The sequence below is a fragment of the Ptychodera flava genome, unplaced genomic scaffold (genome assembly GCF_041260155.1).
Source record: "Ptychodera flava strain L36383 unplaced genomic scaffold, AS_Pfla_20210202 Scaffold_28__1_contigs__length_4768798_pilon, whole genome shotgun sequence".
Lineage (NCBI taxonomy): Eukaryota > Metazoa > Hemichordata > Enteropneusta > Ptychoderidae > Ptychodera > Ptychodera flava.
The window spans coordinates 160059-304237 of NW_027248350.1; the positions used below are offsets into that span (position 1 = coordinate 160059).

General features: G+C 38.7%; 5 protein-coding genes and 1 long non-coding RNA gene across 6 annotated transcripts; 2 read left to right on the forward strand and 4 right to left on the reverse strand.

Annotated features, from left to right (window-relative positions):
• Positions 1–14898: 14898 nt before the first annotated feature.
• Positions 14899–67962, forward strand: LOC139126942 (SID1 transmembrane family member 1-like). Its single transcript, XM_070692863.1, has 8 exons — positions 14899–15108; positions 17065–17186; positions 17732–17881; positions 18159–18204; positions 18873–18971; positions 65695–65779; positions 66292–66564; positions 67706–67962. The coding sequence occupies exons 1-8, from the start codon at positions 14899–14901 to the stop codon at positions 67960–67962; spliced, it is 1242 nt and encodes a 413-aa protein (XP_070548964.1).
• Positions 67963–69813: 1851 nt separating this feature from the next.
• LOC139127043 (activated RNA polymerase II transcriptional coactivator p15-like) lies at positions 69814–70926 on the forward strand. The gene has a single exon (XM_070692969.1). The coding sequence runs from the start codon at positions 69918–69920 to the stop codon at positions 70443–70445; it is 528 nt and encodes a 175-aa protein (XP_070549070.1). The 5' UTR covers positions 69814–69917; the 3' UTR covers positions 70446–70926.
• A 2601-nt stretch (positions 70927–73527) lies between these two features.
• Positions 73528–74409, reverse strand: LOC139126943 (uncharacterized protein F54H12.2-like). The gene has a single exon (XM_070692864.1). It carries the CDS (start codon positions 74407–74409, stop codon positions 73528–73530), a length of 882 nt encoding a protein of 293 aa, XP_070548965.1.
• A 58-nt stretch (positions 74410–74467) lies between these two features.
• Positions 74468–74860, reverse strand: LOC139126944 (uncharacterized protein F54H12.2-like). The gene has a single exon (XM_070692865.1). It carries the CDS (start codon positions 74858–74860, stop codon positions 74468–74470), a length of 393 nt encoding a protein of 130 aa, XP_070548966.1.
• A 4742-nt stretch (positions 74861–79602) lies between these two features.
• On the reverse strand, positions 79603–84538 carry LOC139126945 (uncharacterized). Its single transcript, XM_070692866.1, has 3 exons — positions 82387–84538; positions 81875–82222; positions 79603–80192 (listed from the first exon to the last, which is right to left on the reverse strand). Exons 1-3 carry the CDS (start codon positions 84536–84538, stop codon positions 79603–79605), a joined length of 3090 nt encoding a protein of 1029 aa, XP_070548967.1.
• A 16035-nt stretch (positions 84539–100573) lies between these two features.
• LOC139127048 (uncharacterized) lies at positions 100574–102519 on the reverse strand. The gene is made up of 3 exons (XR_011550906.1): positions 102410–102519; positions 101617–101825; positions 100574–101243 (listed from the first exon to the last, which is right to left on the reverse strand). It is a non-coding gene; the product is annotated as an uncharacterized lncRNA (long non-coding RNA).
• Positions 102520–144179: the final 41660 nt, after the last annotated feature.

Consider the following 144179-nt stretch of genomic DNA (forward strand, 5'->3'; position numbering starts at 1 on the left):
AGTGGCTACATATGTCAACCAGTTTTTGAGTTCCCTTGACAGAAGGGCTGATCAAACAGATATCATCAGCGCACATCAAGTGATTTATGAAAACACCACCTATTTTACATCTAACTTTTGAATTTACTAGTCTTGTACTCAGATGAAAAGCTTCGGAGATAAAACTCCGCCCATGCTTAACACCATTGACTACTGTAAAACTGTCAGATAGGCAATTGGCCCAACGAATAAAAATATTCTGAGTTCTGTACCAGATAAGGAGAAACCTTACGAAAAGAATTGGTACATTTCTAGAGATCAGCTTTTTAAACAGTGTCCAGTGATTAACTCGATCGAATGCTTTAGAAGCATCCATAAACGTAATAATATCATTGCTACCTCGTTTCCTATAATAACTAATGATTTCTTTCAAAACAAATACACACATGTCAGTAGAATGAGAGGGCTTAAAACCAAATTGGTAGTGTGATGAATCAAGATAGCAATCAATCTTGCCCAAGTACTATCTATCTATCTATATATCGATCAATTTTTCGCTCCCCGTTAATCGCTTAATCAGATATTACCAGTTAATTTATACGTTATTGGTTGTTTTGATGCTGTATCGGTTAACTTTTCAACGTTATCAGTTGATTTAATCCGTTATTGGTTCATTGATACGTTATCGGTAAATTTGTTGATACGTTATCGGTTAGGAAAAATTACTACGTTATCGGTAAATTTTTACTACGTTATCGGTTAGAAAAATTTACTACGTTATCGGTTCGTTACTACGTTATCGGTTGATTTACTACGTTATCGGTTAATTTTACTACGTTATCGGGTTTGATACGTTATCGGTTAGTTACTACGTTATCAGTTGTAACAACCCCTCTAGCCCACGGCCTACCACGGGTGACTGTGAACACTGCAAACACCTGTGGACCCGCGCTGGCTGCGAACTGTATCGTCAATCGGCAACTTGTGACGACAAGTAAGTCTATACCTCCGGCTGGGGGGAATTCAAGCTGCTATTTGCTGACTGTATACCTGAAAGGTTAAAGTTCATAAGACAATAATTGGGAAGTGAAACATGTGAAAGGGGGAATTCCCGGGGTGAATTCGAGCCATTTCTTACGAACTGGCCTCATCAAGTACTCCGGATAAATTCGTACGGACTCCAGTTTGTACAGACGTAACTCTCAACTTTTTGATAGAGGGGATATTAACACGACAAATGGTAAGTAAATTTCCCGAGCGCTGTTTGTATTTCTGTGGCATGGGTATTTGCAGTCTCAACATATGATTAGATGCCAGTGCAAGGGCAGCAACATATATAGTGCCGTTGTCCATTATAACAATTTGGCCTACGCCTTTGCAATGAGCTCAGCATTAATTGGCGTCGTCCACGTTTCGTCTTCATGAGACGCCTATTCCTCCGTTAAAAAAAATCAACATTTTATATGTGATTTTCGTAGTAGTAGTAGTAGTAGTAGTAGTAGTAGTAGTAGTAGTAGTAGTAGTAAATTTATTCACCTGTGGTCTATTCCGCTCTGCGTCTATATATGCATGCCATAGACGTGTGTACATATGCCTGAGAAGAAGGCATATGTACACACGTCTATGGGGCGTATATAGACGCTGGGTGGAATGGACCACAGGCACGTGACTGTGATCTGATGTCTGTACTCAGAAGGAATTTTCAAAGTACATACAGTAAACATTCGAAAATTGGCATCAGCTTGTTTATTCCCAAGTCATACTAAACACGGGCAGGTTTTCTATGTGCAAGGAAGGCCTGTGCGGCGTCAGCGGATTAAAAGCTTTATAGGTTTACAAGAAGGCGCGAACCCAGGTCAGGTCGATATTTACAAAAGGGCTAGTCCTGTTTTGTCAAATTCTCAAGGTATCACTTTGTCCCGTTTTATAAGTTCTGCGAGTGACTGCAGAATTACAGCTTTGAAAACAAGTGACCCCGATCTAGAAAAAAAAGCGGTTCGGGGCGATGAGGTGCAAACCAGTAGACTGTGTGGTGTTTGTTCTCACGTACGGAGAGAGATAAGTACCGCCTGTTCTTAGACAAGCTATGTCAGGCATCGGCTTCTCCAGGCATATTACGCACTTTTCAAGGTCACAGTATTTTAAAGACAGTTCCCGTAGCATCGTTAAAATAGAGGTCCGATCTTCGGTAGAAATGGGGGATGGTTGGAGCTCCCCCTTGAATTCTTCGCATTCTCTCCATATACAAATTTATCGAAATCACCCAAATCCTAGCTAAGATAGGTTATACCTCCCCCCCCCCGGCAATTTGCTCAAGCTTCGGCCCCGTATTGAAAACAGGGTGTCTTTCACAATAAGTACCTATAAAATAGCCGTTACATAAAGAGATGAATAGTCATACGACTTGAATACGCAGAAAATCTGAAAGAGGGCAGACTGTTATGGAGGAATCAATTTCAGAGCCTCTCTTAATTTCGTCCTCTGGCAGATGAAAGTTTTCTGACAAAAAGTGTTAGGCCTACAGGTAGACAAAGCGAGAGTTAGAATTTTCTTAAAATTGGCAGAGTTATATTATAGGACCAGTGTGCAAGCTAATTCTGTACCGTCGAATGAAAGCGAATTCCCCGTACATAAAGGGAAAACGAAAGTAACAATTTCCACGAACTGATTATGCGAATCCTTCTGAGTAAATGTTTGTAGGTCATCGGAAGTCGGACGGAAACGTTTTTTTTTCGCACACATCAAAATCAGTCGTCTATGGAAATCCGGTCACGACATGCGACATGCGAGCTGCGACTTCAAAACTGCGACCTGCGTCCTGCGTGTTTGTCAAACTGCAACCTGCGACTTCCGGGTGCTCTGGCCGAGCTGCGGCCACCTGCGAGTTTGAAACTGCGACCTGCGAGATCACGACCTGATCCATAATTTTAGGTATTTGGTGTTTATTGAGAGTATGAAAAAGCAGTCACAAGTAATATCATTGATAGGTGGTGTCATTTAGGAAAGAGGTGAGCTTCGATGACACAGCTGTGTTTGCCTACGTGTTGTTCGGTTGCTTTCAAAGTCCGGTTTCACCATTAAGGTGCGGAATTGTGTTTTATCATTTTTAGAAAGTTTAGCTTGAAGTTTAGTTTAGAAAGCTAAATTCAGATTTGTCTAAATCTACATATAAATTTTCTAACTTAGCTGAAAGTTTAGAAAGCTAATTTTGGTTTGTCTACAGCTACATCTAAATGTACTAAATTAGCCCAACTATCTGATATTTAGCCGAGCTAAAATCCTTCTAAACTTTCTACATTAGCCCACATGCAGCTGGAGTTTAGATCGGACCTCCCAAGCCAAACTTTTAACTCGGTGATATATCCGATATTTAGCCGATCTAACTATCGTTCTAAACTTTCTTAAATAGCCCACATGTAGCCAGAGTTTAGATCGCACTTTCCCCAGCCAAACTTTTACTAGGTGATATATCAAGCTGAGAGCCAGTGCGCATGCCAGCCGTGGTATATCGCCAATATACCACGGCTCTTTTCGCGTCTCGACCAATCAGCGCGCTATATTTGCACCATCAATATACTGGTATGATATATTATCGGATATATCACCCCAAACATTTTTCTCGGTCCGCCAGAAAGCCTGAGCTAAATAGCGACAGCCTTAAAAAGTTTAGAACGATAATTGTAAACTAACATCTTTTCATTTCCCGACAATAATTAGGTAGTTGTTTAGCTGTGTTTAGCCACTTTAGCTATATTAGCTCCCATTGTCAATACATGGAGTTCAGAAACGCATCACTGTAAAAGACACAATTCCCCACCTTACTCCATTTGGTGACCATGCACCCCACCCAGCCGTAGACATTATTTATCTCGCAGTTTGTAAGTCGCAGATCGACTGTGTATGGAAGACCGGTCACGACGTGCGACATGCGAGGTTTTACTGCGATTAGGGTTAGGGTTAGGGGTTAAGGTTAAGGGTTAGGGTTAGGGTTAGTTTAGAGTTAGGGGTTAGGTAGGGTGGCAAGTCGCAGGTCGCAGTTTGACAAACACGCAGGACGCAGGTCGCTGTTGTGAAGTCGCAGGTTACACCTAGGTCTAGGCCCTAAATGCCGAAGTCGCAGGTCGCATGTTTCAAACTCGCAGGACGCAGGTCGCAGTTTTGAAGTCGCAGGTCGCATGTCGTGACTGGATTCCATACACGTCCGCATCAGAAATAGAGAGATATGTAAGATTCAGTATGTTTGTGATAAAAACAATACATTGGATATAATAATGAATTTAATTCTTGAGTAGAATGAATTGAAAGCGCATTAGCTGACATGTTCACAAACAAGGGACACAGAAACGTAGATTGTGTCTTAGTAATACGCCTGTGCGTGGCTATTAAAATTCACACATGTATAAAACGCTTTTTTTAAACATCACGGAAGAACAGTCTACTTAGAGTTACAGAGAAGCGAATTCAGCCTTTTCAAACATATGTCCTTTAGGGGGTTATAAAGGCCAAGCAAGGGTACGCGGTTGCTGATATGAGATATCTGTGGGGTTAAAATTAGCATATTTGGTGGGAAATGATCAGCGTGCGTAGTGAATTCGTAAGCTGTAGACCTGTAGCACATAATGGCGCGTTGAGCTCTCAATTCAAGCCGGAAATTTGCGCGACCTTCCAAATATTACGCAAGTCTCCTTGTTGAGAACTTAGGCCAAAGTAATCAAATTCTTTGTTTTGTTCCCACTCTAAATGGGAAAAGGTACGCGTCTTAGCGGCTGTAAAACACACACAAGAAAATTAACACAATGTCATTTGATTGCAGCAAAATAAAAACTGTAACAAAATTTTAGTTCAGAAAAGCTAAGCGGTTTTGTCCAAAAATTTCCCATTCAAATACACTGTGTGTGTTTTTCATGAAAACCTTAAAACCTAAGCGGGTGGGGATCGTCGACGCAAAACAAAGAATTTAATTACTTTGGCCTTATATAAATTCTGACTCCAGCCAATCAGATAAATTTGAGCGAAGCACATTCCAGTTAAGCATATCTTCGTGTTTGGTTCAAAACTTTAGGGATATTGTTTGTTCTCTCCAGAGAATCACGCGATATTTAGGAAAATACTGAAACAACATGAGAAATTCATTTTATAGATCTAAATCTTTAACTTTCATTTATGCCACATTGGAGTATTCATGGCAAGCCTTAACGCTAATTATCCTTGTCAAGTGAAATTTACCCTAATTTGTAACATTGCTAATTTACATAACTTGACGATGATGGATCGATTGTTCAAAACAAGGGGTAAATTGTTTTGCATACAAAAGTGATGTATATTATTCAAAATAATAGACTCAGTCTAACTGAAACTAATCCAAAGTCTTGCCAAAGCGTGGATAAATGCCATGTACTCATTAAAACCACATCTTCACCCTTCAAACGATATTTATTTCAAAACCGACGTTTCGGCAGGACACAGAATCCGTGGCACAATGCGGACAATTAACCAACAAACCAATTTGCATTTTCAAAAAAGAAAATCGAAGTGGAGCTAATTTTAAATTTTCAAATGGTTTTATCATCTTGATTATTAACTTTTAGGCCTATTTCTAAATTTAAAATCTTTGGGCTGAGATTGTAATATAGGAAACAGGTGTATACTGCTATGAGGATGGCACTTTACGGCCATTCAAATTTCCCCCTAACAAACTCTACTTCCAACAATTCCTATTTCCGTTTTTTCAATTTCCAATATACCAAATGTCCGATTTTCCCATTTCATTTGGGGCGTGGCCCAGTATCTTTTCATACTATGGCGGAAATAATTGTATCGAATTGGAATTAAGGTGTGACATTTATCTAAGTGTGACCAAATGTACTGGGGCGGGGCTTACGATAATTAGAACAAGATACTTTTAAAAATTAGCGGGAATGAGGGACTGGTCAGTTGCTTCGGCCTTGGAGGCCGGTGGATTTAGGGGTCACCCTGTTTTTCACTTTGGTAATGGATCACTTACTTTGTAATGCCCAATTAGGGGGTCAGTGTGTTTTTAAATTTCGACACGGGCTCATACTTGCCTAAAATGCATCGTACTAGCCATGAATTTCATCATTCAGTTTCATTTTTCGGCGCGCCCTTTGGGCGCGTAACTTTACTAATATGAGGTTATTACGAAAATACCGCAAATAAAAGGATTCACGAGGACATTGGCGTAGCGTATCGCTCGACGCGAAGCGGAGGGTGATGCACGGCGCCGATGTCATAGTGCATCCTTTGCGGTATTTTCGTGATAATCTTATTATTATACATCTTACATTCTTCACTGGGACATCAAATTGTCTAGCTGTGCAGCTATCTGTTGGCGGGATAGGGTGCGTGGCTATGCAGGTCATCAAAAGGTCAACCCCGCCTTTTGATGACCCGCATAGCGGCGCACGCTACCACGCCAACAATAACTGCTTTTCCACAGCTACAAATTGTCAGAGTAGTGACCGTTTTAGAGCAATATCAACATTTTTTTCTTCCGATTTATAGTGCAAATGAGGAACGCTATCTCAGACGGCTTCTGCAAGCTCTGGAGTGTGTGTACCACACACATACGTACAGAGCGCGCGAGGCTGAACAAACTGGCCAGTCCCTAACATCGTCTCACATACTGGAAGACAAGAAAAAAACTGTTCTTTGGATGGTAGAGTGCGCCTGCACTTCAGCCGCAAGAAATTCAAGAAATGGGTGAAAAAGGAAGAAGTCACCGCGAAATAGGTGTTCATCTCCAAAATGTTTTGCCCAGGGCAAGTGGTATCTCTGAACGAACTGTTATGTTAGACGATGAGGTCTCAAACATATGGAAGACCGGTCACGACATGCGACATGCGACCTGCGACTTCAAAACTGCGACCTGCGTCCTGCGAGTTTGAAACATGCGACCTGCGACTTCGGCATTTAGACCAAGGTGTAGGCCTAACCTGCGACTTCACAACAGCGACCTGCGTCCTGCGTGTTTGTCAAACTGCGATATCAGTCTTGATTTGTTCGCACCATTGCTCTGAACACGAGCCTGAAAAACACGGAGGGACACCATTGCACTATATTAAAACAGCCGGTTTACCGCATTCTCGCGACCAGAGCATTATTTTCGCACCGCTGGCCTACGCAAAAATCGGCCAGCGAAAGAATTCAACCAGCGATAGAAGTGCATGAAGCTGTGACGGTAGAGAATTCCACAAACGAAGAGCACAAATTTATTTTCCTTCTTACGAAAGGCAAACCGATCTGAAATAATGCAATAGCAATAGGGTTTTAAACGTCTACATCAGTGTTTAATAGTTTCTGGAACTTTTCTGCCTACATGATTTAAAATATTATATACACACAAAAAATAATATGTACATATTATAGTATGTACATATTAGGCTTAAAGACTGAAAATATGATTGTAGGAGAGTTTAATGATGTCCTGTTTTACAGTTTTAACTCGCGTTATCTATAAAGAACTTGAGTCGGTCTCTGGCTATTCATGGTTAGCAAATATGTTTGCACTTCTGTCAATATCAGTATTATTTTAACTGCTTTACTTTGCATATGTTATTTGTGTAGACAAATGTAGTCCGAAGTTAACCAGTAAGAATATTTTTATTTTCCAACTGAACAAAAGTTGGATCAATTCGATTTTTTGACGAAAAGTAAAAATGAAATTAGACGAAAAGATGGCAACATCCGATGATCAATCACTGGAGAATTGGAACAAAACTGGAAATGTTAGAAAATGAACGACAATAACTGAAAATTCTGTTTGCAATGACACTGACGCAGTTATGATACAGGGGGGGGGACAACTGATGAATTAAACAGACAGCTAGATGGTTATACCACAGTGAAATGAGGATAAATACCAGAGATTTCTAAAAATCAAAAAGTTTGTCGATAACATAAGGAAAGAAGCGAGGTAAGGCAGACGAAGAATATCTAAAATAATTTGAAATTATGATATAAACATATAAATGCCTAGATCACGTAGCATATTATTTTCCATGCATTAACACGTACTGTCAACATTTCCGTCATAAAATTATCTCTCCAGATGAAAATGAGTGAACTGGTGTGTACATGAATTGAGTTTTGCCAGACTTGGTGAACGATTTACCAAAGCGAAAGCAATGGCTTATTAATTGATCGATGTTGAACGTTAAATCTCCTTTCCACGTTTTACCCTTTGAGCGCTGTAATTTTCTCCCACCAAAATTTTAGTGCAAAATTTTACCAATTGTATGAATTTTCTGTAATTTTTGATAATTTTGGACCAAATCGACATCACATTTCATTGGCTACAGGTTTTTCCCAATTTTTTTGCAAAAATTGGAGAAAAATTGACAGGGGTTTATTATATAAAGGGGACAAAAATAGACTTTGGCGCTCAAAGGATTAAAGTTCACGCAAGACGCCTCCAATCTAATACTGAGGAAAACACCATGAAACGTTACGTGTTGTTGTCGCATGTCGCAGTTGTGAAGTCGCAGGTCGCAGTTTGACAAACACGCAGGTCGCTGTTGTGAAGTCGCAGGTTACACCTAGGTCTAAATGCCGAAGTCGCAGGTCGCATGTTTCAAACTCGCGGGACGCAGGTCGCAGTTTTGAAGTCGCAGGTCGCATGTCGCATGTCGTGACCGGTCTTCCATACAAACATGATATCAACGCCTTAAAGGTCAAGATTTTGATCGGGTTGGAACAGGTGCAATTTATGAAGTGAGCCGGCATACGAATTAAAACTATGATTGGTAACTTAGATCATTATGAGAAGAACATCATTGCGTACAAAGATTGACAGCTGAATAAATTGATCAGATAAAATTAAACGTGGATGCCGCACTCTGATTGGCTGATGACTGTCACAATTTTACACAATGTTCCAGTTTGCGACGTTGACGGGAAGCGCGCAAAACTTCAGCAGGTCAGGTCAAACTAATTATATCGGACTTTCCTTTCCGGCGGCCGCAACACTATTGTTCTTTGTATGTTCGTTACTCTATCCGTTGAACGACTTGCCCACGCAAACAACTGTCACAATTTGATGCATTCCTAGGCCAAAGATAGATACTATCAGCTGCCACGCCCCAAATGAAATGGGAAATCGGACATTTGGTATATTGGAAATTGAAAAAAACGGAAATACGAATTGTGGGAAATAGAGTTTGTCAGAGGGAAATTTGAATGGCCGTAAAGTGCCATCCTCACAGCAGTATACACCTGTTTCCTATATTTCAATCTCAGCCCAAATATTTTAAATTTAGAAATAGGCCTAAAAGTTAATAATCAAGATGATAAAACCATTTGAAAATTGAAAATTAGCTCCATTTCGATTTTCTTTTTTGAAAATGCAAATTGGTTTATTGGTTGGCCGAATTGTGCCACGGAAATCCGTGGCACTTTGCGGCCACTCCATTTTCTAATTGAGGTATTCAATTAAAAATTAAAATGAAGGGTAATTATCAAATTTCAAATATTTTAGGCGAGCAGATGAAGCGCATTTGGCCCTTTTCTAAATATATTAGATTTTGCCTAAAGTTAGAGAGTAAGAAATAAGTAAAAAGCCTTGTGAGGATGGTACATTGCGGCCAATCAGAATTTTGCTTGGAAAGCTTCATTCGATATTTGAAAATCCTATCTTTTTCAAAATTCTGTTTAACTAATACCTATTTATTTTCCTTTTAACTTTCCAAAAGTCGTTTGTCAAATAGTATTTCACTTTATCAATGTCCGAATGGCCATATGCCATGTTGAAAAGCAAACTGCAAATTCGATCCAAAATCCTAATTTCTATTTGAGTTTAGGCGTGGTCTATTGGAATTCCCCCTGACGTAAATGATGGACATCTCGAAACAGCCAATCAGATTGAACCAAACAGCGATTGACATATCACTTAAATATTTCAACAAAGTTATACTTTTCTTTGTAAATGATTTTTCAACAAAGTTATACTTTTCTTTGTAAATGATTTTTAACTGAATTGAATTTTCGGTCGCTGTCAAATGTGCTTTCTCCCTCCAACCAAATAGTAGGTAGCAACATGATGAATGGTCATCAGCAGTGCAGCAAATTTCACGGCGTTTGTACAGAGGGATACCCAACAAATCACAAAAGTTTGTGACATACTCTGCGCGTTGAATGTTTTGTTAAACCATGGAGCTTGTCCGTTTCTAGCTCCATGGTTAAACATTTTGCTACTTTCCTTTCCTTGGCTAGACCTGTCCAACACCAAAATTACATACTTCAGTGGCTGTGCGCGCCGCAAGCATTACAGGCGCCGACGTAGTTGAAAAGTGCTGTCAACTACGGCGGTGCCTGTGGCGAGCATAGTCAAAACTAAGCGAATTAGCTCTGCATGGCAGGGCTGTGTGTTACCGGCTTTATACGGCCTCCCACCACAGGCCGCGGCCGTATAAAGCCGGTTACACACAGCCCTGCCATGCAGAGGTATAAGCGAATCAGCCACGGTCTCTAGTGCAGGCCAACCGCCAGCCGTCACAGATGCTATAATTGTATCAGTGACGGCTGGCGGTTCGCCTGCATTGAATCAAGAGCCTGTGGAATCAACCGCTCTGAGACACTGTACATAGATAACATGTAAATTAAATTGTAATGCGACGTCTTCGTCGGAGAATTATGTTTTATTTAACATGAGAATGCGTGCATATCAGCAAGCGTGGAGTGTTTGGATCTGGTGGTCGTGTCATTGTTTTGACTCTAAGTCTGACCTCCCGCCAGACAATGTTCCAACTTCATGAACTTCGTAGAGTAAGCTTAGATTTTTTGGTGGTCGGCTGATGTTACCGCTCAGCAGATTCGAAAACCAGCGGTTGAACGTTGAACTGAGGTTGAACAACTTAACAGTCTCGATGTTGACTATCTTGACCGGCATGATATTTCTGGATAGGACAACTTCCTGTGGCTGGATACAATCTAATTTTGCCACCGGAGTAGTTGTATGGGCATGCAATGCTAAAGCGGTGGAGAAAATGAATAATTAAATCATGTCTGAAAGGATTGACAATCCTTTCATTTCTGTCAGAAATACTTCCAAAAAACGTACAAGAACAGGCTGATTCATAATTAGGCGGCAAACTGAATTATGTTTAGACTAATCGTAATATTCACGGGAATACTCAGACATGTATCTAGCTGTGGAAACGCAGCTACCTGTTGACGGGATAGCGTGTGTCGCTATGCGGGTCATAAAAAAGTCAACCCCGCCGTGGCGGGGTATGACCCGCATAGTGACGCACGCTACCCTGCCAACAGATAGCTGCGTTTCCACAGCTAACATGTATCAACTTAGATGCCATGATAACTCATCTCATGCTCCGCCTCTCCTTAGCATAGACCACACCCAAACTCAAATAGGAAATCGGAAAATGGCAAATTGGAAATTAGGTTGCAATCGCCAATTCCCACTTGCAGTTTTGAAAGGTAAAAACCGCACTGCACAGAGTTACCTAACATAAATGAAAATAGGCACGTTTCTAAGATAACTAGCATTTACGATGACGTTTACAAATGAAATACTGATTGGCCGCAAAGTACCATCCTCACAAGGGTTTTTACCAATTTCTCATAATTTCACCACCGTTGAAAACTTGTTCATTTCGAAAAGGACCAAAATGCGCTTCATCAACGTGAAGAAACGTTTAAAAATTGATTATTAGCCTAATTTCTATTTTCTAATGGAATACCTAAATTAGGAAATGGAGTGGCCGCAAAGTGCCACGGATTCACGGATTACACAGATTGCCAATATAACAAAAGTGGATAAAATTGAAAGTGTCAACGGAAAGTTGAATAACTACAGAAAAGTAAATGATCATGTTGTTCTGTCGCCTCAGTATTGTTCACGTGATATACAACAATTGTTACTATGCCCGGGGTTATCTTTTAGTTCATTTCTAGCGCTTCCGCAGTAATTCATATACCCAGTATCTTCGGTAAGATATTTGTGATGCTAATTTACAACACTTGGTCGTCTTACCACTATACTTTGAGCGATTTCAAAAGTCTAACCCATTTATGCCTAGCTAGACTGAAAGATTCGTCGCTCGAGGACACTCCAGACGCTCTCCTCTTACGACCGGACGCTGCTGATGTGCAGCTTGAATAAGCTCTTTCTCTGATTGGTCCATTTTCACACTCTATTTGTATTGTTTTCATTATATTGGTCAGATTCAGCTACCCAATTGGGTCAGATCTTATTCAGTGCTGCACATTAGCCCTGTCACACGAGTGGTGAGCGTAGAGAGCGCCCTCGAGCGACGGATCTTCCAGTCTGATGTCTAGCACCCACAGACAAATTCTTGCCTAATATTTTTCCCACGAACCCAGCAAGTTAAGCCTTGTCAAACCACTACTTAATAGATTCCATTCCATGCACCAAAGTGTACATCGATCTCACCAGTATTACAAAGGACAAAATCAACCCACGGAAGTATGTATATAAGAGAGAGCGATATGGTTTATAACGCTTTGGACATTTTCTCACAATACGGTAAATGTATTCGAGATCATTATGTGGGCCCGAAGAATATCACTTTGGAGTGAGTTGCACGCTTATTGGAAGTATAGATAGATAGATAGATAGATAGATAGATAGATAGATAGATAGATAGATAAATAGATAGATAGATAGATAGATAGATAGATAACTACACAACGTAGGCGTAAATGTTCATATGCTTCATTCTTAAGAAGATTATCGGGTAGCCAAACCATTTGCTAGACACTCAACTCCTGAAAAATACTTGCAAGAGATAGAAGATCGAAGGGGTCACTATTTTTACCTTCTCGTGTCTATTTATAGACAGAGAAGGTATTAGAGTTGAAAACCAGTATGCTGCTGTCAAGTACTTCCGTCTGTCAAGACTTCCGTCTGTCAAGATCCGTTGACTTCATGCCACTGTGATGGGTCATATCATAAACAGGTGGGGGTGTTCATGGCTCAGGTTGAGATGTGGGAGAACGATTTTGAGCTATGACAAAAATCAAAAGGGACTTAGCGGCATAGCCACAGTGTTAAGCCTTTCTCCAAGGTTTCTTAGTTGACTACGATCTATTACAGACTACTGAGCTGACGTTAGGGGTACTCACTTTGTGTTTGCTCACTCTGTGAGCGCTAGTGTTTGGTACTGAGTTGCGTGGATATCCCCTCATGGCCTCACGTGATCTTGGCCTGTTGCATAATCTGCAGAGATGATCATATGCCTCCGAGTCTGAAAACTGTCATTGTGTAAGCCTGTCGGCATTTTCCTTGCATTTTTTCTCATTTAATTTTGCAAAATATCGGCAAGTACCTCAATATTTCAAGATAACCCTTTCTTCCCAATCGTTTCCTGGAGTTTCAGAGTCATATGAACGAAAATGAGTGAAAGTTTTAGACAGGAAAATCGGACGTCGGCCATGTTCAATGTTTACAGTACAATCAGAAGTTTACGTGGAGGAATGAACAACAAACACTATTGATGATGCCCGCCCTCTAGAGGCAGACCCTCCTATATGAAGTACCACATTTGATGCTTGTGGAAAGCTTGACCACACAATGGAGCATTTAAACTTTTAGAAAATGACAAACTGAATAAGAAGGTATTCAGAAAATGTCAAATACTGCGGAAAAATGCGCAAATATTCAATATAAACAGGTTAACTGACTGGTCAGCTATAAAAAACAATGAAAATGTTTATGATCAAAAGTTTTTGAGATGCGCACATTTTAACAAATACAGAAATTATTAACATTATAAATACAAGACCAAACTATTTTTTCAGGGATGGGACAGGTTGGAAATGAGGGGTGAGAGACAAAGGCACTCCTATTGCTGCATGTGGATGCAGCCACACCATTTCATTTACAGCATACTTATTCACTGTGTTGTGTTCAAGTTCCATATGACTGTCATACAAGGATAACATAAGCAAATCAAATCAAATTAGAAAAGGATCAATGCTGTTGTGTGGATTTTGCTGCACATGGCTGATTTTAATATTTCGCCCTATATATTTGCTATCCTGCAAAGGCATATTTTGATGTAAAGTCAAAATTAACACTACATTGCTGACAATATATTTTACCGTTTCTGCATGAACTTTTCTTTTTTAAATTATAGTATATTAGTACTTCAAACAGATTAACAGTTATCGTGATGTCAACCCATAATTTTACATCACAAAGACTGTAATTCTGCCAATTTTTTTTGTTTTTCAGTCATTTTATAAATTTTGCACTGCACAAGATGATTGAACAAATTGCAATGTTTGAATTTGTAAACTCAAAGAATAAAAATCCTTTGGTCACAGATTAAATTATTTTTTGAAAAGAAATTTACTCTTAAACACTTTTAGCATATATTCTTTACACGGTCATGTATTTCAAGGAAAATATGCCTATTAAAAACAGTAATTTCTTCACTTTCAATTTTTTTTCAATACTATGACAATTATCAGCCATGAGGTTATACAAACACAAGACCAGATAAGCGTTTTTCATCATTTTCACAGGACTCTTTGGAAAATCCATTAAAAACAGTTAAAAGTGACTTAAAATGATCACTTGGTATACATTTAATTTACAGATGCCAGGTTGTGTATTTCACATGCACTCAGGTCAGTAAGGAAGTGCGTCATTACTATTTTGGACTGTGAATTCTTATTTCTGAATTACACAAACTTTTTCCCACATTGAACTATCTTTAGGCAGTTTATACTGTAGCTTAGAATTTTTTTGATTGATGTATTTAATCATCTTTTGGGTTCTTTGGGTCCATATCCCACCTCATGCCCCTACATCATCAACTATTTACCAACAACTCCATGCCAACAACCAATTACCTGACCTGGCCACACATTAGAGAAGGTACAGCGTCATTGACGGTATTTTTTTATTTAATTCGACAGATGGGACAGAAAACGCCACGTGGGTGTGCCATTCCACGGTTTGTGTTGTTTGTGTTGCTCGGTGTGACCGTTTCGGTCCAGCCATCGTGGAGTTTAGCGTCGAACGACGACGGAGGCCTTACCCATGAACTTGACACTCTGTACCATGGTACAGTCAAAGAAGGTGAAGAGACAGAGTATGTATTCCAAGTCAGAGGCGGCATGAACAAGGTGAGAAACAACATAGCTATTCCTATTTACGGTAATCAACAAAATCACATAATGAATATCAGATAAGAGACCTGGACGATCTACTTTTTCCATGGAGAAGATCTTGTTTCCAGTCGAATTTGACGACGAACAAAGCTATATTTGGTTGAGTCTTGACGCTTTGATCACTTAGCATTGATCACATCTACTAAGGTATCACCGGATTAATAGTATTAATATTATGTCATGTTTTATTTCCTGAAGCTGAAATTTTAACAACGTCCAAGATGAGGAGATTGTGCCATATTCGGCATTTCCATTCCAATGGGTCGCCCGTCATGGAATGTAAAAAACTCATTTACAAGCCACGATTTGGAAATTATGAGTAGATGTCAATAATTGGATTTCTGAATAGCACCTATTAAATTCCTAGTACTTTCGATGTCTTGATACCGATAAGCTAGTGACACTGTCCCTAAACCATGGTTGCCTGTGACAATGACTAACAAATACGCCAGCCTTGCTAGAGGACCCTAGATAATTCAAACTCCGGCATGTCTAATATTATCTAACAGAAATCATTGCAGTCAGGTTGAAGTTTGTGATCATGCGCAGATTCGCGCTAATTGTAGGGTACGCCGTCTAAGCTGTTCGATTGAAAAGGTGTTCAAAAGTAGTTTGGATGCGGGGAGGGTAGTTATTTTATTATATAAGAGCACGAGGCAAGAAGGCATCTCGTTTACGTCGAGTGGACGGGGAAATTTGTACATCTTATTTTCACAGGTGGCAACTTGAAAAACGAAAAACCGGCAGTCATTGTCGGATGTTGGTACATCTAAGATAAAAAAGGCTTGATCAACTTGTTTAGTTAGCAAAAACTGAATTCATTAAAATATGTTGCCGGTCAAAGTTTATTGGATTTTTTGGTCTAAATTAAAAGGAAATACTAACGAAGCTGAAAGATGTCAAACTTTAGTAGGACAATACCACATACCGATGAAAGGGCGGTGGGGAACTTTTGTGATGGGAAGAGCTCGAGGCACTGGGGACTTTGGGTGAGGAGTGTTACACTTTGAAGTTTTGGTAGTGGGAGGGGGGAGAGGAATTATGGATGGAGAAGCTTAAGTTTAAAATCGTGATGAAAGGGCAATTGCGAAAAGAGTAACCTTTCCCCTACATAATTATCTTTGCCCAAAACCTTTGAAACGTCATATCTACACTATAAAGCACAGAAAAAAAGTTTGTTACAATTTTCTGAAATGGGCTGATTTGTCGCCCCTGTAAATAGTCGCCGTGTTTAGGGTAGTTCAGTTGTTGATTTTCGCGTTTACGAACTTTCGTTTGGGGTTTTAGATCGAACGCAATACATTTTGTTTTTCGTAGGCGTGTTTAGTAATAGATGACCCCTATGATTCATGATTCATACGAAACAAATTTTTGAGGCACGTACACATTGTATAGGCAATGTCTGGCTTGTCCTAGTGTCTCAATGTCGATGATAGTCTGTGTTGGATGAACCTACCTGGACATATAGAGCGATTTAAACTTTGAAACTAATTACAATATCAAAAAAAGGGGTTGAGTACCTGTGAATACACACACATAAATGGAAATGCAGTCAGCAAAGGCGTTGATTGTGTTGGATATTCCTGCTCTAGACAAGCCATCCACTGAACTGGTATACATTTAGCATGGATGCTTTCGAAACTTGCGTCGCGACGCCATCTGATCTTGCAACCCAATATTCCATGCTTGTTCCAGTATTTCATGGTTACTAAACTCATGCAATGGAGGAAGGAACGAGATCGCCATGTTTATCCTTTCCCTCTGTGCAAGATGGATCATGATCAATGGCCGACCCACAGTGGTATTGAACTTTCGATCATGTATTTCTCAAATAAGACAATTCGCAGCTACATGTAATTGATTGATGCTCCCATGTATACGATACAGTTGCCATGTTTCTTTGCTTTCTAGTCCATTGCACTTCGTGTGGAGGTGAATAGCAGCAACGCTCTTGAAACGTACCCTGTGATGTTTGTCGTCACCCAGCAGGAAGGTATCATCTCATGGAAATTACCTTTGGAAATATTGTCAGTGTAAGTATCTATACTGTCGACATGCATGATGTAAAGTCAGATATTTCGTGTGTGGACTCTCAAACATTAAGAGACACGCCAGGTTCATTCTGGTACATCAAAATAGTCTAACGTAAGTGGGATGTTCATTTTAAAGGACCAAATATTGTATCAGCCTAGCTACCTCACTAATCGTCATAACGCAACACTAGTGCAATATAAGGGAGCTTCAAAGGCAAACAGTCTATACATTTGAGAGCCTATTTACAAAGACCTTACACACATTTTCATTTTAAGATATATTTTATTGGTAACAGGGGTAACAGTGCATGTGAGAAAGATGCAACAAGACATTTAAAACAACTCGTCGAGCAATTTCGTTCTCTATCTGGTAATTATGCTTATGTTGTAGAAAATAAAGAATGAATAATTTCTTTTTAGTTATTCATTTAATACAACTTTCATGCGTCCACAAACAGAGTAAGTTTAGGTAATATAAATAGGATTTAATCCCCTCATTAGAAACCTATTTACATGAAAATGCACTCACGGTCTTTTATTTTCAGTCATAAATACGACACTGTTGCCAGGACACTGTGTCCGATGAATTTTGGTGAAAAGCCAGTGAATGATGTACTCGTCAGAGTGACATGCTCTTCCCCAAACGCTACTGACTACAGTTTGATTGTAACTGTCGTCAATGATTTTGAAATGGAGTAAGTAGCTTGTGTTTTCTGAATCCTGAATCATATACTTCTTTGTACATTCTAGAACTCTTAGTATACTTAAAATATACGAGAATGCATTCTTTAATTTTTTTACTGAAAATCTTTACCAGAATACATTTACAATGGTGTGAAATATTCATTTTTGCGTTCGAGTATGACGACATGTGAAACAAAATGAAGTACCAGCATTCAAGTGTCAACCAATCGTTTTGTCACAGAGAACAAACACACCTTTATCAAACTGTTTCTGGCTCTTTCAATGCAGATTATCTACACCCCAGACTGTCATGGCATCGCCTTCACAACCACAGGTGAGATTTTAATAGCAAACTAGAATGAAATTGTGGTTTGGTCTTTGACGGGCCACATAACACTCAAGTGAAAGGTACCTTAGGCTTGAAATACAATCGATAAATCCCTAAGTAGTTGTGCCTTTATTATCAAGGTAGTAAGCACCGCGGAGACGAAAGACTGAAACTTTTGATAAAACTTCCGTCAAGCAACTTTTCAGCTATTGCCTTTCAAAATCAAGAATAAAATTCTGGGTCACCGTGCAAATTTTGATACAGGAGAAACAAATTTATAAGCGATGTAATGAGTCCGCACAAGTAGAAAGCAAAAAGAAAATTGTAAAATTTGAGTCAAAATATCTGTTCCCAAGGTGCATTAAAACTTAAGTCATCTCTTAACATAAATTACAAAAATGTAAAGTAAAGTGTAGGCGATGCAAATTCTGTACTAATTGGGCTGACGTTCTTTTCTCTTACCTTCCCGCTTTTGGCGTCAATCAAATCCTCCTCGATTTGATGTTTTACTATTTTCATTCTCTGAAGCAGTAATTATGATAACCGTAAGATCCTCAAATGATTCAATACCACCAGGATCTCAAAGCGCAACCCTGTAGAGTTCAGATGTTACTGACAGAATCCTGAACAGTTAAAATCCAGCTTAATCACACCTACATCTTCATTTTTTGCAGTATTACTACTTCAAGTTTCCTGAGAATGTCAAGGCGCTGCAAGTCCGAGCACATTCCAAGGACAAGATATGTGCCACCATATCAGTGCAAGAAGCAACGGTAAGAAAAGAGGTCAAGTAATTGACAGAGTTGTAACCTTGCATTTTGTTCAGGCCATTTTACAATAATGATTGATTAGTTGGCTGATTGATCTATAGAAATCTATAGAATTATAGACGAATTGAATGCTTCACTGATTGGTTGGTTTGTCACTTGATTGATTCAATCATTTTCATTTTCTCATGTCAGCTTTCATTTTTGCAGTGCGCCACTTACAGATTGTTTTTAATTGACGTGATCGATACCTCAGACATACATGTTAATATAACACCAAACAGTTCCAGTTATCAGTATCATGGGGAATTCCTTGAACCACTGCTTGGTGGTTTAATCTACTACGTTAAAAATCAGGATTTTGCAAGTGTGTATTATATATATATATATATATATATATATATATATATATATATATATATATATATATATATATATATATATATATATATATATATATATATATAAAGGTGTGTATGTGTTCATTTCACAATATGTCTACACCTCTGTGTTGAAAAAACATACATACATACATACATACATACATACATACATACATACATACATACATACATACATACATACATACATACATACATACATACATACATACATACATACATACATACATACATACATACATACATACATACATACATACATACATACATACATACATACATACATACATACATACATACATACAAGACCTTATAAACCTTTTTTTCCAAGAAACAGACAAATCATCAATAATCATTGTGTGAATTGGAAGAAATATATAAACATACATGTTTTAAACTCAGAAAAGAATACTAAAAAAGAAAATGAAGAATATATATATATATATATATATATATATATATATATATATATATATATATATATATATAATGTATACAATGTCCCCCCTGTTATCACATTGTATACATTTATATATATTTACTGCTTTAGAAGTATTTTCCAAATTCAGCATTCATTCTTGCCGTATTGCAAAAGTAATCTACAGTGATATTCTCAAAGCAATCCCTATTAAATGGACAGAAACTATTATGTCCTATCTCAGAGGTGAAACTTCGGATAATGTTACTCCTTTTCATTATTCATTTGAATTGCACTATTCTAATGACCTCAACTTTCCCTTGTACAAAATCAAAAAGGGTGCCATTTACAATATTTTGGTCAATATTCTGCAAAAAGAACGCCTTCCGATACTGTATGGCGCTCCATTCTTAATCTTTCAAATTCAATTGTTCCAAATTTTAAAGCCGGTTATAGTCCTCCGTTATCATCGAGAGAAGATGATTATCTGTGGCGGATCATGCATGGCGCATTTTCCACTGAGAGAGTTTTGTTCAAAATAGTTTCAGTGCAAGCTCTAATTGCGTTTTTGTGGAAAAAGTGTAACTATAATAAAGACTTATCTTTGCCTTGAAAACATTATCAAAACTACTGCTGAATGATAACAGTATTTCCATCCCCATTCACTGGTTTATTTTAAACCCGCCTCACAAATCAGGAATATTTATATCGAAACAAGCAAATCGTCTCTTTATCTCGTTATCAATGCTCTCGCGGAAACCTCGATTTACCTTTGTCGTAGAAATAAAAGACATGAATCGTCTCTCTACTGACCCTCTACAAATTTTTAAAACTCGTCTGAAATCTCGGATTTAAATATAATTTTTGCATCACAAACTTAACAATCAACTTGCCATTTCAAGAACACTTGGACGACTAATGACGCCCTTTGTAGAGTTAATGATAATGGAGTCTTTGTCATTAAATATTTAATTTAACCTTGGATTTTTTCATATTCCTGTCTTTTTCCTGCACACATATATACTGAGGGTCTCTTGTTTCCCGGTCGTTGTCGACTTTTAATCCTGGGCACCGTACTCCTTAAGGAATCTTCGGATCGGTTAAAAGTTTGATGGAGGGTCATACATACACTTAACAACATAAGTTCTGTTCTCTCCAATAGGTAGTGTTGAACTGTATCCCGAAACTATACCCTCACTTATCATCGATATCTGTCCACAAAGCTGTACCTCAAGTATTTTCCGTCATCTGGATTTCGTCTTTTGTTCTCACGCTGGTTTTGAATTTTTCTGTACTTATATTGTAAATATTTGTTAATTCATTGTATTTCACAGGTTCTCCTTTTCAGTTTTCTCCTTTTTTGGAAACCGATTTCCGTTTTCTGCTTTTTAGTTCTTGTACAATTTTGTGTATATAAAGTGAATAAACGATGGTTTGAAAACTACTAAAACTACTACTACTACTACTACTACTACTACTACTACTACTACTACTACTACTACTACTACTACTACTACTACTACTACTACTACTACTACTACTACTAAAATTTATTCATAAAGCGCCTGGATCCAAGTGTCATAAAAGTGATGAAAGATGCTACATTGATGGAGGTTACGTAACCCGACAAGTCTGGAGTAGGCTATGTCATCTCCGACAAATTCCCAAGCTGGAGGGCCGTGGAAAATTGCCCTATATTTTCTGATGCAGTACTTTGTAAGTTGGTAAAGCTTTGATATCAGAAAATCGGGATCGATTTGGAAACATTCAGACGTAAAATTAAGCAATAACCCCCGCTGCAGGAGGGTACACGAGATTTTGGTTGAATTCGTTCCATATAGCACTCGCTTATCGGCTCGTGCTATATAGAACGAATTCTACCAAAATCGAGTGAATACCCGACAGCGAAGGGAGTTATTGCTATTATATATATTATATCAACTTGCGTGTTTTTGTTGTCTTATTCGGGTATTTTCGTCACCTTAAGCTCCAAATACAGAAAACGGAAGTATGAGAGATCGAACGTCGGAAACTCAGCGCCCGAGACCTAGCATTTTTATGTTTGGATTACGTTGACAACAGACTTGACGCACACAGTTAAGTATCCTACGAAAACATACGCATTGCGTTATGCAACGCAAACACTAACTTGCGACCTGCTGCAGACACAGGAAATGGGTCAAGAGTTCATATGACAAGAAAAAGTACAAATTTGTTTTCATAACTTTACATAAGAACAATAGTCCTGGCAGTTTTGGCATATTAAAAATAGATTTGTCTCATTTTTTACGGGTGCGTCGACCATCGCAACATTCAGTCTTGGTAAAGTGAGGTTACAGGCGTTGAATGATGGATACTTTGGACATTAATGTACCAGCAAACAAAGCAGTTTTGAAATAATCCAGACTTGGGATGACAGAAACTGTGATACAGTTTTGCAAATTATGCTTCCCGATTCAGCGAGAGCTGAACGCTGGCACTGCTGTTTGCTTTTGATGTCAACTTTCGTCGCAGTCACCAGGAGTAATCCCATTGTTATTTTGAACTTCTTGGCCCACATCGTTAGAACATCCTCGTCTGTTAAACCCAAACTTTGCCAAAGAATATTAGACATACCGTTACTGTGAGGAAGTGTCAAATTATTTGTGTATGAACGAATACTAAGCTTCATTTTAAAGAGCTGTGTATCAAGCAAAAGTGCACGGCGCGCCGTTGCCCTACAATTCAATGATTTGTGTACATCAAACCCAAATGTGCTGCTTCAGAGGTGTCTTTCATCGTTGACCCCAACTTATTTTCACCAAGTGGTGAGTTACAGACCCATAATTTTATCTGTGTTTGGAAATTCGGACTTCGGTCTTTGAAACAAAACGGACTGTTTCGGATTAAATTTTGGTAAGTTTAAATGCACAGTCTGGGCAATTTTCGAAAACGCTGGTTTAGGGGCCCGTTTTGGCACTGCTAAAACAATATTTTAGAATGTGGATTGAGCTCTCGTCAATATCAGAATGGCATATGTTAACATGATGTAATAGAATTTTGCTGGTATCAACCCATTACGACAAAATAAACCACCAAAGATGGCGGCGCTGTGCATATGTTGGTGCCGTGTGGCACTGGTTGTACAGGTGTGTCATTTTGCGTTACTTGCATCGGCCGTTGACGTATGAGAACGTTATCCTAGTCCTGAAAAAAACGAGACATGCAGACGCGGCCACAAAGGAAGATATAGCGGCACTACATGGAAAATTAGACACTATCATTGATGACACAAAAAATTATGAAATTAACTCTGCTCTAACTCTGCTGAAACAAGGATTGACAATGTGGAAGAAGACATAAACGATACCAATTGCGTATGAACGAAGAAGTATAGACACAGTCTGAGCTTGAAAATTTACAGACCGAAATAGATTACTTGAAAGGGAAATCAGGCGCTTTTTCTGAATCAATGTGTCAAGATGCTCCCCAAACGAATCCATCGAGCTGGCTGAAGCCGACTATTGAAGAAATGATAAAAACGATTTATGGTACATGTATAAAGAAAGAAAAGAATGATTTAGAAAAAATAGGAGCCGGCGAAATAACCTCGTTTTCTTTAGTATTTGTACTTGACATCGTACTCCAAAGCATGCTATATTGTACCAATTTCTAAAACGACAAAAGAGTCACAGACGGTCATTTTTCCATGTCTATGAAATTCGCTCTTATAATCGCTATATAATGAACCTATTCGCCATGTCTTCATCGCAGGAACGATGGCTGATAGCATATTGCTATATTGCCCTATGATGCTATGACCCTTGAAATGGGTGAGCCTAATTCAAGGGCCAAGTGCCGCTTGCCCATGTGCCAATCTTCAGAAGCCTATCTACTGTGTGCATTGGGGAAGAGTAATCGTGAGTAAGCGGAGAAACCCCATTGAGAAAAGCGTTGGAGTTGAAGTGTCACTAGCTGTGTTTTTAGGAAACATTGTTTCAATTTATCTCTGGCTAGGCGGATTTTAAATACTTGTTTTTAAAGAACACAATCCGTACTTTGGAGAACGGAAATAAGTACATCTTATCTTTAAGATCGCATGAATTGAGTCAGTGGCTAATGACGCCAATTAGATGACCGTGCCGCTATAATGATATCAACTAATATACAATTTATTGTAATACTGCAGCGACAAATGGTTACTGATCCCTGATTGTTCATGCGTACTAGACCCAAATTACTAGTTTTAGGCTATTAGAGCAGTTAATGGAGATACCACGCTGTTTATCAAAATAGATAACGTTTCTCATTAAGCTAATAGCTCTGTGTAGAAAGGGTGAATAGACTGTTTTCAGTTCATCCTGACCCACACTGCAATGATAGCGTCTGAAAGATGTTATGATATGTTTGCAGTATCCATGAAAACTGTTTAAAATCAAAAAGCAGCAAACCCATAAAGGAAAGACGTGATTATCTGTCATCAGAAGCGTGTGGCATATAATAGTTGTTAATTTCATTGTCCTGTCCTGAAGACAGTGCTGCTCCTCTTTCTATGTTTGTAGAGAAAACGTAACCTTATACAAAAACCTCGGGTCAGAGGTTATAGCAGGGATGGCTTTAACCCCTGAATTGGCAAGCGTTGATGTGCGATCAGACCACAGTGCTAACCCTGGTGCTGATCTTTGTGAGCATCCATCTGTCAAAAAAACACACAAAGTGAAAGGTCATATATATAATTAGGACTGGTTAGTTTCTTCGGCTTTGTAGCGGTGGGTTGATGGGGGTCACCCTGTTATTGACTTTGGTAATAGGGGGGGGGGGGTCACCATTTTTTGAAATGCCCATTAGGGGTCAGTTTGTTTTTTGAATTTCGAAACGGCTAATACTTGTATCAAATGCATTGTGCTAGCCACTAATTTCATCATCTAGTTGCATTTTTCGGCGCGTAACTTTAATAGTAATAAGACATATTTTTCAGAGCCCCGTCCTAGTGCAAAACTTTAATATATCAGACATATATCTGAGATATCTGTATGTTTAAATTTTTTCGGCGCGCCCTTCGGGCGCATTTCTTTAAAATATCAAACAATATTTTTCACCATGCCCTTCAACTGCATGCATGACTTGCATATATCAGATATATATATATATATATATATATATATATATATATATATATATATATATATATATATATATATATATATATATATATATATATATATACAATAAATATGAGAACACATCAAGTATGTTTGGTACCTATTACTCGAGTTTCACGCATACACGCGATCGTCAGATAGGTAGATTTTATTGTGTGAAATTTGCTTCAGGTGCTTACATATAAGTGTCAGGTTGGGTCAAACCATTTGGTGTTGTGGGTTGGATTGAAATTTGACAAGTAAAATTTGTTTTCGTGTCGGCACTTGGAGACCAACTCCGAACGCTTGTTTAAAAGGCTAGATTTATCTGCATTGATTATGAATAGCTTCTCTGTAAGGCAAAGGTTGCATTTCTTTGACACATTTGAGTAACTGCTTGCTTTTGATAGGATTGACCATGATATGTTAAATGGTTTGTCCTGAGATTTCAAGTGACAGACATATTTTGACAATTCTGTGCTGTTGGCGTATGCCTTACTTCGGAAAGATTGGACATGATTTGCATAGCGTGTTTTAAATGTGTTGTCAGTTAGACCGATGTAATGTTTCGCCTCATTGGCATCGCCACTTGAAATCTCAGGACAAACCATTTAACCGACACGAAAACAAATTTTACTTGTCAAATTTCAATCCAACCCACAACACCAAATGGTTTGACCCAACCTGACACTTATATGTAAGCACCTGAAGCAAATTTCACACAATAAAATCTACCTATCTGACGATCGCGTGTATGCGTGAAACTCGAGTAATAGGTACCAAACATACTTGATGTGTTCTCATATTTATTGTAATATTGCTCTGCATCCCTGCATCGAGCACTTTACCCCTCTGAGAAGATACAAACAAGTTTTGGTGTATATATATATATATATATATATATATATATATATATATATATATATCACATGAACTGGCCCGTATCTCCACCTGTGTGACGTACACCAGCACAGATAAGAAATCCATATTACCGCTGTTGTACGTCATCAACCGGAACTTTTTTCTGCAATGGTACCGTTCGTACATGCACGTTGACAGACAGACCGCTTTGTCGTGATCGATGCCGTGCTCTCATGATATTTTGACAAAAAGGTGACCCGATAAATAAGGATATGGAAATATAGAAGGCATGTCCAACGACAGTCGCTAAAGCTTTAAGCTATTCCCAAGAACCGAATGAGGATACCGTTGATCGTTATAATGGCTCAGTACGTCACGTAAGGTAAAGTCGTAAGGCTCAAAGTGGACGTCGTCGTACCTGGCGATCGCCAAGCGACCTCATACCTGGCGATCAAGGTTGGCGATAAACCCGAAATATACACCTCAACGAAAGTTCAACTTAATAAATGAGTACCGTATAATCTTCGGGAAAGCGACATAGAAGGCACAAGCATAAAGTCATTTTACGAACAACGATAAATTTTCTTCATCACCCAGATTATTCCGTCGTTTCTCGATCGGAATCAACCTGCAGCGTATTAAAGGCTAATAGTGAAAACATAAGCTATCGTCCTACAGTGCAGCGCCGTAGAATCCGATGTATTTCAAAAGTTGACTCGGACAACACTCACAACAGAACAGAGTTCCCGTCAAGTAACAAAATTGGGATGTACCTACGGGCTATATATGTATCACAGCAAACATAAAAGTCCGTAAGACGAAAAATTGACGACCAAGATGGGCACCGGTGAAGACCGGTGACGGCAGTGCCCACAAAGCTATACACTCTGTGTGTCATCGATCTGAAACTTTCGGGCTCGCCAAGGTCGTAAACTTGTGATATTTTAAAATCCACAGCATCTCTAAAAATGGTAACTACTATTTCGATCGTGTCGTTGCATTAGTTTCATTAATATAATTGTAAATATTCTAAATAACTCAAAATACTATGGTTGTCCGTCGCTAGAGCGGTGAAAGTCATGTCCGCCGATGGTAGACTTGCCTTGCGCGAGACAATGATTGAAATGCGCACGTGACCGAATTCTTATGTCTGATTGGTGGAGATACCATTTCATGTATCAAAAGTTCAGCTTAATCGGATTTATGAACGAAAGTATGCCTGTAAACATTCACACATCTCCTGGGTGACGGGCCGCTTTACTCAATAAATGAAAGTAATCCGCGTAAGGAAAAACACAAAATCGCGATAAAAACCATGCAATTTGTTACAATAATATTAATTTTGATCCATCCACATCAAAGAAAAATAAGAAGACTGTTCATGTGATAAATATATTTCGGCTCGAAGTTGTACGGCTCCGCGAAAAACACTCGTATACGATGACGTCAAACAGAGAAAAATACCATGGGATTATATAATATATATATATATATATATATATATATATATATATATATATATATATATATATATATAATATATATATATAACAGACATACCTAGATGTTTAATATTTTTCGGCGGGCCAGAAGGGCGCAGTAAACTAGTATATAAGAGATATATGTCAGAATGAATATCTGTAAATTGAATGTCTGTTTTTGCAAAGTATACTATTCATTATGAAATCTGCAGTTCATATGAAAATCATGACAAGTTCCGTATACTGTTCAGTTTTCTCTACGAGAATTCAGTATTAGAAAGCAATATGCACTAATGTTTCACAATCACATTTTTTCTAAAACAGTTCTTGACATCTGGTCATTCATTAAAGAGTGCAGTACATTCACAGCTCATTCAAAATACTGTATTCAAACTTTAGAATTGACACTTTTAAGTTCGTATCTTATAACTGGCATGACAACAAATTCATTAAAACACTGAATATACTGACTTATTCAATTCTGTATTCCACCTTTTGTTTTGCCTTTGTCGCGCGAAGGGGGGTTCACCCTGTTTTCGAAAGTCGGTATGGGTGGGGGGTCTGCCACTTTTTGACGTCGGCAAAAAATAATCCACCGGTCCCCCGCCCCTGGCCGAAGAAACTGACCAGTCCCTTATTTGACTCTAGATCGAGAACGCAGTGTTGCAGTTTTGGAACTTCCTACCATCTATGCCGTTTGCCCCAGTTACATTTTCCCGGACAGCTTTGCATGCAGACCTTGACGACCAATCCTGTTTTCGGATATCCCGTTCTTTGCTGCAAGAAAGCATATTTTCGTAATGGGCATTTCAAATCCCTACAAGATGCAACAGACGCAGAGCCGAAGACAATACCTAGCCTAGGGTCTAATGGCGGAATTGTTTTATTCTCGCTTGTACTTCCATGCAGACTTGCCCAAAGCCTTTTGGCGTAGAAATATCAAAACAGAGAAAAGGAAGGAATAAACGTTAGCAAACTGTCACAGTGGATGTTGCGGTGATCGCGAAATTGGAGCAATAAGGGAACATTGTTGGGTAAACGCTAGTAACTGCATGCTACGTACAGTATGTAGGCTCGAGCACAGTCCTGTTGCTCGAGAAAAGCCTATCTTTGAAGCGATTACTAATACTAAATGTCCTCTCTTCAGTAATGAGAATGGCGTGAATAAACTTTACGATACTCTTTCACTTCAGAGATATTACTCCTATCCTAAGTTTTCTTATTTGTTCTAAAGCGCCTCTACATGAAAGGACGTCGAGGAGATAAAGAAATTTGCCCCCGAGAAATATGTGTTAACCCGGGCTTCGTCCAGACAAAGCAGGTTCTGCAATGCCAGTATACAGTGTAAAGTCTTGTGCTTTCAAGCGTATCAAAGCAAAATTACACAAAAATATGTGTTCGTGTTCGTGACATGAATTGTATTGTTTTCACGGAAAGCAAAGAACATGGCCGATTTCTATAATCGTTGTTTGTGTTTGTTTAGCAGTACAAAAGTTTAGTAGTTTAGTTTAGTTTGTTTAGTTGTTTGTGTTTGTTTTTTATCTCCGGGGAAAACTCTCTATTAGCAAAGAGTGCCATACGAGTGACCGGCAAGCAAGGGTGACTGCTGCCATCTCAAGTTATTGTCATTGCGATGTACTCACTTTTGGTTCGACATGCCATTCAACTGATACAAGTAATTACACGATGCACATTCTAACATATCGAGAGGTAACTCCAATCGCGAGAACTATCGATCGACAGCACCATGCGCGTTGTCACGATTATGTCGCCGACACTACAACGCACGCTTTTCTGTCTGAGTGCGATTTTTCCAAGTTTAACAAATGATCACGTCGTGCTTGAAAAACAACCAATGGGATGGCAAGATAATGGCCCGCAAACCTTAAAAGTCGACAAAGATTTATTAAATCAAAATAGCTAACGAAAAATGCATAAAAAGTATTACTCTGTACCTGTTTCTCTATCATCATAGCTGAAATCTTACATCGTTTGAGTTTCACCATAGACAAATCGGGTCCCTGGTTTAATTTCAATACGTTTCTCAGTCCGTGTCATTTGATTGTGAAATCAAACAAGCAAATGCCCTGTTTAGTTTCATTATTTTACAATAGTTTGTGAGAAGTGCAATTGTTTATGCCTGTGGTTCTCGATAGCCATTGTGTTAAAGTTAGTATGCAGGTCACAGTCCCAATGTCATGTTAACAAACGGTCTGTATCACTGATTTCGTCTGCTTGGAACTCAACTGCCAGTCTCCCTTCATTAACATGTCCTTCTCTGAGATAGGAAGTTGTTGAAACACAACAGCAGATGAAAAGAATAGACAACTATTCAATAAATAGAGGTATTAAAAGTCCATTGTTGGCTACCTTTTAGGCAGTGATTTTTGGCACTTGCCATACGTTTTGACATTTTATGATCCTCAGGCTGGAGTTAATATTTTGTTCGTCTATTGTTAATGAGGATAATGCAAAGCGCGTATCTTGGACAAAGCGGTATACATCACACTGAGGCTTATAGACTGCAAAAGGGTTGGATTATGCAGACAGACACATGTGAACTATGTGTTATAACTCTAAGAAACATGATGTTAATATCATTACTATGAAATATTTTGAAATACCATTCTGCGGTTGTCAAACACAGAAACATTGACAAGCAGTTCATGTAAGGCGATCCACAATTCGACCTTTTTCTAAGCAAGTAACTCTGAGCGTATTTGACACTTGTGAGTAAAAACGCTCAGTACATTTCACGGGGGAGTCACTCGCCATGGAAGTGGCCATACAGAGTTTTTTTTTGTGTTATACGGACTCGATGCATTCCAAAACAATGAAGCAAAGGTGTTGCAGGTTGTGAACCACAGTATGATAGAACTGTCGGATGCTCTGCTGGTGCATATGGATAACTACTTTATGTCAAAGAAGTTTCCAGGGAGAATGTACAAGGCTGTCCTGCGTGTATCACGAATATTGTTTGCTGTTAATCGTAGGTTTTTTCAAAACCCAATATGGCCGCAAACCACGAGACCGATCAAAAAGATTTTTGCAAATTTAAAAGTACTCACACTAAGAATGACATAAATAAAATTTCACAATAAATGGTGCATTTTTAAAGATTTTTAAAGATAACATTGGAATTTTTGAAAAATCGAATATAGCGACCAAACCGCTTGACCGATCCATATACCTTTCGCAAACTTGAAAGAGCTCACACAAAGAGAAAAAAATCAGTTCAATCGTTGTGAACCGATTTAAAAATTAATTGATATTTTTTCAAAAATCAATTATGGCTGCCAAGGTCACGTGCGGATTTTACTTGCCAATATTAAAGTTCGAACATCATGCTTGCTACACACCAAACTTCAAATCGACCAGACCCCTTTGTCATCAGGAACAGCCATTTAAGAGGTTTGAGAAAACCAATATTGCCGCCAGGTCACGTGATCAATCGAATTTGTAGGGTTAGGTGCATGAGTACTCATGTGTACCTTTTCTGCAAGTTTGAGAAGTTTATATCAAGCGGTTTTTTAGTTCTAGGGGAGCAAAAAATACTGGAAGAACGTGAAGAGAAGAAGAAACAGACTATTGATCGCCTACAAAGACAATTGGGGCCAAGCCCGGGCCATAGGCTTTGGGCCCCTAATTAGTTAGCTGCTATGACGATATCAACTAATGCTATCAGGCCATCGGCAAATGGTTACTGATTCTCTGATTGATTCATACCCCGTAGATCCAAATCACTCGATTTACATTAGAAGAGCAGTTAACGGAGATACTCCACTGTTACCAAAATAGGTAACATTTCCCATTACGTCTATCAGCCCTCAGAGTTTAAGATACACAAAGATATCTACACGTATTGTCAACTAGTTTGAAAATTCCCGATGCAGAGACGAAACACCAGAAACATTTACAAGTTGTGAAGCACGTTGCATGTTAAAGGCATTACTATTATATAGTTAATAAATAATAGTAGTACAGTACACGGCCTGTACACCGGTTGCATGGGAAAATAGAGTGCACTATCATTTTAACTCTGGTGCCTAGTTTTTCTCTATTGAGATCAAACTTTATCTAGGAAAGTGGCGGAATGAGAAAAAAAACATGAATGTGAAGGGTTTGATGGCTTTGTGTCCCTGAAAGTCAGCCCGTGTCTGTCGTGTCATCCGAGGCACACGAAAAAGAATAACAAAAAAACTGACTTGAAATACTGCACGGTTCAAGGCAAATTGATAAAGTTTATCCATATTATGTGTCCTCACGAATTCATAGATTAGTACCGATTTCGGAACAAAGGCGTACTTGGCCTACACGGATGAGAATATACACTAAGTTTTGACAGGGTGCAAACCAAGAACGGACGATACCCTGTCACCTAGTGGAGACACCAAAGTCAAAATCGCCAAATCCCCACATTAAAAAAACTTGTTCAATAATTAAACAATTTTTTCTGACTGCGACCCCTCCAAACGCTGTACAGTTCACAACGCACTCGCGTTCACAACGTAACGAATTGGGAACCTGTCGTTCGGTCTTGATACGCGGTGTCATTTGAGTCTGAAGTCATGCGGACATCGCATGATAAGCTTATTCAGCTTCAGTCTAGCTCTGTGTATCAGAATATGATCTTTTGGTATTGAAGCTCAACTTCCTAAAACCTACCCTAATGGAGTGAAGGCGGTAATCATGAAGGTAAAGGGGGCAGGAAAGATATAAGTAAACATAATTAAGTCATTTTATTTGCGAAAGTTATGTGCCTGTACTGCATTCTAAAACCTTTGGGATGGAGACCTTTGAATTCTATGTGAGTTGCCGCACGTTTTTACATATTATGATCGCTAGACTTGGGTTAAATTTTTGTTCGATTATTGATAATGAAAAGCGTACATTTTGGAGCAAGCAGTATACATCTCCCTCAGGCTTATTGGCTGCAAAGGGTCGGAACACGTAGACGAGCACATGAGAACTGTGACAAAAAAGTCAAAGAAATATGACATTAGTACAATTCTTGGGAAATTTTATAGAATATTAATATCATCATAAAGACCGTTTTGTGTTGTAACCGAGTTGTGCCTTATTTACTACTCAGCAACACTTCTCTTAATAAATTCATTAAACCTGTATAAATTGTCCTTGACATCTTAGTCTATAGCACATTCTATATTAATGTTTACCAATTTATACAAACGATTAGAAGACAGTCGCACACTGGCATCTCTTCATAATGAACCTCTTTGCCATGATTAAGTCACAGGAGTGATCGCTGAAAAATTTGCCGACAACCCTACCTTGTTTTACTCTTCTATAATTGCCCAGTGATGATAATCCCCTTGAAATGAGTGAGCCTAATTGAAGAGACAGGTAGCGCGTGCCCATGTGCCACTCTCGAAAGCCTATATACTGTGTGAATAGAGGAAGAGTAACTGTGACTAAACAGAAAACCACAAGAGAAAAGCGTTTCATTTGACTATGATAAGCTGTGTTTTTCAGAAATCTTGTTTCAAGTTAAATCTGTCTAACCAGAGTTTAGTTAACTTCTTCTGAGCTTGTGTAAGGCGTACTTGTGAGAATGAAATACGAATATCTGTTACGTAAGGTCGCACAACTTGAGTTAGCGGTTAATGAACGCTAAATAGTTGATCCCTATGATGTTATCAATTAATGCCATTTATGGTAATAGGCCATCGGCAAATGGTTAATAATTCTCTTACATATTATATTCAAGATGATGAATTAGCATAAGAGCTCATTGATGTCCCTCCTTTAAGTACATTAGCGATTTATTCATACTTGAGTCTTTTATATCTGTATTGATTGGCAAAGGCGACCCCTTGCTACCACAATGGCTTAATCAATTCTGGTTCGAATATTTACAGAGTCAGCGCATTAAGGTAATGACCATTTGTTACATTTAAGGTGCAAGCGTCAAGCGCTTGACATTATGCCAAATTACAACAATAATCAAGCATTATTCTCCGGCATACGTGGTCAGAAAATGAAACGTTACAGGGTCATTGAAACATTACAGGGGTGCACGCTTTTATTGTAAATCTACTTGACATTAAATTCGTTCGCTTTATCAAACTTCCTATTCTTTTCAACACAAACTTGTTATCCAGGCTGTTTTCTTGTCTTAGTTGTCAACATTAACTGGTTATTTTGAATTATAGACAAGTCCCCTACTGTCTACGGTTGAATACAACGATACAAATGTTATCTTTTGAAATGATTGATGAAAGATGGCCACGCCTTATCATCTGACAAGAAATACAAATAAAAAGTTTAAATAAACGCCAAACAAATCGGCGCCGCTTCTCCTGCAGACACCCAGTCCTTCTTCTCCAGCATATCGCTTGAGTGTAAATCCTACTGTTTTCTGGCTCATAGGGTGACCTACACAAGTCATTGCTGTAAAGGTAAGTAAAATATTATTTTATTTAGAAAATATCTGCATCATTACATCAGAAGAATTTTGGAACTTTTGGGTTTTTTGGGGGCCACATAACGAGCTATTGGTCAACTCCATTTATCTGGTTACAATTTAAAGCCATGCTTGTCAAGAAATCATATCGTAGTCTATGACAGCTCAACGTAAAACTGCATATTGCACTGTGTGGATTATTACTTCCTCAGCCCTCGGGGTTTAAATTAAACATAGAGATGTACACGTACTCGCTAACTTGTTTGAAATTCTCCATGCAAAGACGGAAGAGAAGAAGCATGTACAAGTTATGAAGCACATTTCATGTTAAAGGCATTACAAACTATAATATAGTTAATAAATAATAGTAGTACAATACACGGCCTGTACACCAGTTGCATGGGAAAATAGAGTGCACTACTATCATTTTAACTCTGGTGCCTAGTTTTTCTCTATTGAGATCAAACTTTGTCTAGGAAAGTGGCGGAATGAGAACAAACCATGATGGTGAAAGTCAGCCCGTCTCTGTCGTGCCATCCGAGGCACACGAAAAAGAATAAAAAGAAAACTGACTTGAAATACTGCATGGTTCAAGGCAAATTTATAAAGTTTATACATATTTTTGTGTCCTCATTATTTGTTAGAGTAAAATGGTTTCGAAAAAAGGCGTAGTTGCCTTTACAAATGATAATTTACAATAAATTTTCGACAGGGTACAAACCAAGAACGCACTGTACTCTATCACCTAGTGGAGACGCCACAGTCAAAACGCCAAATCCCAACACTAAAAAGGACAGGTTAAATAACTCAATTATATTTCTGACTGCGACCCTTCACACGCTATAGAGTTCACGACGCACACGCGTTCACAACGTGATGAATTGGTAGCCTGACGTTCGGTCTTAGTACGCGGTGTCATTTGATTTTGAAGTCATGCGGACATCGCATGATAAGCTTATCCAGCTTCAGTCTAGCTCTGTGTATCAAAATATAATTTTCTGGTATTTAAGCTCAAATTCCGAAAGCCTACCCTTATGGAGTGAAGGCGGTAATCATGAAGGTAAAAGGGGGCAGGAAAGATATAAGTAAACATAATTAAGTCATTTTATTTGCGAAAGTTATGTGCCTGTACTGCATTCTAAAACCTTTGGGATGGAGACCTTTGAATTCTATGTGAGTTGCCGCACGTTTTTACATATTATGATCGCTAGACTAGGGTTAAATTTTTGTTAGATTATTGATAATGAAAAGCGTACATTTTGGAGCAAGCAGATACATCTCCCTCAGGTTTATTGGTAGCAAAGGGTCGGCACATGCAGACAATCAGATATGAGAACTGCCACTCAAAGTCAAATAAATATGACATTAATAAAATTATTAGGAAATATTATAGAATATTAATATCATCATAAAGACGGTTTTTGTATTGCAACCTGGTTGTGCCTTATTTACTGCTCAGCAACACTTCTCTTAATAAATTCATTATAACTGTATGAATTGTCCTTGACATCTTAGTCTATAGCACATTCTATATTAATGTTAACCAATTTATACAAACGATTAGAAGACAGTCACACACTGGAATCTCTTCATGTCGGCAAATGGTTAATAATTCTCTGCTTGATGCATACCCCTGGATCCAAATCACTCCTTTTATGTTAGCAGAGCAATTAATGGAGATATCCAACTGTAATCAAATGTCATCAGAATTGTCAACATTTCAGAAAAGGTAAATAGACTGTTTTCAGTTTATCATGGGAAATGGTTAATAATTCTCTGGTTGATTCAGACACCTGGATCCAAATCACACATTTAACGTTTAAAGAGCAATTCATGGAGATATCCCACTGTTATCAAATGTCATCAGAATTGTCAACATTTCAGAAAGGGTGAATAGACTGTTTTCAGTTCATCATGACCCGCACTGCAATGATAGCGTCTGATAAATGTGTTCATGTATTTGCAATATTCTTGACAATTATATAAATCAAGAAACAGCAAGCCCATCAAAATGGTATATATCGTTATACCTTTGTGGCAAATTGTAGTTTTTTATCCTTTTTTCTTCATGAATTTCATTGTATTGTCCTTTATACAGTTCTACTTCGCTATCTAATGTTGTACACAAAACTTAACTTAAGTAGAGATCTTACAGCTTGGAAGCAACCGACGTTAAATGCTGCTCTTATTTATCCTTGGTTTGAGCTTTTTATTCGAAAAAGGTAAGTATAGAGGGGTAGGCTGACTTAGATCTATAAATAGCAATCAACTGTAGAGTATCTTAGGAAGAAAAATCGTGTGTCAGAATTTTTAAATTCCTTTTTTGTTTTTGTACAATAAGGGGTAAAAATGACAGCCCTGTAATTTATTTAAAAAACCCAGGTTTGTCACTTTTACACCCCACTGTACAAACATTTGAAGGAATTTAAAAATTCTGAGACATAATTTTTTTCTTAAGTTACACTACTATTGATTGTTGTTGATAGATCAACAATCAGCGTACTCCCTCTATACTAATACTTTTTTGAGTAAAAAACTGAAAAAAACGCATATTTTTGACCAAAATAAACATACACACATACATTTTCAAAATAAACACATTTTCTATAATTGTCAGATATAGAGCTTACAGAAAACATAAACGTTATTGGGTCAAAAGTATCACCTTCACTGAGAAATACTGAGGAATACTGGATTCAAAATAAGTTATCTCATTCTTAAAACATCACTACAGGGCAAAATCCAATCAGTTTTTCAAACATCAGCAGTATGCTACACTTGTGTCATTTTGTTGTGGGGTGCTTTTATACTGCTGTAGTGTACTTGTGCAACGTACCTGTAAGACTATTGTATTGTCGGCCAGTACCACGTTTCTGCCAACCCATGTCATACGAAACAGCTAAACTGGTTAATGTTAAGTCCACATCATCACTATCTTTCTTCCTCTCCTCCTCCAATGCTGCTTTCTCTTCATGCACTGCCTCCTTGCACAGACGTTTTGCCACTCTTTCCAGATGTTACCCAGCCTCTCTCTCTCTTTTTCAAATATTTGTGAGAAACCCATGGTACATGCATAGTTGTAAGGAGAGCATTAGCTTGGGATTGTCCAATGCCATCATGAATAATAGCTACGGAGGTAAAGTAATACAGAGATTTTTAAACCAAACATTAATTTCAACTACATGTATTACAATGAAGTTACTTTCCCTGATATGGATAGCTGTCATAATTATCTATTCCTTGAACTACAAAGAACCAAAGCTAGGTAGGTAATATGTCCATCACCCGAGTTAGAAATTCATTAAAAATAGCGAGTCACTGAATTAAGTTTTCCCTGAAGTACCGAGAAAGAAAGTTAGACAGGTAACTATGTCCATCATATGAGTTAGCATTTTTTCTAAAAATAGTGAATCACTGAATTATGTTTTCCCTGAACTAGCAAGATAGAAAGCTAGACCCGAGTTGGCTAATATAGTGCAAAATTCTGCTAAGACAATACATAATTGTTAAATCTGGTTAGAAACTGTGCTCACCTAGGCCAACTTTTGTGTCGACATCATACAGTCGAGACTTCTTATCTTGTGTTGAGTGCTTTTTATTTGTTGAGATGTAGTTGATGCCACCACAATAATCACATCTTATCTGAAGTAGTGATGCCATCATGTAATGAGTCTCTGACTCTGTATTGACGAGTTTAATACCACACACTACAGCCACTGTTTAGTTGATCAGCAAGCAACCCCAATTCAACTATCCTCCGACCCTCTCTCCAGCTGAAATTTTTGATCTGGTTGTCTGTAAACATTTTTTCCTCTTCCATACATAGTTGGGATCTATTTTCCACTAAAAATACAAAAAAAACTATGTTTCATTCTATGGGTGTTTGACAATGCATGATATCCCACAAGTGGCATGCAACCATCATATTACGGGGTTCGAACAAATGAGTTTCACTATGGTTTAGACGTTTTTCAAAAGTTGTACTGAAGCTTGAGCAAGCTGTACGGGATATGGCGCCTTACAAGACATCGAGAAATTGATTGTACTAAAGTCACATTCCTCTAACATGAAATTGAAAATATTACATTTTTTTCTTTTCCTTCTTAAAATTATTTCCCTGTTTCGGTAAAAATGCTATTGATTTGGCTTGGTTTGACTTTTGATTATGCTGTACGGTGATGACAACTTACGCATTTCTCCAATTTGTACGGAAGCTGGGCCATGGCCACTGACTCTAGCTAGCTAGCGACGCCGTAGTTGTATTCGCGTGCGGTACATGTTTATATTTTTTAAAATGGATTAGAATTGGATAATTATTTTTGAATACACGAAATAGGTCAGCTACGAGGCATATAGCACTTCCTAAATTCACTTACATTATTTGGAAATCAATATTATTCGTGGGGTTTTAGATTTTGCATCAAATAGTTCATGTTTATTCATAACATACGTACGCTACGTAAATCTCAAACTGTAATAAACGACTTTATGGGACTTGTGCTGCTATGCTACGACAAGAAACAAAGTACCTGTACGCTATTAAATTCGTAACAAAAAAAACATCAACGGGATAAAGTTCATCACGTACCTTGTTCAATTCTTCGATTTTTTTGAGCTTGACTTCGCCTTATTATTGACTTTCTGGAAACAAATTTCCCTTGCCGTCTCGGACGCGGATTGTTGCATAACGCCGCCATCTTGACTAATCTCTATAGTGCGCAGAATACGTTGCTCACTATAGAGGGCGCACCAAACCTTAAGTACATTGTAGCGATTTTTTCATACTTGAGTCTTTTACACCTGTATTGATTGGCAAAGGATACTATATATATTTAGAGATTAATATTAATGACCATTGTTACAAATAGGGCACATGCGTCAAGTGCTTGACAGGATGCTAATTTACAACAATAATCAAGCATTATTCTCTTGCATACGTGGTTAGAAAATGAATCATGGCAGGAACCATCACGCTTTTTATTGTAAATCAACTTGACATTAAAGTCGTTTGCTTTATTAAACTTCTTATTCTTTTAGACACAACATTGTTATCTAGGCAGTTTTCTTTTCTTAGTTGTTATCATTACCTGGGATATTGCATAATTTTCGGTAGCCTTGAACCACAGAAAAATCCCCCACTACTGTCTTTGGTTATTATTTGAAATTATTTATGAAAGATAGCCACGCCAACGATATCATACAAAGAATACAAGGTTAAAATAAAATAGAATTAAAGCTGCAAGCAGCTTTGGCGGGGCCCAAATGGTTGCCATGGTTGAAAGTACTTGCAGTAATGATACTACGTGCAAATTTTGAGCTGGAAATTTACCACGTGTCCTATATGTTGACAAATCCTTGGACTAGTTGTTAAAGTGAAAATTACCTGTCAAAGATCAAAGATCTTATTTTCAACTTAAATGATTTGGAAAAGTATGTTTCATAGACAAAGAGGAAATAGCATTGTAATAACTTTCCACGGATTGTGTTGTCACTTGTCAGCCATACAGCCTAATCTGATGAAAAGTATTGAAAGTCACTGCATCATTGTGAAACAACATGATATTGTTTTTTCCACATGTAAGTACACCACATACACAATATGACTCTCATGTTCTTGTAACGGCTTCCTCAAAATATATTACAACATTTCAACATAGTGATATATAATCGAATATCTTGAGCGTTAACATTGGTGCCTTTATGCAGAACTGGGAAAGGTAGACGACAACTAAAGTCTTAAAGCTCCCACTCAATTATCAGATTTATCTAATATAAATATTATTTCCTTGATAAAATATTCAATGGAAAACAAAAGAATGACAAACTGTTAATGGACTGTTGACACATTTGCTTATGCGAGAACCAGGGATTGAGAAGGGCGCCTTTAAGTACAAGTCCAACAGTGGGAATCAAAATATACGTGAACTGACGAAACGCAAAGTCATGCTACCACGCACGCTCCAGCATGTGAACGCAAGCTTGACCATTAGCACCCGAGCATACACAGAAACCCGAGCTGTTAGCCATGTTCCAGACGGTCAACAGTCTGGTCAATGCAACCACAGGGACTGTGATGCAACTAACTTGTCAACAATGACGCACAGGGCCTGGTATTGACAATGTTAACAGAGTGTTCTGACTATAATGAACTGTGCAAACACACACTCTGAACTACAGTCTCTACGTTCAGGTTAATAAGTAATTTAGCACTTCCTTTGTGTGTTCTATCCAAACACTCAAATGTATTTCTCAGTGTTTTCAATTCGATTTCAAGGTTTATGTAGTGTAAAGTTCAAGAGGCATGCATTTTCTAGGGGGAGGGGGTTAAATTGTCTCTGACAGAGAAAAGACGCGTACGTGAAACTACACTCCACTGTTTACCAGTTATCAAATGTGTCCATAAAAACAGATAGGCATCCGTCTGCATACATTGTGTATAATGTATACGCCATTGTCCATCCTGAGAGGCTGTAGCTGTATGGAGATTGGGGTGGCCACTTTGGGACAGAAGGACCGGGATTGCGGTTCGTATGACTGCCCGCTCAAGTTGACAGCGGCCATTGCAGTGCAGTCTGCCCTGCCAGCCTTTAAGGCTTTATTCTAAAACCTACATAAAAAAAATTAATGCATCAAAAACTTGAGCATTAAATTGCCTTTCAAATAGCCTTAGTTATGATCGTTTACTTTCAGAATCATAACAGCTGTGCGTCGAACCTCGTAGTTCTGTCCTGTCGTACAAAAGCATTGTCAAATGATAAATTGGTATTTGTTGAACAATCCAATATATCGTGAAAACCACATGAGCGATCCATATGCCCTTCGCAAACTTAAAAGCGCATACACCAAGAATGATACAAGTAAAATTTCAGTTCAATCGGACTGCGTTGGTTCTGGAAAAGAAGATTTTTAAAGATTAAATTGTTATTTCTCAAAAATCAAATATGGCGGCCATGAGGTCACACGACCGCACATGATTTTATTTGCAAATATCAAAGACCTAAGATCATGCTTGCCACACACCAAGCGTTTGCCATCGTTGTTAGTACTTGCATTGATGATTGTGCAAATTATGAGTTTGAATGGTCTTTTAGTCCCTGTAAGGAAGAATTTTTAATATTGTCTCGTGGTTATTTTACTTTTTTTGTTAAATTCAATATAGCCGCCATACCATGTGACCGGTCCGTATGCCTTACGCAAACTTGATTTTACTCACACTACGGGTGATAGTAACATAATTTTATTGCAAATGGTGGGGTGGTTCCGGAGAAGAAGATTTTTTGATATTATTCAAAGGATTACACAAAATCCAATATGGCCACCAAACCTAGTGACCGATTGAAATGTTCTCCTAAACTTCAAAATGCTCACACTAAGGTTGATATGAGTCTAATTTCGGTTCAAACGGTGCATTGGTTCTAAAGAAGTAGGTTTTAAAGATTGAATTGGTATTTTTGAAAATCAAATACGGCCACGAAACCACGTGATCGATTGAAATGTTTCCTAAACTTGAAAATACTAACACTAAGGATGACAGGACTCAAATTTCAGTTCAAACAGTTCATTGGTTCTGAAGAAGTAGGTTTTAAAGATGAAATTGGTATTTTTAAAAATCCAATATGGCGGTCAAAATATCTATTATCCTGTCACAAACTTGAAAGTACTTAAACTGATGATAATATGAGGAAAAAATTCAGTTCAAATTGTGCGATGGTTCTTGAGAAGGAATTTTTCGAATATTATTCACTGGTAATCGTAGGTATTTTGCAAAATCCAATATGGCCGCCAAACCACGTGACCGATCACAATGATTTTCGCAAACTTAAAAGTACTCACACTAAGGATGACACAAGTGAAATTTCACAGTAAATGGTGCACTGATTCCGGAAAAGAAGATATTTAAAGATAACATTGGGATTTTCACAAAATCCAATATGGCGGCCAAACCACTTGACCGATCCATATACCTTTCGCAAACTTAAAAGTGCTCACACTGAGAATGATACGAGTAAAATTTCAGTTCAATCGGTGTGTTGGTTCTGGAGAAGAAGATTTTTAAAGACTAAATGATATTTTTCAAAAATCCAATATGGCGGCCAAGGTCACGTGACCGCACGCGATTTTACTTGCCAATATTAAAGGCTGAACATTATTTCTGCACGTGCATCTTCCCTATCGTCACTCTTGGATCAATACAACACGTCACTGGCGAATGTAGTAAATCATCATGCATCAGAGAAAACCAAATCCATAATGATAAGATAAAACACAAAGTGGTACACTGACAAGATTGCATTGATGAAACAGAAAGAGAAGAGCTGAACGGTACTGGCGGAAGACTCGCTTGGCGGTTCATTTGGATATGTACAGAAATCAATGCAAACCACTCTATCAGTTAATATCCACCTCTAAAACAGATTATTTCTTCAATCTGATCAGGGAAAATGAAACTGATCAAAATCATTGTTTACCATCATTAACTCGCTACTGCATAAAAGCAAGCAATCACCAATACCATCAACCGGGTCACCAAAAGAACTTGCTGAAAGTTTTGCGACGAAACGATACAAAAGATACGGTATGACCTGCAACTCAACCTTTCAAATGGGAAGATACATGAAGTGCAGCATCATAGAGAAATGTGTAACAGCTTAACATCTTTCAGGTGAGCTACAACCATCGGGCACAGGTGTCAGTCCCCTGGAGTGGGTAGGGGTGGGGAGAGATGGGTATTTTCTGCAGCGTTACTTTATTGATTTTATTTATTTTGACGGTGATATTCTAAATAAAGATATCAACTCCACACCGTCTAACTGCTTTCTTTATTACCCATAATTCCATATCTCCTCTCCATTTATGACGCGATTTCTTTAAACTCTGTGTTGACGATTTTCAAGGTATGATTCAAACCAAGTTAATGCGGTGCCACGAATACCCATCAGATAGGACAGACGAGGGAGAAGTATTGATGGTCAATTGCATCAAACGGTGCTTACAGATCGAGAAGAACAAGCATGACAATGTTCTGTATATCTAGTGCCATTAATATATCATTCTGAACACGAGTCAGTGCTCTTTCAGTACTATGTGATTTTCTATAGTCAGATTGCAACGGTTCAGTCAACTGATTTGAAAATAGATTACTAGTTAAGCGTTTAGCTACAATTTTTAATGATCTCGGAAAAGAACGGCAAGGTTGATACAGGCCTATAGTTCTTAAGGTCAGCACGATCTAAGTGTGATTTCTTCAAGATTGGACGCACAACAGCAGTCTTGCGTTCATTTGGAAAAGTGCCTGTTGACATGGATAGGTTTACTAATACAGTTCATGTTGGAGAAAGGATGTCTAGACATTTCTGTATCAGAAATGTAGGCAATGGATCGAGACTACAGGATTTATTTGGTGAAGAATTTATGATCTGATTGATTTCATCAGTTATAGGACAGGGCACAGAAGTCAGTCCCCTGGGATGGGGAGGGATTGGATTTTTTTCCAACGTTACTTTATTTGTATGGGGGAGGGGTGGTCTTTTTTGCAACAGTTTATTTTATCAATTTTGACTGTGATATTTCAAATAAAGAATTCGACTCCAAACTGTCTGACTTATTATTCCTTATCTTCTCTGCGACCAGTGCACATACCGCTCCAATTGCTCCGCAAACATTGCCAACTTGTTAATGACTGTGTGTATCAGCGGATCAGCTTATTAAGTCAACACCACAGCCGCCCCACACGTAGTAAAATAAGAAAAGGGGCTGAAGATCACAGACACAGTGTCACGATGTCGTCCGTAAAACTAGTGGACGCTTTAAATATTCATGAAAGTCGTAAATAAACGGGAAAATACTCAACTTATTATTCAAAAGTGAACGGGAAATGGGCTCGCAGTTGACAATGCGTAGTGCTACACTGTAAAGTTAAGTGTTCAAGGATACAACACCAACTAGAAAGCATTTGCAAGCAAAAGCGAAGTTCTAGAGACCAGAGCAGCGGAAGAAACAAGAGAATGTGTGACAAAGATAGGTGCAGAATGAAAGAGTGCTTTGGATTTTTATATTCAGGGCTGATAGCAGTAAACACCATAATACAACTAAAAGCAAGGCAGTCCGGGGAATTACAGTACACAGATTACAAATGCCTACATGTACGGTAAAAACGCAACAGATACATACGGGGGCGACAACGCACGGAAATGTTTATCAGACGACATTCTCGCGAGCCAGAGCAATAATTTTCGCTCCGCTGACCTACGCAAAAATCAATCGCTTGACGGGTAGCGCTGAGTTGTTGCCGTAAAGAGGCGTGTCATTTACGACGATGATCAGACGAGAGGAAACATCGGACCTCGGCCGTTGAAATTGAGCCACATGCATTTTCATTTGATTAAAAGCACAGACTAAAACAATTTTCATTGCTATGTCGCTGTTTTCACAAGATACTGACCATTTGATCTTGGAAAGTTGAGTTGCTTTTACGTGCAGCCAACGCATGCCGGTGCATGACAGACAGTACGTTCACTATGAATGCCTAGCTCTGCATGGCAGGGCTGTGTGTTACCGGCGTTAAACGGCCTCCCACCACAGCCCCGCAGACTGATATAGGAAAAACCGCTGGTGGCTCCTCAGAAATACGGCGGGCAGTTTCTCCGCCAAAACAGCCGATTTTGAGTCCAAATTTTGCATTGATCATCGTTTTCGAGCACACCCACCTCGCCTAGGTACACGATGTGCCCAGCCGCGCTTGTAAACTTAGGGAAAGGCTACTTTTCTCTCTGTGTGCGAGCGAGGCGATCGATACGCCGCCATGTTGTCTCATGAGCATTCGGGCGAAACAGTATAGCGCCACGTACGGCGAGTATTTAGAGAAAAATAAAATCAAAAAGCAACAAAAAACAAAGCGAAAGAAAGCTAGAATTATTAATAACTGAACGCAATATGATAGTTGAGCAATGCCAAATAAAAAATAAATAAATAAACAAACAAGAAATGCCCGTAAAACCCGTCCGAGCTGAGCGATGACGTCATAAGCGTGTCACAATGCATTCTGGGTAATTAAGGTAAAATTTGTGTATAGCATGTTCTATGGTAGTAAAACCGGAAATAGAGAAAGAAAGAAAGAAAGAAAGAAAGAAGGAAAGTGAGCAAAAACTAACAGTTCCAGAGCTGGTCTCTGGAACTAATTAAACACTATGTGGGTGAGCCACAATGGAAGGGGGTTCGTTTCACAGCAATGAGTGGGTGACTATACAAGACAATGACACTTGCTGCTGAACTGTAACTGGGAACGCACGTTTATTGACTGCAATACTGTTACATGACTTACATGTGCACGCTCTCACTGTCACATTGCCCAAAATACATGGCATGCGTGCTTATATAGCCTCGGTAGGACAAAACAATTTTAGCGGGCTGCGTTGTGATTGGCTAGAATGGCCTGGTCCATAAAGTTTGTGTCAGTTTCCCACAGGAACATGCGTAATACTAGAACACAACTGGTTTGAACTTGAAATGACTGAATAACAATGTAAACAACAATAATAACACATTGCAATAAAATATAAATCAATAATGTAATTCACGACGCGTCTTTTTGTTACACTTTTTGAACGCGTCTAGACGTTCAGAAATTTAACACTACGTGTTTAACCAACGTTCAATTTTTGAACACACGTGTGCAGATTTTGAATGCTACGTGTTCATCAGACATTATATTGAACACCATGGTGTTCCATATCTGAACACACGTTGCACAGGAAATGTGTTCAAAAAATGAACGCATTTACGCGTTCAAAGGGCTGTAACACGTTTTGAACACATGGACGCCGTTAAACGATAAGTGTGTTAAAGGCTAGAACACATGATGCGCGCTTGTTGAACACCTTTAATTTGGGCGTTCAGGGAGGTTCAAGCCTTGAAATATATAACAGACCACTGATATTCAGTAAAAAAAAATATTCTAAAAATAGACAAAGCATTTCTAGATTAAATACAATTATTTACTGTAAAATGGGCAAAATAAACATTGCCACTTTGGATGTAAAGTTTATCAGAGGAAAATACCAACGGTGTTACCACCCTCCTATAAAAACATAAGCAATAAAAAATCCCATAAAAACTGTAGATCGTTTTAGAAATATCAACAAAGTAATGATAAAACTGGTTTTACTTAAATATTGTGGACTACGTTTTCTGTTCATACCTGTTTTAAAACGTACAAAAATCATCTGAAAAAGCTCCAAAGTTGGCTTACTTATTGTGTTGAAAACACTTACATATATGAAATGCATACTCCATTTTTGTAAGATGGTTTCATTTGAAGAAAAAAAAGTTAGTCAAGGCTTCTCTAGTGCACATGGTATATAGTTGTCAACACTAAAGTAAACACATGTCAAGATGTCAAAGTGTCACAGTAAGGCACAACATGCAGAAGGTGGGGAAAGTGGGTCCTTAGCAGTGTAAAACCTATTTCCTTTTCAACCAAGTCCTTCAGAAACAAAAGGTTTGTTTGTTTGTAATATCTTTAAATAAACACTGACACTGAAATAAATCGGTGACATTACAAAAATCTACTTCTCAGAAATTAAAAACATATTCGTAAAGACCTTTCAAATTCTTGTGTACCTTGCTATTAATTTTTATACAAATGTTTTACCAAACATGGTAAAAATCACCGTTAAGATAAAAGAAAATGAAGATTTCATCATTACGTATATATCTCACATTCTGGTAATCCCTCATATCTTAAAAATGTCTGAAATGTCTTTAATGTCTTAAAAATAAAAAGTTCCAAATTTCTGCATAATTTGAACAATCTGAAAAAGGCTATCAGTAGAGATATATGTCCTAAATATCAAAGTTGTTTAATTAGCAGTTTTTAAGAAGATTTTTAAAGATTATTTGACCAAAAATGACGAAAATTGCCCTGAAATATACTTGAATATTTTATCACAACTAGCACAAATTTGACTAGGGTCATTCTTAGGACATGTTTACCAAATATTTAAGACGTCAGTAAAACAGAAGAAGATTTTTGCCAAAAATAGCAAAATTAGCCTCAAAAATATAAATTTGCATAGTTCACCGTAATTTGAACATATGTGATTAGGGTAATCCCTGGGGACCTGTAATTCAAATATGAAAAGATTTGTACTGGCTGTTTTGAAGAAAAACCTTGGATGTACAAATTAGAGGACAATGCTACACATCCACCCTTTATATTTAGCTAAAACCTTTTGCTAAGAACAAGAGACGTGTTGAGCTACAATACAAAATTATCTTAGGTTTGGCAACATGCTATGATCAACTAAATGTTACAAGGGCATAAACTTCCAAAGACGTGAAGTCTCCTTTGTCAGACGCAAGGGGGAATGAAAAATGAAGCAAGCAGAAAGTGACAGAAAATTCAGAGTGAAAATTTCAGAAAATTCAGTAATTCAGAGTGGACATTTTTACTCTGAACAATCCATCACTTTCAGCTTTAATTTTTCATTCCGCCCTTGCATCTGATAAAGGAGACTACACGTCTGTGAAAGCTTATTCTCCGGCAACATTTAGTTGATCATAGCATGCTACCAAAGCTTAGATTAATTCAGAAAAGAATTAGAGAAACTTATCAAAATTCAGTTACTGACCCTTGGAAGTTTAAATCTACATAAGAGATAAACTGAGGTTCTCAAGCTTGTTTCGAACAGCTACCTGTACACCCTTCTTCATTATTTCATATACAGTGCCTCTTTTCAAAACTGTTACAAAATATTGGCTTCTTCTTGTCATCAACTGATTAAAATAAAAAAGCCAAACTCTTATATGCTGAAACAATACATTGTATACTCTACAATGTTTAATTGATTTTTTTACATGCGATTGTCTCTACTAAAAGACATGTGTCAGCTGTGATTACGCAGCGGTACTATGCAAGGCGTATCGATCGCGCTCAGGTCAAGGGTTATCGCTACAGTTGTGTTGCGATGACCCTTGACCCGAGTGAGATCGATCGATAGGCCATGGCCAAAGTACCACTGCGTATTCACAGCTTGTTGTTGGTATACCAGCCACTGAAAGAAAAAAGGTTTCTTCACGTAGTTAAGCTATTTCAAAGTACAATACGATTAATTTCGAAGGATATTAATACAGATGCTTCAAAATCTAATACCTTTTACTATTTTGGAGAGAAAACTTACCCTTCCTTGTCTTGCTTCCGCACGATCACGACTTCAGGGTGCGCAAACAAGAAACATGTTGCAACTTCCGTTTTGATGCATCATGGGATAGGAAAGACCACCAAACTTGAACACCAAGTGTTAAGAAATAGAACGCCTCTTGCACGCCGATGTTACTATTTTCGAAACACCTGACATCACATCTTGGTCTTTGGCCAAAGGTCCATATATTTTTCTTTCATGAATTTGACTTTGTTTGTGTACCGTCTATTTACTGTCTGCTCTGTGCTGTTTGTGTCTATGTTTACAACTATTGTCTTACAAATTCTGACCTAGTGTTATTGGATTATGGATCGGTATGATGGCGATTATTTAAACGTTCATGGTGGTTTTCTCATTTTCTTGTCAAATTTTCAAAATTTCAACCCGTAATATACGTGTAAAATTATTTGTATACTTCCTTTTTTAGAAAAACATGCTTTCAGCAATTGTAGAACGAAAATATTTTTCATTTACTGAGAAATTCGTCGCACCGAAATCCGTGTACGTTTGCCGGACAGCGAGACAGAAGTAATTTAATATAGCCATTGTAAAGTAAAAACACAATGATTGTTGATTGTTTCACAGTATTGTAAAATTTCCGTGATGCTGAGTTTTTGAGCACTTGAAGGAGATGGTTGTTAACACTACGTGTTTAGCTTTAGAACACTATTGTTAATAATATGAACACTGGTGTTAACAATATGAACACTAGCCGTTCAAATTTGAACACCGACATGTACATTTTGAACGGGTAAAGACGGTCTAGCGTTCCACTATTTTTACAGTGTAGAATAGATTTGCCATCGCCTTGCATTGGACCTGCAGCTCTGTAGATATAACAAGGAACTGGCATTACGCTACTGGGCATTTCAAATGTTTTAGGGAAAGAGTCGACCAGCGATACTCTGCCGTCAAAAGGTCACAACGTAGATGGCTCTTTTGTGAAGTGGTAAGTAAGAAACAGCTTTTTAATTGCTTTCAGCACATTCTGCCCGACTTGGGCCGTACTGTCCGTAAAACTGCAAGGTTCTATCAACGAACGATATATATGAAACGTGAACATCGTAGTTAGTAGACACCGGTCCATTTCCATAACATAAACCATAGTGGAAAAGGGTCAAAAAGTGAGATACAGGGGCAAAAGTTTCATGTTAAACATAGTTGTTCAGAAATGTGTGTTTTGGCCTATGGCGCAAATCAGTTCTCCGCAAGTCTTACACCACTATCACCTACTATTTTTTTAAGTGCCGAATAACGACTGTATTATGGCATGATTTATTTGGGATAGTCATTACAAGCTGTGCCAACATTTTTATGAGGCACCAGGTAAAAGCGTCCCGTTGAAGAAATAATGTCTTTTGGAACGGAAGGGGACCGAGAAGAAAACGTACAGCTTTGCGCCGCTCAAAAGGGTGCGATCGTTCGACAGCTGTTCGGATCAGTAAGAGAAAATTGTGTACGTCGGAAACCTGAAGCGACAGCATCCTTTGCAAGACAATGTTCACTCACAATACATGTGTAGTAATCTATTATGTCATGCAAATTCACTGTTTCCTCTAGAAAAACGTAAAAGTCGAAACTTACAGTACATCGAAGCACAGATATACGACGAGACTTTCTATGAACGGACCCGACGCGACGAAGCAAGGTCGAGGACGTCATGACTTTTATAACTTTGACTCTGGAAATTTCTGTGTTTGTTATTTGTATTTGAGTAGTGTTTGCGTGTTCACGTGGATGTTCTCCTCATACTTCGGAAAAAATAGGACATTTGACTGGCTGTTAACCCAACCCAGATATCAGTACGTATACTTCAACCTAGATAGGGGTACGAACTAAAGGCGAGCGGCAGACTCACCTATTTTTCACACTTAATGTACCTTCCTTACATACGGCCACATCACACATCATTCGAAAGCTTATTATCTCTTCTTCAAGAAAATTGACGATGTGGCCATACCCCCCTAATATGCATAATTCACACAGGAATCCAATTTGCATAAATGCGATATAAAATTAGAAAATGCATTGTTAACTAGTACTCTAAACATACTTTTAAACTGTCGAGTGATATATCAAATGAAAGGTATTTGCATGTAGAATACAAAATAGGTATCCTAAGAGATATTTAAATTGATTTTACTGAAATATTTTCATCTTTATGTTGGAAAAAATATTTTCCCTTTTGAATAACAATACTTCATATATCAAATGAAAGGTATTGGCATGTAGAATAAAACTATGAATTCCAAACACGTATCTAAAATATTCTTATTGAATATTTTTTATTTAAATCGCGAATATCTTGACTTATTTTTATATTCATAAAATTGTGCAGTAAATACGAATAATGCCCACATTATGGAGCAGTAATATATGAACTTTGTTTTGCAATTGATTTTTGCTTGTTTAGGATACGCATACTGGAACCTTTTCCTGTCTAATGCCCATATAACTGAAAAACAAGAACATATAAAACACGATTGTGACTAATTCGGGATAATTGAATCTTCATATTTTTCAAATTTCTCAAACGTGTTTCGTGCCTTATAATTGAGTGTTGCAATATTATAAATTACTCATAAAAACAAGTAAAAAAAGAAAAGCAAATGAGCTTACATTTGTAGATTAAACCAACATTGCTTCACCATCCAAGTCCGAATAAGATGCAATCGTGTTATAAATAGCTGTGTGTTGAATAGCTCTTTTGCATTATTGATTCACATGAGCATACACTAACACAACAAACAACTTCCGCCCTATTGGATAGAAGTACAGAAGAAGGGCTCCGACTTGTTTTGATTTTTACCAGTGAGAAGTGCCATCCTTCGTCAATTGTCATCAGTTTGCGATGTGAGTAGTGTTTAGTTCTTTTGGGTCATGTTCGGTCCGGTTTCATCTTCGGCTAGGTGTATTTTCTTCGATTTTATTTTTTGTCATTTGTTAACCATGGTAGGCAATATGGCCGCCGGGAGGACAAGCCATTTCGGAATCTGACAGGCAAGCATGCTGTCAGGTGTACTAATATTGAAGATGTTCACGTTGAAAGCTATGTCGAAGAGATTGTTAAGAAAGTCTGAAGTGAAAATGTTATTGCTGCATCTGGAATGGATAAGTCCGTTGTTGTGTTCTTAGCAACACTCCGTAATGTTGACAGCATTTTTGAATCGAAGTTTGATTTGTTTGATGAATTAGTCGATGTGGAACACATGGTGAAACCGGCCTCAAAATTAGTTCTGTCAAATGTTCCTCCTTTCATTCCTGATGAAGTTTTGGAGGAATATTTATGGAAACTTAGTAGAGTTGTAAGACATATAAAATAAATTCCACTTGATTGTAAAAATGCTTCGCTGAAGCATGTGAAGTGGTTTAGACGACAAGTTCATCAGTGGTGTAATTCAGATCAAATATGATGACCGTTTTTATTCCGTTTACCTATCTATTGATGAACTGCGTTGTTTTCATTATGGACTAAAAGGTCATATCCGTAAACGTTGCCCTAACTATCATGATTATAGATCGTCAGAAAACAACGATAATGACTTTGAAAATGTTCAAAAAGACAATAATTGTGTGGATGAAAACTTAGGTTTAATTGATGTTGTCGAAAGTCAAGAAAATGCAAATGAAGGTGTTAATCAGCATATGAATACTACAGAAATTAACACCTCAACTTAAAGTAACGCCTCAAAGTCAACTCGCTTTGTTGAAATCAATGAGGCACAATGAGAGTCCGCTCACAAAGTCACATCTGTTGATGAAAATGCTGCAGATAAAAGGCCTCTCACCAGTAAAAACAGTCAACCCACTGACGCTCAAGAGAAAGAAAAAGGTGTTAACTCTGCTGCGAACGTCGATGCCGAATAAGACAAGGTACGAACCCCTGCTTCGCCTTCGTATTCTCCGCTTCCCTCTACTCACGTTTTATCATTCGACCCCCTTCTTCGTCATCATCTTCACTTATTCAGTCTCAGTCACTTGAGTTTCCTGAGACTCCTTTTACAGATGTCAATGTAAATGAGTCTCAGGATTTGTTTATTTTTCAGTCGCAGTCTCCAAGAAAAGTGTCTCAAAGTCAGTTTATTTGGTCAGGAGTGAAAACATCAATGTTCTCAGCGAAATGTCTGATCATGACAATAAGTCTGTTGTGTCTCAAATTTCTGACTTATCAGAATTTCAAGAAGAGCTACAATTCAAGCAATCTAATTTGCTTGAGTTTTTAGAAGACATTAAAGATTCTAAAAATATGATACAAAAATGTAAAGATTACCGCTCAGATTTTAAAGTTCTCATGTTATCACACTCATTCCTAAATAAGTTGATAACTCCTTCTTAAGGACTGGAGACCCATCAGTTTGCTTTGCTCTGATTATAAAATTTTCACTTAAGCTTTATCACTTTGCGTGAAGCAAGTTTTGCAAGATGTCATTTATGTAGATCAAAGTTATACTGTTCCAGGCAGACAGATATTTGACAATATTCATATAATTAGAGACTGCATTCATTTTCATAATGACATGAATCTTCCTCTTGGTATTCTTTTTTTTGGATCAGGAAAAAGCTTTTGATCGTGTCAGTTACAATTATCTTTTTCAAACTCTGCATGCGTTCGGGTTGGTGAAAATTTCATCAATTTTATTAAAATTCTGTATTACACAAACTGATAGTCTTACTTGTTCGTGTTACAGTTCCCTTACTGCTCCAGTTCAGTTTTCACGTGGTATAAGACAAGGTTGCTCATTATAAGGGCAGCTGTATGCAATTGTTATTAAACCTCTTTTACACAGAATAAGACAAGATGACAGTATTCAAGGTGTTATGATTCCAAATTCAAGTGATCGTAAATGTAAACTTTAAGCTTATGCTGATGACTTTAATACTCTTGTTACTTGTCATACTGATTTTTGAGGTTTAAATATTGGTTCTGACTTATCAGAATTCAAGAAAAGCTACAATTCAAGCAATCTAATTTGCTTGAGTTTTTAGAAGACATTAAAGGTTCTAACAATATGATACAAAAATGTGAAGATTACTGCTCAATTTTAAAGTTCTCATAAAGTCATTTGCTAACTTACGCAGGTCAGATATTGTCACTAGTCGACAAAAGTTGGTATTTGTGGCAATGTTACAACAACATGTTAGACAATGTAAAAGCTTGGCTATTACTAAACATGGGAAGTAAAATCGTTCTTGTTTTTGCTCGTCTAGTGATGGCAAGTTTCATTTCTTGGAACGTAAATGGTTGCCATGGTTCTTTGAAACGCTATTACATTTTGTCTTTGTTGAAGTCCAATCATTATGCTGATTGTATTTTTTACAAGAAACCTATTTCTGCAGTGGCTAATCAGGTTAATGGCAAGTAGTTTGGCGTGCGCCTATTTACTTCTCACATGGTAATAGTCATTCTGCTAGGGTTGCAGTGCTGTTTCCGCGAAACAAAAATGTTGATGTTGTTTCTGTAAAAAGTGTCGTCCGGAGTCGTCTACTTTATTAGGATATTAATATGGATGACACTTCCTTTCATTTGCTCAATAATTATGCTCCTTCAGGTGGAGATGATCATTGTATTTTCTTTGTTTTCCGTCTATGAGCATGCCAGTAATGTAAAAATTAACTGTCGTAAGTCCCAAGGTCTTTGGGTCGGCTCATGTCGTGGGCGTGCTGATCATCCGCTCGAATTCTTGGAATAGTATTGGTCTCAAAGTCCTTGGTACTTATTGGGCAACAGTAATGAGTATTTTTTAAATAACTGGAGTGAGTGTGTTACCAAGAATGACAATAACTTATCTTGGTGGAATAGGTATGCTCCTGCTATGTAATTCCAAGGCCGTGTTATCGTTATTAATCAACTTGCTGCAACTAAACTCTTTCATCATTTAATTTGCCTCTGTCCTCCTGCTTTTATCATTGATGAAATTCAGCACAAATTTCTTGATTTCTTCTGGCAAGAAAACATTGGTTGCCAAGTCGAACAGTTTTTGCTCCATTGAAGTTAGGAGGGCAAAATCTTATCGATCTCTCTTCACGTGTGAAAGCTTTCAGGTTAAATTATCTTCAAAGATACCTGTATTCAGGTCTGGATTATCCTTCATTTTTGTTTGCTGATTTTTATGTCTCAAAATTTGAATTCATTTGATATGTACTGTCTGTACAGGAATTTAATTTCAGTAATAAACGTTCATTTGAAAAATAAAAAATCTTTTCTTCTTCTTCTCCTTTTCACAAGTTCTCTCCGTCTCGCTCCAGCATCAGTTTCATAGTCATTTCGCAGTTTTTGATGATTTTTTACAGTCCAATTTTGTTTAGTATTCTCAGTAATTGACCATCATTTGCTTAAAGCATTTGTCAGTTTTCATTTTTGCTTTTTGTCTCAAAATTTGAATTGTTTTGATATGTACTTGTCTGTACAGGAGACTAATTTTAGTAATAAACGTTTATTTGAAAAATCAAAATCTTCTTCTCCTTCTCAAAAACCGCTGCATGTACACTTTCCAAACCTCACGCATTGATCACAGCCAATCAGAGATGGTGCACCTTACCCTTGAATTTTCAATCAGTCACGTAACTTGCGGTCATGTTTGATCTACCAAAACTTTAAACTGGCTTCTCCTGCTGAACCAGGGTTCTGGTCATTTGAACTTTGGTGTGTAGCAAACATGTACCTTTGTTTTTAAAAATTGCAAATAATCTTTTTAGTGGTCACGTGAACTTTGCCGTTTTTTATTTTTTTTTTCAGTATAAAATTAGATAAATCTGTGCATTTATGTATGCTTGATTATTTAGATTATTGTTCTTGATTTGACTAGAGTGGTTACAAGTCTATGGTTGTGTAAGAAATTTGATTTTGAAATTTCACCGAAATGTCAATTCACTATGCATGGTGTACGTATTTCGTTGGTGATATCCTATTCAGGAATATTACATGGACAATCAAAGTTTTAGCCATAAAATCAGCTTCTGTCAAAAGTGACCCTCCCCCCCAGATAGGTTTGTACAAAGTGACCCTCCCCCTTGAACTGTTTTCAAAAAAGTGACCCTCCACCCAATTCCCCGGCCCACCCCAACTGTAATTACTGAAGGCTCCCTTACATTGCGAGGAAATGTTTCATGTCCTTACTTTTGTGCTCTCTATATAGAGGGACACACTATCATGAAAGAACATTATATCATGCGCGCAAATTTCATATTTCACGTTCAGTACGCAGGGCATATTCATAGGTGGTGCAGGCCGATTAAGTTGACAGGCTGTTTGGTATTTTTCAGTGATTCATTCACACGTTTTGCGTAATTGTTCAAGTATTTCCATATTTAGAGGGCGTAGTTCAGCTTTATACTTACCAAAGAAATACTAGTACATGTGCTCAATCACTTTTGTTATCACGTAGAAAATAATGTCGTCTCTCGCCAATATGAATTTGGTCAAATACGTTTACACTGTCTATTTTAAGTACTCAGTGCTGTAGCCCATCCATGATATTCAAAGAACGTACCATACCTTTCTCCTGCAACATGTCTTTCAGTTTCCCTGTTTCTCGTGCAAAATAGTCATTCAATGACAAAGTATGTAATCTTTAGTGTATATTTTTTTCTCACAGATGACCTTTTCTGCAAAAGACAGACCTCAAACTACATGGCTACTTTACACGTCTTTTCTCTTGCGGCCTGCTTAGTACAAATGTCATGGGGCTTCATGCCTTTTGATAGCAAAGACGAAGATCTGGTATATGACGACGGTGATTACATTCAGTATTGTGAACTGGACACATTATATTACGGTAATGTCAGCAGAGGCAACCCGGAGAGGTTCGTCTTCCTGATTGAAGATGGAACGAACATGGTAGGAGCCTTTTTGTTCCAGATATTGTTTTGTTTGCATGTTAATTACTATTACTTCAATCATTGTACTCTAAGGTAAAGAGCACAATTAATTGACAGGGTAACAGTAACAAGTCTTGGATTAGCTATTTTTGCAGTCCCATCCTCCAACAAATGAAAGTCAAAATTTCAGAGCCCCCATTGCCGGGTCAGCAAAAAATTGGATGCCCCATTATAAAAAAAAAGTATAAAAGGCTCCAGGCACTTACGTATCCCTAAGCTCCTTCAGCAATGTATATCTATCTATCTATCTCTATCAATCAATCGCAGGCACTTACTTATCCCCTAAGCTCCTTCTGCAAAGTATATCTATCTATCTATCAATCAATCTATCTATCTACCAACTACACATATATGACACCGATTGTCGAGATCCAAGGAGTAAGGATACTCGCACACGTTTCTCGAACTCGTCTTGATGAAACTACGGCCATTTGAATTTCTGAACTGAGCGTGTAATGCACAGAGAGCCGCCTAACTCTACGCTGACATCTAACCTATCGAAAAATTATTTTGAGCACCCGCAAGTAGGCTAAGGCATGTGAGAGAAATCTTCTCATGAATATGCTTTAGGGCTTATGAATAATTATTAACAAAATAACACTGCACATGCGTAAGCGTTCGTATTGACGCGTCGAGTAAGCTTTCTTCTACTCAGGGCGTTCATTATACGGAAGCCCCACATTATATGGACCAAAAATTTTGTGAACCAAGGACATCGCTCGCAAATAAAGCAGAATTAATGCAACGACCAATGTTTGTCTGAACGATATATCATATGAGCCGACGAGGTGAGTAACAATCAGAATATGCTTCTGTGGGCCGTGTGTAGCTAAACAGCGCAGTCCAGATAGATTATGAGGTCAGTCTGCGTAAACAGTTTGTGGTTTGGGCTAGCTTCCTTTGAGCTTTGTGGCCAAACTCGGCCTTGTTCATAAGTATGAATTACGGTGTTGAACAGAGATAAATTCGAACTTTATTCTCTAAAATGTATAGGTTTAGCTTGTGTAATAATGGCTACAGGAAGGAGGGAGGTGAACAAAATCTCTATTGACTGTGACTGAATTACAATAAACGTTTTAGTTAAATGAAAAGTACATCAAGGTACGGGTCACTTAGTTCATTGATTGCGTGACCATACAAAATCACGTGATTCTCTCAGTGTTAAATGGTCAGTTCATGATAAGCTTTAGCAAGGAACATTTCATCCACAAAATTTAAAGTGATCTGCATATAGATCAACATCAACAGATTCACGTATATATATATAAATATATATATATATATATATATATATATATGTGTGTGTGTGTATATGTATATATATATATATATATATATATATATATATATATATTATATATCTATATAATTACGAAGTATGCGGTTCGATTTGTCCGATACAAAGTGCTCAATACAAAAGTAGAGCGAGATATATAAGGTTTGCTGGAGAATTGATTTTACAATTTCATCTGTACAACGTTGTTTCGTGAGTCGCGAGGCTCACTCATCAGGAGACTAGACTGGAGTGAATCTACATGGGCTAAACATCTCTGGTTATATCACACAGGTGGTGGGATTTTGGTTGAGATTGACAGTTGTTGCATAACAATAAATTATGCTGCTATGAATATTCATGTTTACGGAGAGGACTGATTTACTTCGTTGGATATACCGGGAGTTACTAGTCATTGCATAACAATGTCTTGCTTCTGTGAGGGCATGATGACACAAGTTCATTTCTTTTATTGAGTGTGGAACATTCTTGATGGCGGATGATAATAAATTTTTCTGTTAAGGTTGTTGGAAAGGCTAGAGCGCCAGTTATAAATTTCAACAAAACTATTAAAATATAAAAGTAGTCAACATTGTCTGTGGAATAAAAAGCTAGACATTTGGGCACAAAGGCATTGCAGAGTTATAGCCTGTTAAAACTTCTGAAAACTGACCAAATATATACATATATGTCAATAACTCAGGAACCAAAAGTGCTACATCCTTCATATTTGGTATGACGGGAGACCATATGGTGCCATATCCGGTACCTCATAAAATATGCACATATCTAATTTTGGGAAAGCAAACACAGCTAGAGGTCTGATTTTTGGTATATGGGGATAAGTATGGAATACAATTTTTTCAACAAAATGTCACGTGACCTCGATGACCTTTGACCTCAAATATACATATACGTCCATAACTCAGGAACCAAAAGTGCTACATCCTTCATATTTGGTATGATGGGAGACCTTATGGTGCCATATGTGGTACCTCATTAAATATGCACATATCTAATTTTGGGCAAGCCAATAGAGCTAGAGGTCTGATTTTTGGTATGTAGGGATAAGTATGGGATACAATTTTTTCAACAAAATATCACGTGACTTTGATGACCTTTGACCTCAAATGTACATATACGTCCATAACTTAGGAACCACAAGTGCTACATCCTTCATATTTGGTATGATGGGAGACCTTATGGTGCAATATCCTGTACCTCATTAAATATGCACATATCTAATTTTGAGCAAGCCAACAGAGCTAGAGGTCTGATTTTTGGTGTTTGGGGATAAGTATGGGATACAATTTTTTTGACAGAATGTCACATGACCTCAATGACCTTTGACCTCAAATATACATATATGTCCATAACTCAGTAACCACAAGTGCAACATCCATCATATTTGGTATGATGGGAGACCTTATGACGCCACATCATAAACCTTATTAAATATGGACATATATAATTCTGGGCAAGCAAATAGAGCTAGAGGTCTGATTTTTGGTATATGGGGATAAGTATGGGATACATTTTTTTTGACAAGATATCATGTGATCCTGATGACCTTTGACCTCAAATATATATATTTGTCCATAACTCAGTAACCAACAGTGCTATACCCTTCAACCTCAAATATTCGTATGTACCTAAACATGAGCAACAATTAGTACAAAAACCTTCATGTTTGGTATAATTGCAGATCTCAAGGTGACGCCTAATGTTTCTCATCAACTATGCGAGCTGCTCGGCCCCTACAACGCTGCTTGCAGCTTTAATTAGGGACAAAACCCTGTTGGGCTTGTCCCCTATTGTATTTACTCTGGATCACTTCTTCTTCTTCTTCTTCTTCTTTCCTCTTCTTCCATAAATTCTTTGCAAAGCTAGATCTCAAAAACCGTTGTGCGCAGCCTTTTCAAATTTGCAGGGCATAATAAGCATACTGAGTACTGGTGCACCTGACCCGTCATATTCGGATTGGATACATGAACTGGCTTTTATTAATTATTTAAAATTTTAATTTCACCTAATTTGCATAAAAATTGAAAAATCGAAAATCTGTTAAGAAACTTTTTAGACCATACTACCTAGATGCTACATACCAAATTTCAGGAATTTTCACCTTGCCGTTTATGAGAAGGAGATTTTTAAAGTATTATTTTTCTGATTTTTCAATATCCTTTGACCTCCCCTATACCTCTGCAGCTAAGCTATACCAATGGCTTATTCTGGCCTATGTGAAAGTCCTGGTGGGCCGGGGGCTAGTGACTACTGAACAATGACCAACAGGGGATCAAAATGCAAATCAATATTTTGAGGATGAACTTGACCTATGACCCTAGCATGTTTCAATACCTCATTGATTATGCACATATCTATTTCCAGCCTTCAAACTAGAGCTAGAGTTCTGATTTTTGGTACACAGGGACATGTATCAGTGTTAAGGTTTTTTTAACAAAATGTCACATGACCAGCACATCCTATACCTCATTGATTATGCACATATCTAATTCTGGGCAAGCCAATAGAGCTGGAGGTCTGATTTTTGGTATATAGGGATAACTATTGAAAACAATTTTTTTCACAAAATGTCACATGACCTTGATGACCCTTGACCCCAAATATACATATCTGTCCATAACTCAGTAACCACAAGGACTACATCCTTCATATTTGGTATGATGGGATACCTTATGGTAACATATGCCGTACCTCATTAAATATGCACATATCTAATTCTTGGCGAGCCAATATAGCTAGAGGTCTGCTTTTTGGTATATAGGGATAACTGTGGGATACAATTTTTTTGACAAAATGTCTCATGACCTCGATGACCTTTGACCTCAAAATACATACCTGTCCATAACTCAGTAACCACAAGGGCTACACCCTTCATATTTGGTATGATGGGAGACCTTATGGTACCATATGTCATGCCTCATTTAATATGCACATATCCAATTTTAGGGGCCAACTGAGCTAGAGGTCTGATATTTTGTATATAGGGATAACTGTGGGATACAATTTTTTTTGACAAAAATGTCATGTGACCTCGATGACCTTTGACCTCAAATATACATATCTCTCCATAACTCAGTAACCACAAGGGCTACACCCTTCATATTTGGTATGATGGGAGACCTTATGGTACCATATGTCATGCCTCATTAAATATGCACATATCTAATTTTCGGCAAGCCAACTGAGCTAGAGGTCTGATTTTTGGTATATAGGGATAACTATGGGATACAATTTTTTTGACAAAATGTCACGTGACCTTGATGACCTTTGACCTCAAATATACATATCTGTCCATAACTCAGTAACCACAAGGGCTACACCCTTCATATTTGGTATGATGGGAGACCTTATGGTACCATATGTCATGCCTCATTAAATATGCACATATCTAATTTTGGGCAAGCCAACTGAGCTAGAGGTCTGATTTTTGGTATATAGGGATAACTGTGGGATACAATTTTTTTGACAAAATGTCACGTGACCTCGATGACCTTTGACCTCAAATATACATATCTGTCCATAACTCAGTAACCACAAGGGCTACACCCTTCATATTTGGTATGATGGGAGACCTTATGGTACCATATGCCATACCTCATTAAATATGCACATATCTAATTTTGGGCAAGCCAACAGAGCTAGAGGTCTGATTTTTGGTATATAGGGACAACTAGTGGATACAATTTTTTTGACAAAATATCACGTGACCTAGATGACCTTTTTTTCCTTAAATATACATATTTGTCTATAACTCAGTAACCAAGAGTCCTATACCCGTCATATTTGGTACGATCTTAGACCTTGTGATGCCACATGCAGTACCTCATAATTGTGCACATTTCGTATTTTGAGCTAGCAATAAACCTAGTGTTCTGATTTTTTGTTGACAGATGAAACATAAGGTACGAAAGTTTAGTTGGAAAAAAGACGTGTAACAGTCATGACCTTTGCCCTCTCTGATTACATTTGCCTTATTTTTCCCACTTAAGATTGCTTTGGCCCCGGCATTGCTGCTTGCAGCTATATTTCTTTCTTTCTTCTTCTTCTCCCAATTTTTTGCTAGTCTAGATCTGGAAAACCACTGCACGTACGCTTCTCAAACCTGGCACATAGATCAGGGCCAATGAGAAGGTGTGCACTTAAGCCTGAATTTTTAATTAGTCACGTGACCTGGCAGCCATATTGGATTTCATGAAAATTTGTAAATCACTACAACTCATAAAAACAAAGGGCAAATCATCTACAAATTTGGTGTGTGGCATACTTGCCATTTGCCCTTTAAACTTGACTAATAAAATTCTTAGCGGCCACGTGACCTTTGACCTTTGACCATATTGGATTTTGTGAAAAAAGTGATTTAATCTTTAAAAATCTTCTTCTCCAGAACCAACTGATTCCACTGAAATTCAACATGTAACATGTGTAGTGTGATCTCTTTCAAGTTTGCGAAACGCGTTTGGATTGGTCACTTGGTTTGGCTGCCAAATTGGATTTTGCGGAAATCGTGATTTAATCTTTAAAAATATTTTTCTCCAAAACCAACGCATTAATTCGACTGAAATTTGACATGTTACATCTTAAGTGTGATCTTTTTCAAGTTTGCGAAAGGCGTTCAGATCGGTTATGTGGTTTGGCCGCCATATTGGACACACCGATTCGACTGAAATTTGACATGTTATATCTTAAGTGTGATCTCTTTCAAGTATGTGAAAGGCGTTTTGATCGGTCACGCGGTTTGGCTGCCATCTTGGATTTTGTAAAAATCCTCATTTAATCTTTAAAAATCGTCTTCTCCAGAAACAAAACACCGATTCAAGTGAAATTTGACATGTAACATCTTAATTGTGGTCTCTTTCAAGTTTTCACTTGGCGTTTTGATCGGTCACGTGGTTTGGCCGCCATATTGGATTTTGCAAAAATAGTGATTTAATCTTTAAAAATCTTCTTCTCCAGAACCAATACACCGATTCGACTGAAATTTACATGTAGCATCTTAAGTGTGATCTCTTTCAAGTTTGCGGAAGGCGTTTTGATCGGTCACGTAGTTTGGCCGCTATATAGATTTTGGGAAAATCATGATTTAATCTTTAAAAATCCTTTTCTCCAGAACCAACACATGGATTCGACTGAAACTTTACATGTAACTTGTTAAGTCTGCTCTCTTTCAAGTTTGCGGAGGGCGTTTTGATCGGTCAAGTGCTTTGGCCGCCATATTTGATTTTATGAAAATAGTGATTTAATCTTTAAAATCTTCTTCTCCAGAACCAACACACCAATTCGACTATAATTTCATTCATCTCAATTCAATTAAATTCAGCATATTTTAGACCTTGCAACATTCAGGCACCTGGACTTGTCTGCATATCTACAGCTGATCAACTGGGCCCCGTCAAAGCTGCTTGCAGCATTAATTACATTATATTATTCATAGTCAACACCAAGGTGTTGCAGAAATTTTGCTGCTATTAGTTTCTGTTTGTAGACTCTGTGTATCTTAGAATTATTTTTTTTTGCCATCTAGGGAAGTAAAATCACCACAATGAGACCCACAGAACTGTTTCTCCAACTCTTTGATTGTATACTTCGCTGCATTGCATGATTTTACTTTTGCTTTTGCTTTTGAATCCTCATATGAATTTTTTATTCCCTGCTGTGAGGATTATTTTTGAGCTGTCGCCAGTTTTTTTCTGAATTCTCTGACTTCAAGTGTTTTACCAAGAATGAACTCAACATTTTTCATTGTTTCTGATTCCTTTGATTTATCGGTGGAATCTACAACTGCTGTTACAGTGGTTTTTTCACTTCTGTCATCACAAGTGTTAATATTGTCATTAGTGTTTCTGACAGTCATTTATGTCTGTGTTCTTGTTCTGATGTTATGTCGTTGATATTTCAGAAGCTTCAACTTCATTAACAGCTTCTGAAATATCAGTTGACGAAGCCAACTCATCTTGGCATTGCCTGCCATCACCATTGCCACTACAGGTAGGTGTATCTTGTGCTATGTAATCCCTTGTTCAACTTCTACAAAACGCATCTTCATCTGGACCACTGCAACTTTCCTCATGTGAAAACCAGTGCTAATTTTAGGCTATACAGGGTCTGATATGCCTTCGGTACTGTCATCAAAATTGTCTGTAAACGACAAAGCCCACACATTTCTAGACATTGGTTAATATCTTTGTATTATCGGCATGTTAATATAAACCATAATTTTCCAGCTGCAAGAAATAATATTGTGATTACAAAAGAACATACACATACAATTCTCATGACATGTCTTCATGTATTTACTTCACAATCCCTAAGAGGGACTGCATTCAAGTTGATATTACTGTAAATTGATTTGTCTTACCATTGCCGTTGGCAGAATGTCCATCATATCAAATACACCACTGCTGTCTCCATTCTCGTCATAAAGCCTGATTTGTTGTTTTGCCTGAGTTGGTGTTATTTTATGTTGGTGTATTTTTCGAAGATTTGTAAGGTCATCTGCAAAAATTCTGTGTTGTGTGTCTTCAGACAGAAAGTGTGATATACTTTGACGATTGCTTAGAATTTTACGCTTGAATTTAGTTTGGATGACTGACAATGAATGACCGACAGTAACCCCTTCTGCACGTGGCACATGGTGAAAATTATATCCGTTGTTTATTTTCTTGATCTTGTGAAGTAGCCGTCCATCTTCTTTTAGTGAATATATTGATTTTGTATTGTTTTGACAACTGCTTAAGTCATTAGCAGTGACCGGACTTTATGTTGACAGATGTAGTGATGGGAGCAGCCTTCCTGACTTCCCATTAGGAGATTGTCTTTAGTTAATTACAGAAAATACGGCTAGTTTTCAATCGGGTTCGAACCCAGGACATATGGCATCAGTCGCCTAGAAATATGTTTTTTACTATAACCCAAACGGGATTCGAACTCCCACACACTCACGGCAACATCGCCTAGCTGCTAGGCCTTACACAAAACCAGTCAGATACCGTTTCCAACCCAAAAGAGTTGGTCACAGCCACCAACTTAGATGTTACAATCGCATTACAAAGTCATGACAATACGCAGATCCTCACTCAGTATAAAGTGCACTTTAGTGTGTTAGATGTAGAACCTGTTGGGACGCCCGAGACGACATTCGACAGTGACCCGACGATTATCGTTAGACCTAAGTAAGTCATAGAAGTTTACATTGTAACTTGTATGTCACTTAGGCAAGAAAGTACGCGGACTTAGAGTATATTTGTGTACATGTTGTCGTCTCTGCTGACCGATGTTCTACCCGAGAGTGTGTGTATCAAAAGCCTACCATGGTACGTTTCATAATTGGTGATAGCAGTGGGATGGACTAAAACCAGCGCCTTCTGCTTGACAAGATATGTTGGTGACGCTAATCATTCAAAGAATTAGTACGTACATTTCTGTTGCTTGAACATTGCTTGTGTTACAATGCCAGGCCGTTGACAACGATCATCGAACCCCCTGTTGCAAAATATCCCAATATGGCCAGCTATACCATAGCCCAAACTGTTGTAACTCCATCAAATTTTATGGGAGACTTGATGACGACGTTCAACATTTGACCACGCCGCCCATGCTAATAGGTGGTCGAACGAACGGAAAGCTGAAATATTGCCTGCCTATCTACGAGTGTTTGCAGCCCACTTTTGGAACCACTTGAACGACCAAATTAAGTACTAATATGTACATGTTACCACTGCCCTGAGATAAAATTTCCTGCCACAAGAAACTCAGATACTTTTCTACAACAAACTGTATAATCACAGTCAGAAACCAGGTGAGCCTGTGGAGGAATTCGCTATAATTATACAGCGCTCACATGGATATGACCCATTTCAGTCTGACCTCATAATAGAACATTTCATCCGAGGATTGTGTTTGTCTCTTAAGCGAATGGTGATGTCAAAAGAACCTGTTACATTTGCAGAGGCCGTGCATGTTGCCAAGCCGAAGAATGCAATGAAGAGCTTGTCCACAGTAAGAGTTATGTTTCGTTGTATTTTTTGGTTTGTTATGTGATGTCTACTCGCTGTTGAAATGTAATATGTACTTCTTAAAAAGGATGGCAAAACTATATTACTTTTATATCATAAGTTGTATGAATTCAGGGCCAGGGACTTGATTAGTTCACTAGAACTACTTCCATGGTCCCCACCAGTAATGTTGACACATTTTTTTCTGGTGAAAAAAATCATTATCAATTTTTAATTGTCAATACCAAGAAGACATGACTTTGGCTACTGTACAACCGCCCACTGCCGAAAATGTGATGCAAACTATGCTTATGACTTCAATGAAGAAAATGGAATCTATGATAGACGAAAAGATGGAAATATTCAATGCCCTGTTAGAGAAGAATTCTCATTCTGCTGTTAAATCTGTAGAAACCAGTGAACCACCGATGGGTTGCCGATTTGTAATATTTGTCACCGTGTTGGACGTCTGAAGCATTGTTGTCCTGAACACCAGCATCAACACCTTTCAACCAACCGACTTGGTTCCCGCCATAGCAGCAGTAAGCAAGTCAATTTCAACCACGACAACAACAGAATTTGTCAAACTAGAAACTGCCATCGGACGAGGGGATACCCTTATGGCAGACGTTAAATTTGACGATGTCACTGTATTAATAGGAATTAGAAACTGATGATGATGATAATGAAGATGAAGTAGGAACTCATGTTATTGGAACAATTGATCATAGCTCTATTATTGATAGTAAGATAGGTGATGATGATATCAAGGTGTTAACGGACACTGAATCCGGCACCACAAAAGTGAGTGAAAAGTTACGCCAAACTTTGCCAAGTTTGAGGAATAAACTGCTGTTGCAGACATCTGGAATTTGTGTGAAAACAATCGAAGGAAACAAACTCAACATCGTTTGAAGAATAGAAGTCGACTTCGAGATTACCGATAAGAAATTTTCCTATCTTCCTGGTATTATCGCAAATTCCATTTATGACTGTTTGATCGCAGCTGATTTAATGAATGATATCGGACTTGACATCATCTTCACTGAACAATAAGCCATGGTAGATGTGATACCTGGCTGAAAGTTAATGGTGGCCATAGTAAAATGCATGTGAAAGACTGTTTGGTAGTAGCCGTAGATGTAGACAATGGAAATTGTGGCCTTGTGGAAGTGCGCCAACGTGATTATGTTAAGTTGGGTGTTGGCTTTGCAAGGGCCCTCGTGACTGCAAATAATTGGCGTGTCCCTGTTCTAGTTATAAATCCAAGCGATAAGCCTGTGAAGATATATAGAGGTATGAATCTTTGTGTGTTTGAAAATACTGACGACGATGATAGTAATGTATGTGTTGCGAATTCAGGTGCTGAAAATGATGAAACGCATAATGATGATGGTCATCCGGTGGACGCTGGTTCTAGCAGACATGCCTTGATGAGAATTGAGAAAATTGAGACCCAGGTGAATTACTCGCAACTGGCCAGGATGAGGTGTTACCCGTCAGTGGTAATTCGAGGAGCAGCATGGATCTGTGAGGAAAAGATTTGTGTGCCGAGCACACAAGACAGCTGCACAAGCTGTTGATGGAATATGACGACATATTTGCAAAACATGGCAATGATTTGAGAAAGACAAATATTGTGAAACATCTTATTGATACTGTAGAGAATCCTCCAATTAAGCCATGCCCATATCGCGTTCCTACCAGTCAACGACCTGTTGTGGAGAATATATTCGTTGTATGTTGGACAATGACGTAATTGGACCTTTGACAAGCCCATGGTCGGTGCCAACTGTCCTTGTCCGTAAAGTTGGCGGGACCAAGCGTTGTTGCATAGATTATCACAAGATTAACTAGATTATGAAGAAGGGCGTTTACCCACTGCTGCACATCGACGTTAGTCTGCATGCCCTTGGGCAAGCATGTTACTTTTTGACTATGGATTTAGCATCAGGATATTGGCAAATAGAAGTCACACTGGAAGATATAGAAAAGACCGCCTTTGTTTCATACAACAGACTCTATGAATTCAATATTATGCCCTTTGATTTGTGTAACGTGCAAAGTACCTTTCAACGCTTAATCAAATTATTACTTACCAGACTTCAATGAGAAATATGCCTGATGTACCTTGATGATGACATTGTATTTTTGAAAACATTTAATGAATATTCTGCCATTTACGTGAGGTCTAAAATCGATTTGGAAAAGCTGGACTGAAATTTAAACATATGAAATGTCACTTTTGTAAGACTGAAATTAGTAATTGGGACATATCATGACACGAGATGGTATTAAACCGATCCAAAGAAAATTGATTCAGTAAAGAACTATCCGTGCCCAAAGGATGTTCGTCAGCTACTTTGACAAAAATGGGAAACACTATTCAACAATTGAGAAAGAAGTTCTAGCCATAATTTGGTTGATTAAGCATTTCCCATTATACCTATATGGTAGGCACTTCACTGTTATTACTGACCACAACCTGCTGAAATGGTTAATGACTACAAAGGAGCCTACAGGACCACTCGCTCGCTGGTCATTGACCTTGCAAGAATATGACTATGAAATTCAACATCGCCCAGGGACAAAACATTGAAATGCATATGGACTTTCCAGACAACGGCAAGACAATGATGAAGACAAAGTGCACGATATTTCATTATCACAGCAACAGACATCCCTGGACTTCAATTAGACTGTTTCAGAGAATTGCAACAGCATGATTTAACCTTGCAACCACCTATGTCTTATATCGATGAAGAACTTCCCACCTATACAAAGACAGCTACCGGTAGGAAAGCTGTTTTACACAGTATGTTATTGAGGATGGTGTACTGTATCATCTCTGGACGCCCAACCCTGGAAGACGGCAAAGAGACATGCATGAACAGCTTGTCATTCCTCGCGCCATTCAGGACAGAGTGATGACGTCATGCCATGATGAAATCACCTCGGGTCTTCTAGGGTTCCAAAAGATGTACAGTAAGATACCAGAACGATTCTATTGGTTTGGAATGTATGGAGACATTGAACATTGGTGTAAATCGTGTGTTGACGCTTTACAAACAAGATTCACATAAATCTACCAGTTGAACCATTGCAGCCTATACCTGTCGACAGTCCCTTCAATTGTGGAGCTGTTGACATATTAGGACCACTTCAACTACAGAAGGAGGTAAATGCTTTTTCATTGTGTTTTCTGATTATCTTACACGTTGGCGTGAAGTCTTTGGCATTGAAAAGACAATTGCGGATGTTGTTGCTCGACTATTAGTCGATTAGATTATTGCCAGACATTCTGCACCTCAGACATTGTTATCCGATCGTGGTAGAAACATCTTGTCGACTTTGGTACATAAGAGTGTGAATTAATGAGCACATGGAAGCTGCATAATACAACTTATTACTTGAAAATGGATGGTCTCGTTGAGAAATTTAATTCAATATTGTTTACAATCTTAAGTATATACATCAGTCACAATCAGACTGAGTGGCATTAATATTTGCCAATGGGATTTTTTTTCGTACTGGACATGTAAAGAAGAATCGAGAAAGGAGTCACTTTCTATACATTGTATGCAAGAGAACCAAGATTAACGATTGATGTTACCCTTACTAAGCCAAGTACAAACCTCAAAAGCCTTAAGGACAATAGTGAGACAGTGGTTTATCGATTGTGTGAAATTCAGCCACTTGTCCATGATAATATTTAGATAGCGCAGCAAAACCAGGATATGCAGTATGACAAACACACTAAGGACAGTAACTAAGATATTGCAGATAAAATATTGTTGTGTACGCCCGTTCGGAAACACGGATTATCACCAAAATTGCTTCACCCTTGACGTTGCTCCTATCATGTCGTGGAGAAAGTAATACCTGTGAACTATCACCTTGCCACGTGTGATACGCGATGCAGGCAACAAGTTGTGCATGTCAATCGAATGAAACCATATACGGATCCTAACGATAGGCCACATGAACTACCCGACGATGACAATGGTATTACCGATAATTGACCACACGGATATTAGCAACACTGTAACAGACACAAATGACAATGTTGACCACGATAATGTCAATGAGAATCCCATACTTGATAATACCGGAAGTAATGGCAATGACAATGAAACTGATGATATGTACCAGGCCTTAAATTGACCTATGAATTGTACTTAATTCGGATGGTCGTCACGAAATGCGCTATCATGTGCGATTGGAAGGTTTCCATCCTAAGGATGACACGTGGGAACCGCCTGAGAATATACTGGACAAAGGACTGATTAATGATTACGAATCTCGGACATGAACGAACGCTATACTAGTGAACATGAACTATAGATGATTTTTCCATAGAATTTTTAGGATGACATTTGATTCAATCTTATTTGATTAGTGTTTATTGATTTTCGATTGGATGGATAGAGAGAGGACTCCTTTTGATCTTGGTAAGGAAGTGTAATATAGCTTGACGATTGCTTAGAATTTTACCCTTGAATTTAGTTTGTATGACTGACAATGAATGAACAACAGTAACCCACTCTGCATGTGGTGTGTGGTGAGAATTATCTCCCTTGTTTATTTTCGTGATCTTTTGAATTAACCTTAGTAGTTAGGGATACAGTATAGACCACTTTGGAAGTTAGGGGGTCTTTTTTGACTTTATTTCACATGCTAGGGGGCCTCATTAACTAGCCTCTCCCATTGGTTCATTTAAATGCCGCAAGGGATATTGGGATAGCAATGTGCTTTCCTGATTGGTCAGTTGCTTAATATATGCAGAAATGAGGGTATATAAGTTCTGAGAGGGCCATCTAAGGGCCAGTCTTGCTCTAGAAGTCCCACCCTCAACAACAACAACAACTCAACTCTTCATAACCATGGCAACTCCAATACTGTCACCAAGACTACTGGAAGAGGGATGGCGCAAGTGTTATTCAGTGAAGGCAGAACTGCCGTACTACTTCAACGTTAAGACTAACACCAGCGTCTGGACAATGCCCACTGTCTCTGACCAAGATGAGAGGTATGCAGATGTTCCAGGGAGGAAGAGCCCTGACTTGCCAGAGCCTTCTCAGGAAGTGCCCCTGCCTCATAAGACTCCGTCCAGTCAGCCATCAGCAGCTGCTTTGGTCCCTCCACCTTCCAAGCCTGGCACCACCAGTCAAGCAGGTGAGAGACAATTGAGATTTCTTCTGCGTGACACAGAGACGTCAGCTCGGATTGTGAGTGTGCAGATGTTCAAGGGAAATGTGTACGTGGGGATAAGTGAATTCTTCAAGAAACCTGACACTGGAGAACTGATACCGACAAAGAAGGGCATCAATTTGAATTTGGATCAGTGGAGTCGATTGAAAAGTATTGTGCAGAGTATCGATGAGGCTGCCAAGACACTGACGTGCAATTGACCTGGTACTCACAGACCCGTCTTTCATCCCTTTTTTCAGAGCCTTCGTTCAGCGATATGCCAAATGACTTGGACAGGAAAGTAGCAAGAAGAGTGGCAAAATATGTCTACGCCAAGTTTATCCTGGACCAAGTCAATGCTATCATCAACGAAAACTGTGAGGGGTGCCAAGAAGACTACCCATCTCAGAGAGACCATGAGTGCCTGTACTATGGCGATACCCCTGCAGGTCAACGAGAAGTCATCAGCAAATACTTTACGGATGCTGCCAAACGAATCAACATGCTGGCTGTGCAGAAGTCTATTCTTGCCATGGCTGAACTGTGTTACATCACCCTGGATCATAATGCCCCCCTTGGATTACTTGATCTTGATGACCTGTTGGAGTTGTTGTACTACCGCTGGAGTGAAGACCCTGAAAGATGTTTTGAAGCTCTATCGGACAGTCTGTCTATGTATGGAATGGTCTTGTGCAACGACATGATCACTGCAGTTTGTTCCACATTTAGTTCTGCAGGCAGTTAATCATTTCAATTTCCTTCAATCACAGTCCCTCCACCAAACGGTCGGGAAACGCAATGTATTTCTATTGTCCTGATGCGCGTTGCGCATACACTGTTTATTGGCGTAAAGAGATTATCGCGACTTGGTCTAACATTAGCATAAACGATGACACCATTTTTACCTGACATGCAATGAACTAAAGGAAAATGCGCATGCGTTACAGAGGCTGTGTTTTGTTTTTACACGTGCTGGTTGCGTTTGACTAGACTACACTTGCAGTCAACACCAATGTAATCATTACGACCATGATTTCATTTCTCTTGATGACAAGACATCGATTTCAACACCATTTCAGAGGAACAGAGTGAAGAGGTCTATTGTGTTCCGATTGTATAACTTTCAGTTTAAGTTAAAACGAAGTTCACATGCCCCGTCCGTGAAAACGAGTGCAAGGAGCCAGCGATTTTCGAGGACATAGGACATCGAACCAAAAATGACCTGTCTTTGATGTAAATTTTCCTATTCGTAGCGGCATCGTAGCGGCATTGTTTTACAGCTACCGGGAGACCTGTGTGACACATCAAGCACATGGCTCGATAGGGCTTCATGACACGCCAGAAAAACCGCAATGGGGTTGAATCAAAACAATATTTTTCACGTAAAATTCCCGCCAATGGATACGTTTGATCACAAAAATTGCGTCGTCAGTGTATTTTAAATGGTGTTATACAAGTATCAAATCAAGAAATCTACGTTAAATACCATGTAGTATGCAAGGCACAGCGATCAAAAAAGATTTCAAAGAATCGAACATCGACTCTGCGAGGGTCGCAAAAACAAAATGGCGTTCGGCCGAGTTTGGGTCATCTGCTTTTCTATCCTTCCCTTATACTTCGATTTGCAGTTATTGAATCGCTAAAATAAGTTGAAATTGCTTTCAATCAGATAAATAGGTCCCAATCGAACTTATTTGACCAGTCATCAAAACGAAAAACCATGAATATTTCGACTCTTCACACAACGCGAACACAGATCGTCAGTGGACGCCATTTTCTAAATTGCAGAGCAAAGCATTACACAATAATCTATCAGTTTGCGTCTCATTATAAACCTTTATTCAAAAACTGGGTTCATCAGTGTAATTTTAGGTATACTTAATCACAAGTACAGACATCAGAATGAAACAGACCGTCATAATTTTGCAGTGTAGAGCGAACAAAAATTCATGTTCTCTGACACATGAAATAATCGCAATCATACCAATCCATAATCCAATAACACTAGGTCAAAATTTGTAAGACAATAGTTGTAAACATAGACACAAAACAGCACAGAACAGACAGTAAATAGACGGTACAATTAAAGTCAAATTCATGAAAGAAAGATATATGGACCTCTGGCCAAATATACTGACGTTTCAAAATAGCTGTACACTTTACGGCCGATTCAGGCTAGTTTCTTCGTCGAAGACGACACCACCGTACCCACTCTTTGAGGGGACGCTACAGCTGGTGTGACGTCATCAACAGCGAACGCCAGCGCAACGCGCATCCTACCAGCTAATCCCCTCGTTCGCACGTTTTGACAATAGCGTTTCCCGACCGTTTGGTGGAGGGACTGTGCTTCAATTCATAAATGTGTTTTTTCTTCGGACATTACAAGTTTGCCAAGGACACTGAAAGACACTTGCAATAAAAAGTGTTGTGTTTCATGTTTTTTGCCTTGTTAAATTTTGTTAACTTTGAGAAAATAAAATTTACTGTTATTGTTTAAAATGAAAAACCAATATCTTGTCCGTCTATACTCTTTGTGAGCTAGCGAAGTATGATTGTGTTATGAATGAGTATGATTGATTGTCCCTCCCCTTCCTCCCCCTCCCCCTTTATACCCATCATCCTTGAGAGAGACAGAAAAAAACAAACAAACAAACAAAAAAAAAAACCACAGGCACACATGCTTTGTATTTTCAATTGAACAAGTTTGAAAATTTATTGAACACCAACAGGAAAGCCAACATCAGAACTAGTAACAATGTAATGAATATGACTTCTAAGTCAAACGAGTCTGTAAAAAGTTAACATCATAAATGTCAAAATCAACACCAGTCAATTTTTCAATGAAATCATTCACGAGAAAGTCATTAAAAGTCAAGTCCTCTGTAAACTGCTTCACAATGTTCGACATGGACCATCCCCGGCAACGATGTAGCAGATAGTAAAGGACGTATTGTCCACACACTGAAGAAAGAGGTCCCTGGAGCCTTTGTCTGTTATAGATCCAGTCGAGAGAGTTCCTGTTGAGGAATGCCTTGAAAGGTGTCCTGTTGGGTGGACGTCCGTACGAATCGAAATATTCACCACGGTTGCTATCGGCAAAGTAGAAAGCCACCCAGTGTTTCCCTGGTTGGGTACTTGGGTCCACATTGGCCACAAAGGCAGCAGGATAGGACTTTAGTCTGGTCTTAGGCAATCGGTCTGATGGTTCCACCACGCCAAAAGATGATGCAGTGTATCGATCTGTACTCAAGATCTCTTTCAACTTTAACGTGTCCATCTTTCACTTCAGTCGAGGAATCAACTTCAGTAATCAAAGAGGACGTTGCGGTCTCTGTCGATTTCAATGATGTTATCCAGTTCGCCATACACGAGTAAATTCACAGTATTTGGCAGGGCTTGTCTGAACTGCAGTTCGATGCCCAGGTTGCCTTCTTTGACCAGGTTCAAATGTCCTCCGTCGGCAGACAAGTCCGATGTGAGATCAAATGCAAACAGTGTGTATCCATTGTCGTATTCATAGCGATTGATGTTGATTCCTTCATCCCTGCCTATTTTATTAGTCCCAGTAAACAGGGAATAGTAGGCCATGATGAATGATTGACCACCAGCTTGGGTGAAGTCCAGTTTCAGGGGTTTGCTCGGAACTTGCTTTCCACTGACATTAAGGACCAGCGACGTCATGTCGTAATGTTTGAAGTTGAAAGGATTTTTCTTGTATGAACCATTGAAGGCATCGTTGTCCACCAGACCCAAGACCACGCGTTTAGGTAGCTGTCCCAGAAAGATGTGGTCTTTGTTGAAGGACATGGTGCCTCCAGGAATAGACAGAACCTTCATCACACAACGATGTATGGGATACTTGGACGGTCCCTGCTTTAAAGCTTCTGCATGGCCCAGCTGTACCGATGGACTGAGTTTTATTTTCCTGATCAGTAGTGTGGCTTCAGTGACTACAGCTTTGAAGCCTGGATTTTCTGCAGAGCTCACAAGGGAGAAGGCATTCTTGCTTCTATTGAGTTTGAGACGTAATTCGACACCATTCATTAGATACTTGGGCTGAAAGAAGAGATCCGAATGGATGGGTCCTACCATATCGACAACTTTACTGCCCGACGTGAAGGCATATCGGTTTTTCAGTCCCTTGTTCACTTCTCCACCTTCTTTAGTGGGGTCCACTTCATCCATTTTCAAGTGAAAGTCCTTGAAGAAGAGGGCTGAATCGATATGGGTTTCTTTGGCCTCCTTACCATAAATTCAACAAGGTCTCCAACATCGCTCGGTAGGGGTAAGTATGGGAAGGGTTGGATATCATTTTGCCATTGAGGTGTACATCCACCTGGCTGAACAGTGAATGGAGCCACAAGTTGACGGGACCCACTGCTGCATCTGCACCGAGGTTAGTACCATCAACTTTTGTAATCTTGGCCTTGATCAGAAGGAGTGTCGAGGACAGATCGATGTAGTCTTCCCCTGAACCCGAAATCACAAATTCGATGGGTCCCGATTCCACAATGTGGGTCAGGGGATGCACTTCTTCCCATTGTCCCTCTTCCACACTAGTCTGCGTTGGAGGAACTGTGAACAAGTCAAGTTCACTCTTGGTGCACTCGCAGGAGTGTTCGTGAAGAAATGCCATGTTAGTCAAAAATGTCAGGAGATCTTCTCTTTCGCTTGGCTTTGGAGGAAATGACTCTTCGTTTTGGAGTTTTACGTTTTATACTACCGCCGCCTTGGGGAACTGAGTATCTGGAACCCCTGCCTGCCATCAACTGTTTCCCGGCTTCTACCAACCGTCGTTTTGCCGAGTGCTTGATGTTACGTCCACTGAGTGCATCCCCTGCTCAGTTATGTTAATGCATGGGCATAGGCTTACATACATGTAAATAAGTTTGAACATACTTTTTAATCAGACCTGGTCAGAAAATTTTGAAAATTGCCAAAAATATGTTTTGCATTTGATTGAGTTGAAATTTATCATAATATATTACCTAAGTCAGATCACGTGACCATAATCTATTATTTTCCCGCCAAAATTGTATATTGCAAATTACTGAATATTCCAACCGTTAAACATCAAAATATTTAAAATATTATGACCAATTAATGTAAAATGGGATGGGAACTTGTGTTAGAACTAGTGGCAGATGCAAAATTATTGAATTTTGAATAACATTTCTTCACAAAAAACAACAAATACAATATTTTTGACGTTTTACGTAAATATTTTGAATATCAGAAAGAAGTATAGATAGAGTTTCATGAGTGCCATGTATTTTTGAAAGAATATGATAGATGTTGTTTCCAAAAGTGCAGAGAAAATCAAGAAAATTTAGCGGCTTACGGTTGGAATATTAAAATTAATAAAGACATAAATTTTGGCGGGAAAATATCAGATTTGGTCACGTGACTCAACTCGTCAAGATTTAGGCAGACATTAATTTTAAAGAATTTAATAATTCCAATAATTAGGCCAAATATCAATCAAATTGCGTGGTTTTTAAAGATAACTGATCATTTTCTTATTTTTGGGCTTGATGGGTACAAACACCCATGCATTAACTTACTTGAGTAAAGCAATGTTGAGTCCCGTTTTCAACATCTGTCTCCCTAGGACTTTAGCACCTTGTTTGAGCAGTGGTGTGGCTGCACGGAAGAGGCCTCCCAAAATACCACCCAAGCCATATCCTCTCTGCACGGCTGCCCCCTGGAACGATGCTCCATTTCCCACCTGATCCAAATAAAACTTCTTGTATGTGGCCAGGTTGCTTTCATAGATTTTACGTCGATACGGCATGGTTCAGGCTACAGTAGTGTAGGGCGTCGTTTTCTGAAGGCTAGTGTCACGATCACTTTCCCACCTTGAAATGGCACTTTCTGACCCGTGTCGTCTCTTATGTAGACTTCTACCGTATCAAATTCGCGGTTTCTCAGGGGAAGAAAGTATGGCGTGTGGAAGGTGCGGTTGATCATCTGTCCATGGATCCCTTCCACATTTTCTATTCTCAACAGGGGTGCAAAGGTATCTCCCACCAACTGGTCGTCCACTAGGTCGCAATACACATACAGAGAAACGAGGTTTCGAACACTGAACATGAAAGGTGCATCGTTCTTCTGCTTCAAGATGGTATTGGGATAAAATCCCATGATTTCAGCCAGACCTGGTAGAAAGTAGAGGCTGGTACCCTCACTCACATCAGCGGTTACTTTTCTAGACACCGGGTCAAAAGTCAATTGGACGTTGTCGGGTAAACCTTGCTCTCTCAGAGTGGTCAGTATACTTCCAAAATCATCGTAGTAACCTGCAGGTATTTTGACAAGTGTTTTTCTATGGTCTTGAATTTCATACGCCAGCATGTTTCTGCCCTCGACCACATTGTACCAAGAGAAAGGGTAGTGTATGTCCATCAAGGCCACTTCCCAGTTGCCCCGCAGAGAAACGTGTTTGGGTAATTTCACAGTGTAGCCTGTCACTGCATTGTCTGGGAAAACATCCATGGATGCATTGCTCGGTAGTGTCATGAAAAACGGATGTTCAGCCATGATGAAAGTGGCGGTCAGACTGTGACTCTCCGAACAGGGTCATCCCTCTTATAGTTTTGCCAGATCCCTGACCCAACTATTGAATTTGGATGGCCAACCATACCACTTGACCAGATATTCAGTCTTGCCCTTTCTCTTTCTTGTTTTGAGTATTTTTTCCACTCTGAAGACGTCGTCCTCTTTCTTGACGACTTTTTGTAGTTCTTGTTCATAGAAAGTACCTTCTAATTCCTCCTCATCAAAATCTTTCAGCTTGTAAAGAGGGTGGTCGACTTGAGATCCTTTTCGACACAGTGAAGATTTCTTCTGTCCAATTTGGCAGATAACCTTTCTTGAACATACGTTTAGTTTTGCTGATTCTCACTTGTTCTCCCACACTGAATTTGAATTTCACCTTTGTCTGTTCATAGTCACTGTACAAAGTATCCCACACCTCTTTTTCATTGGTCTTGTTGACAGACGCTGGTTTTCTCTTGATGCTGCGATGCCAAGTGTTGTTGTAAGATTGCATTAGCTGAGGAAGCACGGATAGGTAGATTAGGGTGTTGTTTCTGGTAAAGTACTTCCATATTTTAGTTTTCAGGGTATGATTGAAACGCTCAACCACAGAAGCTTTCGGTTCGTTTCCGGTGGTGAAAAATTGAATGTCTCCACTCTTCAGAAATTTCTGAAATAGGTGATTCACGAATTCTTTGCCTTGATCCGTTTGTAGTTTTTTCTGGTTTTCGTCCAGTCTTCAAAATCTGTTCAAACGCTGCCACCAAAGTGGCCCTTGTTTGTCTTTCAAGGGAATTGGTCTTGTTGACAGACGCTGGTTTTCTCTTGATGCTGCGATGCCAAGTGTTGTTGTAAGATTGCATTAGCTGAGGAAGCACCGATAGGTAGCTTAGGGTGTTGTTTCTGGTAAAGTACTTCCACATTTTAGTTTTCAGGGTACGATTGAAACGTTCAACCACAGAAGCTTTCGTTTCGTTTCCGGTGGTGAAAAATTGAATGTCTTCACTCTTCAGAAATTTCTGAAATAGGTGGTTCACGAATTCTTTGCCTTGATCCGTTTGTAGTTTTTCTGGTTTTCGTCCAGTCTTCAAAATCTGTTCAAACGCTGCCACCAAAGTGGCCCCTTGTTTGTCTTTCAAGGGAATGGCCCAGGCATACTTGGATAAAATATCAATGCAGGTGAGGATGTATCGGAATCCTGAATTGTATTTTGCTAGTGAACTGACATCTGCAAGATCACCTTGCCACTGTTGATCCATTCCACCGACAATTACTCTAGCCCTTGGAAACTTCCATCTCACTGGTTTGTGTAATGTGTAAGTGTCCTGATGTTGCATCCATTCTCTCACTTTCTGACGGGTGGTCTTTATTCCCTCTTCTTTTGCAGCACGGTAAACAGCATCGATTCCTCCAAAACTTGCGGAATGACTTGGATCGTAATACACCTGGCTGAGGTGCTGATCCAAGTCCATCAATTTGGTCACAGGTTTCATGTTTGATGACGATGGATCCAGAGCAGCAAGCACAGAGGCACCTCACCCGTTTGAGGACATCGCCAAGGGATAGAGAAGGTGGACAACACTCCATGACAGAGGTCTCCTTTGGAATGACTATCATCAAATTGTCGAGTGATGTTTTAAAAGTTGAGCCAATTCCCTGTCATGGATGGTCGATGTTGCGGTCTTGCAGCGGTTGAAATGACAGGACGTATCTCCCTCCTCATCTTTTCTTTTTGGCGGATGATTGTCCAGCAAATACTCCATGATCACCTTCTTCATCATCATCACCTCTTGGCTGAAACAATCCTTTTGATTTTCGCTGAGACTGAATCCAGTTCCATCTTTCCTTGTTACCAATCAGATCTTGTGGTACATTCATGTCAGACAGCACTCGGGCAAATTGTTGCCACCCTCTAGGAGTGAAGGTTTTCCTCCGACGTAAGGTGTCGTTGATGAGGTCTACCATATGAGTTCCAGGTAAGGGGTTGCCGTCGTACGTTAATTCCCCTTTCTCATTCCAATCCACGGAGTCATGCTGTTTCACTTTCTGAAGGAGCAAGTGTGCTTTTCGTCGGAGGGATTTTGGCACACTTTCCATCACATCCTGCTCCACACTACCCAAGGGCTTTGGCTTGTCTATGCCTTCCTCTTCCGTGCCCTTAGCTAATGGAGACCCTGAAGAAAACACAGCGGTAGTGGTACCCGTTGAAGTTTCAGAGGGGAGGATGCTGATTTGAACAGGTTCCTTCCTTTTATCATGTAAGCCCTGTACTGCTGAAGAGTCTGTTGGTACAGTTTTGCCTTTTCATCATCGGTGATGTCTGTCTCTTTCCAAGATTTGTTGCATCTCCCGATCCAGAGAGGACAGCATCTTCGTCACAGGGTTTGTTGTTTGATTCTGCTGTAGTTGTATGGTATCTAGTAATTCCTGTGGCACAAGTGCCATCTTCTTGGCATGTTCCATGGGCATGATGACAATTCACTTAAAGAGGAGACTTCCCAACACAGACAGCACAGGCCCTAGGACGGCCGAGAGAAATCCACCCTTTTGCACAAGTATCTTCTTCTTCTTTGATGTTGAAACCTTTTTATTTGACAGTGTGCGAAGATGATGTTTGTATTTGCTCAATTTCTTCTTTTGAGCAGATGACAATGGAACACTTCCCCGAAGAATGTTCAGACAACATTCACAGAGGCAATGGATTAAATCGTTACTGGCTCCCTCGATGATTCCCCTCTGTTGCTTTGGATTGCCCTTGGCTAACACAGAGAGAAAATGAGCATGTTTTCTCATTCGCTGAGACATGATGAAATGATGGCATTTCATGTCATCATGTCTATTTTATGTTTTCCTGACGTAAACAAAGGCAGTCTCTCCTGGAAAGATGTTTGTGCGCAGCGAAGCGAAGGACTTCCGGTGTGTGGGTTTCAGGTCAATGAGGAGATAACCATAGGGTTCACGGGAGGCATCGGTGAAAGCTTCTTGGATGAAACGGGTGTGTCCTGGGTACATTTGTTTGGCTAAGTGAGTGATCTGTGATCCATCTCTTGGATTTTTAAACAAGACCAGATAATGTGAATTCAGACTCATGGTTCGAGTCTCCCTGCCTTGATGAAACAGATTTTGTAAGATAAGCATGACAGAGAGATTACGATGATGAGAACCTTTGGTGAACAGATTGGTAATTCTCTTGTCATTTCCAGTTTCTGACATCAGATCATCAATAATCAATAAGTTGGATTGGTGAGGGGAAAACATACTGTCCAACTCTTCAGGAATGCCTTCAACAAAATGAATACTAGGGATAAGGGCAGCCAGTTCCGTATAGGCAGGTTGATATTCTCCATAGCACCAGACAATACGCTCAGGAGATGGAAAAATCATAGTTTCCGTTCCTTCAGCAGTCGTTTGACGAATTCGGTTTTGCCAGACTGTGTGGGTCCGCATATGAGAGCAGTGAATGGATGTTGAAGTCTTGCATCCATGATTGACTTGATTGATGTTGTTCAGACAGTAGACGAACGATTCGTATCAACTGGCACATCAATTGATGAGTGTCAGATTGTCTGGCCAGTTTCAAAAATCTCTGTCTTTCAACTTTATCTTCAATATTATGCACTTGTGTGAGATGATTTGCCAGTCTTACGAGATGTTTTGCATGACAACCAGGGTAAGGACAGTTCTTTCGCATTCGTGGCATGGTATACCAAGTTGACAAACTTGATCTTCACCGTGATGGGACTTTTTTTTTTGGTTGATTTCCTTTCAGTCAATCTCTCCACTCAGATCAATGTTTTCATAACATGAGACTGGCTTCCTTTTGAAAAATTTATCATAGATGATGTATGGCAGCACACACAAATACAGGAAGAACATAGGATTGGAGAAATCTCGATTATTGATGATCAGCTTCAAGAGTGTTTGCAGAATGAGACCCATCACGTCAAATGAGCCTTACTCTAAAATGGTACGAGCTTATACTGGAAAGGATGTTCTCATTTCTTGACAGAGGGAGGGCAAAATAAGGCCCGAGGGGCTGAGGGGCCTTCAAAGGGTCAAGACGGGTGGAGGGAGTCCATAAACAGGGAAAGTGTGATCTCATTCATCGACAAAGACCGATCTTCCTAGGTGGCCCTCGGGGCAGTAGGGCCCACTTTTTGGCCTTCGGGGCAATGGGACACGGACGGACACACACACACACATACACAAACAAACATACTTCCTCACTCAACAAATGTTTACACATAAACACTCACAAATAAATTCAAACTAGCCTCTGAATCATTTAAAATAAACTCAATTGATATCAGTTTATTACTTTACAAAAAGATTAATCAGGAACTTTTGTTTGGTTCACATATAAAAAGTTTTTAAAGATGAAAGCTGCGATCTACAGATTATTTGAACTCTCTTTCAAAAAACCCCGAAAACAAATCAAAAGTCAATATCTAAAGTTTCATGGGGTAAAATGTACATTCTTATCTCTTTCATTTGCAAAATTTCATTTCAAAACTTCTTTTCTCAAAAATTCAAACACATACATTTCAAGACTTTAAAAATGAATGAAATTTACAACTCTAATAAACAGAATGATCAGATTTCTTTTTTTCTTTAAATTGCCAAAACTACCTGTATACAAGATCGCAAGTTTGACGTTTTTTTTGGGTTTTTTTTGAATAGGATTAATACAATAGATTCATTGATTGCTGAAACACATGAGCATTGTGAAAACAGCTTCACTAAAATTCTTTACATTAGCCTCCTCAAACAACTTGAAATGCAATACTAAAATACAACAAGCTCATGGCTAAGTATAAACATTTACAATTCTTAAAATTTTCTTTAAATGAGATCTTTAAAACCTCTTGAATTGCAAAATACAATACCTGACAAAGCATTCAAAACTACTTTGACACAATGTTGTGAAATACTAGAAAACATTTGCCAAATATTTAGTGACATTCATTAATTGATATTTCTTGGGGGGGGGGAGGGTTTCAAGTACAATGTACAGTTTAATAACCGTAGGGAAGAGTTTTGTAATTTCCAATCAGAGCTCTTTTATCATAAACTAGGGCATACTTTTTACTTTCGCTTTTGGATACTACATTACATCCAACACGTCGGATTTTGACGGGGTCATTCACGGTGATGGTTGATGTTGGACAGGTGGTGACAAGACGAGTGATGGCATCAAAGTTGACGTCTAAGCTGTTGCGGTAATTTAAGGTGATTCCCCTGACTTTACACAGAGTGGTGTTACCTTTCCTGTCGGGCTGTGCTAGACAGAAGGCGTAGTTTTTAGCTCCCCCTGACACGAACTTGGTGATGAAATTGCTGGGAGGATCCAGTTCGTTGGTGAGATCACCCAAGTAATCACCAAGAGGTGGTTCATACTGGTCTGGTTTGCTGACAAAGATGACTGAATCAGTGTCGAAGTACAAGACCCGTTCACCAATGGCTTCAAGGAGATCGTACAATTTCAGACGAGCATAGGCAGTGGTAAATGCAGCGATGACAACATTGGTGTTGACAGCCCCCTCACAAATTCATCTCGAAGCGTATGTTGAACAGCAACCATGTCGTCATTGATGAAAGACAAGTTGTTGACAATGTGTTGTTCACTTGTAAGCAGGCGGAAGAGTTCTGCAGGTTCTTTGATGTACTGCAGCTGTGGAAAGTTGTTGCGTTGTGCAAACTTGCCCCACATAGAATTCAGCATTAGTTTTGCCAATGCTCGTTGGCCTGGATTTCGGTGAATCTTTGTCTTGTCAAGAAGGATTCCCTCTCTGTCATAGTACTCACGGATGTACCGATCTTGGTCATCTTCTGTCTGACACCATGAAGGCCAACCACTACTCTCTTGTTTCAACTTTAAGAAAGTGTTGATGTAATCGGTAAAGAGCCCACCTGTGTGCGATTCTCTGTTGTACACTTCTCTTTCTCTGTAGTGCCATACCTCAAAGACTTTGACGATCTTGTACCCCTTCTCGACAGCTTTGGCTAATTCAGGTGTTGTCCAAGTTCCCACGAAGGACCGTTCTTCGTCATTATGCTCACATGGTGACTGTTGTTTGGTGTCTGCACAACTTCTGCAAAGGGGAAACATCAACTTCTTTTCCACTCGGAGGGGGAGAATAGGAAAGTAGAGTTTTCGAGGAGGCAGAACTCGACATTTCGCCAGACCAAAGTATAAGTGAACAGGGAGTACAATGTTCTTGGTGCGTACTACTGGATGTTTGATAGGGTACTTACAGTACTTGTTGACGTAGGGGTAGAGGCTTGTGAAATCCACGTAGTGAATTTCTTCATCATCAACACATTCGTGGTATAGTGTAGTGGCATTGGTTCTGCCGCCAAAGAATGCATCTCGTGGATGAAGGGGCTCCTGTAGGTCAAGTGACTTGACGAATTCTTGCAGTTCTTGGTTTTCATGAATTTCTTTCTTGAAGTCACACTCCCACTTTTCGATCACTCTAAAGCCATGGCAACGTAGAAATCGCATCTTATCTTGGGTACTTTGGTAAAGGTCTGCCATCGTCTTCTCTACTTTAGTGTTGACAATGTCATGGTCTTCATAGCATCGAGGACAGCCATGGTAGTAGCAACCGTGCATCTCATATACTGTGTTGTTTTCTTCGTCATAACCATCTACCCAATAGCGGTCAATTTTCTTCTCACCTCCATTGTGGACGTGTTGGATGTTGACATCATTCTTGAATGTAATCCATTCTAACCACTGCAATGCAATGACAGATTGATTTCTTCGTTGGATGTAACCATGGTCTGGGATGACCCCGATGGTATCTTTCTTGAGAAAATTCTTGCGTAAAACGACATTGCAGGCTGATGCGATGGTCACACAATCTCTGAACGGATCTACACCATTCTGTTGTTTGAACATGTCTTGAAATTTCAAACAACTTCTCCTCAGGATGTCTACATCACTTCTGCAGTAGTCTTCAAGCTCTTGTCTCAGGTTGAAAGGGCGGTTTTTCAATCTTTCGTCTTCATACCACTTTAGGAATTTCTCTCTCGCATGCTGTTTCATGCCATCGGGACCATAGTATCTGGAATCTGGGAGAGGACCGACGTAATCTTGATTCTCTGCTGTATTGAAGAAATGGGGGAAGTAGCCTTTGTGCAGTTCATTCAGCTCAAACATGTCGGGAAGTTGAGCCAAAGCCACAGGTAGGAAATTATAAGAGTCAATGAACTTGATGTTTAAGCCTGGGATGAAGATGCGCATGATTTTGGTTCCATTGAGAAGGACTTCAGGTTGAACGTTGTTTTCATGGCAGTATTGCAGTATGAATTGTCCGTCATAACCTTGCAGATTGTGTGCGATGAAAGTACTGGCGGCGTTTTCTTCTGTGAGTGCCCAATCGCAAAACTCTTGCTTGGTGTTAGGGCCATAGAACACCTGCTCTGAACATGACTCGGACTGGACAATGCACAAGTTGGGTACATGGACGCCCCCATCTTGGGTACATTCAAAGTCAAAGAAATAGTACTTCATCTCTTCTTCACTGTCCTCTTCGTCTCCTTCTTCAGCTTCAAAGTCGAATAAGTCAACATCATTGTCATGAATACTATCTCTGGTGGACTTCTTCTTTCTTTTCACGTGGATGGGCTGGATGTAGCATAAATGATCACTGTCTTGGTACCGTTTACATACTCTGCAGTACTTTTCACCACAATTGCGGTCATTATCTTTCTTTCTCTTTTCCAATGGATGGTTACACCACACAACTTGCAGCGACGAATGACTTGACATGTTGCATATTGAGCAAGGGGACCAGTTGTTTTATGGTTGTTGAAGCATTGTTGACCTCGAAAGTAGCGATGACAATCTTTGCAGTAGACCTGATTATCTGTTGCTGGACATACAGATGGAACACAGCAACACTTGCAGAAAACTTCACAGATGTGATCATGCTTTCTTTGGTACCCTTTGTGACAATGGTGACAGTAGTAGTTTCTCTGTAGAAATGCGGGCATTGATGTGATGACATCATAGTGATTGTTATGATGGTACAGGTAAATATTGTGTTCAGCGCTGTCCTTTCCCTGATAAGCAAGTGAACCCGACGTCTCATCTGAAATAACATGGATTCGATAGGATGGAAGGACAGCTTGTAATTTGTCGAGTTCTTCATGTCCACATGGCCCTGATGAAATACCTGCTTTGGCCATGAGTTCAGATGCACGTATTGTCTGCTCTTGTCGTCCCTGTCGCACAGAGTTCCATCCTGGATCACTGTTACGGTTGATGTGGGCTGTTGCTGTCACTATTGCTCGTGCACAGCATAATTCATCGGTGTTAGTGATGCGAATGATACTTTTCATCAGTCGGAGGCGACGGGCTATGTTGACAGGTCTCCATCCCCACTTCTTTCCCGTCCCAACAGGCATATGCACATGAATGAAGTTGATGTAAACATTCTCATCTAGGGTGAATTCTTCATAGGACTGCAGGACACGTTCAATTTCACCCAACACTCTGTCCACAGTCAGTTCTTGAACAGGGGAAAAAGGTAACCAGATTTGATAGGGAAGGGACGGACTTTCAAGTGTAATGCGTACTCTGTCCCTGGGAGAGATGCCATGGGTGAGTCGGCTAATAATACTCTCAAACACATCTTGTAGTACTACCATCACTTGCACGAAACCACGCACCGGCTGGATGTCATTGAATTGTATCTCGTAGTCATGAGCTGTAGCATTGAATTTCTTCACTTGTCGTTCACGGACACGTATGATACTGTAATATTTTGCGCCGCTGTCTTCATCTGATGGCGAATCTTCTGACGGCAGGTCATCCGTTGACCCCCCGCCAATCTGACGTGTTGGATGTGATGAGGGGCAAGAACTTTGTGTGGAAGGCGGATGATTATTTGAGAGGAGGGCCTGCCATTTAGTATTAAATTCTTGGGTATTCATGGGGACAGAAGAATTGGATGAACGCTGAGTATCTTGAATATTTGAGGGGGAATGAGGAATGTAGGAGTGTAGAAGGTCTTTTAATTTTACATTGAAATCCTGTGTGGCAATATTATCCCCGCTTTCTGTGATGTGGCTATGATCACTATTACAACTATAAATATCTTCGCTTTGAGAACTAGAGCTATCACTATAATGACTATCAGTACTATCACTATCACTATCATGGGAACTATGACTATCACTGCTATGAGAATTATAACTATTGCTACTATTACAACTGCTATGAGAATTATAACTACTGCTGCTATTACAACTACTACTACTACTACCAGTTAATGTTGATGTTGACCCCACAGTACCGTTTTCTTCACTGCTGTTGGTTTCTTCTTTCCAAGGAAAATCCCACGCTGTCTTCACCAGAACAAGATTTTTCCTCAGCCTGATGTATTGCTTCTTTGGCTTAGCTGTTGTTTGCCTATAAAATAAAAATAAAATAAAAATAAGAAAAATAATAATTTTACAGAAATGGTGCACCATGATTGAAAACTTTTTTTTTAAACATTACTATATTGTTCACAACATACAGCAAAACAATGTCACTTTGACACATCGGGCAACCCTGCCCGACAAACACATGCACAAAATCAATCATAACGCACAAGGGAATACGTCAGTAGATAAATAAACGCACACTCACATTATTTTCATAGTGTTGGTCTTCAGTGGCGTCGGCGGCGGCAAACACGGTATCCAACTGGGAATCTGTCAGCGACAGGTCATCCCACTCGACGTCCATGGTTTGATTCTGTACAAATAAAATTACACATCAGACAGACGTTCCTCGAAAGAAAGGAGTTTACGTCAATTTTATCACATGCAGGCAGCATTCTGAGATCAAACACTTGATCTAGGTCACGCTGCACAACTCAGTGACAGTGTCCATGAACGTACGCACACTGAACAAACATTAATCAGAAATTCGAAACAATTTTATCACCTGTAAACAGCACTGTGAGCATAACAATGTCACTTCGACACATCGGGCAACCCTGCCCGACAAACACATGCACAAAATCAATCACAACGCACAAGGGAATACGTCATTAGATAAATAAACACATACTCACATTATAGTGTTGTTCTGCAGCAGCGTCGACGGCGGCAAACACGGTATCCCACTGGGAATCTGTCAGCGACAGGTCATCCCACTCGGCGTCCATGGTTAGATTCTGTACAAATAAAATTAGATTAAACAAGTCATCGTTGATGACACAGTCCCCACTTGTAAATCAGTATTTTGATTACAGGTCCTCAAAGAGGATAGAGTCCTCTTCATTAGGTCTGTGATAAAAATACTTTTGAATGAATTCGCTTGATACATGTCTGAGTTATGGTTCAGGACATGAAAAAAATCGTAACAAAATGGTCGCACAGTGGCCATATTGGATCGCATCACAAAACAAATTGAGGTGCATAGCTATGACATTGGTCGATGTCCTTGTACCAACTTTGAATAAAATTGGTCAAAACATGCGGATATGCCTGAGAATGCTCTGTACATGAAAAAATCATAATAAAATGGCCGCCTGGCGGCCATATTGGATCGTATCACAAAACAGATTGACGTGCATATGTATGACATAGGTCAATGTCCTTGTACCAACTTTGAATAAAATCGGTTGAGATATGCCTGAGTTATGGCTCTGTACATGAAAAAATCGTAATAAAATGGCTGCACAGCGGCCATTTTGGATCGTATCACAAAACAAATTGACATGCATATCTATGACATTGGTCAATGTCCTTGTACCAACTCTGAATAAAATCGGTCAAAACATGCCTGAGTAATGGCTCTGTACATGAAAAAAATTGTAATAAAATGGCCGCCTGGCGGCCATATTGGATCGTATCACAAAACAAATTGACGTGCATCTGTATGCCATATGAAGTAATCCTTGTATCAAGTTTGAATGAAATCGCTCCAGGCATCTCAGAGATATCTGCGTGAACGGACGGATGGACGCACGCACGCACGCACGCACGGACGCACGCACACCACGCACGGACATGACCAAACCTATAAGTCCCCCGGACGGTGTCCGTGGGGACTAAAAATACACATAGGACACATTTCTCGAAAGAAAGGAGCTTACGTCAATTTTATCACATGCAGGCAGCATTATGAGCGTAAAACAATGTCACTTCAATGCATCAGACAACCCCCGCGCGACACACACACACGTACACACACACAAAAAAAAACCCCACAAAAATCAACACACAGAAAATCAACTACAAGGCTAGCGAATATACTACAGTGCACCGGTTCACTCCTTGTTTTCGCTGTCTGCGCTGGAAAAACTTAATGATTACTGCAAGAAAGCGACCAGCAAATTAATATGTACACGAAGCACGTCTTTTCGATGAACATTTTGACTTATTCTAGCATTACTAATGAAGCTAAGCTAACAAAGACACAAGCTACAATTTACCTTAAAAAGGGGCTGGGTTAACCTCCGTGTCAAAGGTCTTGAGTGCACCCAGAGTTCATAATTTGACCTCTATTTATAAACTTTGGGCGGATCATGTCCATATTTGCCAAGATTAAACCCTAAACGGAAACACTCATTGTCAAAGTCAACCCTAAAAGGAAACACTCTTTGATACAAAGTATCTAGATTTTGGAACTCTGCCAGTGAACGATAAAATCTGTCAAATCTGGCCGGCCGCGCGCGCGTGGGACTAAAGGCTAAGGTAATGACGTAATGTTGTAAGCCTCACGCATGCTCAGACTGATCTACCGTCACACTAACACTCGTAATAAATCCATAATAATACTTACAGTGACAGTGTTGGTATGCCCGGGCAAATTACGCGGCAGCCAACTGAGAATTTGTCAGATTATCCAACGCGTCATCCATTGTTATCGTGGTCGGCACTGCTGCACTGAAACCATCTGACGCACTTGAACACAGCCGAATGCCATGGCCCTGAAGATACTCCATGTTTATATGTAGTATATAAATGAGGCCCCCTAGCATGTGAAATAAAGTACGTCTCCTAGGTGATGGAAAAAAAGACCCCCTAACTTCCAAAGTGGTCTATACTGTATCCCTAACTACTAACCTTCCATCTTCTTTTAGTGAACGTATTGTTTGACAACTGCTTAAGTCATTAGCAATGACCCAACGTTATGTTGACATGTGTAGTGAGGGGAGCAGCCTTCCTGCCTTTCACTTTGCTGATTGTCCTTAGTTAATTACAGACGCATACCAAATTCATGACAATACGTATATCCTCACTCAATATTAACTTCTTTTAGTGTGTTAGAGGTAGAATGTATTGGGATGCCAAGACGACGTTCGACATGACCCGACAAATTATCGTTAGCCGCGTTCAAAAAAAATGGTTAGGGGGGGGGGGGGTGGAGGAATCGCGATTGAAATCTTATTTTTTTCAGATCCCCCCCTCAATACCCTCAAAATTTTCAAGTCCCCCCCCTCATACCCTCAAAATTTTCAAGTCCCCCCCCCAATTACCATATAGCCGCATATTTATTAGGAATGCACGCAGAGTAAAAAAAACATGTAATGTGTCGTTCTGCACGCAAATGTTCAACACTACCTCTTATCAGCAGGTTGTAGAGCCATATACCTAGGGCAAGTTCTTAAATTGATTCATTTTTAAATGCATCAGTGAACTTTTTGGATTTCTCAGTCTAAGCCGACTTGAGTTTATCCAACTCTGGCCAGTTCAATGGCACCAGCTGAAAAGCACACAAAATGACAATCATGAGAGAGTATGAAAATTGTGTATTCCTAGCTACGTTTAACCAAATTGTGAAAAATGAGCACAGTGGCCTACCAAAATTTTTTTTCAAAAGTACAAGACATATACAACTTAGATGCCACTTATAAATGTTTTACAAAATTGACAATACTGGAAGGTTAAAATATTCCATGAAATTAATGTTTTAATCTCAGAATTTTGGGTGTAATAATGGCAAATTTGATAAAAAATAAAAGATTCCATTTAGTCACACATTTTTCCATTAAATTAGAGTCTTTACTGTTCAAAGTTTTACTTTTGTGTTATTGGTACAATGACATGTGAAAATTTCATTCACTGCATGAACTTGAAATGAATGGTATTATATATTGATTTTAAGTGATTTTAGAAAAACTGACTTTTCATCGTACATTTGTATAAGATCAAATATGGTGACCCCATCTTTTTTCTCTAATATTTGATTGTTCTCATATGCCAGAATTCAAAAATCCATGGTAACTGTTAGTCCCCTAGTCTTCTATGTGTTGCTATGTGTACAAGTAGATGTGTGTTCACTGTCAATTGAGTGTCCTATGACCGAAACTCTTCTTAAACTACATCAGAGTCAGAGCTACATGTATCACTGTCACTGCCAGTATGTAGTAGCAGGGCAGTAGTTGTATTAACTTTTATTTTGACAATAATTTGTTCAGTTTATACAATTGTGTTCTTGTTCTACTCCCTACAGAATGTTGAGCTATCCAGTACTCAGCTTGCCAACACAGCCTACGGGTACCGTGCATTTGCATCATTTAATTATCACCAATATTTAACAAACGGGCTTTGTTGACAAACTGAATATTGTGTTTTTCAGCAGCATGCTGTAGAGAGACACCAAGAAACTGTGTTTGATACATTGCATAGAAATATTGAAAAATTATCAACAGTTGTAGCTCCTGCCCCATTACAAGGCCAACTTGTTCTAACGAAAATTTAATGGCATTCATACACTTGTTAGACTTTTTCGAGATTAAAGACATAAAATTTGACAAAACGGTTCTAGATTTTGTTTAATTATTACTAACATTAGAACCATTGGACGACATCAAAATGTTGGGAGTCAAAATATTTTCAGGTCCCCCCCCTATAGGCAGAGCAAAACTTTCAAGTCCCCCCCCTCACTACCCTAAAATTTTCAAATCCCCCCCCAGCCCCCCCTCAACCACTTTTTTGAACGCGGCCTTAGACTAGGTGTAACCGATTTCCAAGTCCTTGGCTTAGAAAAGGTCACGGAGCACTACTATATTCGTTTCAGGGTTCGCTCCTGTCACAAAAGCCAGTCTTGCTGAAATCATTGCTTCCATGAATTCAAAAGCATGTGCACTTGACCCAATTCCGACTACACTTTTGAAAATGTGTCTACCTAGTGTAATAGATGATCTAGATAAAATTGCGAATACTTCATTTTATTCGAGTACAGTTGTCTTGCGAATTCTGACCTAATGTCATTGGATTATAGATTAGTATGATGCGATTATTTATAAGCAAGCTCTAGTTCGACCTTTATTGAAAAAGGCCAGCATCGACTCTCATGTTTTATCGATTTATAGACCCGTTTTCAATCTTTCATTTGAGCATAAATTCCTGGAGAGTCGTTTTAACTCAACTTGATGTGTATTTTAGTCAGTTTTATTGTATTCTAAATATCAATCGGCCTATAGACACTATCATAGCACTGAAAGTGCCTTATTGGAATTTAAAAATGACATTTACGTGCTCATGACAGCCATAAAGAAGTCATTCTCTCACAGTTTGATTTGACAGCAGCGTTCAACACTAACGATCACAAGGTATTGTTGGATTGTTTAGAACACAGGTTTGACTTTAAGGGAAAGCTACTTGCCTGGTTTGAATCATATTTATCTGATAGAATTCAGACTGTATGTAATGATGGTGTATTGTCAGAACCACCTGATCTTGATTGTGGCATTCCTCAGGAAGTCACAGAGTATCATAAACAGCTGGCAACACTTGCATGCCTTTTGTTCCATGGTCGTCTCGGTAGACTATTGGCTTTTCATATTAAAATGAGCTTCAAAGGTGTTAAACGTTTTGGAGGCTTGTTTGTGGTTGATAATTACACGAGATTATGCGAAACATACGACGAGATGGCATCGTACTGCCAGTCGCGTAGCAACCATAGTTACTTTGTGAGCTCTAAGGCCAGAAACACTGCTTCACCGCCAATCAAAACATAACACGCCAGCAGTTTCATAAACATATCCTTTCTTGACGCACGTGTAAATGGCGGTATGACTGACCGTAAACCATTGAGTAAAACAGACAGTATCGATAAAAGACTTTCAAATTTGGTTCAAACACACTCATTATATATTCATAAAATATAGAGAGGAATTTTTAAAACGGTAAAACCCACTTTCCTGAAGCTCAAAACACTCCCGTTTTTGCCAGCACATCGATTCCGATCAGCACCACACGACAACAAGAACACAAACTTTGTTGAACATACTTTCGCTTAACAATTGGTGAAAATCCGAAAATTACCGAAGGGTGCATGGTCGGCACTCTTCGGAAAAGAGAGCCAAGAGCTTCGTGAGGCGAGGCAAACACGGATTGCTTACGTAACCGCTTCACGCCTAAACAATAGGTGTTGCCACTCTGTCTATGATACTCTGTGGGGAAGTGGACTGGGCCCAATACTTTTCAAGCTGTATGCAGCACCATTAAAGGACATAATAATAAACTAAACACTTGATCTTATGTTATTTGCCGATGATACGCAGTTGTATCTGACATGTGAGTGTGCTATGACTCGTCATTCATGGTTGAACACTGCATTGATGACATTCGCCAATGGCTGATTGATAATCGTTGGTTTTGAATGATGACAAAACAGAAGTTATTCACTTTCGTTCAAAGTTCAAGAAAACTGCTGATCTTCCATCTCTTCGAGTTGGAAACATTGTTGTTACCACGTCTTAGTCCGTTCGTGATCTTGGTGTTCATTTAAATAGCTGTGCAGATATGAGTACTCATATTTGGACTTATGTCAGTCTGCGTCATTCGTTCTCCATAGAATTGGTCGAATTAGAAATGTATTAAATCGCAAAAACACTGAAAGTCTTGTGCTCGCCTTTGTAACATCACGACTTATTACTGTTAAAGCTTGTTGTTCGGTATCGATGATAAGCACCTTTGTAAACTCCAGTTACTTCAAACTCTGCTGCTCGTCTTGTACACATACAAAATTGCATAAGCACATCACACCTGTAAGGCGGGAGCTACACTGGCTGCCTGGCTGACACTGGCTGATTTCAAATTCTTCTTTTTGTTTATAAAATTTTGCATAATCTGGCTCCTGCTTATCTTTCTGACCTGGTGACAGTTCGCCTTCCTAAACGGATGACACGCTCAGCGTCCGCACCCATTTTGGAACCAGTGTACTGGGAACAGAAACACTTTGCTACCATTTTTCTTCGAATGCAGCTCAAATCTGGAATGTCTGACCAAAAGATATTCTGTTGTCACCATCTGTTGCTTCTTTTAAACATCTCTTAAACACACCTTTTTAGAGAGCACTGTGACTAAATCGCTGTTTTGTTGTTCTTGTCTATTCTTATTTTAATTTCTTTAAGCCTGTAGTAATGTCGAGTGTGTCCTTTTATCAGTGCATTTTAATATTTACAATTATTGTACTTTATGATCTCTGTATTTTTATTGTACAGCGGCTTCATATTTTATTGATGGAAATCGCTCTAGAAAAATAAATTATTATTATTACTTTATTATTATTGTACTGGGCCTCAGCCCAAGTACATTTGTTTTCATTCCGTGGGAAAAAACTCTGTAAGGTATCACCATTTCTGGCTGAGACCAGGGAGGGCAAAATGTCTTGGTATCATCTTTCTTGGCATAATAAATGGCGTAATGATGTTAACTAAATGGAATTGCTGCTCTCAGCCAGTCTTGAATAAGTGAGATGTGAATATCAATGCTTCTCTATCTGAGTTTTTGCCACAAAATCTTCTGAATATAATCAAAATGTGCATCGAAATGCAACAATTAATGCACCCTCCGTTTCCTAGGCGATGGCACGACCCTTGCTACACCACTGGACGAGCCAAAGTGGGAGGGGTAATTTCAGTTTGGTCGAACAAGAGGGCTCGAGACCAAATTTAACATTTAAACTTGAAACATGTTTAATCACTGACAAGATGTGGACTAGTGTTAATCAAAGTGAAATTGTGAAAAGGAAAGGTTTTATATCCCGGACACAATGAAAAACATTACGACTGGAAACTGTACCCCCAGTTGAGAATAGTAATGCCCACAGCGATGGAGAACACTTATCCTTGAGCTGAGAAAACCAGACCACATTTCGAAATAGAGCTGCAGATTCGAGAAGCTCGTTCAAAATAGCTAGGTACACCCCGTAAAGGTGGTGATTTCGAGTTTTGAGGGCAAATTTCGCCTCCTTCATATAGAAATCGTACGTTTGTTTTTCCAGGAGAACACACCATTTGACACAAAATTTGCATGTAAAGGGGTCGCCAGTAAGCACGTGGTCAAATCTGGCATAAGAAACAATATGAAATGTTGGGTAAAGCCAGTCCAAAATAAACTGATTTGAACTTTTGTGTTTTGTAATTTATACCACTGCAGTAACATTACCTTTTTTTAACAACATCACACAATGTAATACGTTTTGAAACTGAATACTCCGACGTATTCTGTGTCTCCTTTGCTAAAAAATACGGTATGCCGATTACCATGTAAGGAGATGATGACGTCAAGACAGATTTGTAGTGCGTTTGGTCCTGGATGGTGCACGAAGTTTTGTCAAGGTAGCTTGTGTATTCATTTCCTAAATTGGAGAGATTAGGGTCGATCTAAACGAAGGCCGAAGAATGTTATGATACTCTAAGCGAGCTGAACTCTAACGCGAATGGTTGGATAATTTGAGGATGTCTAGAATGATCTCGTCTCATTAAGATTATTTGGCGGTCAGTATTGAATTTCAACTGCGTCACAAGTTTGCGAAATGAGTATTCCGTCGAACGGTTCAACGAACGATATTTTAGAAATCTGGAGACATGGCACATCGCATTTTTATTTTAGTATTTTATATTTTACAAAAGATTTAAGAAGCAATGATTTTGTCGAAAATTCTGAAAAAATATAGGAAGATTTGATCGCGAACACATTTTCACTTGGGGTCAACTAGCCCTGCGTACGATGCTGTGTGTTCCGCTACAGCTAATCGCCCCGCTCACCACAGCCCTGCAAAGCCCGTACGTAGGGTCGGTGACTTCAAATCCATTTTGGGACTTGACGTAAAAAGCCAAATTACTGCCGAAATTCAGCGTTCTTGGGCCCAAGTCGTATCCCAGCCTACCTCAGCTACTCGATCGCTTCCAAAAATGACAGTCTTTTATTCACTTCTCGTAAATAACCGTCGATGTCGGCAACTCTCTCGCTAGCCCTGCGTACGATGCTGTGTGTTAGCTGTAGCACATAGCATCGTACGCAGGGCTAGGGGTCAACATGGGGTCGCAGCCATGTTGCCTCAAAACTTATTTCTGTCTGCACTCAAAACTCAAAAATGTCGGATATGAACCTGAAAAATCGATGCAATTTTGTCAAACTTCGGCGAAATTTCAGCATATAGACAAAATTTCATCTAGGTAAGGTAAATTTACTGAAATTTGATCGACAAATAATCCTGAGCTTGAACGTAACAGCTCGCCTTCTCCAGGAAGTTAAGTATCCAGCTGCCCATACACAGTTGCCCGTATGGCCAGGTTTATGAGATTGTTTTCAAGCGACGGCGGCAGACCATACGGGGCTCTGGATATGAACCTACCGCCGGTGTAGCTGTAATAACTGTTGCGTTGTTTTTAGTGCCCACGGACGAAGTCCTGAGGGGAGTTATAGGTTTGGTCATGTCAGTCCGTCCGTCCGTCCGTTCACGCAGATATCTCAGACATGCCCTGGTCAATTTCTTGACAAGAATAGTACCCAACCACATACAGATGCACGTCGATTTGTTTCACAATGCGATCGAATTTGGCCGTGTTAGAGGACTTTTTAGTTTACACCTCCATAGACTCCCATGTATAAGGCAGTTCTCCATAGACTCCATGTATAAGGCCAAGAAAAATAAAAATTTAGTTTCTCATCGTATTCACTATTGCCTAAAGGGTGCAGTGACACAGTTTTTTTGTCCCCACGGATAAAGTCCAGGGGGCTTATAGATTGGGTCATATCCGTCCATGAGTCCATCAGTGAGTCCATCGGTTCATGCAAAATATCATGTGACCTTGGTGACCTTTGACCTCAAATATACATTATTGTCCATAACTCAGTAACCACAAGTGCTAAACCTTTCATATTTGGTATGATTGGACACCTTATGACGCCACATATTGTACCCCATTAAATATGTGCATATCTAATTTTGAGCGAGCCAATAAGGGCTAGAGGTCTGATTTTTGGTATATAGGGACAAGTTAACAATATAATTTGTTTGACAAAATGTCACGCGACCTCAATGACCTTTGACCTCAAATATACATATTTTGTCCACAACTCAGTAACCACAAGTGCTACACCCTTCATATTTGGTATGATATGACACCTTATGACACCATATATTGTACCTCATTAATTATGTGCATATCTTATTTTGAGCGAGCCAATAGAGCTAGAGGTCTGATTTTTGGTATATAGGAATAACTTAGCAATACAATTATTTTGACAATATGTCACGTGACCTCAATGACCTTGGACCAAATATATATATTTGTCCACAACTCAGTAACCACAAGTGCTACACCCTTCATATTTGGTATGATAGGACACCTTATGACACCACATATTGTACCTCATTAATTATGCGCATATCTAATTTTGAGCGAGCCAATAGAGCTAGAGGTCTGATTTTTGGTATATAGGAATAACTTAGCAATACAATTATTATGACAAAATGTTACGTGACCTCAATGACCTTGGACCTCAAATATATATATTTGTCCACAACTCAGTAACCACAAGTGCTACACCCTTCATATTTGGTATGATAAGACATCCTTATGACACCACATATTGTACCTCATTAATTATGCGCATATCTAATTCTGAGCAAGCCAATAGAGCTGGATGTCCGATTTTTGGTATATAGGGATAACTATAGGGTAGAAATCTAAATATGCCCATCTAAATATTAGACATCTACCATCGAGAACAAAAGAATTTGCTGTAATTTGAATATTTAAGGAGTTTAAAGCAATTTCCACTATAAATAAAGAACCCCTGCCTCAAACTCCACAAAAGTTGCTAGACATATTTTGCCGTTGTCATGCCATTGCTTCGTTTAATAACCAGTTAATCAAATGCCTAATTGACAGGAGGAAATTCAAGACCATATTTGAATAGTAGTATATATTGTCCTCAAAATTACTCTATCACGGCCCAAGTACTCATTGCCTCAAACCACTGAACCCCTGCCTCAAAACTCCACAAAGTTGCTAGACAATATTTTGCCGTTGTCATGCCATTGCTTCGTTTAATAACCAGTTAATCAAATGCCTAATTGACAGGAGGAAATTCAAGACCATATTAGAATAGTAGTATATATTGTCCTCAAAATTACTCTATCACGGCCCAAGTACTCATTGCCTTCAGCAATACTGCCTTGTTATTATTATTATTATTATTATTATATTATTATTATTATTATTACAAGTTTAGGGGCTATAAGTATTATATAGAAATGTAATAACACTAGTTCATTGAAGCTCTGGGAATTCTGAAAAAGAGGTGTTGTTTATTTTAATTTTGTCAAAAGGGATGACTTCTAATTGTTGTACGTGCAGCACAGAATTATGCATCATACGGTACGGAGAGAGGGATACATTAGGCCAAGGAGTAATTAATTAGATGCTTGTCGGAAAAGTGACACTAAGCAGTTTAAAGCGATACCAGCAGGCCCAGACTTTTAACTTGTGTGCGAACTTTACGGATACACATTCAATCGGAAGCCACAGAACAGCGCCCAAAAACGGCAAAAATTAGAGAGGCACCTTTTTCATCATATAGGCAGAAATCAATGTATTATTGCCTTATTTGTATTGTACGGTGATTTTTTTAACAGCACAATGGCAAATTAACTGTAATGTTATTAAAAATTACTTCAAACCATAACATAAATGATCAAAACAGGCACGTGCATATAGAATAAAACATTTTTTTTTATTTCTTGAAGTGACAAGACTCAAATAAATTACATGTACCGGTAACAAAGTTTCGGGCAAACATCTTTTACAAACTCTCTGAATATCAAAAGTAACTTATCCCACAAAGTTGCATTTAAAAAAAGGGAGAAATAAAGAGCTAAACAAAAAAATATAGGAAACGAAAAGGAAAGGTACACAGAAACTGAAAAAATACAAATTGACATTGTTAAAGCAATGTAAGCTTAACATCTGTACCAAGTTTCATGAAATCCGATGCAGTATTTCTTGACATATCAGTCTAATTATGAAACTTAGGTAATTGACATGATACTGCTACATGCCGTTCAACAAATCAATGTGCATATGTATGACGTAGTCAATGTCCTTATACCAACTTTGAATGATACTGGTGGAAAGATGTCTGAGTTATGGCTCTGAACATGGAAAGATCGTAACAAAATGGCCGCCATGCAGCCATATTTAATCTTACTGTCTAAAAAATCTACATGCATATGTATGACATAAGTCAATGTCCATGTACCAACTTTGAATAAAATCGGTTGAGACTTGCCAGAGTTATGGCTTTAACATGAAAAAAAACATAACAAAATGGCTGCCATGTGGTCATATTGGATCATATCGTGAAACAAATCGATATATATATGTATTACATGAGTCAATGTCCTTGTAACAACTTTGAATAAAATCGGTTGAGATATGATTGAGTAATTGCTCCGTACATGAAAAAATTGTAACAAAATGGTGGCATGGCAGCCATATCGACGTGCATATGTATGACATAGGTCAAAGTCATTGTACAAAGTTTGAATAAAATCCATTTAGACGGGCCTGAGTTATGGCTAAGGACATGACATAACAAAATGGCTGCCATGCGGCCATATTGGATCATATCATGAAACAAATTGACATGCATATGTATGACATAGGTCAATGTCCTTGTACCGACTTTGAATAAAATCGGTTGAGATATGCCTGAGTTATGGCTCCGTACATGACAAAATTGTAATAAGATTGCCGCATGGCAGCCATATTGGATCATGTTGTGAAACAAATTGATGTGCATATGTATGATGAAGGTCAATGTCCTTGTACCAACTTTCAATAAAATCGGTTGAAACATGTCTGAGTTATGGCTCCGTACATAAAAAAATTGTAATAAAATGGCCGCACGGCGGCCATATTGGATCATATCACAAAACAAATCAACGTGCATATGTATGACATATCAAGTAATCCTTGTACCAAGTTTGAATGAAATCGCTCCATGTATCTCTGAGTATCTGTGTGAACGGACGGATGCATGGACAGACAAACGCACACACTGACACACACACGACGCACGAATGACCAAACCTATAAGTCCCCCCGGAGGGTATCTGTGGGGTCTAAAAATACAAGCATCAATTTAGAAAAATATGATTCATAGAAAGAACCAGGTTTCATTGTTTTTATTTACATATTGGTTTGTTATTGACTTAATTAATTTGTTCTTTACATGTTTATTTTATCATGATTTATCTTTACTTTTATCACTATGGCCATCATTATTTCACGTTGCTTATTTGGTTCTGTATGAACCCCTTTGTGTTTTTGGCACTTTCACATGACTGGGATTGGTCATCACATGATGCTCCCTTACCATAAGTTCTAATTTCTTTAAACCATTATGGCCAGGTGCTTGTTTTTGGCACTTTCACATGACTGGGATTGGTCATCACATGATGCTCCCTAACCATAAGTTCTAATTTCTTTAAACCATTATGGCCAGGTACTTTACTATACCGGTCCATTCCCTTCCTAATCTCATGATGGATACTCTCTACACCGTTCTGTGAGGAAACCAAAGCCAAACCCTGTGTTTTCAATCTGAGGGATGACATGATCTTCTAACATATGCATTTTGGGGGGTACACGTTCATAAGGAAAGTGTTCTTTGTAATATGCCATTAAATGTGATATGTTTCCCTTCCTAATCTCATGATGGATACTCTTTACACCGTTCTGTGAGGAAACCAAAGCCAAACCCTGTGTTTTCAATCTGAGGGATGACATGGTCTTCTAACATATGCATTTTGGGGTACACTTTCATAAGGAAAGTGTTCTCTGTAATATTCCATTAAATGTGATATGTTTGAACTGAGAATGCTAATATATTCATCTGACATTCTATTGCTTGTACTCTAAAGATTATGGCAGGCTGCAAATTTTGAAAATATTGGCTTATACAGACCACAAATGTGTGCAGCCTGTTCATTCAGCTGTGGGCATATTCTTGCTGTGGTCCTGATGACGCTCTTGCACAACGTTTGAATGTTTTCTTCCTGAAACACAAAAAATAAAAAAAGGATATGATAACTTTCTTTCAAAGAAGCAAACAGAGTTGTTTCACTGAAAGTAGGTCAAAATAATGTAGACGAAATACATCTTCTGTAGTATATATATAACACACAATAAATCTGACACTGAAAGCTTGAAAATCATGACAAGCAGAATACTGAACTTTTAATGACTTTAGCAACAAACAGTGTACAGTTGTAAAACACATACTTTACAGTACTTGTTCACATGATTTCCGATGAATGCCTTCCAGTGGTAAGAATGACGTCCAACACCAAATGACTGCAGAGCTTGGTAAATACCGCAGACTACAAACCACATTGTTTTGGCAGTTTCGCTTTTACGTCAGTAGCTTCAGATATCTAAGAAAACAAAGATAAACACTGGCGTCTGTCTGGAAAGTATTGATTGCACTACAAATGTGCTCAAGCCAAAATTCTGAAAATGCAGCATAGACATGACTGTGCACTTGACATTTACAATGTTATTGCTTATCATCACAAAAATGATCTTACTTCTGGTATCAATATGCCATTTTCAAAGATGAAGGAGACCCTCTGAGATCTCAGGTTGCTAGACAGGTTATCTGTGGGTGTTCTCACATGATACAGGAAATTTCACACCATGCTAAAACAAACATTACATGTTTATTTAACATGGCAACTATTCCAGTTTGATAAAAAGTTTGACTTGGCTAGCAACTCACTGCCACTGAAATTAATTGTGTCTCACAAGATTTCAAAATTAGCACAAAATCATGTATTTTTATTTTGTTAATGTAGTATGCACTTTCTCCTGGGTTTTTTTAACTTTGCCCAAGGTCATTAGTGGCGGTCTGCCATCATCTTCACTGTTGTCATCATCATCATCATCGTCACAGTCATCATCAGCAAGGAGAGCCTTTTCAATACTATCAGCCAAGGTCTTAGCTTCTTCTTGGAGTTCTTTCGCTTCACACTGTAATGTCTCGACTTGTTTCAACATGGCCACATATGTGTCAAATCCAGCAGGCTTCAGCACGGGTTCATCAATGTCATCATCTCTCTCCAGAGTCGTGATGATCTTGATATCCAGTACTGCACAGCTAGCTTCCATCATGGTGAAAAACTTTTATTAAAACAAGCCAGGACTGATGTGCAACCCTGGGACTGCAACCTGTGATAAAATATAAGGGTTAGCACATGTATCTTTTACTTTTAAATGTATGACAATATCTTGTAACGTTCATACCTACCTATTTATGAAGAAAACACTATATACAAATATACAACAACTAGATTGATCACAAATGCTGACATATGTGCTGGCTTCATTGTCACTTGTTTTCGCATATAGCTTCACTAATAAACTTCTATTTGTGCACACCGTTATGGACATAGTGGCATGCATACATGTAGATAGGTCACAGTGTGGTCTGTTGAACTGTTCAGAGAAAGGTAAAGTGAACTGATTGAAACAGAACAGAGCTATATGTTTAGTTGGTCAATGGAAGCAAACAACATAGTGGATTGAATTGATTAGTACATACTCTGTGCAGTGGTACATTGAAAAGTGGCTTTCTGACACTATTGTAGTGCTGCATGGCATGCCTTAGGTTTCCACCAGTTGAAAGAAATTCACTGTGACATTTTCTGATATCATCAAGGGTTCTCTTCTCCATTAATGACAATGGTTGTTCCTCCTTCGGCAACTGTGCTTGTTCCTTGCTGATCACACAGCATACGCAAAAATATTTCCCTAAATGTGAGGAAGACAAGGAACAAAAACTGACATAATTACTTAAAAACCTTAGTAGACATGACTGGTGTTCATGAAGTCAATTTGATGTGCATGTGTGAACTCTTGGAGAGGATGTACCTGTAATATGCAAACTTATCAATTTAAATATTTATTTCAAAAAATTCATGGTTACTACATTTTGCATTGCCAGTATACACATTAATACTATGTGTAAGAATTAAATTGAGAAATAAACACAAGAATTTCTACAGAGGAAAACAATCATTTGTTAATAGCATGCAAATATTTATCAAGATCTGACCCACTGTGTACCCCTTCCTTTAAATTTATCTGACTAATCAATGTTAGCTGTGAATGTCTTAAGTCAACGAAAAACTACAACAAATTATCATAATTGTGTTCTACAGCATATCATACACAATGCATGCTGATTATTAACAGACGCACATATTGCAAACTGATAGGTCAAGGACGTACACATGTAAATCATTGGTAAAACTGAAGTGTACACAATAAACTGTCTGTCCTGTCAGTGCCTCAGCTTATGTATAAATCATAGCATGCAAGTATACATTTCATACCATTTGGTCCAGACAATCCATAACTCTTGGCCAGATACTCATAATCTCCCATCATCCGTGCTAATAGTGTCTTGTCCCTGAAATAAATCAAAGTGGAATGTAAGACAATTGTCCACACCATTCTAATTAGTGCCCATGTTTCTACACATCAATGCATTTTGTACATGCAAGAAAACGACTTTGCCTTTTGTACTATTTAATGTAGGTATCATATTTATGCTGCATAAGTTTGGTCAGATTTGCACATTGTTTTTCAGAATTTTGGATCAGCAGTATAATGCATGTATTAAACTTGGATAACCAATATGTATGTATCTTAAGTTCCAAATATTGTACCAAAATAGATATATGGTACAATCTGTTCATTGTTTAGTAAAACACAGTAGGCATGTTTAGACTTACTTCCCCTTAGTGCCATCCAGTTTGTCTACCTGACCTCTGTTAACAGCTAAAGCTATTTCTAAATTGTAATAGGAATCAGGTGCTGCAAATGTACTCCAAATCACTGTATTATCTGCTACATTTGGATTACTGATGTTAGCAACTTGGTAAACCATTGTCATGGTTCCCTGACACTTGTCCCCGCCTAACTTTATCCAAATTTCACTGGTAGGTATCGTACCATGCCAGGTAAGTTTGCTAGACCTGAAGACAAATATGAACCAGATGCAAAAACAACAGTAACACATATATTCAGTAATATGTGATAACAAGATTACTTATTCACAGTCTTTCTCTACATGATCATAATATAGTTTGCACACAATCCCAAAAGTCTGACTGCAAGCCTGCTGTCCCAATATTAATACTCATGTGCTTATATTAAGAGCATATAAGAACAATCTAGAACTTTTATTGACATGCAATTACTGTTCTAAAATTCTCTCTCTTACACAACTATTAAATTCCAGAAAATTCCAAACATGACTTATTAAATTCATGGTCTTTCAGCTGATAAAGGAAGAGCTTTCCTAATCCATATTTCATGATAATTGGCAGTATAGTATAACAATTGTACCTCTATATCATCGTGATCATTATAATTTATTTATCATTATTATCATAAATTTCTGTATGTGGCATGAACAGGCAAGTTGCACACAGTCAAAAGTATATCTGATTTACCAGTGACCACACAACCTGGTCTTTAAGTACATTTTATCCACACTTAATCTATATTAGTAATACGGGTAAGGGTGAAAATAAAATAAAATAGAGCTGAAACACAAATTTTCTTCAGCCTCCCTTAGTACAAAGTGTTGGTTATTTGGCCAAGCATTTTGGTATGCATTAAGAAAATCCAAATCTTCCAGTAAGTTCCCAATGTTATTGACATTATGCAAATTCTCTGGATAATTGAAATGAACTATACGAATCAATCATTGTTTATTTTTACAGGGCTTTTCATTCTGTATGCCCTATTAGTATATAATCATTACAATGAGTTAAAATACACAGAAAATAAATAACCATGTCAATTTATTTGTACTGAGCAAAATGTTCATTTAAGTTATAAAATGGACATCTTTCGATAGGAAGAATTTAAAGTATTAAATAACTTAAACAAGTAGTGTCTCTTAATGTAACTTCTCATTTTACTGATAACATAATTAATAAGAATAAGTTGACGTCAATTTGAAAAATTAAAGAAAATTATTTTAATGATCATCAAGCACATGAGGATCGCTCAAAATTAGGTAAAATATATTTAGCAATGTTAGTAAAAACTTCCATTCTCTCTTTACGATATTGTAAAACCTTTCAAGTTTCAATTATTACATTTAGTACAGTGTAGGCATTCCATATAAAATCTTTTAAAATTAGTCCTTTGCACAATGTAGATTGTATTAGGCTTTGAATATACCATTCTTGGACCTTTTAAGTGTTAAGGTGAAGAAATAATTCATGTTCCAAGTAGAAAACGGAAGTGACATGGTTGACTTATTTGGACAAATGCAAATAAGACTTTTTTTATCGCTGTAAGATATATTTGAAAACATTCCCTGAACCAAAAACAAGAAAATGATGTTACACAGTCATTACAATGTCAGCTTATCTCTTAAATCACTTTCGTAAATTATCAGCACCAGGTTTGTATAGCATATATGACCCATTTAGCATTTGGGTACATTAGCTGTTTTATGCACAACTTCATTAAATGCACTTTTCGCGATCCCTGGGATCGCCTTTGTTCTAGTCTGTAAGAGAATGATTGAGGTGTAAGAGCCTTTTGTTTTCCATTGAAATTGTAATCTGGTGGGTAAATTTTCTGATGAGAAAATCTGGTGCCAACACAGGCCTTTAAACTTGCGATATGTTACTTCCATGACCCTACTAAAATGCAGTTCCAATGATCTCCGTTGTTTTTTAACATTATATATACTATAGTCATTTATATTAAACACAATTGGAACTATTTTGTGATTATAAGATCTTGAGCATTTTGTTATAATCTATTTAAAACTCATCATTCTAACAGTGTTTTTGTGTGAAGGCGGGGCAAATTTCATAATTATTGATAACTGCACAATCGTCAAATACATCTCGAACAAATTTTACATTTTTGTCTAGCTTTTCACTTGCTTAGGAAAGGAGAACCAATTAAACGTAGTGATTTGTCAATTTTGTTTAGTTTAAGTCAAATACAAATTCCCTTTCCAAGGTTGATTTGTAGGCATTTACTGTTCTCACCAAACGATGCATGATAAAATTTTAAATTTTCGATGGGAAAATGGCCTTCTACCTCTGCCTAAATTAGTTCTGCTGTAGTGTAGTTTTTTTTGGTGATTTCTCTTTCAAATGATTTGGTAGATGTTAAAAATGTCTTGTACATTTATTTATTTCACATACAAGGAAATGAGACCTGTTAAATTTGATTAAAATACCCTTTTCTTGTGAGTGTGCTAATTAATGCAGGAAAATTTTACAAAATCACTGAATTATTTCAGCTCTTCTATTAAAAATGAACTATTTTTGGTAGATGCAAAGAAATTTAATCAATATCATCTATCTGTTTAAACCTTAAAATACCAACGGCGGAAACCAACAGTTTTTGTCCGGAATTTTTAGGGACTGTGCAGAGATGTCTTTGCAGCTTTTCAGGGACCACCCAGATGTGACCCTGAATCTTTCAAGGACTATCCTGGTGTGACCTTGAAACTTTCAGGGACCACCCAGATGAGTCCTTGAAACTTTTAGGGACCACCCAGATGAGTCCTTGAAACTTTCAGGGACCACCCAGATGTGACCCTGAATCTTTCAAGGACTATCCTGGTGTGACCTTGAAACTTTCAGGGACCACCCGGATGAGTCCTTGAAACTTTCAGGGACCACCCAGATGTGACCCTGAATCTTTCAAGGACTATCCTGGTGTGACCTTGAAACTTTCAGGGACCACCCGGATGAGTCCTTGAAACTTTCAGGGACCACCCAGATGAGACCCTGAATCTTTCAAGGACTATCCTGATGTGACCTTCGCTCATCAGCTTGTGCATTCACAAGCATTACTTGGTAAAGCTGGCAGGCAGAGGAATCACTGGAAAGATTTGGTCCAACTTCCTGCACATAAGCGTCAATATTCAGCAGCTCGAAGTTAAGATTATGTAATGGCTTAACCCGGCGTCCTCATGGCTCCGATGTGTGACTGGTCGGCCAGCGCTGAAACACGTCTTTGCGTATTAATCACGCGACGAGATCTACAAGGCATGTTCTCCCTGGCATAAATGTGATGAACTGGGCAGTGGCTGAACCTTCAGTCGGTTTAAACATGGATGTAGTAGAGTCTCTACTACCTCCATGGTTTAAAACGAGCCTCTTGACGATTAATGGCAATGTACTCGTTTCTTGAATATGCTGTCCGAGCCGACGCGACGCTGGTAACAATTTGCATGATGGCATATTCCATTTTAATCTACAGGGACACCTAGGGCGCATAGCCCGATTGTGTAAGGTCCCGGGTAAGGTACATGTTGCTCTTTCATACTGTAAAGTTTTCCCACCGTTTAAAATTCTGTGGTTGTATGTTACAGTCTCCATGATTAATTTGGAGATGTTGTCAATGATGCTTTTCTCGTTAAGCGAGACACCGAATCGTACACTAAATATATGCTCCTTGCTAATTAACATAATGAAGGTCACGAGTCACATTGTTGTGAGACTCTGCATTGTTTCAAGTCGATTGTGTAAACGACGCGACGTTCGAATGAATTTGTCCACTGCACTAATCCTTCGTCGGGAAAGGTTACGATTCTGAATGTAGGACGTCCATTACCTCAGTTATTTAATGACAGGACTACATGGAAAGCAACGGAATACTGGATATCGCCGATGAATTGATGTATGTTACCAAGGTCCATTGTGGAATGACAGTGCTGTTCCCGATTTCGACAATGATGTCAGCAACTGTGATCGTAGCGTGAACATGACTAAGTCTATGAGTCCTTGAATCTTTCAGGGACCAATTGAGGAGTCCCCGAATCTTTCGAGGACTATCCTAATGTGACCGTGCAACTTTCACAGACCGCCAAGACGAGTCCTTGAAGCATTTAGGGACCACCCTGATATGTCCCTGGATCTTTTAGAGACCACTCTGATGTGACCTTTAAACTTTCAAGGACCACCCGGATGAGTCCTTGAAAGATTCAGGGACCACCCGGATGAGTCCTTGAAACTTTCAGGGACCAACCTGAGGTGTCCCTGAATCTTTCAAGGACTATCCTAATGTGACCTTGAAACATTGAGGGACCACCCACATGAGTCCTTGAAACTTTCGGGGACCACTCTGATGTGTCCCTTAATATTTTTTGAGGGACCACTTAGATATGACCCCTAAACATTGTTTTAAATAGTAAAGAACCAATCAGATATGATCCCGAACCTTCAAATGCATCCAGGTCCTCTAAACAGTACAGCAATCATGAAGTTTTGACCTTTAATCTTGACATTTTCAAGAATGTGAATCAATGAGATCAAATATCCTTCAAAAATTGTCAAAAAGGATACGTTTACAATTTTTGAATAGCAGATGGCATTAAATACTACAATTTTTTTATACTACTTTAACATTTAGTTCGATAATTACAGTTTTGATATTTTCACTAGAAAAATTGATAATTACTAAATGATCTGAGTAAACCCTCTCTTAGAGAGCATATTCTGTGACTTTTACTGCTCATCTTATAATCACAAAATAGTTCCAATGGTGTTACTATAAGTCAAAAAAGGGCAAAGCAAAGTTATGTAAAATGAGGAATCTTAAATGATTTTATGCATTGCCTAGAAAACACAAAAGTACATTAAATAATGAAATTGCTTGAATTAAATATCAATTTGCTGAATTTATTTTTAAGAAATCTATTAACAGCAACGATTTTGTTCCCTTTTCTAAGTTTTATATTTATTCAAATTATGCACTGTCTCCCCTCTTAACAGTCATTTTGTTTGTCATTCTATACATTCAATACAGAGTGGAAACAAAAACTACTTGTTGTGTAGATTAAATATAATTTTTAAGTGAAATGCAGTGGCAGCCATACTTGGCTTGATTTAGCAAATTGATGAGAAAATTCATACTTGATTTAGGCAAAATAGGAATATTTCTCGGCGATAAAATGTATTCAAAATATTGCCTGGACAAAAATTAAGATAAATGCATACATTACTTGAACATAATGTCGCATTTTTCTCAATTCAATATGCATATTTCTTTTATCAGTGAATGTATTGCTCCCATTATCCGTTTATATCTATACAAATAAGGTAATGTTATAAATCTTAGATTGTATTGGACTTTTAGTATGTCATTCTAGGACCTCTCTAAAATTCAGAGAAAATTTAATTCTATTGCAGTCAGAAGTAGCTTATATAGTTATTAATTAGGGACATACAAAGAAAACGAAGTGTTTTGGCGGCCATATTGCATTTATGCAAATGAGGAATATTTCTATGACGACAAAATATTTTAATCAACATTGCCTGAACCAACAACAAGGCTAGTAAGCCCAAACAACAACAAGGCAAATAAGCCCAAAACCCGCATATATCGTGTTTAGCCAATATCTTTAGTAGCAGTATTCTATCAGCACCTAGTTTGTAACCATAATCTTTTTACATATATGCAAATTAGGCATTGTTTACATTTCTAGATTGTACGAGGCTTGTAGTATGTCATTGTAGGGCTTCTCTGAAATACACAGTGGATAATAATTCTATTGCTGTCAGAAGTAGCATAAAAATAGTTATTAATTGGGAAAAATACAAAGAAAAGTGAAGGTTGTGGCGGCCATATTGGATTTATGCAAATTAGGAATATTTCTATGAAGATGAGATATTTCCATCAACATTACCTAAACCAAAAACAAGGCAAATAAGCCCAAAACCTGCATAATATATCATATTTAGCCAATTAGTTTTGGCAGAAACATTCTATCAGCACTTAGTTTCTACCCATAATCTTTTTACATCTATGCAAATTAGGCACAGTTTACAATTCTAGATTGTACTAGGCTTTCAGTATGTTATTCTAGGACTTGTCTTAAATACAATGTGAAAAAATTATTCTATTGCTGTCAGTAGTAGCTTAAAAATAGTTATTAATTCGAGAAAAACTAAGAAAAGTGAAGTGCTGTGGCGGCCATATTGGATTTATGCAAATGAGGAATATTTGTATGACGACAAAATATTTTCAACAACATTGCCTAGACCAAAAGGAGGCAAATAAGCCAAAAAACCGATCAAAAGCATGTTTAGCCACATATTTTAAGTAGAAACCGTCTATCAGCGACAATTTTATACCATGAGCCCCTTTACATTTATGCAAAATAGGCACTGTTGCACCCCTTAGATTTTATTGGACACCGTGGTGCGAAGCACCAAAGGTGTCCTATGTCGCCACAATGTCTGTGTGTGTGTCCGTCTGTCCGTCCGTCCGTCTGTCCGTCCGTCTGTCCGTCCGTAGACAGATTTTGTTCCATCATAACTTAAGAACCCTTAGGTCCAATGTCATGCAATTTGGTATTTGGTATTATCATGATGAGACTTAGATCTGATTAGATTTTGGTGGGTGTGGCTTATTAATTAATTGCTCATTTGCATATTTTATGACTTTTTTCGTTCACGCAGATATCTCAGAGACGCCTGGAGTGATTTGTTCAAACTTGGTAAAAGGATAGTACTCTACCTCATACAGATGCACGTTGATTTGTTTCACAATGCGATCAAATTGGCCGTGTTAGAGGACTTTTTAGTTTTCACCTCCATAGACTCCCATGTATAAGGCAGTCCATAGACTCCCATGTTTAAGGCAGTCCATAGACTCCCATGTATAAGGAAGTCCATAGACTCCCATGTATAAGGCAGTCCATAGACTCCCATGTATAAGGCAGTCCATAGACTCCCATGTATAAGGCAGTCCACAGACTCCCATGTATAAGGCAGTCCATAGACTCCCATCATATTGCAAAAAGGATGCAGTGACACAGTTTTTAGTCCCCACAGATAAAGTCCAGGGGGCTCATAGATTAGGTCATGTCAGTCCATTAGTCCATCCATGTGAGTCCATCCTTTCACGCAGATATCTCAGACGCTTTGACAAAATGTCACGTGACCTTTGACCTCAAATATACATATTTGTCCATAACTCGGTAACCACAAGTGCTAAACCTTTCATATATGGTATGATGGGACACCCTATGATGCCACATATTGTACCTCATTAATTATGTGCATATCTAATTTTGAGCAAGCCAATAGAGCTAGAGGTCTGATTTTTGGTATATAGGGATAACTTAGCAATACAATTATTTTGACAAAATGTCACGTGACCTCAATTACCTTTGACCTCAAATATACATATTTGTGCATAACTCAGTAACCACAAGTGCTACACTCTTCATATTTGGTATGATGGGACACCTTATGACGCCACATATTGTTCCTCATTAATTATGCACATATCTAATTTTGAGCGAGCCAATAGAGCTAGAGGTCTAATTTTTGGCAATACAATTATTTTGACAAAAAATGTCACGTGACCTTGGTGACCTTTGACCTCAAATATACATATTTGTCCAAAACTTAGTAACCACAAGTGCTACACCCTTCATATTTGGTATGATGGGACACCTTATGACGCCACATATTGTTCCTCATTAATTATGCACATATCTAATTTTGAGCGAGCCAATAGAGCTAGAGGTCTGATTTTTGGTATGTAGGGATAACTTAGCAATACAATTATTTTGAAAAATGTCACGTGACCTCATGACCTTTGACCTCAAATATACATATTTGTCCACAACTCAGGAACCACAAGTGCTACACCCTTCATATTTGGTATGATGGGACACCTTATGACGCCACATATTGTACCTCATTAATTATGTGCATATCTAATTTTGAGCAAGCCAATAGAGGTAAATGTATGATTTTTAGTATATAGGGACTTACTATAGGATAGAAATTTTTTGACAAAATGTCATGTGACCTCGATAACCTTTTACCTAAAATACACGATTATGTCAATAAATAAGTAACCACAAGTGCTATGTCCTTTATATTTAGTAGGATGGGAGACCTTATGACAACACATGCTTTACCTCGTTAATTATGCCCATATATAATTGTGGGCAAGCCAATAGAGCTAGAGGTCTGAATTTTGGCATATATGGATTAATTTGCAATACACTGTTTGTTTTTTTTCAAAATGTCACGTGACCTTGATGACCTTTGACCTTGAATATGCATATATATGCATAACTCAGTAACCACAAGTTCTTTACGCTTCAATTTTGATAGGATAGTAGACCTTAAGATGTCACATCTTGTACCTCATTTATTATGCACATATATATTTCTTGGCAGGCCAATACAGCTAGAGGTCTCATCTTTTTTCCCGATTTAGAACCATAACTTAGACATGCCTCTTGTTTCAAAATGGGAACAATGACATAGACCTATGTGTCCATAGATCTGAACAGTGATACTTCTTAATGACCTCATTTCCCTGCCCCATCAAGACTAATACTCCTATTACAAGTGGGGACTATGTCATTGTCAATGACTTGTTACTTCTAGAATATACAGAATATTATCTCACATAGTGAGTGTCTGAATATTATTCTGAATTGTATTCTAAAGCACATTCTGAAAGGACTCTTCTGGAATATACAGAATATTATCTCACATAGTGAGTGTCTGAATGTTATTCTGAATTGTATTCCTAAGCACATTCTGAAAGGACTCTTCTGGAATATACAGAATATTATCTCACATAGAAAATTTCACATTCTTTGCCACTGCACCATCTCCCTAATGCATACTGATGACCCACGGTGTCCACTCAAGTCTCACTTTGATTATACTTTTAGTATGTTATTTCTAGGACCTTTCCAAAATGCATGGTGAAGAAATAAGTTCTGTTTCAATTAGTCTCAGGTTTACCCCTTTTTTGGCTTAGATTGACTGGACTATAAGGTACCAAGGAGGACGTTTAGGAAGTCCTTTCAGAAAGTTCACGCCGTCTGTGGCCATTTTGTGGAGTATAAGCTTATACCGTAAAATACGTACCTGCACTGGCTGCAGCGTATACAGTATTTCTACTGTACAGTGCACATATTGCCGGATAATATGCGATGGAAGTTAGCGTTTCACATCGTTCAATCATTCAGATGGAAATACCGCCCTTCTCAAAACTTTGAAAAAAAAGGTGACAGGTTTGGAATGCTAACTCTTGTATATCAAGAATGACGTAATTTAATGAGAAGACATTTGTATTCGAGCACGGCTACAGTTTTTGATTCGAAAACTCTCATCATGGACCGTGGTTGTATTCAACCATCGAGAGGGTTAGGTGAGTCGAACATTTTTCCTATGTCGATGTAGCACTTGTGCAAAAATTACGCGAATCCACAGGCCTTTGGCGAATCAATAAATGCGTTTTTCACCAAGCTGAAAGGTTGAAAGATCCGTCCGTCACTTTGGGACGAGGTAGATAGATGCAGTCAAACCCAGCTGGGCACATAATGTGACTTTGTTCTGGAAATTACGAAGACGACCGGCCGTGCGGTGAAACTTTGCAACAAAGTTTCAATATCTGAACTGACTACTTGAATGACAGGCACAGGAAACGATGGCCAATGAAACGCATTCTCGTTGCATATTGATAATAATGTCTCAATCACAATGACACAGAAATTATGCCTCCTCCGGCAGAAGGGCCGTGGCCAATTTTTAGCCCTGCTACAGTATGTCTCAGTGCTGAAAAGGCCATGTTGTTGCCAGGTTGTCATGGCGACTTTTAAAATTTGCATACAACTCTGAGAGTGAAACGGGTTGTTAATAGGTCACAAAACTTTTGAGTCCCACTGTCATCCATTATACCTGTTTCCTTGGGTATTAAAGGTGTGCAAGTATACACATCAAAAGACTAGAAAATTCACTTCATGGGCAGAATCTCGTAAAATAGCCTTTTCTTGTCTGGTTAACGAAAAAGATACCCCTGATCTAAAATATGCATGGTTTTAAATAAAAAAAACCCCTGTGGTTACCTAAATGGTTACCATGGCAACATGAAACAAAAATGAACATGGAGTTCATGCTGTGATAAATACACTTAGGAGAGCATTTGCATAGTAACTGGGATTACTTTTAATGGAATTTGGAAAACTTTGAAATATTAAAACGCAAATATGTTACTATGGAAACACAGGGCAGTAAAAATTGATATGATGTTTTGTCTTTTCTAACCCAAAATAACCCTTTGATATATTTCTTCTGTTGATTACTGGACTTTTCCACTGGGTATTTGGTCTTTCTAACCCAAAATATCCCTTTGCTATAACATATTCTGTCGATTGCTGGATTTTAGGTGGATTCTTTGAAAAACTGGTAATTTTTATTCCTGAATGGTTACCATGGAAACATCTCATATTAAAATGAGTGTGATTGTTTTGGTGTGCTAACAAGAAAAACCCTTATTATGATTTTTTTACATCAATCAATAGTTCTTTAATAGGAATTAGTGAAAGAGTAACATTTTCAATCCCAGAATAGTTACCATGGCAACTCAAAACATTAAAATAAGTCTGGTTTTTGTGTTCTCTGACCCAACCCCCCGCTAGATAATTTTCATATCAATCAAAGTAACTTTTCATGGGATATTAGCAAAACTGAAATTTTCAACCCCTAAAATGGTTACCATGGAAACATGGGGCAGTAAATCGATATCATATTTGGTCTTTTCGACCCAAAATACCCTGTGGTGAAATTTTCACGGAAATTGAACCTATTATTATTCGCATTATTATTTCTATATGATACTTACATTAATTATTACAAGTTTAGGGGCTATAAGTATAATAGAGAAATCTAAAACAATTCATTGAAGTTGTGGGACTTCTGAAAAAAAGGTGTTGTTACTCCTGAATGGTTGCCATGGAAACATCTCACATAAAATGTGTGTGATTTTTTGTTGTGCTAACCAGAAAACCCCTTCTTATCAATTTACATAAATTAATAGTTCTTTAATAGGAATAAGGGAAAAAGTAACATTTTCAGTCCCAAAATAGTTACTATGGTAACTCGAAACATTAAAATAAGTCTGGCATTTGTGTTCTCTGACCCGAACTTCCCCACTAGATAATTTTCATATCAAACAAAGTAACTTTTCATGGGATATTAGAAAAACTGAAATTTTCAACACCTAAAATGGTTACCATGGAAACATGGGGCAGTGAAATCGATATCATATTTGGTCTTTTCGACCCAAAATACCCTTATGATGAAATTTTCACGGAAATTGTACCTATTATTATTCGTGTCATTATTTCTATATAAAACTTTATTAATTATTATTATTATTATTATTATTATTATTATTATTATTATTATTATTATTATTACAAGTTTAGAGGCTATAAGTATTATATAGAAATCTAAAAAACAATTCATTGAAGCTGTGGGACTTCTTAAAAACGTGTTGTTACTCCTGAATGGTTGCCATGGAATCATCTCACATATAAATGAGTGTGATTTTTTTGGTGTGCTAACCAGAAACCCCTTATTATTAATTTTTTACATCAATTAATAGTTCTTTAATAGGAATTAGGGAAAAAGTAAAATTTTCAATCCCAAAATAGTTACTATGGCAACTCGAAACATTAAAATAAGTCTGGCATTTGTGTTCTCTGACCCGAACTTTCCCACTAGATAAATTTCATATCAATCAAAGTTACTTTTCATGGGATATTAGAAAAACTGAAATTTTCAACACTAAAATGGTTACCATGGAAACATGGGGCAGTGAAATCGATATCATATTTGGTCTTTTCGACCCAAAATACCCTTAATGGTGAAATTTTCACGGAAATTGAACCTATTATTATTCATGTTATTTTTTCTATGTAATACTTTATTATTAATTATTAAGTATTATAAGTTAAGGGGCTATAACTATTGTATAGAAATCTAATAACAATTCATTGAAGCTGTGGGAATTCTGAAAAAAAAGTGTTGTTTATTTTAATCTTGTCAATAGGGGTGACTTCTAATTGTCGTACGTATATTCTCTCTGCCTAGTTAGATAGGTGTTTCTTTTGACATCACTACCGTTATGAATATTCATATACTTGCAAAAACCGACAGTCGCTGTGTCTGGCAGTGTGTGCTCACAGCTGCTGAGCTGCACAGCGTAGCCTTCGAATGCAGGCCCATCTTGGCAGTTGTGGGCCCCACAAACAAGGCACAGCGACTATGGAGAGTCTATGCCGATGGAATGTTAAACGTATCTTCAGCGTGGCATTTGTAGTTGTGGCGAAAAACCATAAACCCTCTCCCTATGCTGACGTTGTTGGTTTTATTTTGTTCATGTGCATTAACTGTAAGCAATCAAGGAAGTTTTGGGATGGAAATAGAGCAAAAGCATGAGCTTTCTGCGAATCTGTGCTGCAAATATAACTTTACGCATGCGCACTCGTTTGCCAGTGTAATCTGCCAATATGAGCATGCGCAATTGAGTGAACGTGCGCGTGAATGTGTAGTCTGACACTACGTCTCTGCTATAATATGTCGTTCAGCTTTGCATATTGACAGAAACTCGAATCACTGCAGAGAATACTTTTCAAGACATCACATGTGAGTCTCTAAGGTAACAAGTAGGACGTTTAGGAAATCCTTTCAGAAAATTCACGCCGCCTGTGGCCATTTTGTGGAGTATAAGCTTATACATACCCGTAGCGTATACAGTATTTATACTGTACATATTGCCGGATTGTATGCGATGGAATTTTGCGTTTCAAGTCGTTCAATCGTTCAGATGGAAATGCCACCCTTCTCCAAACTTATAACCAGATATGAACTGTAAATGCTCACGTGTTTTCATTATATATGAAGTTATGTGTAAATTTGAACCTTTGCCACATGTTTGCAACTTCATTGAAAGTATTATGATCAACATAATGAACAATATTCACCACAGATTAACTTTATAGGTCATTAAGTATTCAAATACACAATTAGCTGAAATGCTAACTCTTGTATCACCACTTTATATAGCAAGTGTAATTGCATGCCTTTGGTCAAGTCCTTCAAACTATATATTCCAAACTTTGAAAGCTCATTAGATATGCAAACTATAAATTAGCTGACACGAAAACTGAAGAGCGAAATGACTATCAATATTGATATAACCTGGTATAATCATCAATGTACATAGCATGTTATGCCAACTTTGATCAAATAAATCCAAGTATATATCCCTAATTAGGAAAGTTCATTAAATACACAAATTAGGAATTGGCTGAAGCAAAAATGCTTGATGCCTTTCAATAATGTTAGCCTACATAATAGTATCTTTAATGTACATAGCAAGTTTTATCAATTTTGGTCATGTAAATTCAAATATATATCCCTAATTTCAAAAATTCATTAAATATGCAAATTAGGAGCTGGATGAAGTAAAAATGCTTAATGACTTTCAGTAACGTCGTATCATAGTATCTTTATGTACATAGCAAGTTCCGTCAACTTTGGTCCAGTCAATACAGATAAATACGTTACTGCCATTTGCAAACTGAATCTATGTACTAGATTTAATTCTGATCTGATGAGCCGTTTTGAGATATTGAGTACACAGACAGACAGACAGACAGACAGACAGACAGACAAACAGACGGACAGACAGACAGACAGACAGACAGACAGACAGACATCGCTGCGACATATGCCCACGTGTGTCAACACGTGAGCAAAAAAATTAGGGTGACAGATTTTGGAATGCTAACTCTTGTATAACAATGACGTAATTTAATGAGAAGACATTTGTATTCGAGTACGGCACAGTTTTTGATTTGAGAACTCTCATCATGTCGGATTCACTGAAACAGTGAGTATTCAACAACTTTTTCCTATGTCCATGTAGCACTTATGCAAAAACAAGCGAATCCACAGGCCTTTGGCGAATCAATTAATGCATTTTTCACCAAGCTGAGAAGTTGAAAGATGCGTCCGTCACTTTGGACGAGCTAGATAAATGCAGTCAACCCAGCTGGACATAGAAAGTTGCCATAGTATGACTTTGTTCTGGAGACGACCGGCCGCGCGGTGGAACTTTGCAACAAAGTTTCAATATCTGAACTGACGTACTTGAATGACAGGCACAGGAAACTATGGCCAATAAAAACGCACTCTCGTTGCATTTTGATAATAATATAGTATCAATCACAAAGACACGGAAATTATGCCTCCTCCCAACAGAAGGGCCATGGTCCATTTTTAGCCCTGCTACAGTATGTTTTATTGTTGATGAAAAGGCAATATTGTTTTCATGTTGTCATGGCGACTTTTAAAATTTGCATACAAGTATGAGAGTGAAACGTGTTCATAGGTCACAAAACTCCCACTGTCGTCCATTATATCTGTTTCCTAGGGTATAAAGGTGTGCAAGTATACACATCAAAAGATTAGAAAATTCACGATGACGATGATATTTCCATGAATAACTGTGAATTCAGTAAATATCTCGCTATGATTTATCCTCCAGAATTGGAGATTAAAGAAACTACAGAAACGGCCTTTTCTGCTTCATATCAGGATATTTTACTTAAATTTGACTCTAATGGTCACCTTCCTACTAGGCTATATGACAAGAGAGATAATTTCAACTTTAGTATCATAAATTGTCCACACCTCATAAGTAATATTCCACTCTCACCAGCTTATGGGGTATACATTTCCCAGCTTATTCGATATGCTAGAGCATGCAGTTCATATGGTGATTTTGTAGAGAGACATTGCCATCTCATTAAATCAAGGTTACACCAGAGCACGACTTGTCTCAACATTCAAACGCTTTTTGGCAGGTATCGCAAGCTTGTACATAAATACAATATCTCTCTTCGACAAATGATCACTGATGGCATCGGTGACATTGGGCCTTAGTTAGTGACCACTACCTATCTGACTTATAGATTGATGTATGGCGGGTGCTACATGTGGGGCAGGATGCGCTTACTATTTTCGAAACACCTGACATCACTTCTTGGTCTTCTAGCCAGAGGTCCATATATCTTTCTTTCATGAATATGACTTTGTTTGTGTACCGTCTATCTACTGTCTGTTCCGTGCTGTTTTTTGTCTATGTTTACAACTATTGTCTTGCGAATTCTGACCTACTGTCATTGGATTATGGATTGGTATGATTGCGATTAATTCACTTCATGGGCAGAATCTTGTAAAATAGCCCTCTCTTGTCTGGTTAACGAAAACAGATACCCCTGATCTAAAATATGCATGGACTACCAGCCACTGGGCTACCAACTTTAGAAAATGGTAGCTCAAGTGGACTACCGAGAAAAAAGTTAATTTCGTGCCCTCGGCAGTATTAAACATGAAACATTTAACTTCTAATATTTCCCCCTTGTCTTGGCCTGCTGGGTTTTAAAAAAATGTTTAAAGGTATACAGGGACCATGTTCAAATTTAGCCATTGTTACCATGGAAAGGGAGATCTAGCAAATCATAGAGTTTATGGCGTCACGCCTGGTCACACAAAAAGTAATGTACCAATACAAGGCCATCATTTTACTTCAGTTAAACAATCAGAAATAATTTGTCTTCATTATTCTTCCTGGAATGAGGCAAAGAAATCAAAATAATTATTATACGTCGTTAATTATAAATCAATAAAATAAGTAAGTACCATTGAATTATGTTTTAAATAAAACAAAAAAACTGTACACTAATGTTCCTGCTTGTGATAAATAATGGTACATTGGGTGGGTTCGGATACTAGTAGAATTAATTTTAGCACATAAATTTAATTTGAAGGCATAAATTTTATTCGATGAATGCATAATAAGCTAGTATTATACTATATAACAATTATTTGGGATGACTGCATGAAACAAAATTAAAATTGCTTGAAAAATTATTTCTGGTCTATATACAATTAATTCAACACACAAAATTAATGGAAAACAATTTGAACAGAATGGCCCCAATATACATTATCTTTATTATTCTTCCTAGAATGAAGGCAAAGAAATTACAATTATTATTATTATAGAACAAATGTTAAAAGTTGTTACTTAGAAATCCATAAAATTAATAAATAACAGTGAATTATGTTTTAACATAGATCCTCTCAAGGGTCTATGGTTTTAAATAAAAAAAACTGTGGTTACCAAAATGGTTACCATGGCAACATAAAACAAAAATGAACATGGGGTTCATGCCATGATAAATACCCTTAGGAGAGCATTTGCATGGTAGCTGGGGTTATTTTTTATGATATTTGGAAAATATTGAAATTTAAAAATGCAAATAGATTACTATGGAAACACAGGGCAGTAAAAATGGATATTATATTTTGTCTGTCTACCCCAAAATATCCCTTTGATATAACACATTCTGTTGATTACTGGATTTTAGGTGGTATCTTTGAAAAACTGGTAATTTTTACTCCTGAATGGTTGCCATGGAAACATCTTACATTAAAATAAGTGTGCTTTTTGGTGTGCTAACAAGAAAAACCCTTATTATCAATTTTTACACAATCAATAGTTCTTTAATAGGAATTAGGGAAAAGTAACATTTTCAATCCCAAAATAGTTACTATGGCAACTCGAAACATTAAAATAAGTCTGGTTTTTGTGTTCGCTGACCTGAACGCCCAACCAGATAATTTTCATATCAATCAAAGTAACTTTTCATGGATATTAGAAAAAGTTAAATGTTCAACCCCTAAAATGGTTACCATGGAAACATGGGAAATCGTGAAATCGATATCATATTCGGTCTTTTTTATCCAAAATACCCTTATGGTGAAATTTTCACGGAAATTGAACCTAGTATTATTCGTGTTATTATTTCTATATAATACTTATATTAATTATTGTATTATTATTATAATTATTATTATTATTATTATTATTATTATTATTATTATTATTATTATTACAAGTTTAGGGGCTATACGTATTATATAGAAATCTAATAACAGTTCATTGAAGCTGTGGAACATCTGAAAAAGAGGTGTTTGAATGCATGCCCATCGTGGCAGTCGTCGGCGCGCACAAAACAAGGCACAGCAACTGTGGAGAGTCTATGCCAATTGTCTTGTGACAGTGTATTTGCTGCAAATATACCTTCAAGCATGTGCACTCGTTTGCCAGTGTAGTCTGCCAATATGAGCATGCGCAATTGAGTTTACGTTCGCGTGAATGTGTAGTCTGTACACTATGTCTTGTGCTATAATCTTGTTGTTGAGCTTTGCATGTTGACAGAAAGTGGAATTACTGCTGAGAATACTTTTCAGGACATCATAAGTGAGTCCCTTAGGTAACAAGTAGGACGTTTAGGAAATCCTTTCAGAAAGTTCACGCCACCGGTGGCCATTTTGTGGAGTGTAGCTTATATGTACCTGGAGCAACGGTATACAGTATTTCTACTGTACATATTGCCAGATAATATGCGATGGAATTTTGCGTTTCACGTCTTTCAATCATTCAGATGGAAATGCCGGCCTTCTCCAAACTTTGAAAAAGTCAGGGTGACGGACTTTGGAATGCTAACTCTTGTATAACAATGGCATAATTTAATCAGAAGACATTTGTATTCGACCACGGCAACATTTCTTGATTTGAGAACTCTCATTATGGCGGATTCACTGAAACAGTGAGTATTCAACAACTTTTTCCTATGTCCATGTAGCACTTATGCAAAAACAAGCGAATCCACAGGCCTTTGGCGAATCAATTAATGCAGCTGAAAAGTTGAAAGATGCGTCCGTCACTTTGGACGAGCTAGATAAATGCAGTCAAACCCAGCTTGGCAAAGGAATTAGCCATAGTATGACTTTGTTCTGGAGACGACCGGCCGTGCGGTGGAACTTTGCAACAAAGTTTGCATATCTGAACTGACATACTTGCATGACAGGCACAGAAAACGATGGCCAATAAAAATGCATTCTCGTTGCAATTTGATAAAAATGTATCAATCACAATCACACGGAAATTATGCCTCCTCCCAACAGAAGGGCCGGGTCTATTTTTAGCCCTGCTACAGTATGTCTCAGTGCTGAAAAGGCAATATTGTTGTCATGTTGTCATGGCTACTTTTAAAATTTTGCATACAACTATGAGAGTGAAACAGGTTGTTAATAGGTCACAAATTTTGAGTCCTCCTGTCGTCCATTACAACTGTTTCCTCGGGCATTAAAGGAGTGCAAGTATACACATCAAAAGACTAGAAAATCCACTTCATGGGCAGAACCTTGTAAAATAGCTGGGATTTTGGGTCATAATCAGAAACGATCGTTAAACTTCCGGATGTGAAAAATACGCTCGGGAAATGACATGTTTTTTATCGATATCTCGCGATCCGCGCGCAGTCGCCACCTCAAATATCGACTGTTGGCATTAAAAACATGTGTTTTAAAAATATTACAAAGGGGGAGTGTCTCTTTATTTTGTCCCCGAGTCTGTCTGAAAGATAGCTCAGTAAAAAGGTTCATGCTTTTCCGATTACTAAATGTCTGTTTGTAGTGTGTCTGTGTGTCGTCTGCTCCATGCGAACTGTGTTGCTCGGTTGCGCACAGGATTGTAACATCTAAGTCGGTTGCTGTGACCAACTCTTTTGGGTTGGAAACGGTAGCCGACTGGTTTTGTGTGAGGCCTAGCAGCTAGGCGATGTTGCCGTGAGTGTGTGGGGGTTCGAATCCCGTTTGGGTTATAGTAAAAATTTTATTTCTTTAACCTGAGTGGACAGTTTCTGCTGGTGGATATTTACTTGTCCCCGAGTCTGTCTGATAGCTCAGTAAAAAGCTTCGTGCTTTTCCGATTACTATATGTGTGTTTGTACTGTGTCTGTGTGTTGTCTGCTCCATGCGCACTGTGTTGCTCGGTCGCGCACAGGATTGTAACATCTAAGTCGGTTGCTGTGACCAACTCTTTTGGGTTGGAAACAGTAGCCGACTGGTTTTGTGTGAGGCCTAGCAGCTAGGCGATGTTGCCGTGAGTGTGTGGGGGTTCGAATCTCGTTTTGGTGATAGTAAATATTATATTATATTTATTATTATTATTAACTTTACCGTATAACTTGTACGTTACTCAGCTAATAAAGTACTCTGACTTAGAGTATATTTGTGTACCTGTTGCCATTTTTATTATTTCAATGTTCCATCCAAGAGTGTGCGTACCAAATGCCGATTTTAACTACCCGCATCACAACCATGCTACGTCACAAAAGCATTGCACCTTCAATAAAAATAATCAGCTTGCTTAAACTTATTCCTGTATGTATTTAACTTTAATCCCATCAGTATATGAGCTTTTTCCAATAGTTGTGTTATTCACGCTTTCCTTGAAATTGTTGATTTCGTTTACTGCCTCAAGATAGGGTGATCTTGCATGCTTGCTTTTGTACTTATTAAGTATATGCTTGTCAACATCTGTAGTTTAAAATGCAAAACAATCAACAGGCGATTGTTGCTTTTGCCTATATAATGTCAACTTCTTTCGACAGGCGTATGAGAAATGATTCAGAAATTTTCTCTTTCGCCGGCCCGATTGTAAGTCTCCCAGTTGGATTTAGCACTCATTTTTTTTCTCAAACAGACGTACATTGCCTTTGAATAGCTCAAAATCGACCAACATATTGTGGTCTTTCTTCATCATATCACATTATCTGTCATACCTGCACTTTGTTGACAGCTGCGCTCAAGGCATCAATTTGGCGTGTTTTTTACTGATCACACTATATTCAGACTCTCCTAAAGGCAAATTTCCAGTCTCTTGGTCGATGACTTTCGTGTCCCGGCAACAACTGCCATAAAATAGCTACAGAAACTCATACTGCATTAGCTTTACAACCATACCTTTTCACATGTATGATTTGGTAACGTTTCCTTAAAAACAATACAGAAATTCGATCAAGACGAATTTGGCAGAAATATAAGGTGATTAACTGCAAAAGTTTCTTTGAACAGTGTGTTGATCGTTTACCTGAATCTACTCTGTTAGCATTTGCCAAAAAAATTAAGTTTAAACTTTGTTTACAAGATGAAATATGCTGATAGATAATATTATCGATTTTGGCAGGTAAATGTCGGTATAAGAATCACGTGACACCTTTTATGCAAATTTAAATGACATAAACTGAAAGAGCTATCAAAACTAGGCATGTGTATCAAATTTAAACCAAAATATGACCAGTAGTTTTTGAGAAATTAATTTCAGCTCAAAATTTGGTCTCGATTACTGCCTTAACTCACTTACGCGATTACTCGTCAGGCATTTGACCTATCAACCGCAGAACTGACCTATACATTGTTGTTTAGCTTATTTCACATTTGAAGGAAATTTGAACTCATGCGACCACAGGCGGCCCAATCACTATCACTAAGCTTATTATTGAGTTTTTCTGAGTTTTCCCTATCATTCTTCTCCTTTTCTTCATTCTCTGACTGATCGTAGTAAATAAAATAAATAATTTTATAGCCTAAACTTGCCTCTTGACTCTTAATTTATTCTACACCCCGTTACAAGGACGTTTATCTCTCATATACACACATCTTGTAATTAATTAGTCAACATGACTAATTATGCTAATCCGTGGTCTTATCAGGGATTTTACGGGATGGTCAACATCGCGAAAGATAGGAATGGTTACTAAAACGGGAAGGTAGAAGCTCTCCCCTAAAATGTGTCCAGAAATTACCAAATTGCGGCCAGTCATGACCATTTATCCAATATTTACTGCAGCCAATGTATTTCGATGGCCAAGGGGAGCCAGCTACTCTAATTTCAAACGTTTAAATGGTCGCGAACAGTGCAATTCCTGCCAGTGCCTTGCGTGCAGTTCATGGCATGAGGACGTCCGTAAAGTAGGAAGTCGGAAGTTGAAACCTTTGACCTTACGTTGTTTATATGTGGGCAAACTTGTAAACATATTTCCCAGGGACAAGTCTGATTTTGACTGGGGTCAATGTTCGTGTGGTTAAGGGTGGTTCTCTCAATCGGGTGGTGTTGCTAAGGTTTTGTCTGCCATTCAGTTTAGATGTGCATATTTTTCTCAGAAATATGGGAAATTCGTTTAAGTTTTAAGAAACATTAATTTCTCTTTGACAGAAGTGTTCTAGCTCGTTGTATCCTCGAATTAAATCGGCCGATTTTCTTTGATACAGTTATTTATGTTGTTTGAAGAAATCTTAGTGGCGGCGTCAGATAACAAGTGGAATGAGACAACAACATTTCGTTCATGAAAGGAAATCATATAGCAAGTACTTCTTGCGCTGGTGCAAACTCTACGAAATATTATGATATGAAAGATGTTTTGCAATGATAGTTTACAAGGTTTCCTGTCTTAATTCGCGGATATCATCGAGAATATCTAAAAAAATACTACATGTAATTATGACTACATTTTGTATGTGTATAGGTGTTGTTTTTTGTTCCAAACGTCTGCACGTACGTGATGTCTAGTTATCAAGTGACAAAGACACTACCCGTACTGATGATGGAAAGTAATTACGTGTAGCTAAACTTCTCTATAACGATATGTTACCGGCAGACATGGAGATAATAGCAAGTGAATAGAATGACGGTGACTGGTTTAAAAAATTTACAGAGCTGGCAAAATTCTCACAGGCTTCTTAACGTTGTGGCCGATAACATCGATGATGTCAGTTTTGTCTTCCAAAGTTGCGAGGTCACCGCTCATGTGAATTTAAAGACAGGATACACTGAGCCTCGTCCATCCTTGTACGCCAGAATAAGAACGGTTTGCGGGTAGTCATGTCTGAAAAAAGCTGGAAAAACGGCGATAGTTTGGTGATTTTTGAGCGGATTCCTAGTCTTGATGAGACCCCTAATAACCAAGCTGTCGATGAGTGTTGGCAATTGCAGTTTGGGTGGAAACTTTTCGAAATATCGACGAACAAAGTTGCAACAAGCGTGCTGTCGGGCAGAACGTGGACATTCCCATGGCTGTGGTGACGGGGTTAAACACTAAAAGTCAAACCAGCCGTAAAAGGCAGAAATCTCATTCGAAAATACCACAGGTATATGGACCCACAGCTAGGCTAACAATACAAACAAAGTTTTATAGCCAGTGCGCCGCTTCTTTCGAGAAGTGTACACGAACAGCATAAGGGGCGATTGAAAAATCGATGAATTCCTTAGACTAGTAGCGACTAGTATTCTAGCTCCATGTAGCGACCAACTCTCTTTTACCAGGCGAAAAAAGTAACCGGCGAGATTTACTCTATGACACGGTAGAGTCATTCTCGTCATGAGCTTGGTTGCTACCGTATATCAGAAATCAACCGACTTTGACGACAAAGGCCTGTTGCTGGTACGTACTTTGAGATAGAAAATAACGATGTGTACCGGCAGAAATGGAATAACGAGTGCAGAGAAATGACGGTAACTGGTTTAAAAATTCACAGTGCTGGCAAAAATTCTCGAGTGCGTGCTGTTGCTAATGTGTCACCACAGTGCCTTCAATCACGATGCGGTTTGTAAATCATACTTGGTATTGTGACGTAGCCATTCGATATTACTTGAATTTAGTTTGTATGACTTACAATGACAATGACTGTGACCTATAGTAACCCCTTCTGCACGTGGTGCATCGTGAGAACGATTCCCTTGTTTATTTTCGTGACCTTTTGATGTAACCGTTCATCCGTCTTTAGTGAACGTATTGTTTTGACAACTGCTTAAGTCATTAGCATTGACCGGACACTTAAGGAAGACCTCCTGCGTTATGTTGACAGATGTACTGATGGGAGCGACCTTCCTGTCCTTTGCACGTATGCCGACTGCCGTTAGTTAATTCTTTAGATAATGATAGACGCATACCAAAGTCATGACAAAGCCAGATATTCACCCAATATAAACTCTGCATTTTAGAGTAGAACCTGTTCAGAATCTATTGAGACGCCCCAGACGACACTGACCGTGACCGACGCCTATTATTAGACTAGTGTGAGACATAGAAGTTTTACCGTGTAACTTATGTTACTCAGCTGAATAAAGTGCTACGACTTAGAGTATATTTGTGTACCTGTTGCCGTCTCTACTGCCTGACGTTCCATGCCACAGAGTGTACGTATCCGACAATAGCTATATCACAACCACGTTACGTGACATATTTGGTGGCAGCGGTGAGATCGACTCAAGCCAGCGCCTTCTGCTCGACGTGACATTTTGGTGCCGCTCATCTTTCGAAGGATTGGTACGTACATTTGTGTTGCTCGAACATTGCTTGTATTATAATGCCAGGCCGTAGACAACGATCAATCGACACCCCTGTTTCAAGATATCCTGATATGGCCGGATATACCGAAGCCCGAACTGTTGTAACGCCATCAAAACTTTATTGAAGACTTTTTGACGACGTTGAAACTTTTCTGAAAGAATTTGATCGGGCCGCCAGAGCTAATAGGTGGTCAGACGAGCGCAAGGCCGAGATATTGCCCGCCTATCTACAAGAATTTGCAGCCAACTTTTGGAAGGACTTGAACGATCATACCAAGTATGACTATGACCAAGTTACTGCGGCCCAAAAGAAACTCAGAGACTTTCTACAACGTACTGTATAATCGCAATCAGAAGCCAGGTGAGCCGGTGGAGGAATTCGCTAGAATTATACAGCGACTGACTCTGCGTGCTCACATGGATATGCCCCATGAGTTACAGTCTGAGCTCATGAGAGAACATTTCATCCATGGATTGCGCTCATCTCTGAAGCGAATGGTGATGTCAAAAGACCCTGTTACGTTTGAAGAGGCCATACGTGTTGCAAAAGCCGAAGAGTGCAACGAAGAACTTGTCAACGGTAAGAGTGATGTTTCATTATTCTCCACATTAGACCCCTTGGACAGTGCTAAATCAGCCAGCCAAGAAGACACGACCGTGGCTGCTGTACAACCGCCCACTTCCGACAATATAATGCAATCGATTTTAAAGACTTTGATTAAGAGAATGGAGACAATGATAGACAAAAAGATGGAGAAATTTAATGCCCTGTTAGAAAAGAATTTTGACTCCACTGATAAAGCCGCCCAAGCAACCGCACGACCAGCCGAGATAGACGCCCCTCAAGAAATAGAGGTGCACCCACCAGAAATCAGCGAACCACCGATGGGTTACCAATCTGTAATATTTGTCACTGTGTTTGCCACGTGCAGCGCCATTGTCCTGATCGCCAAATCAGCGACAACAGCCGCAAATGTCCCAGCAAATGTAGCTGACCGCTGGATATCCATTTATTCAGCCACAGCAGCCTGCACCATTCAACCCACTGACTTGGTTCCCGCCACAACAACAGCAGCAAGCAAGTCAATTTGAACCACGACCAAAGCAGAATTCGTCAAACTAGAAACTGCCGTCGAACGATGGATACCCTGATGGCAGACATTAAATTTGGTGATGTCCCCGGATTAATAGATGATAAAAGGAAGTAGACACCGATGACGATAATGAGGACGAATAATGACATAGGACTTATGTTATCGGAACAATTAATCATAGCTGTAGTATGACGGAAAGATTGGTGATGATGATGTCAAGATGTTAACGGACACTGGATCCGGAACAACGATAGTAAGTGAAAAGTTACGTCAAACTTTGCCCAGTTTGAGGAATAAACCGCTGTTGCAGACGTCTGGAATTTATGTGAAAACATTGGAAGGAAACAAACTAAACATCTGGGAAGAATAGAAGTAGACTTCGAGATTGCCGGTAAGAATTTCCCTATCCTGCTTATGTTATTGCAAATTCCATGTATGACTGTTTGATCGGAGCTGATTTAATGAATGATATCGGACTTGACATCATGTTCACTAAACAACAAGCCACCGTAGAGGGATGTGATACCCCGCTGAAAGTTAATGGTGGCCGTAGTAAAAGTCATGTGAAAGACTGTTCGGTAGTCGCCTAAGAAACTTTAGTAGTTCCTGCCTATTCACATAAAATGTTCATGGCAGCCATAGATGTAGACGATGGACATTGTGGCTTTGTGGAAGCGCGCCCACGTGATCATGTTAAGTTGGGCGTTGGCTTGGCAAGGGCCTTCGTGACTGTAAATAATGGGCGTGCCCCTGTTCTAGTTGTAAACCCAAGAGATAAGCCTGTGAAGATATACAGATGTACGAACCTTGGTGTGTTTGAAACTGCTGACGACGATAATGTTATTGCGTGTATAGCAAATATGGGTGCTGAAAATGATGACGTGTGTAATAATGATGATCACCCAGTGATTGCCGGTTCTAGCAGACGTGCCTTGACGAGGACCGAGGAAATTGTGACCAAGGCGAATTACTGGCAACCGGCCCGGATGAGGTGTTGTCCGAAGGTGGTTATTCGAGGAGCCACGTGAATGTGTGCGAGACGGCAAATTTGTCTGCCAAACAGACACGACAGCTGGACGAGCTATTATTGGAATACGACGACGTTTTTGCAAAAAATGACAACGATTTGGGAAAGACAAATATTGTACAACATCGTATTGACACTGGTGAGCATCCTCCGATTAAGCAACGCCCATATCGCGTTCCCGCCAGTCAACGACCTGTTGTACGAGAACATATTAAGTCTATGTTGGACAATGACATTATTCGACCTTTGACGAGCCTATGGTCGGCCCCGATTCTTCTTGTTTCTAATCGGACCAATCACAATGTTTCTGCGTCGACTTCCAGAAATTAACAATGTTACGAAGAAGGATGTTTACCCACTGCCGCACATCGATGATGATCTGGATGCCCTCGGGCAAGCACGTTACTTTTTGACTATGGATTTAGCATCAGGATATTGGCAAATTTAGGTCGCGCCGGAAGATAGAGAAAAGACCGCCTTTGTTTCATACAACGGAGTTTATGAATTTAATGTTATGCCCTTTGGATTGTGTAACACGCCAAGCACCTTTCAACGCTTAATGGAATAAATACTTGCTGGGCTTCAATGGGAAATATGCCTGATTTACCTTGATGACGTCATTGTGTTTTCGAAAACATTCGATGAGCATCTCCGCCATTTGCGTGAGGTCTTCGATCGATTTCGAAAAGCCGGACTGAAATTGAAACGTAGGAAATGTCACTTCTGTAAGACTGAAATCGAGTACTTGGGACATGTTGTGACCCGAGATGGAATTAAACCAAATCCTAAGAAGATTGATGCAGTAAAGAACTATCCGCGCCCAAAGGATGTTCGTCAACTACGAAGTTTCCTTGGATTTAATAGCATCATATTATCAACGATTTGTGCCGAACTTTGCCAAAGTGACGTCACAGCTAAACAAACTGTTGATGAAGGACAATGTGTTTAATTGGAGTACCGAATGTGAAGACGCTTTCTGCACTTTGAAGTTAGCGCTTATTTCAACACCAATACTCGGATACCCTGATTTTGATGAACCCTTTGTTCTGCATACAGATGCGTGTGACACTGGCATTGGATCTTGCTTAGTACAGGTACGTGATAACAAAGAAGTTGTTATTTCTTATGCTAGCCGAACTTTGACAAAACATGAGAAACACTTCGATGATTGAGAAAGAAGCTCTAGCCATAATTTGGTCGATTAAGCATTTCCGACCATACTTATAAGGTAGACGCTTCACTGTTTTTACTGACCACAACCCACTGAAATGGTTATTGACAATTAAGGAGCCTACAGGACGACTCGCCCGCTGGTCATTCACATTGCAAGAATATGACTTTGAAATTCAACACTGCCCAGGGACAAAACATGGAAATGCAGATGGACTTTCCAGACAACCGCAAGATGATGTTGAAGACAAAAGTGTGCATGACTTCATCATTGCAGCTACAGACAGCCCTGGTCTTCAATTAGACCGAGTTAGAGAATTGCAACGACGTGATTTGACTTTGCAACCGTTTATATCGTACTTGATCATGATAAACTTCCAACTGATACAAAGACAGCTAGGAAAGTTTTTTTAAACGCTGATCAGCATGTTATTGAAGATGGTGTACTGTACCATCTCTAGATGCCCGCCCTAGGAAGACAGCAAAGAGAGGTGTGTAAACAGTTTGTCATTTCTGCAGGACAAACTGATGACGTCAAGGCATGACGAAATCACAAAAGGCCGTGTAGAGTCCCACAAGATGTACAGTAAGATACAAAAATAATTTTATTGGTTGGAAATATATAGAGATATCAAGCATTAGTGTAAATTGTGTGTTGACTGCTCTATGAAAAAGACTCTAAAGAATGTACCAGTTGAACCATTGCAGCCTATACCTGTCGACATTCCCTTCAATTGTGGAGCTGTTGACATATTAGGACCACTTCAAACTACAGAAGGAGGTAATTGCTTTTTCATTGTGTTTTCTGATTATCTTACACGTTGGCGTGAAGTCTTTGGCATTGAAAAGACAATTGCGGATGTTGTTGCTCGACTGTTAGTTGATGAGATTTTTGCCCGACATTCCGCGCCTCGGACATTGTTGTCTGATTGTGGTAGAAACTTCCTGTCGACATTGGTGCAAAAGACTCGTGAATTAATGAGTACGAGAAAACTAAATACAACCAGTTATCACTGAATGCAGACGGATTGGTTGAAAAGTTTAAAGGGACAATAATGACAATGTACGTCAATCATAATCAGACTGACTGGGATCTATATTTGCCAATGGCATTGTTTTCGGACCGGACATGTAAGCAGGAATCGACTAAGGAGTCGCCTTTCTATACATTGTACGGAAGAGAACCGAGATTACCAATTGATGTTACCCGAACTAAGCCGACAACGACATTCACTGACTCTAAGGACTATGGTGAGACAGTGGTTCAACGATTGTGTGAAATTCAGCCACTTGTCCACGATGATATTCAGTTAGCGCAGCAAAAGCAGAAGATGCAGTATGACAAGCGCGCTAAGGACATTAACTATGACATTGGAGATAAATATGGTTGTATACACCTGTTAGGAAAAGAGGATTATCACCGAAGTTGCTTCACCCATGGCATGGTCCTTATCATGTTTTGGAAAAAGTAACACCTGTGAACTATCGCCTCGCCACGTGTGATCCACGACGCAAGCAACAAGTTGTGCATGTGAATCGAATGAAACCATATACAGACCCTAACAAGAGACCACGTGAATTGCCAAACATTGACAATGGAAATACCGATACTGACTCTGTAATTGACCTACGGAAAATAATGACACTGTAAGAGACACTAATGATATTATTGACCGCGATAATGTTAATGAGAATCCCATACTTGATACTACCAGAAGTAATGGTGATGAAAACGAAACTGATGTTGTGTATCAGGCCTTGAGAATTGTCGATCACCGAACTGTAACTAATTCGGACGGTCGTCATGAAACCCGCTATCGTGTCAGATGGAAAGGTTACCGCCCTAAAGATTACACATGGGAACCGCCTGATAATATACTGGACAAAGGACTGATTACTGAATATAGTCAGCTGAAAATATGGTTTGACCCCCAAAAAATTGCTACAAAAGGTTTCTCAACGGTTTTGTATAGAGTCAAGTGTGCTTAATAACATACTAAAAGTCTACCAAAATCTGATCACCGTGTCATTTTCAAGATGGCGTCCAAAATGGCCGCCATATACCAAAAATAGCTATAACAACTTAAATATTAAACCTAGACTAGTGATGTCTGTGTCTACCACCATGTTTTGGTGGTTAAGGAATGCACGTACCATATCCAGATTATAGGCAAGTGATCATAAGTCCCCTAATATGCATATTTATACATGTATTCAAAATAATCACTGTAGCATTTTTCATCCGTAACATGTTCCTCATGTGGATTTACACAATTTCCGAGGTTAGGTAGCCTAACGGGAAAGCAACTCCACACATCATTCATATTTGGGTTGTTTGCATTTTTTGTATGAAATTGGTTATAATATAAGTGTATATCATGTTTGGCTGTTTTATGTAAAATGTTGCTTAGCCATGGCGAGATATACCCTTAATCTACGTGTCTTAATGTTACTCCACACTTGAGCGGAGAGACTAGTGTGACATTGCGATCCTTTGGCGCTACGTTTGGAAACAGAGTTTTCTTCATCAGTCGATTAAAATTCATTCTTGATTGGTGAGACGGGTTGAATGGTTGATTGTTTTTATTTGGTAGTATGTTCTTCCACTTACCTTTGTTGTTCAAGTAGGGAAGCTAGAATGTCTACTGTTTGATCTTGTTGTGTTTGTGGAGGCTCGTGTGGACCTGAGTTCGAACTGTTGTCGCTTTTGTGAAGTCTGGCGCTTATAAGTGTATCGCCTATATTTCTGTTCCTTCTATATGCGATTATTTGTTGATTTTGGAACAGTTTTATTAGTGTTTCTTCTTTTTCAAGTTCACTCCGGTTTTCTGTCAGGGCTTGCTTGATTTTTGTCGTTTCAATGTATGGGCTGTATGTTGCTATGAAGACTGCTGTATTGTTGGTAGCGATCTTTCTTTCTTTTTGTTGCTCAAGCTGTCTTTTTCTGCTTTTATGATCTGTTTCTCTGATAATGCTTTCTATTTCATTATTTGTAATGTCAGTCTTGTAATTTTTCACTAAATTGTGTGACTTTCTATGTAAAATCGGTTTCGTTGTTGCATGTTCTGATGTATCGTAATGTTTCACCTTTGATCAGACCTATGAATGTTGCTGCCGGATGGCATGAGTTTCTTTGTAAGAACTGGAATGTATCTGTTGGTTTTGTGTGTGTCTTGGTGTCGAGAATGTTCTCTTTGTTGTATCAACGACCTTTGTAGATAGTCGGGTCTAAATATGTGATTTCTTGAAAGGAGCTTTCAAACGAAAAATTGACAGTAGGATGCATTTTGTTAATGTTTGATATGAATTCGTTGAGTTCGTGTTGTGTTCCGATGAAAATCAGAAAAACATCGTTGTTTCTATCTGTTCAGTGCAGGAAAATTCTACGTTGATGTTATGACAATGATTTCTGCACAGTACAACCAGAAAAACAACAAGAAATATTTAAACCAGAAAAACATGAATGACAAAAGTAAATAAGGTCTGAAACTTTAGGTACTGGAGGTCAACTTTAGCAACATGCATAGCAGAAACAGCTAGGTCTGTTAATATGTAAAAGTTCATAATCAATGACAGGAAATGACTCAAGGTCAGTGGAGTAGCCTGTTTCAGTCATTGGCATACCACCACTCCTGCACATTTGCAGGATTTCCTTTTTCTTACCTCATTTGCACATTTTTGATACTAATGTGTTCATTTGAACAACATCACATCTCACCCCCTGCATCTACCTGTACACCAAATACTGAGATGGTAGATTTGACGGTATGGGAGCTTTTGTGTGTGACGGACATACATTCGCACATGCATACCCACATACACACATACAGACATACAGACGCCAGCGACCCATCATATAAGCTCTTTTTGGTATTTATATACATACCAAATATGAGCTAAAAATGAAATAGAACACATTATCACAGAAACAGATCATAAAAGCAGAAAAAGATAGCTTGAACAACAAAAAGAAAGAAAGCCACCAACAATATAATTATAGTCTTCATAAAAACATGCAGCCCATACATCAAAATGACAAAAATCAAGCAAGCCCTGACAGAAAACTGGAGTGAACTTGAAAAAGACGAAACACTAATTAAACTGTTCCAAAATCAACCAATAATCACATATAGAAGGAACAGAAATATATGGGGATTTATAAGCGCCAGACTTCACAAAAGCGACAACAGCTTGAACTCAGGTTCACACGAACCTACACAAACACAACAAGACCAAACAGTAGACATTTAAGCTTCCCTACTTGAACAGCAAACGTATGTGGAACAACATGCTGCCATATAAAACAATCAACCATTCAACACGTCTCACCAATCAAGAATGAATTTTAAGCGACTGATGAAGAAAACTCTTTTTTCCAAACGTAGCGCCAAAGGATCACATTGTCACACTTGCCTCTCCGCTCCAGTGCGGAGTAATATTAAGACACGTAGATTACGGGTACGTCTCGCCATAGCTAAGCAACATTTTACATAAAACAGCCAAACATGATATTCACTTATATTATACACAATTTCATACACAAAACGCAAACAACCCAAATATGAATGATGTGCGGAGTTGCTTTGCCTTTAGGCTACCTAACCTCGGAAATTGTGAAAATCCGCATGAGCAACATGTTCCGGAGGAAGAATGTGACAGTGATTATTTTGAATATATGTATAAATATGCATATTATGGGACTTATGATAACTTGCCTATAATCTACAATCATATTTTTGTAGACTTTTAGTGTGTTATTAAGCACATTTGACTCTATAAAAAACCGTTGAGAAATCGTGAGAACGATTCCCTTGTTTATTTTCGTGACCTTTTGATGTAACCGTTCATCAGTCTTAAGGTGAAGTATTACGAATTACGTCAAAATTAAGTTGTGGTGTCATTTTCTTGAAACTTTGCACAAATATTCTTGGAAGTTGTGCATGTGCAAAAATGAAATAAAAAATGGGGGTCACCACGCTCGTTTCCATGGAAACGGACGTTAAAATGGCGTCGTTAGAAAGAAATAAAAATGATATAATTCACTTAAACTAAAGAAAGCAATTATAAAACGCTTAGCAATGAGTTAATTTTAATAAATACCAAGACTTAAGATCCATATCTATCGAATGTATAGTTTTCATGATGTTTGTGAAGAAATTTTAACATAAGTATCGATTACGAAATGACGATATCGAAATTATATCACTACATAATTTTCGAACTTTCTTCCAATCGCTTTGAATGGTGTCATTTTGACCAAACTTGGCGAAAAAACTGCTGACATAATACCATTTAGTTTACACTTTTAATAAAAGGGTGTCACCACGCTACTTTTTACAATATCTCCAGGTGAATGGGTAATTTGCGCCATATAAATGGGAGAGAAATGTTAATTTTTCGCTCATATTGAATAAAAACCAGCTTCCTAGGGGGTCAAAATATGACAAGGTTATAGGTCACATGTATTTCTAAGACACTGGGTCAAAAAATTAGGTAAAAGCGCAATTTCAACAATGACAGGTGATGTTAAATACACGCGCTACAAAATAACCCATATGCGGCAGGCTAGAGTTAAATCTGCGCAGAAACGTTCTAAAGCGTGTGCGCGTCCGAATTTGTCGCCCTTTACCTTAAGTGAACGTATTGTTTTGACAACTGCTTAAGTCATTAGCATTGGCCAGACACTTAAGGAAGACCTCCTGCGTTATGTGGACAGATGTACTGATGGGATCGACCTTCCTGTTGTTTGCACGTACGCCGACTGCCGTTAGTTAATTCTTTAGATAATGATAGACGCATACCAAAGTAATGACAAAAGCCAGATATTCACCCAATATAAACTCTGCATTTTAGTGTGTTAGAGTAGAACCTGTTCAGAATCTATTGAGACGCCCCAGACGACACTGACCGTGACCGACGCCTATTATTAGACTAGTGTGGGACATAGAAGTTTTACCGTGTAACTTATGTTACTCAGCTGAATAAAGTGCTTTGGCTTAGATTATATTTGTGTACCTGTTGCCGTCTCTACTGCCTGACATTCCACGCCATAGAGTGTAAGTATCCGACAATAGCTATATCACAACCACGCTTCGTGACAGTATATACACTCCCAGAAAACGACAACGTGAAACATACATCTATATAATTTTGTTGGAAACTCATAAAACGGCAACTCCGGCGATCTCGAGTATGTTAAGGCAAGGCTCGAAAAATATCTTATGAATATGCAAATTAGTACTAATAAATATTCATTATTCCAAGAGCGCGCTCAGCATAAATGGATCACGTTCGTGTGGTGTGCGAGTGTAACCTTTGAGGCTTCAGTTTACGTGGGAAAAAGACCCAAACAGGATGTTTTGAACGGCTATTTATGCCAACCAACCTCACTGTTTCGATCTTTAGCATATCCACGGCCTACAAAGACTTATACGTATCGAATGAACGCAGTGAGACGAATGATATTGTGACTACGCCATCATGGTCACACTGCCATTAGCATATGTTGATCCCTGATGTGGCCCGCCACTTGTTTTCGCCATCATTCATAAAGAGCAGACTCAGATGTTTTTGCACAACTGGTTGACACTACTCACGACATGTACAAAAACCGTCTGAGACAAATGCAAGGTAAGTATTTTCTCGATCTCCAGAACAGCTCTTTCACCGACGCGATCGCTCAATGCTTGCTGAATTGGACGCGACCGTCTCTTTACTAGGATACAGTCAGCTGTCTCTACCTATAAAGCATTGCATGTGGTCTCTGGATGGGCTTCCCCAGGGGTCTGCATAGGGATTCCCCTGGCCGGCTAGAGTCCCAAATTACGATAAGAAAAATGTCAAAATCAAACCGTTAAACATGTTATTTTTTAAAATATCACTGATTTGAATATTATATTGACATGTTTTGTCAATATCATGCTGGCAATTCTTTATCCAAGAAAGCAAGTGCTTGCACAGATTGAGCCCATTTATGCTTGTATTTGAGGTCGTCCGTCAAGGGTCAGCTGATATTTTGTGGCGAGTCATTAATACGGGGGCGAAATTTCTTATATTATAGGTCGCACTAGTGATGGAAAGTGGGGTTTACGCAGATGATGTGGTTGTTTACAGGATCTGGGGGAGTCTACGGCTGGACTCTGTGCTCGAACTGACAATACCATTTTCGAACCAAAAATACCGCTATTTAGTCAAATTTATAATCATTTCGGGGATTTCATCAACATATTACTATTTTGTGGAGTCGTCTTTTATAAAATACATATACAAAGTTTGACTAATACGGAAGGATGTGCCGATCTACCAAGTAAAACCGAAACGCACTCGTCGATAGAGGGTGCCCTTGTGAGAGCCGTGCCTTAACATACTCGAGTTCTTTTTTTGCTTGGTCGATACTTTCTGGGTGGCATTTGTTTCATGGAGCAGGACCATGTCTGCTTAGTTATGTTTGAATTTGGCACTTGGCAACAAAAAGCATGCGCGTTTTCAGTGTTCCTTTCGATCAAACTTCCCGTTTATTTTTAAATAATGAGCAGTGTTTGTTTGCGCATATCATGAATATATAAGCGTCCACTAGGTTTACGGACGTCCTCGGGACATGTTTCCCAAGATCTTCATACCTTCTCCTTTTTCATTTACATCTCTATCTTTGCAATGTTGACCAACCCTTGATAAGTCCACGGATTAGCATAATTAGTTGTGTTGACTAAATAATTAGAAGATGTGTATATGAGAGATAAACGTCCTTGTAATGGGGTGTAAAATAAATAAAGAGTCAAGAGGCTATAGGTTAGGTTATATAGTCATTTATTTTATTTACTATGATCAGTAAGAGCATGAAGAAAAGGAGAGGGGCTGACAGTGACAGAGAAAATGAGAAAAACTAAAACATAAGTTATTAATAGTGATTGGGCCGCCAGTGATGCGACCAGCGAATTTTCACCTGAACTCGCACGAAGCGTCATATGTTATGTCTATTAGCTATGGCAGAGACTTACTCTTCAGATTTGCTTCCCTAGAAATGCATTACTGAGACCCAGCCTGTCCAGATAATGTACTAGCTGTCAGAGGACGTTGAGTTTGACACTCCAGCATGGTGCTGTGCTCCTGAGAAAGGCACTTTACTCCTTATTGCTGTGTTTGGTATTGGGTTATTGGTAACTCGTCCAGTAATTGGGTACGTTTCTGGATGTGTGATAATGTTAAATAATAAAATATTTTAATAAATGGTACTTTCTGAATCGATGCTGAATAATTCTTGGCATTGTGATAAATTTTATCAATGCATGGAACTCATTCCGTTATTTTTCGGAGCAAATTGATATGAATATCGTTTTTTAAACAACGACGTCATCGTTGAAAGTTGATATTGTTTCTCACGTTTATTTGCAAACTGATTATATTGGTGTTCATGCCCTTCATATGTGAGCGCGCCCTATATGTTCGGCATTCATTTTGAACAACACCTGAAGTCACCTTTAGCATGTCGCGAGGCTAAGGCTGTTTTCCCCAGAAAAATAAACACTGTGGGGAATGCTAAAGCATTGTTGGTTATATGATATTACGAAGAGGACCTTTTACAGCTGAGGGTGTTATTAAAAGCTACTGCCTTGGTCTTTAAGGAACTACAACCATGAACACAGTACTGTTCCTACTTTAATCACATTCATTATGTGAAAAGCAACAATGGTAGCTACTTAACTTTGTTATTGGACATGTGTAACTTATTCTCAATGTAGTAGGCTTTTTACAGCTTTTTGCTCTTTGAGTTATATCAGAATTTGGACCCTTCTTTCTAACTACCTACTTAAAGATGGTTAAATGCTGATTATCTGCAAATGCAACCCTTTTTGTAGCTACCTACTTGAAGAGGTTAAAAGCTTATTATCTGCAAATGAACTATAAGTGCAAACATAAGGAATGGCACCAAAGTCCGTCCACAGGGGTGTCTTGGTCTCAGGACAAGGTTCTTCTTGCTATGGCTTATTCTATTTTAATACATTTGATTATGATATACGGTAGTTTCAATCGGGTTCGAACTCACAACGTACGGTACCCAGTCACCTAGCGGAGAAGCCACAGACAAAACCGCTCGGCCAAATCCCCAATCTCAAAAAAAATTGTTCAATAACCGAGCTAAGTTGTTACAATGTTTCTGACTGCGACCCCTCCACGCGCTGTAGAGTTCGTGAAGCACTCACGCTAGTACGCTCACATCGCACACTAACTTTATCGAAGCGAAGCAAGGAATACATCGCTTTGCTGGGCGAAAGACAGCATCGAGGACAATGCTGTCCACCAGCAGAGCTATCAAACCAATAAGGATTTATATCACAAACCTATCTTTGCAGCTTTGATGTCTTTGTCTTATGTTAGCACTGGTTTTGTAACGATTTCTTTTTCAATTTTGTCCTTTGACAATCTTTAGCGAAGTTTTGTCACTGTGTTGCATCTATAATCTGACTAGTTTTATTGCCTAGTTCGCCAAAGCGAGCAAGAGTAGTAATTAAATCTATTATAAGAAGAGTTCGCCAAAGTAAGCGAGGGTATTACTAATCTGTGGATGCCGTCACCAGATTATCATAGGATTAAATTTGTCAAAGTCAATAGCAAACGTACCAGCAAGGTATAACAAAAGAAGGGGCAAAACTCTCAAAAGCCGTGTCTATAAAAATCTACTTTATAACAAATATTTCCCAATTTAATGAACGTCAAAAGTTTTCTCACATGTTGAAATACCAGCAGGTCAATCTATGACTTCGTTGGTTGCTTCTTTGAGCTGTAGAAGCCGTGGAGTCAGTGTCCCGATGTGGTCCGTCAGACGGGAAGCCGGAACTATAAACCTTTGACCTTAGAAATTGTTAGTTTAAGCCTACATGATCGCTAGACGTAAACAAATTACCCAAGATGCTCTGTGATTCATAGTTCATGGGTCAGGCACAGTGATGTTTATAAACACGGAGAGTTCCAAGACACTTTGCACCAAAACGACCTCGTACCAAATCCTGTTCGCCCCAAAAAGTCACGTACCCCAAAACCATATCACCCCAAAACAATGCCATTTCGCCCCAAAACCTATCGCCAACCGTTAAAACCTTAAAATAACCAACGACTGATATCGAAGTTTAATCATCTTTCTACCATCCCGGGACTAAAATCTTGAAAATATACACATTTCGAGAAAATAGGGATCGTGCACGGCCCCTGAGTTGTAACATGTAGTTGTTTGCATGTTTCTTTTTTCCAATGTACGTTAATGGTTTCGTACAAGAATAAATTGTTCGTTGTAGCCAAAATACCCTGTCACATTAATGCTTCCAAGTTGCACATATAACAACGTTATGATACATAGTGGCATCGTTGTTTTAGGACAAGTTATGCGAAGTGGTTTTAGTACCAGGTGGTACTTGGGGAGAAGTGGCGTTGGACGAGGTTGTACTTGGGACGAGATGGATTTAGTGCGAAACGGTTTTGGGACGAAGTTGTGTGCGGTGAACTGGTTTTGGTGTGAAGTGTCTGGACCCCCAATGTACAATCCATGTGTTTGATGGCGGCGGCGGATCAACGTTTGGGGAGCGAAAAACTGACTTCATAGAAAATAGGCAAACATCTCTGTAAAAGTTGAACAAAGCCAGCATGCAACACGCAACACTTGCCTCGCGCCATAATCTTAAGCTTATGCAACAATCTACAGACATACATCTACATTTACAACTTATTGCCGTTTCGTCCGCATAGAAAGTGCAAAATAAATTAAATTAAATCATGAATTCAGAAGATAAATACTGAATGTTCAAGATACCAACGCGTTCCATTTGTGTACATTATTGCTACGTCAGACTGATGGGAATAAATGCCAAAGGGCGGCGCAAAACCGGGGCACAAATGCGGTTGCTTGTTGCAGATATTATGTCATCGATAATGACTACCTTTCCTGGACACTTGAAATGTCTGCACAACCTATCGAAATGTAATTTTAACGTTGCAACATCAGATAGCTGAAATCGGGGATGCATTTCGTTCATATCGACTGCTAGTAGCTCCTTGGAGGTGACACACAGGCTCATGAACGGACTGTTGACGTATTGCAGGTTGCAAAGTTAACGTACACAGCAGCCTTTGCCGCAACTCAAACAACAAGCAACTGTGGGCAGAGGTTTCATAGTTGTGAAAAAGGTACGGTTTGTTTGGCTATCAATCTAGCAAAATTGTAATTGTTCACTTACTATAATAAAAATTATAACTGAAAGGTTGACTTGAGGACCAGTGTTGCCCGTTAACTTCGACTCGTTCACCAACGCCATTTTCGCCAGGACACTCTGAAGTTTGTAGAAAATTCATCCCAATAGACGTTGCCATGATGTGCAGACACATACCATGCATTCATTAGTGGAGGTCTTCCTTCGTTTATAAATGAATATTCAAGTTTGCTTTGCCTCCTGATTTTTTTCTGAATACATAAATATAAAGTGACCACTAGTTTTACGGACCACATCTGGACACAGCTTTTGAGAATTTCGCCCGTTTTGTTATACCTTGCTGGTGCGTTAGTTGTTGACTTTGTCAAAGTTAATCCAGTGGTAATCTGGTGACAGCGTCCACAGATTAGTAATTTATCCTTGCTTACTTTGGCGAATTAGTCACTCAAACTCTTAAGATAATAGACGCAATATGCAGGTAAAACGTTTACGCAAGATTGTTAAAGGCAGTCCTAAGTTAAGACCTAAACACCAAAGGTTGGTAGAATAAACCTTTATTAGCAATACAACAAAACATCTACCAATCCCTGAGGAGGGACAGGTAGGCGACCCCTATGGTGTACATAGATACTTCCTGAGCGCCCTTTCGTACATCTACATGATCATCCTACTTCAATGCCATCGAACTTTGGTCATTTTCCCGATCATCTCCTGTGTTATGTAGGTCATTTTCTCCCACTCAGGACCAGGTGAGTTTAATTAGTCTAAAATATTCTCAAGGTCACTGTCCATAATGAACTTGAATTGAATTCGTCATGTTATGAATCTTCTTGAAATTCAAATAGTAGTGTGTTTATTACAAGTGGATATATTTTTAGAGCAGTGAGCATATTAATTGAAATTTTAGATTGTTATTCTCTTACATAACAATTTTGAGTAAAAATACTGGGGTGGCACAGCTTTCAGTCAGACATTTTGGATCGTGTCATTTGCATGATACTCTAAGAATTTAGACACTCCAATACTAATCATAAGTTTTTTCAAACCTTCACTGCCACGCTGGATTTATACTTGGACTTTTGCACTACTGTGGACTTTGCTCTCAATCCTGCAAGCAAGCCAAAGAACGTAACCGCTCACTCTGTCTCAGTGTCTTAGTGTCTTAGTGTCTCAGTGTCTTACTCAAACTCTGGAGCTCTGTGCCGTCCCAGCTGAGATAAGTAGCCTGCAAAATTTTACAGTTTGTACTTTGTCCCTTTTCCTTAGTGATTAGTTTAAAGATTAAGGTCCAGTGCCGTGGGCGCACAATAAAGTCAAAATGACATTGCACTGGACAAAATGTTTGAAATACGTTCAGTATATTAACATGTATTGACGTATATGGAAAACAATATCAATTGCATACGTAACGTTTATCTTTATATATGGAACATTCCAATACGTTGATATGCGTAGTGTATATCTATGCAGATCATGAGTATACGTAATGCAGATTTCTGCACACCAAGTGTACACTATAGTTTTGCATATGATTAGTATATGTACGTGTGTACTTAACGTATTTGACATATGTAGAGAATCAGCATTTGTGTATATATATTTTGTATATCAAGCTCAGTGTTGGTTGTTGGGCGTGATGGTTAAACACTGCCTTAGTCGTTGGCTTATCAGAGAAATAAACTATCTGTTACACCAGGTACTATCGATTATCACCTTTTCCTGAATATTAGGGAAGTTAGCAGGTTTACACGAAGCTAGCCTAGCTCATAACCAGGGTTTGTTGACTTTCCGAGGGGCTCGACTGTGATGTCTTCGCAGGATGACAGGGCGCCGTGCGTTGCATTTTGAGTTGAGTTCGAATCCCATCAAAAATTTAGTTAATTCAAACCACAGTGGTTCGACACACTGCGATGGCCACAATGGTAAGCAATAGAAATATAGGAAGTTGGGGAACAGAATGGCCAATATAGTTTGTGTGATAGTGAGCATGCGTGCGTGAGTGCTTCAGGAACTCTACAACGTGTGGAGCGGTCTCAGTCAGAAAAATGTAACAAATAGCCGGCTATTGAACCACTCTTTTTTGGGAGTGGAGATTTAGCCGAGCCGGCTATTGAACCACTCTTTTTTGGGAGTGGAGATTTAGCCGAGCGGTTCTCTCTGTGGCCTCTCCGCTAGGCGACTGATGCCTTATGTTGTGGGTTCGAACCCGATTGAAAACTAGCCGTATATTCGGACATATCGGCGAGCTCGGAGACCGATTTCCCTCATACAATCTAGTCAATAAACCAGCAATGATGCATACGTCTCCGAATTCATCTCTGCTATCATCGACCTGTACCGTTGCGATTTCAAACAGGATCAGAATTTCATCCTGGCCCGACTTTCAGCAATCAAACAATTACCTTCTTATGGCAGCAGCTGGTGACTTGAATGAAGAAGAACTGTGATGGAAGCCAATCGTTGGAATAGATATATTACGAGCTTGGAAAGTTAAATAAAATGAAAGTCTTGACTTAGTTCAATGGGGAATTTCCGCAGGGCACCGTGAGTTCATATATAGCCCTGAGCTTCTTGTATTCGGTAGAAGCGTGCACACTAGACGAACAATAAGGGGAAAGTGTAGCAAAATAAATTAAAGTATCTAAGGACGGTAGCAGATAGTGATCGTTTTAAAGCAATCGTAAGTTAGAAACTTCTACAGTTTGTAGCTTAATTGCTCTTTTTGTAGGCAGTGATGCAGATAATAGTCGGTCACCATAAAAACGCAGGGTAGCACGCAGCTTGTGACCGGCGATAAAAAGCATGATGGCTACATGCACATGCAACGACAGTCTGCTCCAAAAAGGTATGTTGTCCGGTTTTTGAATTGCTTTTAGCTCCGGTCAGTCGATGAGACTCCAAACCAAAGCAAGGTCATTCGAACATAATGTAGAAAAGTCGACGTGTGTTACCCGGCAACGATCAGTCTGAAGAGAGGTTGGCATAACAACCGTTAAAACCTTAAAATAACCAACCACTGATATCGAAGTTTAATCATCTTTCTACCATCCCGGGACTAAAATCTTGAAAATATACACATTTCGAGAAAAAAGGGATCGTGCACGGCCCCTGAGTTGTAACATGTAATTGTTTGCATGTTTCTTTTTTCTAATGTACCGTTAATGGTTTCGTGCAAGAATAAATGGTTCGTGGTGGCCCCAAATACCCTGTCACATTAATGCTTCCAAGTTGCACATAAAACAACGTTATGATACATAGTGGCATCGTTGTTTTAGGACAAGTTTTGCGAAGTGGTTTTAGTACGAGGTGGTACTTGGGGAGAAGTGGCGTTGGACGAGGTTGTACTTTGGACGAGATGGATTTAGTGCAAAACGGTTTGGGACGAGGTTGTGTGTGGTGAACTGGTTTTGGTGTGACGTGTCTGGACCCCCAACGGACAATCCATGTGTTTGATGGCGGTGGCGGATCAACGTTTTGGAGCGAAAAAACTCACTTCAAAGAAAACTGGAAACATCTCTGTAAAAAGTTG

Coding starts and splice junctions, on each gene's coding strand:
- LOC139126943 (XM_070692864.1), bottom strand. CDS start 74,409: ATGGATGAAGTGGACCCCACTAAAGAAGGTGGAGAAGTGAACAAGGGA.
- LOC139126945 (XM_070692866.1), bottom strand. CDS start 84,538: ATGTCAAGTCATTCGTCGCTGCAAGTTGTGTGGTGTAACCATCCATTG. Junction 82,223..82,386: donor ACTCTTCCGCCTGCTTACAA/GTGAACAACACA, acceptor ATCTCCTTGAAG/CCATTGGTGAACGGGTCTTG. Junction 80,193..81,874: donor CAAAATCCGACGTGTTGGAT/GTAATGTAGTAT, acceptor GGACCCACACAG/TCTGGCAAAACCGAATTCGT.
- LOC139127043 (XM_070692969.1), top strand. CDS start 69,918: ATGGCAACTCCAATACTGTCACCAAGACTACTGGAAGAGGGATGGCGC.
- LOC139126944 (XM_070692865.1), bottom strand. CDS start 74,860: ATGGCATTTCTTCACGAACACTCCTGCGAGTGCACCAAGAGTGAACTT.
- LOC139126942 (XM_070692863.1), top strand. CDS start 14,899: ATGGGACAGAAAACGCCACGTGGGTGTGCCATTCCACGGTTTGTGTTG. Junction 17,882..18,158: donor GTCAATGATTTTGAAATGGA/GTAAGTAGCTTG, acceptor CTTTCAATGCAG/ATTATCTACACCCCAGACTG. Junction 18,972..65,694: donor TATCAGTGCAAGAAGCAACG/GTAAGAAAAGAG, acceptor CTGTATTAATAG/GAATTAGAAACTGATGATGA.